Here is a 144,179-nt window from a genome sequence, read left to right as displayed (position 1 = left end):
ATGTGGTTGTTAACGTGGATTTTACTGTTAAAAAATTACTCGCTTTAAGAATTTTTGTGTAAAGTTATACAGTTTCACAACTTTAAACTAGTTGTATGAACAGTGGAAAGTTAATGGCACCATTGATGCGCAGTTGGAGAGGGACATGATGCTGCGGTTTTTTTTTAAACAGGTGCTAAAGCGCATTGTGCAACCTAGCGTTCCGGGGACACAGAGACATTTTGGGACAGCCAAACAGTGGGAATTTCCTTGCCATTATTGAGCATTATTGACCTATGACCCTGTGCTGCAAGAGCAGATCAAACGGCCCAAGGGGTCAATTAAATACCTCAGTCCCTCTATCCAAAATAAGCTCATTTATATTTTGTGGGACTATGTCCCACCCGCTGGTCCTCTAGATATGAATCCATTGTTGCTATTCAGTACAGATATGTGGATGTAATGAAAGCACTGACAAAAATATATCTGACAAGTGACAAGAAGCATGAGCGGGTGAAGCAGCAGGAATAAAGACAAAAAATAAGAAATTCCCTTTCATTTTTAAAGTGATTCTGCAGACTAAAATTTTGGAGAGTGTGAATGCTGTATCTACAATGCTTCAAGCTACAAACGCTGACATGCAGAAGGCATTGACATTGCTGGACAACACCATTCAGAGCTTGTCTGAGTATCGTGGCGCTCTTGACCAGGCAAAGGTTAAGGCACAGACGCTCGCAGAAAAATGGGGATCTCAGACAACTTTCGAAAATGTGAGAGTCCGAAGAATTAAATGTCATTATGACTACTTGTGTGAAGAAGAGCGCCTGTCCAACACAGAACGTTATTTCAGAGTCAACATTTTTAACGCTAATCTAGACACAATAATCAACCAGCTCTCTCAAAGATTCAACAGTATGTGAGCAACCTCTCACATGTTGAGGCCCTACACCCCATGACTCTTCAGCTCGCAAGTGATGATGAGCTGTATGTCAAGGCAAAACATCTGTCTGACCACTACAACAGGGACATAGGATTTACATTTCCTGCACAACTACTGTCATTCAGGGCCTGTTTTAGAGCAAAAATTGCTCAGCAGTCCTCAATCTATCAACTTGCCAAGATGTTGATTGTGGACTCCATAACATTTACCTATGGTGAGGTGTGCACTGCTCTGCTGTTATTTTGGACATTACTAAATAACTAAAACCTTTCATTCAAGTTAAATGAACACCATTGGTAGCTAGTTGGTTTTACATGGTTGATTTTATTGCGTTTTATTTGTTCCTGTTTTGTTAAGATTACTAATCACGTGGAACCACTGTCCATGAATGAATGAGTGTGACAGTGCATACTGTGAACCCTGTTGGCTATTTGGAGACCGCAGTTCACCCCACTACAATAATGCATGGGTGAAGGGAGTCAGAGATTGGGGCCATTTGTCTGAAAACATTTTTTTTTAAATACACGAGTCCTCTCAGTTTCATGATCAAGCCTGCATGAAAACACTTGGTGCTTCCTGTTTGTCTTTCAGCTGCAGTCTGGGACGTGTATGAATGCGGGCCAAGCTCCAGTGTCCCTTCTTTAAATAGCTCTTTATTGGCTGAGACTTTAGCTTACGGCCATACCACCCTGAACACGCCCGATCTCGTCCGATCTCGGAAGCTAAGCAGGGTCGGGCCTGGTTAGTACTTGGATGGGAGACCGCCTGGGAATACCAGGTGCTGTAAGCTTTTGCTTTATCTTCACTATTACACTTCATGGCTCGGCTCCCACGGTTGGTCCTTTATCCTTTTAAATTCAATTGCTTCATTTATTTGTCTTTTATTTTGCTTTCTCTCTGGCTTCTGTCTGTTTTCGGTGTGCAAAGGACAGCTCAGCCTCGTCATTATTTCTTCCTCCTCCAGGGGGCGATCGACAGGCTTTTTTCTCTCTGTCTACAAGCAACACAGAACTCTGAGCGCTTGTTCTTTTGTAACCAGCTCATTTCCTCAGCTTCAATTAGACCAGATGTTCCCAAACTTTTTTTGTCAGCCGAACGCTCAGATTTGAACTTAATATTTCAATAATTCCACACACATTCGCATGTTCATGGTTTTCTGACGTTGGGAACGGTCAGAAGAGACATGCAAGTAAACAGATGAAATGTTGAATCTTTTCTTTATTTTGGGTTTACTTGTTTAATTTAATTTGGTTTTATTTTAGTATAGGGCTGCGAGTATAGGGCCTGATATTATTATTATAAAATAATTTTAACTCTAATTATAAAAATGAAAATATAAATTTGTTGTATATTAGGTACAACTGTCCTGTGAAATACAGGATATGCAGAAGGCATTGACATTGCTGGACAACACCATTCAGAGCTTGTCTGGGTATCGTGGCGCTTTTGACCAGACAAAGGTTAAGGCACAGACGCTCGCAGAAAAATGGGGATCTCAGACAACTTTCGAAAATGTGAGAGTCAGAAGAATGAAATGTCATTATGACTAGTTGTGTGAAGAAGAGCACCTGTCCAACACAGAACGTTATTTCAGAGTCAACATCTTTAATGCTAATCTAGACACAATAATCAACCAGCTCTCTCAAAGATTCAACAGTATGCGAGCAACCTCTGACATGTTGAGGCCCTACACCCCATGACTCTTCAGCTCGCAAGTGATGATGAGCTGTATGTCAAGGCAAAACATCTGTCTGACCACTACAACAGGGACATAGGATTTACATTTCCTGCACAACTTCTGTCATTCAGGGCCTGTTTTAGAGCAAAAATTGCTCAGCAGTCCTCAATCTATCAACTTGCCAAGATGTTGATTGTGGACTCCATTCAAGTTAAATGAACACCATTGGTTCTAGTTGGTTTTACATGGTTGATTTTATTGCGTTTTATTTGTTCCTGTTTTGTTAAGATTACTTATTTTAATCACGTGGAACCACTGTCCATGAATGAATGAGTGTGACAGTGCATACTGTGAACCCTGTTGGCTATTTGGAGACCGCAGGTCAAACCACTACAATAATGCGTGGGTGAAGGGAGTCAGAGATTGGGGCCATTTGTCTGATTTTTTTTTTTTAAATACACAAGTCCTCTCAGTTTCATGATCAAGCCTGCATGAAAACACTATGTGCTTCCTGTTTGTCTTTCAGCTGCAGTCTGGGACGTGTGTGAATGCTGGCCGACCTCCGGTGTCCCTTCTTTAAATAGCTCTTTATTGGCTGAGACTCTCGCTTACGGCCATACCACCCTGAACACGCCCGATCTCGTCCGATCTCGGAAGCTAAGCAGGGTCGGGCCTGGTTAGTACTTGGATTGGAGACCGCCTGGGAATACCAGGTGCTGTAAGCTTTTGCTTTATCTTCACTATTACACTTCATGGCTCGGCTTCCACGGGTTGTTCCTTTATCCTTTTAAATTCAATTGCTACATTTATTTGTCTTTTATTTTGCTTTCTCTCTGGCTTGTCTATTTTCGGTGTGTAAAGGTCAGCTCAGCCTCGTCATTATTTCTTCCTCCTCCAGAGGGCGATCGAGAGGCTTTTTTTCTCTCTCAGTTCTTTTGTAACCAGCTCCTTTCCTCAGCTTTAATTAGACCAGATGTTCCCAAACCTTTTTTTTTGTCAGCCGAACGCTCAGATTTAAATTTAATATTTCAATAATTCCACACACATTCGCATGTTCATGGTTTTCTGACGTTGGGAACAGTCAGAAGAGACATGCAAGTAAACAGATGAAATATTGAATCTTTTCTTTATTTTGGGTTTACTTGTTTAATTTGATTTGGTTTTATTTTAGTATAGGGCTGCGAGTATAGGGCCTATTGATATTATTATTATAAAATAGTTGTAACTCTAATTATAAAAATGAAAATATAAATATGTTGGATATTAGGTACAACTGTCCTGCAAAATACTTAAAAAAGGAGTATTTGATACGCCTAATTAATGGCAAAATAATTATTTGATTTTACAAGTTATTGTTTACAAGTTATATACAGTGGGGAGAACAAGTATTTGATACACTGCCGATTTTGCAGGTTTTCCCACTTACAAAGCATGTAGAAGTCTGTAATTTTTATCATAGGTACTCTTCAACTGTGAGTGACGGAATCTAAAACAAAAATCCAGAAAATCACATTGTATGATTTTTAAGTAATTAATTTGCATTTTATTGCATGACATAAGTATTTGATACATCAGAAAAGCAGAACTTAATATTTGGTACAGAAACCTTTGTTTGCAATTACAGAGATCATACGTTTTCTGTAGTTCTTGACCAGGTTTGCACACACTGCAGCAGGGATTTTGGCCCACTCCTCCATACAGACCTTCTCCAGATCCTTCAGGTTTCGGGGCTGTCACTGGGCAATGTGGACTTTCAGCTCCCTCCAAAGATTTTCTATTGGGTTCAGGTCTGGAGACTGGCTAGGCCACTCTAGGACCTTGAGATGCTTCTTACGGAGCCACTCCTTAGTTGCCCTGGCTGTGTGTTTCGGGTCGTTGTCATGCTGGAAGACCCAGCCACGACCCATCTTCAGTGCTCTTACTGAGGGAAGGAGGTTGTTGGCCAAGATCTCGCGATACATGGCCCCATCCATCCTCCCCTCAATACGGTGCAGTCGTCCTGTCCCCTTTGCAGAAAAACATCCCCAAAGAATGATGTTTCCACCTCCATGCTTCACGGTTGGGATGGTGTTCTTGGGGTTGTACTCATCCTTCTTCTTCCCCCAAACACGGCGAGTGGAGTTTAGACCAAAAAGCTCTATTTTTGTCTCATCAGACCACATGACCTCCTCCCATTCCTCCTCTGGATCATCCAGATGGTCATTGGCAAACTTTAGACGGGCCTGGACACGCGCTGGCTTGAGCAGGGGGACCTTGCATGCGCTGCAGGATTTTAATCCATGACGGCGTAGTGTGTTACTAATGGTTTTCTTTGAGACAGTGGTCCCAGCTCTCTTCAGGTCATTGACCAGGTCCTGTCGTGTAGTTCTGGGCTGATCCCTCACCTTCCTCATGATCATTGATGCCCCACGAGGTGAGATATTGCATGGTGCCCCAGACCGAGGGAGATTGACCGTCATCTTGAACTTCTTCCATTTTCTAATAATTGCGCCAACAGTTGTTGCCTTCTCACCAAGCTGCTTGCCTATTGTCCTGTAGCCCATCCCAGCCTTGTGCAGGTCTACAATTTTATCCCTGATATCCTTACACAGCTCTCTGGTCTTGGCCATTGTGGAGAGGTTGAAGTCTGTTTGATTGAGTGTGTGGACAGGTGTCTTTTATACAGGTAACGAGTTCAAACAGGTGCAGTTAATACAGGTAATGAGTGGAGAACAGGAGGGCTTCTTAAAGAAAAACTAACAGGTCTGTGAGAGCCGGAATTCTTACTGGTTGGTAGGTGATCAAATATTTATGTCATGCAATAAAATGCAAATTCATTATTTAAAAATCATACAATGTGATTTTCTGGATTTTTGTGTTAGATTCCGTCTCTCACAGTTGAAGTGTACCTATGATAAAAATTACAGACCTCTACATGCTTTGTAAGTAGGAAAACCTGCCAAATCGGCAGTGTATCAAATACTTGTTCTCCCCACTGTATTTACAAGTTAAAAGCACCATAACTCCATATTTGTCATGAGTTTGTTGTCTACTTTATGAATGAAATGGTGATGTATGAGTTCCTGAGCGCACAACTGGATGATTCTGGACAAACTTTAGTTTACGGGCATTTGCGTGACAGTGAGAAAATGGAAGTATCCTAAATGGGGCCAAACCTTATAATCTCAGTTTCAAAGATAAAGCCACAGACATAAGTAATGTGGTTGTTAACGTGGATTTTAGTGTTAAAAAATGACTCGCTAAACATTTTTGTGTAAAGTTATACAGTTTCACAACTTTTACTAGTTGTATGAACAGTGGAAACTTAATGGCACCATTGATGCGCAGTTGGAGAGGGACATGATGCTGCGCTTTTTTTTAAACAGGTGCTAAAGCGCATTGTGCAACCTAGCGTTCCGGGGACACTGAGACATTTTGGGACAGCCAAACAGTGGGAATTTCCTTGCCATTATTGAGCATTATTGACCTATGACCATGTGCTGCAAGAGCAGATCAAACGGCCCAAGGGTTCAAATAAATACCTTAGTCCCTCTATCCAAAATAAGCTCATTTATATTTTGTCACAGCGTGTTCAGCAGGAGATTACGACTGAAATCAAACAAAGCACCATTTTTTTCAATTATACCACACAAGCCCTGTCCAAGCGACACCAACTAAGTTTACAGATAAGTCACCACCATAGTGAGGAACACATTGGACATAGCTATCGATATAGCTGAAGCTTTTCTCGGATTTCAGAAAACATCTCGCACATCTGCAAGTGAACTGGAAAACAAAATCCTCGACAGCATTGCGAAAAATGGCCTTGATATTTCTAAATGTCGTGGGCCGGGATACAACGGAGTGGCCAATATGAGTGGCGTCTATGCGGGAGGGCAGGCCAGGATCAGGGAAAAAGAGACACTTGCAACGTATGTACACTGTGCACCACATAACCTGAACCTAGTGCTGAATGATGCAGTAAAAAACATTCCAGAAGCATCACAGTTCTGTGACAACATCGAACATTTGTATGTGTTTTTTGGCCACAGTATTAAAAGGTGGGCCATGCTCACTGGCATGGACTCCATAGAGCCCTCACTCGGGTGTAACACTGAAGCGACTATGTCCCACCCGCTGGTCCTCTAGAAATGAATCCATTGTTGCTATTCGGTACTGATATGCGGATGTAATGAAAGCACTGTGCTTGTCACTTGTCAGATATATTTTTGTCAGTGCTTTCATTACATCCACATACATCTATTACATCCTCATCCTTTTTCATTTCAAGGACGAGTGTGGTGAAGCAGCAGGGAAAAAAAAGAAATTCCCTTTAATTTTTCAAGTGATTCTGCAGACTAAAATTTTGGAGCGTGCGAATGCTGTATCTACAATGCTTCAAGCTACAAACACTGACATGCAGAAGGCATTGACATTGCTGGACAACACCATTAAGAGCTTGTCTACTAAATAACTAAAACCTTTCATTCTAGTTAAATGAACACCATTGGTTCAAGTTGGTTTTACATGGTTGATTTTATTGCGTTTTATTTGTTCCTGTTTTGTTAAGATTACTTGTTTTAATCACGTGGAACCACTGTCCATGAATGAATGAGTGTGACAGTGCATACTGTGAACCCTGTCAGCTATTTGGAGACCGCAGTTCACCCCACTACAATAATGCATGGGTGAAGGGAGTCAGAGATTGGGGCCATTTGTCTGAAAAAATGTTTTTAAATACACGAGTCCTCTCAGTTTCATGATCAAGCCTGCATGAAAACACTTGGTGCTTTCTGTTTGTCTTTCAGCTGCAGTCTGGGACGTGTGTGAATGTGGGCTGAGCCCCGGTGTCCCTTCTTTAAATAGCTCTTTATTGGCTGAGACTCTCGCTTACGGCCATACCACCCTGAACACGCCCGATCTCGTCCGATCTCGGAAGCTAAGCAGGGTCGGGCCTGGTTAGTACTTGGATGGGAGACCGCCTGGGAATACCAGGTGCTGTAAGCTTTTGCTTTATCTTCACTAATACACTTCATGGCTCGGCTCCCACGGTTGTTCCTTTATCCTTTTAAATTCAATTGCTTCATTTATTTGTCTTTAATTTTGCTTTCTCTCTGGCTTCTGTCTGTTTTCGGTGTGCAAAGGACAGCTCAGCCTCGTCATTATTTCTTCCTCCTCCAGGGGGCGATCGACAGGCTTTTTTCTCTCTGTCTACAAGCAACACAGAACTCTGAGCGCTTGTTCTTTTGTAACCAGCTCATTTCCTCAGCTTCAATTAGACCAGATGTTCCCAAACCTTTTTTGTCAGCCGAACGCTCAGATTTGAACTTAATATTTCAATAATTCCACACACATTCGCATGTTCATGGTTTTCTGAAGTTGGGAATGGTCAGAAGTGACATGCAAGTAAACAGATGAAATATTGAATCTTTTCTTTATTTTGGGTTTACTTGTTTAATTTTATTTGGTTTTATTTTAATATAGGGCTGCGAGTATAGGGCCTATTGATATTATTATTATAAAATAATTTTAACTCTAATTATAAAAATGAAAATATAAATTTGTTGTATATTTGGTACAGCTGTCCTGTGAAATACAGGACATGCAGAAGGCATTGACATTGCTGGACAACACCGTTCAGAGCTTGTCTGAGTATCGTGGCGCTTTTGACCAGGCAAAGGTTAAGGCACAGACGCTCGCAGAAAAATGGGGATCTCAGACAACTTTCGAAAATGTGAGTCAGAAGAATGAAATGTCATTATGACTAGTTGTGTGAAGAAGAGCACCTGTCCAACACAGAACGTTATTACAGAGTCAACATTTTTAACGCTAATCTAGACACAATAATCAACCAGCTCTCTCAAAGATTCAACAGTATGTGAGCAACCTCTGACATGTTGCGACCCTACACCCCATGACTCTTCAGCTCGCAAGTGATGATGAGCTGTATGTCAAGGCAAAACATCTGTCTGACCACTACAACAGGGACATAGGATTTACATTTCCTGCACAACTACTGTCATTCAGGGCCTGTTTTAGAGCAAAAATTTCTCAGCAGTCCTCAATCTATCAACTTGCCAAGATGTTGATTGTGGACTCCATAACATCCACCTATGGTGAGGTGTGCACTGCTCTGCTGTTATTTTGGACATTACTAAATAACTAAAACCTTTCATTCAAGTTAAATGAACACCATTAGCCGCGTTTCCACTGTCGGGCCAGTGCGAGCCAGGGCTTTAAACGGGCCGTGCCGGGCTAATAGCCTCGGGCTAATAGCACCGGGCCTGCGTTTCCACTGTCAGGCCAGAAGCTCCACAGCGCTTCACTAAAACACGCCCGTAACACGCCTCTGTGGAACAACGTCACACTAACCCATCATTTCACCAACAAATAGAAGTTTTATCAGAAAACTAATCAGAAATCACTGGAAACAGCGTTGAAAACAAACATGATAAAAGCGGCCGTTTGCTGGCATTTGTGTTGTTTACTTGAATATTTAAAACCCAAGCATCGATGTTTTTACCACAGGTTTACAATAAAAAGTGATACACTGATCATAATGAATTAATTTATGTCAAAATTGCACATTAGTCACTCAGAAATAAATTACCGTTAGGTCTATTTCACAAAAGAAAGAGGAGGTAGAGGACAGACTTACTTCTTCAGTCGCGTCTGTTTCTGTTTATCTGGTAGTTACAGGACATATTTACATCACATTTAGAAAGAATGATAATTTCTACAAATAGGCTATATGCCACCAAAAATACGACCTGAGGAGCTTTAGCACTCTCTCGACTTCCATATAGATATTTTCAGTCAGAGAATCAGAGGAAGCTCCCGAAAAAAAAGTTGCTTTATTTTATGATAGTCCGGTATAAAGAGACGAGACGTAGGCTACTGACAGATAAAATAAAAACATGACTGTGATAGCCTTTATGATTGGTCTGATTTCTTCAGGCGTTCACTATGTTTTTTTACTATGCTTATCTTCAAGCGTTTACTATGGTAATGGTTAGCGCGCATATCTTTTGCATCACAAACAGAAGGCATTCAAACATGAACGCGAGTTAAATTATTTTAAAAGTCTTTAATGCTGACAGAATCATCCGGCGCTGCCGTCTCCCGACTCAGGTGAACTCCGCCTCTGTTCGTAACCACTCCTCTAGCCCGAACTGGCCCGCTTTGGCCCAAGGTATTCGACGGGCCAGAAATCCTGACCGTTGGCCCCGAGTAAGCCCCGATCAAGCCCCGGAAGTGACAGTGGAAACGCGACTGGCCCTGGCACGCACTAGCACGGCCCGGCCCGGCCCTGGCCCGACAGTTGAAACGCGGCTATTGGTAGCTAGTTGGTTTTACATGGTTGATTTTATTGCGTTTTATTTGTTCCTGTTTTGTTAAGATTACTAATCACGTGGAACCACTGTCCATGAATGAATGAGTGTGACAGTGCATATACTGTGAACCCTGCTGGCTATTTGGAGACCGCAGTTCACCCCACTACAATAATGCATGGGTGAAGGGAGTCAGAGATTGGGGCCATTTGTCTGAAAACATTTTTTTTAAATACACGAGTCCTCTCAGTTTCATGATCAAGCCTGCATGAAAACACTTGGTGCTTCCTGTTTGTCTTTCAGCTGCAGTCTGGGACGTGTGTGAATGCGGGCCGAGCCCCGGTGTCCCTTCTTTAAATAGCTCTTTATTGGCTGAGATTCTCGCTTACGGCCATACCACCCTGAACACGCCCGATCTCGTCCGATCTCGGAAGCTAAGCAGGGTCGGGCCTGGTTAGTACTTGGATGGGAGACCGCCTGGGAATACCAGGTGCTGTAAGCTTTTGCTTTATCTTCACTATTACACTTCATGGCTCTGCTCCCACGGTTGTTCCTTTATCCTTTTAAATTCAATTGCTTCATTTATTTGTCTTTTATTTTGCTTTCTCTCTGGCTTCTGTCTGTTTTCGGTGTGCAAAGGACAGCTCAGCCTCGTCATTATTTCTTCCTCCTCCAGGGGGCGATCGACAGGCTTTTTTCTCTCTGTCTACAAGCAACACAGAACTCTGAGCGCTTGTTCTTTTGTAATCAGCTCCTTTCCTCAGCTTCAATTAGACCAGATGTTCCCAAACTTTTTTGTCAGCCGAACGCTCAGATTTTAACTTAATATTTCAATAATTCCACACACATTCGCATGTTCATGGTTTTCTGACGTTGGGAACAGTCAGAAGAGACATGCAAGTAAACAGATGAAATGTTGAATCTTTTCTTTATTTTGGGTTTACTTGTTTAATTTTATTTGGTTTTATTTTAATATAGGGCTGTGAGTATAGGGCCTGATATTATTATTATAAAATAGTTTTAACTCTAATTATAAAAATGAAAATATAAATATGTTGGATATTAGGTACAGCTGTCCTGTGAAATACTTAAAAAATGAGTATTTGATACGCCTAATTAATGACAAAATAATTATTTGATTACAAGTTATTTTTTACAAGTTATATATTTACAAGTTACAAGCACTATAACTCCATATTTGTGGATGATTCCGGACAAACTTTAGTTTACGGGCATTTGAGAACAGTGAGAAAATGGAAGTATCCTAAATGGGGCCAAACCTTATACTAGTAATCTCAGTTTCAAAGTTAAAACCACAGACATTAAATAATGTGGTTGTTAACGTGGATTTTACTGTTAAAAAATTACTCGCTTTAAGAATTTTTGTGTAAAGTTATACAGTTTCACAACTTTAAACTAGTTGTATGAACAGTGGAAAGTTAATGGCACCATTGATGCGCAGTTGGAGAGGGACATGATGCTGCGGTTTTTTTTTAAACAGGTGCTAAAGCGCATTGTGCAACCTAGCGTTCCGGGGACACAGAGACATTTTGGGACAGCCAAACAGTGGGAATTTCCTTGCCATTATTGAGCATTATTGACCTATGACCCTGTGCTGCAAGAGCAGATCAAACGGCCCAAGGGGTCAATTAAATACCTCAGTCCCTCTATCCAAAATAAGCTCATTTATATTTTGTGGGACTATGTCCCACCCGCTGGTCCTCTAGATATGAATCCATTGTTGCTATTCAGTACAGATATGTGGATGTAATGAAAGCACTGACAAAAATATATCTGACAAGTGACAAGAAGCATGAGCGGGTGAAGCAGCAGGAATAAAGACAAAAAATAAGAAATTCCCTTTCATTTTTAAAGTGATTCTGCAGACTAAAATTTTGGAGAGTGTGAATGCTGTATCTACAATGCTTCAAGCTACAAACGCTGACATGCAGAAGGCATTGACATTGCTGGACAACACCATTCAGAGCTTGTCTGAGTATCGTGGCGCTCTTGACCAGGCAAAGGTTAAGGCACAGACGCTCGCAGAAAAATGGGGATCTCAGACAACTTTCGAAAATGTGAGAGTCCGAAGAATTAAATGTCATTATGACTACTTGTGTGAAGAAGAGCGCCTGTCCAACACAGAACGTTATTTCAGAGTCAACATTTTTAACGCTAATCTAGACACAATAATCAACCAGCTCTCTCAAAGATTCAACAGTATGTGAGCAACCTCTCACATGTTGAGGCCCTACACCCCATGACTCTTCAGCTCGCAAGTGATGATGAGCTGTATGTCAAGGCAAAACATCTGTCTGACCACTACAACAGGGACATAGGATTTACATTTCCTGCACAACTACTGTCATTCAGGGCCTGTTTTAGAGCAAAAATTGCTCAGCAGTCCTCAATCTATCAACTTGCCAAGATGTTGATTGTGGACTCCATAACATTTACCTATGGTGAGGTGTGCACTGCTCTGCTGTTATTTTGGACATTACTAAATAACTAAAACCTTTCATTCAAGTTAAATGAACACCATTGGTAGCTAGTTGGTTTTACATGGTTGATTTTATTGCGTTTTATTTGTTCCTGTTTTGTTAAGATTACTAATCACGTGGAACCACTGTCCATGAATGAATGAGTGTGACAGTGCATACTGTGAACCCTGTTGGCTATTTGGAGACCGCAGTTCACCCCACTACAATAATGCATGGGTGAAGGGAGTCAGAGATTGGGGCCATTTGTCTGAAAACATTTTTTTTTAAATACACGAGTCCTCTCAGTTTCATGATCAAGCCTGCATGAAAACACTTGGTGCTTCCTGTTTGTCTTTCAGCTGCAGTCTGGGACGTGTATGAATGCGGGCCAAGCTCCAGTGTCCCTTCTTTAAATAGCTCTTTATTGGCTGAGACTTTAGCTTACGGCCATACCACCCTGAACACGCCCGATCTCGTCCGATCTCGGAAGCTAAGCAGGGTCGGGCCTGGTTAGTACTTGGATGGGAGACCGCCTGGGAATACCAGGTGCTGTAAGCTTTTGCTTTATCTTCACTATTACACTTCATGGCTCGGCTCCCACGGTTGGTCCTTTATCCTTTTAAATTCAATTGCTTCATTTATTTGTCTTTTATTTTGCTTTCTCTCTGGCTTCTGTCTGTTTTCGGTGTGCAAAGGACAGCTCAGCCTCGTCATTATTTCTTCCTCCTCCAGGGGGCGATCGACAGGCTTTTTTCTCTCTGTCTACAAGCAACACAGAACTCTGAGCGCTTGTTCTTTTGTAACCAGCTCATTTCCTCAGCTTCAATTAGACCAGATGTTCCCAAACTTTTTTTGTCAGCCGAACGCTCAGATTTGAACTTAATATTTCAATAATTCCACACACATTCGCATGTTCATGGTTTTCTGACGTTGGGAACGGTCAGAAGAGACATGCAAGTAAACAGATGAAATGTTGAATCTTTTCTTTATTTTGGGTTTACTTGTTTAATTTAATTTGGTTTTATTTTAGTATAGGGCTGCGAGTATAGGGCCTGATATTATTATTATAAAATAATTTTAACTCTAATTATAAAAATGAAAATATAAATTTGTTGTATATTAGGTACAACTGTCCTGTGAAATACAGGATATGCAGAAGGCATTGACATTGCTGGACAACACCATTCAGAGCTTGTCTGGGTATCGTGGCGCTTTTGACCAGACAAAGGTTAAGGCACAGACGCTCGCAGAAAAATGGGGATCTCAGACAACTTTCGAAAATGTGAGAGTCAGAAGAATGAAATGTCATTATGACTAGTTGTGTGAAGAAGAGCACCTGTCCAACACAGAACGTTATTTCAGAGTCAACATCTTTAATGCTAATCTAGACACAATAATCAACCAGCTCTCTCAAAGATTCAACAGTATGCGAGCAACCTCTGACATGTTGAGGCCCTACACCCCATGACTCTTCAGCTCGCAAGTGATGATGAGCTGTATGTCAAGGCAAAACATCTGTCTGACCACTACAACAGGGACATAGGATTTACATTTCCTGCACAACTTCTGTCATTCAGGGCCTGTTTTAGAGCAAAAATTGCTCAGCAGTCCTCAATCTATCAACTTGCCAAGATGTTGATTGTGGACTCCATTCAAGTTAAATGAACACCATTGGTTCTAGTTGGTTTTACATGGTTGATTTTATTGCGTTTTATTTGTTCCTGTTTTGTTAAGATTACTTATTTTAATCACGTGGAACCACTGTCCATGAATGAATGAGTGTGACAGTGCATACTGTGAACCCTGTTGGCTATTTGGAGACCGCAGGTCAAACCACTACAATAATGCGTGGGTGAAGGGAGTCAGAGATTGGGGCCATTTGTCTGATTTTTTTTTTTTAAATACACAAGTCCTCTCAGTTTCATGATCAAGCCTGCATGAAAACACTATGTGCTTCCTGTTTGTCTTTCAGCTGCAGTCTGGGACGTGTGTGAATGCTGGCCGACCTCCGGTGTCCCTTCTTTAAATAGCTCTTTATTGGCTGAGACTCTCGCTTACGGCCATACCACCCTGAACACGCCCGATCTCGTCCGATCTCGGAAGCTAAGCAGGGTCGGGCCTGGTTAGTACTTGGATGGGAGACCGCCTGGGAATACCAGGTGCTGTAAGCTTTTGCTTTATCTTCACTATTACACTTCATGGCTCGGCTTCCACGGGTTGTTCCTTTATCCTTTTAAATTCAATTGCTACATTTATTTGTCTTTTATTTTGCTTTCTCTCTGGCTTGTCTATTTTCGGTGTGTAAAGGTCAGCTCAGCCTCGTCATTATTTCTTCCTCCTCCAGAGGGCGATCGAGAGGCTTTTTTTCTCTCTCAGTTCTTTTGTAACCAGCTCCTTTCCTCAGCTTTAATTAGACCAGATGTTCCCAAACCTTTTTTTTTGTCAGCCGAACGCTCAGATTTAAATTTAATATTTCAATAATTCCACACACATTCGCATGTTCATGGTTTTCTGACGTTGGGAACAGTCAGAAGAGACATGCAAGTAAACAGATGAAATATTGAATCTTTTCTTTATTTTGGGTTTACTTGTTTAATTTGATTTGGTTTTATTTTAGTATAGGGCTGCGAGTATAGGGCCTATTGATATTATTATTATAAAATAGTTGTAACTCTAATTATAAAAATGAAAATATAAATATGTTGGATATTAGGTACAACTGTCCTGCAAAATACTTAAAAAAGGAGTATTTGATACGCCTAATTAATGGCAAAATAATTATTTGATTTTACAAGTTATTGTTTACAAGTTATATACAGTGGGGAGAACAAGTATTTGATACACTGCCGATTTTGCAGGTTTTCCCACTTACAAAGCATGTAGAAGTCTGTAATTTTTATCATAGGTACTCTTCAACTGTGAGTGACGGAATCTAAAACAAAAATCCAGAAAATCACATTGTATGATTTTTAAGTAATTAATTTGCATTTTATTGCATGACATAAGTATTTGATACATCAGAAAAGCAGAACTTAATATTTGGTACAGAAACCTTTGTTTGCAATTACAGAGATCATACGTTTTCTGTAGTTCTTGACCAGGTTTGCACACACTGCAGCAGGGATTTTGGCCCACTCCTCCATACAGACCTTCTCCAGATCCTTCAGGTTTCGGGGCTGTCACTGGGCAATGTGGACTTTCAGCTCCCTCCAAAGATTTTCTATTGGGTTCAGGTCTGGAGACTGGCTAGGCCACTCTAGGACCTTGAGATGCTTCTTACGGAGCCACTCCTTAGTTGCCCTGGCTGTGTGTTTCGGGTCGTTGTCATGCTGGAAGACCCAGCCACGACCCATCTTCAGTGCTCTTACTGAGGGAAGGAGGTTGTTGGCCAAGATCTCGCGATACATGGCCCCATCCATCCTCCCCTCAATACGGTGCAGTCGTCCTGTCCCCTTTGCAGAAAAACATCCCCAAAGAATGATGTTTCCACCTCCATGCTTCACGGTTGGGATGGTGTTCTTGGGGTTGTACTCATCCTTCTTCTTCCCCCAAACACGGCGAGTGGAGTTTAGACCAAAAAGCTCTATTTTTGTCTCATCAGACCACATGACCTCCTCCCATTCCTCCTCTGGATCATCCAGATGGTCATTGGCAAACTTTAGACGGGCCTGGACACGCGCTGGCTTGAGCAGGGGGACCTTGCATGCGCTGCAGGATTTTAATCCATGACGGCGTAGTGTGTTACTAATGGTTTTCTTTGAGACAGTGGTCCCAGCTCTCTTCAGGTCATTGACCAGGTCCTGTCGTGTAGTTCTGGGCTGATCCCTCACCTTCCTCATGATCATTGATGCCCCACGAGGTGAGATATTGCATGGTGCCCCAGACCGAGGGAGATTGACCGTCATCTTGAACTTCTTCCATTTTCTAATAATTGCGCCAACAGTTGTTGCCTTCTCACCAAGCTGCTTGCCTATTGTCCTGTAGCCCATCCCAGCCTTGTGCAGGTCTACAATTTTATCCCTGATATCCTTACACAGCTCTCTGGTCTTGGCCATTGTGGAGAGGTTGAAGTCTGTTTGATTGAGTGTGTGGACAGGTGTCTTTTATACAGGTAACGAGTTCAAACAGGTGCAGTTAATACAGGTAATGAGTGGAGAACAGGAGGGCTTCTTAAAGAAAAACTAACAGGTCTGTGAGAGCCGGAATTCTTACTGGTTGGTAGGTGATCAAATATTTATGTCATGCAATAAAATGCAAATTCATTATTTAAAAATCATACAATGTGATTTTCTGGATTTTTGTGTTAGATTCCGTCTCTCACAGTTGAAGTGTACCTATGATAAAAATTACAGACCTCTACATGCTTTGTAAGTAGGAAAACCTGCCAAATCGGCAGTGTATCAAATACTTGTTCTCCCCACTGTATTTACAAGTTAAAAGCACCATAACTCCATATTTGTCATGAGTTTGTTGTCTACTTTATGAATGAAATGGTGATGTATGAGTTCCTGAGCGCACAACTGGATGATTCTGGACAAACTTTAGTTTACGGGCATTTGCGTGACAGTGAGAAAATGGAAGTATCCTAAATGGGGCCAAACCTTATAATCTCAGTTTCAAAGATAAAGCCACAGACATAAGTAATGTGGTTGTTAACGTGGATTTTAGTGTTAAAAAATGACTCGCTAAACATTTTTGTGTAAAGTTATACAGTTTCACAACTTTTACTAGTTGTATGAACAGTGGAAACTTAATGGCACCATTGATGCGCAGTTGGAGAGGGACATGATGCTGCGCTTTTTTTTAAACAGGTGCTAAAGCGCATTGTGCAACCTAGCGTTCCGGGGACACTGAGACATTTTGGGACAGCCAAACAGTGGGAATTTCCTTGCCATTATTGAGCATTATTGACCTATGACCATGTGCTGCAAGAGCAGATCAAACGGCCCAAGGGTTCAAATAAATACCTTAGTCCCTCTATCCAAAATAAGCTCATTTATATTTTGTCACAGCGTGTTCAGCAGGAGATTACGACTGAAATCAAACAAAGCACCATTTTTTTCAATTATACCACACAAGCCCTGTCCAAGCGACACCAACTAAGTTTACAGATAAGTCACCACCATAGTGAGGAACACATTGGACATAGCTATCGATATAGCTGAAGCTTTTCTCGGATTTCAGAAAACATCTCGCACATCTGCAAGTGAACTGGAAAACAAAATCCTCGACAGCATTGCGAAAAATGGCCTTGATATTTCTAAATGTCGTGGGCCGGGATACAACGGAGTGGCCAATATGAGTGGCGTCTATGCGGGAGGGCAGGCCAGGATCAGGGAAAAAGAGACACTTGCAACGTATGTACACTGTGCACCACATAACCTGAACCTAGTGCTGAATGATGCAGTAAAAAACATTCCAGAAGCATCACAGTTCTGTGACAACATCGAACATTTGTATGTGTTTTTTGGCCACAGTATTAAAAGGTGGGCCATGCTCACTGGCATGGACTCCATAGAGCCCTCACTCGGGTGTAACACTGAAGCGACTATGTCCCACCCGCTGGTCCTCTAGAAATGAATCCATTGTTGCTATTCGGTACTGATATGCGGATGTAATGAAAGCACTGTGCTTGTCACTTGTCAGATATATTTTTGTCAGTGCTTTCATTACATCCACATACATCTATTACATCCTCATCCTTTTTCATTTCAAGGACGAGTGTGGTGAAGCAGCAGGGAAAAAAAAGAAATTCCCTTTAATTTTTCAAGTGATTCTGCAGACTAAAATTTTGGAGCGTGCGAATGCTGTATCTACAATGCTTCAAGCTACAAACACTGACATGCAGAAGGCATTGACATTGCTGGACAACACCATTAAGAGCTTGTCTACTAAATAACTAAAACCTTTCATTCTAGTTAAATGAACACCATTGGTTCAAGTTGGTTTTACATGGTTGATTTTATTGCGTTTTATTTGTTCCTGTTTTGTTAAGATTACTTGTTTTAATCACGTGGAACCACTGTCCATGAATGAATGAGTGTGACAGTGCATACTGTGAACCCTGTCAGCTATTTGGAGACCGCAGTTCACCCCACTACAATAATGCATGGGTGAAGGGAGTCAGAGATTGGGGCCATTTGTCTGAAAAAATGTTTTTAAATACACGAGTCCTCTCAGTTTCATGATCAAGCCTGCATGAAAACACTTGGTGCTTTCTGTTTGTCTTTCAGCTGCAGTCTGGGACGTGTGTGAATGTGGGCTGAGCCCCGGTGTCCCTTCTTTAAATAGCTCTTTATTGGCTGAGACTCTCGCTTACGGCCATACCACCCTGAACACGCCCGATCTCGTCCGATCTCGGAAGCTAAGCAGGGTCGGGCCTGGTTAGTACTTGGATGGGAGACCGCCTGGGAATACCAGGTGCTGTAAGCTTTTGCTTTATCTTCACTAATACACTTCATGGCTCGGCTCCCACGGTTGTTCCTTTATCCTTTTAAATTCAATTGCTTCATTTATTTGTCTTTAATTTTGCTTTCTCTCTGGCTTCTGTCTGTTTTCGGTGTGCAAAGGACAGCTCAGCCTCGTCATTATTTCTTCCTCCTCCAGGGGGCGATCGACAGGCTTTTTTCTCTCTGTCTACAAGCAACACAGAACTCTGAGCGCTTGTTCTTTTGTAACCAGCTCATTTCCTCAGCTTCAATTAGACCAGATGTTCCCAAACCTTTTTTGTCAGCCGAACGCTCAGATTTGAACTTAATATTTCAATAATTCCACACACATTCGCATGTTCATGGTTTTCTGAAGTTGGGAATGGTCAGAAGTGACATGCAAGTAAACAGATGAAATATTGAATCTTTTCTTTATTTTGGGTTTACTTGTTTAATTTTATTTGGTTTTATTTTAATATAGGGCTGCGAGTATAGGGCCTATTGATATTATTATTATAAAATAATTTTAACTCTAATTATAAAAATGAAAATATAAATTTGTTGTATATTTGGTACAGCTGTCCTGTGAAATACAGGACATGCAGAAGGCATTGACATTGCTGGACAACACCGTTCAGAGCTTGTCTGAGTATCGTGGCGCTTTTGACCAGGCAAAGGTTAAGGCACAGACGCTCGCAGAAAAATGGGGATCTCAGACAACTTTCGAAAATGTGAGTCAGAAGAATGAAATGTCATTATGACTAGTTGTGTGAAGAAGAGCACCTGTCCAACACAGAACGTTATTACAGAGTCAACATTTTTAACGCTAATCTAGACACAATAATCAACCAGCTCTCTCAAAGATTCAACAGTATGTGAGCAACCTCTGACATGTTGCGACCCTACACCCCATGACTCTTCAGCTCGCAAGTGATGATGAGCTGTATGTCAAGGCAAAACATCTGTCTGACCACTACAACAGGGACATAGGATTTACATTTCCTGCACAACTACTGTCATTCAGGGCCTGTTTTAGAGCAAAAATTTCTCAGCAGTCCTCAATCTATCAACTTGCCAAGATGTTGATTGTGGACTCCATAACATCCACCTATGGTGAGGTGTGCACTGCTCTGCTGTTATTTTGGACATTACTAAATAACTAAAACCTTTCATTCAAGTTAAATGAACACCATTAGCCGCGTTTCCACTGTCGGGCCAGTGCGAGCCAGGGCTTTAAACGGGCCGTGCCGGGCTAATAGCCTCGGGCTAATAGCACCGGGCCTGCGTTTCCACTGTCAGGCCAGAAGCTCCACAGCGCTTCACTAAAACACGCCCGTAACACGCCTCTGTGGAACAACGTCACACTAACCCATCATTTCACCAACAAATAGAAGTTTTATCAGAAAACTAATCAGAAATCACTGGAAACAGCGTTGAAAACAAACATGATAAAAGCGGCCGTTTGCTGGCATTTGTGTTGTTTACTTGAATATTTAAAACCCAAGCATCGATGTTTTTACCACAGGTTTACAATAAAAAGTGATACACTGATCATAATGAATTAATTTATGTCAAAATTGCACATTAGTCACTCAGAAATAAATTACCGTTAGGTCTATTTCACAAAAGAAAGAGGAGGTAGAGGACAGACTTACTTCTTCAGTCGCGTCTGTTTCTGTTTATCTGGTAGTTACAGGACATATTTACATCACATTTAGAAAGAATGATAATTTCTACAAATAGGCTATATGCCACCAAAAATACGACCTGAGGAGCTTTAGCACTCTCTCGACTTCCATATAGATATTTTCAGTCAGAGAATCAGAGGAAGCTCCCGAAAAAAAAGTTGCTTTATTTTATGATAGTCCGGTATAAAGAGACGAGACGTAGGCTACTGACAGATAAAATAAAAACATGACTGTGATAGCCTTTATGATTGGTCTGATTTCTTCAGGCGTTCACTATGTTTTTTTACTATGCTTATCTTCAAGCGTTTACTATGGTAATGGTTAGCGCGCATATCTTTTGCATCACAAACAGAAGGCATTCAAACATGAACGCGAGTTAAATTATTTTAAAAGTCTTTAATGCTGACAGAATCATCCGGCGCTGCCGTCTCCCGACTCAGGTGAACTCCGCCTCTGTTCGTAACCACTCCTCTAGCCCGAACTGGCCCGCTTTGGCCCAAGGTATTCGACGGGCCAGAAATCCTGACCGTTGGCCCCGAGTAAGCCCCGATCAAGCCCCGGAAGTGACAGTGGAAACGCGACTGGCCCTGGCACGCACTAGCACGGCCCGGCCCGGCCCTGGCCCGACAGTTGAAACGCGGCTATTGGTAGCTAGTTGGTTTTACATGGTTGATTTTATTGCGTTTTATTTGTTCCTGTTTTGTTAAGATTACTAATCACGTGGAACCACTGTCCATGAATGAATGAGTGTGACAGTGCATATACTGTGAACCCTGCTGGCTATTTGGAGACCGCAGTTCACCCCACTACAATAATGCATGGGTGAAGGGAGTCAGAGATTGGGGCCATTTGTCTGAAAACATTTTTTTTAAATACACGAGTCCTCTCAGTTTCATGATCAAGCCTGCATGAAAACACTTGGTGCTTCCTGTTTGTCTTTCAGCTGCAGTCTGGGACGTGTGTGAATGCGGGCCGAGCCCCGGTGTCCCTTCTTTAAATAGCTCTTTATTGGCTGAGATTCTCGCTTACGGCCATACCACCCTGAACACGCCCGATCTCGTCCGATCTCGGAAGCTAAGCAGGGTCGGGCCTGGTTAGTACTTGGATGGGAGACCGCCTGGGAATACCAGGTGCTGTAAGCTTTTGCTTTATCTTCACTATTACACTTCATGGCTCTGCTCCCACGGTTGTTCCTTTATCCTTTTAAATTCAATTGCTTCATTTATTTGTCTTTTATTTTGCTTTCTCTCTGGCTTCTGTCTGTTTTCGGTGTGCAAAGGACAGCTCAGCCTCGTCATTATTTCTTCCTCCTCCAGGGGGCGATCGACAGGCTTTTTTCTCTCTGTCTACAAGCAACACAGAACTCTGAGCGCTTGTTCTTTTGTAATCAGCTCCTTTCCTCAGCTTCAATTAGACCAGATGTTCCCAAACTTTTTTGTCAGCCGAACGCTCAGATTTTAACTTAATATTTCAATAATTCCACACACATTCGCATGTTCATGGTTTTCTGACGTTGGGAACAGTCAGAAGAGACATGCAAGTAAACAGATGAAATGTTGAATCTTTTCTTTATTTTGGGTTTACTTGTTTAATTTTATTTGGTTTTATTTTAATATAGGGCTGTGAGTATAGGGCCTGATATTATTATTATAAAATAGTTTTAACTCTAATTATAAAAATGAAAATATAAATATGTTGGATATTAGGTACAGCTGTCCTGTGAAATACTTAAAAAATGAGTATTTGATACGCCTAATTAATGACAAAATAATTATTTGATTACAAGTTATTTTTTACAAGTTATATATTTACAAGTTACAAGCACTATAACTCCATATTTGTGGATGATTCCGGACAAACTTTAGTTTACGGGCATTTGAGAACAGTGAGAAAATGGAAGTATCCTAAATGGGGCCAAACCTTATACTAGTAATCTCAGTTTCAAAGTTAAAACCACAGACATTAAATAATGTGGTTGTTAACGTGGATTTTACTGTTAAAAAATTACTCGCTTTAAGAATTTTTGTGTAAAGTTATACAGTTTCACAACTTTAAACTAGTTGTATGAACAGTGGAAAGTTAATGGCACCATTGATGCGCAGTTGGAGAGGGACATGATGCTGCGTTTTTTTTTTAAACAGGTGCTAAAGCGCATTGTGCAACCTAGCGTTCCGGGGACACAGAGACATTTTGGGACAGCCAAACAGTGGGAATTTCCTTGCCATTATTGAGCATTATTGACCTATGACCCTGTGCTGCAAGAGCAGATCAAACGGCCCAAGGGGTCAATTAAATACCTCAGTCCCTCTATCCAAAATAAGCTCATTTATATTTTGTGGGACTATGTCCCACCCGCTGGTCCTCTAGATATGAATCCATTGTTGCTATTCAGTACAGATATGTGGATGTAATGAAAGCACTGACAAAAATATATCTGACAAGTGACAAGAAGCATGAGCGGGTGAAGCAGCAGGAATAAAGACAAAAAATAAGAAATTCCCTTTCATTTTTAAAGTGATTCTGCAGACTAAAATTTTGGAGAGTGTGAATGCTGTATCTACAATGCTTCAAGCTACAAACGCTGACATGCAGAAGGCATTGACATTGCTGGACAACACCATTCAGAGCTTGTCTGAGTATCGTGGCGCTCTTGACCAGGCAAAGGTTAAGGCACAGACGCTCGCAGAAAAATGGGGATCTCAGACAACTTTCGAAAATGTGAGAGTCCGAAGAATTAAATGTCATTATGACTACTTGTGTGAAGAAGAGCGCCTGTCCAACACAGAACGTTATTTCAGAGTCAACATTTTTAACGCTAATCTAGACACAATAATCAACCAGCTCTCTCAAAGATTCAACAGTATGTGAGCAACCTCTCACATGTTGAGGCCCTACACCCCATGACTCTTCAGCTCGCAAGTGATGATGAGCTGTATGTCAAGGCAAAACATCTGTCTGACCACTACAACAGGGACATAGGATTTACATTTCCTGCACAACTACTGTCATTCAGGGCCTGTTTTAGAGCAAAAATTGCTCAGCAGTCCTCAATCTATCAACTTGCCAAGATGTTGATTGTGGACTCCATAACATTTACCTATGGTGAGGTGTGCACTGCTCTGCTGTTATTTTGGACATTACTAAATAACTAAAACCTTTCATTCAAGTTAAATGAACACCATTGGTAGCTAGTTGGTTTTACATGGTTGATTTTATTGCGTTTTATTTGTTCCTGTTTTGTTAAGATTACTAATCACGTGGAACCACTGTCCATGAATGAATGAGTGTGACAGTGCATACTGTGAACCCTGTTGGCTATTTGGAGACCGCAGTTCACCCCACTACAATAATGCATGGGTGAAGGGAGTCAGAGATTGGGGCCATTTGTCTGAAAACATTTTTTTTTAAATACACGAGTCCTCTCAGTTTCATGATCAAGCCTGCATGAAAACACTTGGTGCTTCCTGTTTGTCTTTCAGCTGCAGTCTGGGACGTGTATGAATGCGGGCCAAGCTCCAGTGTCCCTTCTTTAAATAGCTCTTTATTGGCTGAGACTTTAGCTTACGGCCATACCACCCTGAACACGCCCGATCTCGTCCGATCTCGGAAGCTAAGCAGGGTCGGGCCTGGTTAGTACTTGGATGGGAGACCGCCTGGGAATACCAGGTGCTGTAAGCTTTTGCTTTATCTTCACTATTACACTTCATGGCTCGGCTCCCACGGTTGGTCCTTTATCCTTTTAAATTCAATTGCTTCATTTATTTGTCTTTTATTTTGCTTTCTCTCTGGCTTCTGTCTGTTTTCGGTGTGCAAAGGACAGCTCAGCCTCGTCATTATTTCTTCCTCCTCCAGGGGGCGATCGACAGGCTTTTTTCTCTCTGTCTACAAGCAACACAGAACTCTGAGCGCTTGTTCTTTTGTAACCAGCTCATTTCCTCAGCTTCAATTAGACCAGATGTTCCCAAACTTTTTTTGTCAGCCGAACGCTCAGATTTGAACTTAATATTTCAATAATTCCACACACATTCGCATGTTCATGGTTTTCTGACGTTGGGAACGGTCAGAAGAGACATGCAAGTAAACAGATGAAATGTTGAATCTTTTCTTTATTTTGGGTTTACTTGTTTAATTTAATTTGGTTTTATTTTAGTATAGGGCTGCGAGTATAGGGCCTGATATTATTATTATAAAATAATTTTAACTCTAATTATAAAAATGAAAATATAAATTTGTTGTATATTAGGTACAACTGTCCTGTGAAATACAGGATATGCAGAAGGCATTGACATTGCTGGACAACACCATTCAGAGCTTGTCTGGGTATCGTGGCGCTTTTGACCAGACAAAGGTTAAGGCACAGACGCTCGCAGAAAAATGGGGATCTCAGACAACTTTCGAAAATGTGAGAGTCAGAAGAATGAAATGTCATTATGACTAGTTGTGTGAAGAAGAGCACCTGTCCAACACAGAACGTTATTTCAGAGTCAACATCTTTAATGCTAATCTAGACACAATAATCAACCAGCTCTCTCAAAGATTCAACAGTATGCGAGCAACCTCTGACATGTTGAGGCCCTACACCCCATGACTCTTCAGCTCGCAAGTGATGATGAGCTGTATGTCAAGGCAAAACATCTGTCTGACCACTACAACAGGGACATAGGATTTACATTTCCTGCACAACTTCTGTCATTCAGGGCCTGTTTTAGAGCAAAAATTGCTCAGCAGTCCTCAATCTATCAACTTGCCAAGATGTTGATTGTGGACTCCATTCAAGTTAAATGAACACCATTGGTTCTAGTTGGTTTTACATGGTTGATTTTATTGCGTTTTATTTGTTCCTGTTTTGTTAAGATTACTTATTTTAATCACGTGGAACCACTGTCCATGAATGAATGAGTGTGACAGTGCATACTGTGAACCCTGTTGGCTATTTGGAGACCGCAGGTCAAACCACTACAATAATGCGTGGGTGAAGGGAGTCAGAGATTGGGGCCATTTGTCTGATTTTTTTTTTTTAAATACACAAGTCCTCTCAGTTTCATGATCAAGCCTGCATGAAAACACTATGTGCTTCCTGTTTGTCTTTCAGCTGCAGTCTGGGACGTGTGTGAATGCTGGCCGACCTCCGGTGTCCCTTCTTTAAATAGCTCTTTATTGGCTGAGACTCTCGCTTACGGCCATACCACCCTGAACACGCCCGATCTCGTCCGATCTCGGAAGCTAAGCAGGGTCGGGCCTGGTTAGTACTTGGATGGGAGACCGCCTGGGAATACCAGGTGCTGTAAGCTTTTGCTTTATCTTCACTATTACACTTCATGGCTCGGCTTCCACGGGTTGTTCCTTTATCCTTTTAAATTCAATTGCTACATTTATTTGTCTTTTATTTTGCTTTCTCTCTGGCTTGTCTATTTTCGGTGTGTAAAGGTCAGCTCAGCCTCGTCATTATTTCTTCCTCCTCCAGAGGGCGATCGAGAGGCTTTTTTTCTCTCTCAGTTCTTTTGTAACCAGCTCCTTTCCTCAGCTTTAATTAGACCAGATGTTCCCAAACCTTTTTTTTTGTCAGCCGAACGCTCAGATTTAAATTTAATATTTCAATAATTCCACACACATTCGCATGTTCATGGTTTTCTGACGTTGGGAACAGTCAGAAGAGACATGCAAGTAAACAGATGAAATATTGAATCTTTTCTTTATTTTGGGTTTACTTGTTTAATTTGATTTGGTTTTATTTTAGTATAGGGCTGCGAGTATAGGGCCTATTGATATTATTATTATAAAATAGTTGTAACTCTAATTATAAAAATGAAAATATAAATATGTTGGATATTAGGTACAACTGTCCTGCAAAATACTTAAAAAAGGAGTATTTGATACGCCTAATTAATGGCAAAATAATTATTTGATTTTACAAGTTATTGTTTACAAGTTATATACAGTGGGGAGAACAAGTATTTGATACACTGCCGATTTTGCAGGTTTTCCCACTTACAAAGCATGTAGAAGTCTGTAATTTTTATCATAGGTACTCTTCAACTGTGAGTGACGGAATCTAAAACAAAAATCCAGAAAATCACATTGTATGATTTTTAAGTAATTAATTTGCATTTTATTGCATGACATAAGTATTTGATACATCAGAAAAGCAGAACTTAATATTTGGTACAGAAACCTTTGTTTGCAATTACAGAGATCATACGTTTTCTGTAGTTCTTGACCAGGTTTGCACACACTGCAGCAGGGATTTTGGCCCACTCCTCCATACAGACCTTCTCCAGATCCTTCAGGTTTCGGGGCTGTCACTGGGCAATGTGGACTTTCAGCTCCCTCCAAAGATTTTCTATTGGGTTCAGGTCTGGAGACTGGCTAGGCCACTCTAGGACCTTGAGATGCTTCTTACGGAGCCACTCCTTAGTTGCCCTGGCTGTGTGTTTCGGGTCGTTGTCATGCTGGAAGACCCAGCCACGACCCATCTTCAGTGCTCTTACTGAGGGAAGGAGGTTGTTGGCCAAGATCTCGCGATACATGGCCCCATCCATCCTCCCCTCAATACGGTGCAGTCGTCCTGTCCCCTTTGCAGAAAAACATCCCCAAAGAATGATGTTTCCACCTCCATGCTTCACGGTTGGGATGGTGTTCTTGGGGTTGTACTCATCCTTCTTCTTCCCCCAAACACGGCGAGTGGAGTTTAGACCAAAAAGCTCTATTTTTGTCTCATCAGACCACATGACCTCCTCCCATTCCTCCTCTGGATCATCCAGATGGTCATTGGCAAACTTTAGACGGGCCTGGACACGCGCTGGCTTGAGCAGGGGGACCTTGCATGCGCTGCAGGATTTTAATCCATGACGGCGTAGTGTGTTACTAATGGTTTTCTTTGAGACAGTGGTCCCAGCTCTCTTCAGGTCATTGACCAGGTCCTGTCGTGTAGTTCTGGGCTGATCCCTCACCTTCCTCATGATCATTGATGCCCCACGAGGTGAGATATTGCATGGTGCCCCAGACCGAGGGAGATTGACCGTCATCTTGAACTTCTTCCATTTTCTAATAATTGCGCCAACAGTTGTTGCCTTCTCACCAAGCTGCTTGCCTATTGTCCTGTAGCCCATCCCAGCCTTGTGCAGGTCTACAATTTTATCCCTGATATCCTTACACAGCTCTCTGGTCTTGGCCATTGTGGAGAGGTTGAAGTCTGTTTGATTGAGTGTGTGGACAGGTGTCTTTTATACAGGTAACGAGTTCAAACAGGTGCAGTTAATACAGGTAATGAGTGGAGAACAGGAGGGCTTCTTAAAGAAAAACTAACAGGTCTGTGAGAGCCGGAATTCTTACTGGTTGGTAGGTGATCAAATATTTATGTCATGCAATAAAATGCAAATTCATTATTTAAAAATCATACAATGTGATTTTCTGGATTTTTGTGTTAGATTCCGTCTCTCACAGTTGAAGTGTACCTATGATAAAAATTACAGACCTCTACATGCTTTGTAAGTAGGAAAACCTGCAAAATCGGCAGTGTATCAAATACTTGTTCTCCCCACTGTATTTACAAGTTAAAAGCACCATAACTCCATATTTGTCATGAGTTTGTTGTCTACTTTATGAATGAAATGGTGATGTATGAGTTCCTGAGCGCACAACTGGATGATTCTGGACAAACTTTAGTTTACGGGCATTTGCGTGACAGTGAGAAAATGGAAGTATCCTAAATGGGGCCAAACCTTATAATCTCAGTTTCAAAGATAAAGCCACAGACATAAGTAATGTGGTTGTTAACGTGGATTTTAGTGTTAAAAAATGACTCGCTAAACATTTTTGTGTAAAGTTATACAGTTTCACAACTTTTACTAGTTGTATGAACAGTGGAAACTTAATGGCACCATTGATGCGCAGTTGGAGAGGGACATGATGCTGCGCTTTTTTTTAAACAGGTGCTAAAGCGCATTGTGCAACCTAGCGTTCCGGGGACACTGAGACATTTTGGGACAGCCAAACAGTGGGAATTTCCTTGCCATTATTGAGCATTATTGACCTATGACCATGTGCTGCAAGAGCAGATCAAACGGCCCAAGGGTTCAAATAAATACCTTAGTCCCTCTATCCAAAATAAGCTCATTTATATTTTGTCACAGCGTGTTCAGCAGGAGATTACGACTGAAATCAAACAAAGCACCATTTTTTTCAATTATACCACACAAGCCCTGTCCAAGCGACACCAACTAAGTTTACAGATAAGTCACCACCATAGTGAGGAACACATTGGACATAGCTATCGATATAGCTGAAGCTTTTCTCGGATTTCAGAAAACATCTCGCACATCTGCAAGTGAACTGGAAAACAAAATCCTCGACAGCATTGCGAAAAATGGCCTTGATATTTCTAAATGTCGTGGGCCGGGATACAACGGAGTGGCCAATATGAGTGGCGTCTATGCGGGAGGGCAGGCCAGGATCAGGGAAAAAGAGACACTTGCAACGTATGTACACTGTGCACCACATAACCTGAACCTAGTGCTGAATGATGCAGTAAAAAACATTCCAGAAGCATCACAGTTCTGTGACAACATCGAACATTTGTATGTGTTTTTTGGCCACAGTATTAAAAGGTGGGCCATGCTCACTGGCATGGACTCCATAGAGCCCTCACTCGGGTGTAACACTGAAGCGACTATGTCCCACCCGCTGGTCCTCTAGAAATGAATCCATTGTTGCTATTCGGTACTGATATGCGGATGTAATGAAAGCACTGTGCTTGTCACTTGTCAGATATATTTTTGTCAGTGCTTTCATTACATCCACATACATCTATTACATCCTCATCCTTTTTCATTTCAAGGACGAGTGTGGTGAAGCAGCAGGGAAAAAAAAGAAATTCCCTTTAATTTTTCAAGTGATTCTGCAGACTAAAATTTTGGAGCGTGCGAATGCTGTATCTACAATGCTTCAAGCTACAAACACTGACATGCAGAAGGCATTGACATTGCTGGACAACACCATTAAGAGCTTGTCTACTAAATAACTAAAACCTTTCATTCTAGTTAAATGAACACCATTGGTTCAAGTTGGTTTTACATGGTTGATTTTATTGCGTTTTATTTGTTCCTGTTTTGTTAAGATTACTTGTTTTAATCACGTGGAACCACTGTCCATGAATGAATGAGTGTGACAGTGCATACTGTGAACCCTGTCAGCTATTTGGAGACCGCAGTTCACCCCACTACAATAATGCATGGGTGAAGGGAGTCAGAGATTGGGGCCATTTGTCTGAAAAAATGTTTTTAAATACACGAGTCCTCTCAGTTTCATGATCAAGCCTGCATGAAAACACTTGGTGCTTTCTGTTTGTCTTTCAGCTGCAGTCTGGGACGTGTGTGAATGTGGGCTGAGCCCCGGTGTCCCTTCTTTAAATAGCTCTTTATTGGCTGAGACTCTCGCTTACGGCCATACCACCCTGAACACGCCCGATCTCGTCCGATCTCGGAAGCTAAGCAGGGTCGGGCCTGGTTAGTACTTGGATGGGAGACCGCCTGGGAATACCAGGTGCTGTAAGCTTTTGCTTTATCTTCACTAATACACTTCATGGCTCGGCTCCCACGGTTGTTCCTTTATCCTTTTAAATTCAATTGCTTCATTTATTTGTCTTTAATTTTGCTTTCTCTCTGGCTTCTGTCTGTTTTCGGTGTGCAAAGGACAGCTCAGCCTCGTCATTATTTCTTCCTCCTCCAGGGGGCGATCGACAGGCTTTTTTCTCTCTGTCTACAAGCAACACAGAACTCTGAGCGCTTGTTCTTTTGTAACCAGCTCATTTCCTCAGCTTCAATTAGACCAGATGTTCCCAAACCTTTTTTGTCAGCCGAACGCTCAGATTTGAACTTAATATTTCAATAATTCCACACACATTCGCATGTTCATGGTTTTCTGAAGTTGGGAATGGTCAGAAGTGACATGCAAGTAAACAGATGAAATATTGAATCTTTTCTTTATTTTGGGTTTACTTGTTTAATTTTATTTGGTTTTATTTTAATATAGGGCTGCGAGTATAGGGCCTATTGATATTATTATTATAAAATAATTTTAACTCTAATTATAAAAATGAAAATATAAATTTGTTGTATATTTGGTACAGCTGTCCTGTGAAATACAGGACATGCAGAAGGCATTGACATTGCTGGACAACACCGTTCAGAGCTTGTCTGAGTATCGTGGCGCTTTTGACCAGGCAAAGGTTAAGGCACAGACGCTCGCAGAAAAATGGGGATCTCAGACAACTTTCGAAAATGTGAGTCAGAAGAATGAAATGTCATTATGACTAGTTGTGTGAAGAAGAGCACCTGTCCAACACAGAACGTTATTACAGAGTCAACATTTTTAACGCTAATCTAGACACAATAATCAACCAGCTCTCTCAAAGATTCAACAGTATGTGAGCAACCTCTGACATGTTGCGACCCTACACCCCATGACTCTTCAGCTCGCAAGTGATGATGAGCTGTATGTCAAGGCAAAACATCTGTCTGACCACTACAACAGGGACATAGGATTTACATTTCCTGCACAACTACTGTCATTCAGGGCCTGTTTTAGAGCAAAAATTTCTCAGCAGTCCTCAATCTATCAACTTGCCAAGATGTTGATTGTGGACTCCATAACATCCACCTATGGTGAGGTGTGCACTGCTCTGCTGTTATTTTGGACATTACTAAATAACTAAAACCTTTCATTCAAGTTAAATGAACACCATTAGCCGCGTTTCCACTGTCGGGCCAGTGCGAGCCAGGGCTTTAAACGGGCCGTGCCGGGCTAATAGCCTCGGGCTAATAGCACCGGGCCTGCGTTTCCACTGTCAGGCCAGAAGCTCCACAGCGCTTCACTAAAACACGCCCGTAACACGCCTCTGTGGAACAACGTCACACTAACCCATCATTTCACCAACAAATAGAAGTTTTATCAGAAAACTAATCAGAAATCACTGGAAACAGCGTTGAAAACAAACATGATAAAAGCGGCCGTTTGCTGGCATTTGTGTTGTTTACTTGAATATTTAAAACCCAAGCATCGATGTTTTTACCACAGGTTTACAATAAAAAGTGATACACTGATCATAATGAATTAATTTATGTCAAAATTGCACATTAGTCACTCAGAAATAAATTACCGTTAGGTCTATTTCACAAAAGAAAGAGGAGGTAGAGGACAGACTTACTTCTTCAGTCGCGTCTGTTTCTGTTTATCTGGTAGTTACAGGACATATTTACATCACATTTAGAAAGAATGATAATTTCTACAAATAGGCTATATGCCACCAAAAATACGACCTGAGGAGCTTTAGCACTCTCTCGACTTCCATATAGATATTTTCAGTCAGAGAATCAGAGGAAGCTCCCGAAAAAAAAGTTGCTTTATTTTATGATAGTCCGGTATAAAGAGACGAGACGTAGGCTACTGACAGATAAAATAAAAACATGACTGTGATAGCCTTTATGATTGGTCTGATTTCTTCAGGCGTTCACTATGTTTTTTTACTATGCTTATCTTCAAGCGTTTACTATGGTAATGGTTAGCGCGCATATCTTTTGCATCACAAACAGAAGGCATTCAAACATGAACGCGAGTTAAATTATTTTAAAAGTCTTTAATGCTGACAGAATCATCCGGCGCTGCCGTCTCCCGACTCAGGTGAACTCCGCCTCTGTTCGTAACCACTCCTCTAGCCCGAACTGGCCCGCTTTGGCCCAAGGTATTCGACGGGCCAGAAATCCTGACCGTTGGCCCCGAGTAAGCCCCGATCAAGCCCCGGAAGTGACAGTGGAAACGCGACTGGCCCTGGCACGCACTAGCACGGCCCGGCCCGGCCCTGGCCCGACAGTTGAAACGCGGCTATTGGTAGCTAGTTGGTTTTACATGGTTGATTTTATTGCGTTTTATTTGTTCCTGTTTTGTTAAGATTACTAATCACGTGGAACCACTGTCCATGAATGAATGAGTGTGACAGTGCATATACTGTGAACCCTGCTGGCTATTTGGAGACCGCAGTTCACCCCACTACAATAATGCATGGGTGAAGGGAGTCAGAGATTGGGGCCATTTGTCTGAAAACATTTTTTTTAAATACACGAGTCCTCTCAGTTTCATGATCAAGCCTGCATGAAAACACTTGGTGCTTCCTGTTTGTCTTTCAGCTGCAGTCTGGGACGTGTGTGAATGCGGGCCGAGCCCCGGTGTCCCTTCTTTAAATAGCTCTTTATTGGCTGAGATTCTCGCTTACGGCCATACCACCCTGAACACGCCCGATCTCGTCCGATCTCGGAAGCTAAGCAGGGTCGGGCCTGGTTAGTACTTGGATGGGAGACCGCCTGGGAATACCAGGTGCTGTAAGCTTTTGCTTTATCTTCACTATTACACTTCATGGCTCTGCTCCCACGGTTGTTCCTTTATCCTTTTAAATTCAATTGCTTCATTTATTTGTCTTTTATTTTGCTTTCTCTCTGGCTTCTGTCTGTTTTCGGTGTGCAAAGGACAGCTCAGCCTCGTCATTATTTCTTCCTCCTCCAGGGGGCGATCGACAGGCTTTTTTCTCTCTGTCTACAAGCAACACAGAACTCTGAGCGCTTGTTCTTTTGTAATCAGCTCCTTTCCTCAGCTTCAATTAGACCAGATGTTCCCAAACTTTTTTGTCAGCCGAACGCTCAGATTTTAACTTAATATTTCAATAATTCCACACACATTCGCATGTTCATGGTTTTCTGACGTTGGGAACAGTCAGAAGAGACATGCAAGTAAACAGATGAAATGTTGAATCTTTTCTTTATTTTGGGTTTACTTGTTTAATTTTATTTGGTTTTATTTTAATATAGGGCTGTGAGTATAGGGCCTGATATTATTATTATAAAATAGTTTTAACTCTAATTATAAAAATGAAAATATAAATATGTTGGATATTAGGTACAGCTGTCCTGTGAAATACTTAAAAAATGAGTATTTGATACGCCTAATTAATGACAAAATAATTATTTGATTACAAGTTATTTTTTACAAGTTATATATTTACAAGTTACAAGCACTATAACTCCATATTTGTGGATGATTCCGGACAAACTTTAGTTTACGGGCATTTGAGAACAGTGAGAAAATGGAAGTATCCTAAATGGGGCCAAACCTTATACTAGTAATCTCAGTTTCAAAGTTAAAACCACAGACATTAAATAATGTGGTTGTTAACGTGGATTTTACTGTTAAAAAATTACTCGCTTTAAGAATTTTTGTGTAAAGTTATACAGTTTCACAACTTTAAACTAGTTGTATGAACAGTGGAAAGTTAATGGCACCATTGATGCGCAGTTGGAGAGGGACATGATGCTGCGGTTTTTTTTTAAACAGGTGCTAAAGCGCATTGTGCAACCTAGCGTTCCGGGGACACAGAGACATTTTGGGACAGCCAAACAGTGGGAATTTCCTTGCCATTATTGAGCATTATTGACCTATGACCCTGTGCTGCAAGAGCAGATCAAACGGCCCAAGGGGTCAATTAAATACCTCAGTCCCTCTATCCAAAATAAGCTCATTTATATTTTGTGGGACTATGTCCCACCCGCTGGTCCTCTAGATATGAATCCATTGTTGCTATTCAGTACAGATATGTGGATGTAATGAAAGCACTGACAAAAATATATCTGACAAGTGACAAGAAGCATGAGCGGGTGAAGCAGCAGGAATAAAGACAAAAAATAAGAAATTCCCTTTCATTTTTAAAGTGATTCTGCAGACTAAAATTTTGGAGAGTGTGAATGCTGTATCTACAATGCTTCAAGCTACAAACGCTGACATGCAGAAGGCATTGACATTGCTGGACAACACCATTCAGAGCTTGTCTGAGTATCGTGGCGCTCTTGACCAGGCAAAGGTTAAGGCACAGACGCTCGCAGAAAAATGGGGATCTCAGACAACTTTCGAAAATGTGAGAGTCCGAAGAATTAAATGTCATTATGACTACTTGTGTGAAGAAGAGCGCCTGTCCAACACAGAACGTTATTTCAGAGTCAACATTTTTAACGCTAATCTAGACACAATAATCAACCAGCTCTCTCAAAGATTCAACAGTATGTGAGCAACCTCTCACATGTTGAGGCCCTACACCCCATGACTCTTCAGCTCGCAAGTGATGATGAGCTGTATGTCAAGGCAAAACATCTGTCTGACCACTACAACAGGGACATAGGATTTACATTTCCTGCACAACTACTGTCATTCAGGGCCTGTTTTAGAGCAAAAATTGCTCAGCAGTCCTCAATCTATCAACTTGCCAAGATGTTGATTGTGGACTCCATAACATTTACCTATGGTGAGGTGTGCACTGCTCTGCTGTTATTTTGGACATTACTAAATAACTAAAACCTTTCATTCAAGTTAAATGAACACCATTGGTAGCTAGTTGGTTTTACATGGTTGATTTTATTGCGTTTTATTTGTTCCTGTTTTGTTAAGATTACTAATCACGTGGAACCACTGTCCATGAATGAATGAGTGTGACAGTGCATACTGTGAACCCTGTTGGCTATTTGGAGACCGCAGTTCACCCCACTACAATAATGCATGGGTGAAGGGAGTCAGAGATTGGGGCCATTTGTCTGAAAACATTTTTTTTTAAATACACGAGTCCTCTCAGTTTCATGATCAAGCCTGCATGAAAACACTTGGTGCTTCCTGTTTGTCTTTCAGCTGCAGTCTGGGACGTGTATGAATGCGGGCCAAGCTCCAGTGTCCCTTCTTTAAATAGCTCTTTATTGGCTGAGACTTTAGCTTACGGCCATACCACCCTGAACACGCCCGATCTCGTCCGATCTCGGAAGCTAAGCAGGGTCGGGCCTGGTTAGTACTTGGATGGGAGACCGCCTGGGAATACCAGGTGCTGTAAGCTTTTGCTTTATCTTCACTATTACACTTCATGGCTCGGCTCCCACGGTTGGTCCTTTATCCTTTTAAATTCAATTGCTTCATTTATTTGTCTTTTATTTTGCTTTCTCTCTGGCTTCTGTCTGTTTTCGGTGTGCAAAGGACAGCTCAGCCTCGTCATTATTTCTTCCTCCTCCAGGGGGCGATCGACAGGCTTTTTTCTCTCTGTCTACAAGCAACACAGAACTCTGAGCGCTTGTTCTTTTGTAACCAGCTCATTTCCTCAGCTTCAATTAGACCAGATGTTCCCAAACTTTTTTTGTCAGCCGAACGCTCAGATTTGAACTTAATATTTCAATAATTCCACACACATTCGCATGTTCATGGTTTTCTGACGTTGGGAACGGTCAGAAGAGACATGCAAGTAAACAGATGAAATGTTGAATCTTTTCTTTATTTTGGGTTTACTTGTTTAATTTAATTTGGTTTTATTTTAGTATAGGGCTGCGAGTATAGGGCCTGATATTATTATTATAAAATAATTTTAACTCTAATTATAAAAATGAAAATATAAATTTGTTGTATATTAGGTACAACTGTCCTGTGAAATACAGGATATGCAGAAGGCATTGACATTGCTGGACAACACCATTCAGAGCTTGTCTGGGTATCGTGGCGCTTTTGACCAGACAAAGGTTAAGGCACAGACGCTCGCAGAAAAATGGGGATCTCAGACAACTTTCGAAAATGTGAGAGTCAGAAGAATGAAATGTCATTATGACTAGTTGTGTGAAGAAGAGCACCTGTCCAACACAGAACGTTATTTCAGAGTCAACATCTTTAATGCTAATCTAGACACAATAATCAACCAGCTCTCTCAAAGATTCAACAGTATGCGAGCAACCTCTGACATGTTGAGGCCCTACACCCCATGACTCTTCAGCTCGCAAGTGATGATGAGCTGTATGTCAAGGCAAAACATCTGTCTGACCACTACAACAGGGACATAGGATTTACATTTCCTGCACAACTTCTGTCATTCAGGGCCTGTTTTAGAGCAAAAATTGCTCAGCAGTCCTCAATCTATCAACTTGCCAAGATGTTGATTGTGGACTCCATTCAAGTTAAATGAACACCATTGGTTCTAGTTGGTTTTACATGGTTGATTTTATTGCGTTTTATTTGTTCCTGTTTTGTTAAGATTACTTATTTTAATCACGTGGAACCACTGTCCATGAATGAATGAGTGTGACAGTGCATACTGTGAACCCTGTTGGCTATTTGGAGACCGCAGGTCAAACCACTACAATAATGCGTGGGTGAAGGGAGTCAGAGATTGGGGCCATTTGTCTGATTTTTTTTTTTTAAATACACAAGTCCTCTCAGTTTCATGATCAAGCCTGCATGAAAACACTATGTGCTTCCTGTTTGTCTTTCAGCTGCAGTCTGGGACGTGTGTGAATGCTGGCCGAGCTCCGGTGTCCCTTCTTTAAATAGCTCTTTATTGGCTGAGACTCTCGCTTACGGCCATACCACCCTGAACACGCCCGATCTCGTCCGATCTCGGAAGCTAAGCAGGGTCGGGCCTGGTTAGTACTTGGATGGGAGACCGCCTGGGAATACCAGGTGCTGTAAGCTTTTGCTTTATCTTCACTATTACACTTCACGGCTCGGCTTCCACGGGTTGTTCCTTTATCCTTTTAAATTCAATTGCTACATTTATTTGTCTTTTATTTTGCTTTCTCTCTGGCTTGTCTATTTTCGGTGTGTAAAGGTCAGCTCAGCCTCGTCATTATTTCTTCCTCCTCCAGAGGGCGATCGAGAGGCTTTTTTTCTCTCTCAGTTCTTTTGTAACCAGCTCCTTTCCTCAGCTTTAATTAGACCAGATGTTCCCAAACCTTTTTTTTTGTCAGCCGAACGCTCAGATTTAAATTTAATATTTCAATAATTCCACACACATTCGCATGTTCATGGTTTTCTGACGTTGGGAACAGTCAGAAGAGACATGCAAGTAAACAGATGAAATATTGAATCTTTTCTTTATTTTGGGTTTACTTGTTTAATTTGATTTGGTTTTATTTTAGTATAGGGCTGCGAGTATAGGGCCTATTGATATTATTATTATAAAATAGTTGTAACTCTAATTATAAAAATGAAAATATAAATATGTTGGATATTAGGTACAACTGTCCTGCAAAATACTTAAAAAAGGAGTATTTGATACGCCTAATTAATGGCAAAATAATTATTTGATTTTACAAGTTATTGTTTACAAGTTATATACAGTGGGGAGAACAAGTATTTGATACACTGCCGATTTTGCAGGTTTTCCCACTTACAAAGCATGTAGAAGTCTGTAATTTTTATCATAGGTACTCTTCAACTGTGAGTGACGGAATCTAAAACAAAAATCCAGAAAATCACATTGTATGATTTTTAAGTAATTAATTTGCATTTTATTGCATGACATAAGTATTTGATACATCAGAAAAGCAGAACTTAATATTTGGTACAGAAACCTTTGTTTGCAATTACAGAGATCATACGTTTTCTGTAGTTCTTGACCAGGTTTGCACACACTGCAGCAGGGATTTTGGCCCACTCCTCCATACAGACCTTCTCCAGATCCTTCAGGTTTCGGGGCTGTCACTGGGCAATGTGGACTTTCAGCTCCCTCCAAAGATTTTCTATTGGGTTCAGGTCTGGAGACTGGCTAGGCCACTCTAGGACCTTGAGATGCTTCTTACGGAGCCACTCCTTAGTTGCCCTGGCTGTGTGTTTCGGGTCGTTGTCATGCTGGAAGACCCAGCCACGACCCATCTTCAGTGCTCTTACTGAGGGAAGGAGGTTGTTGGCCAAGATCTCGCGATACATGGCCCCATCCATCCTCCCCTCAATACGGTGCAGTCGTCCTGTCCCCTTTGCAGAAAAACATCCCCAAAGAATGATGTTTCCACCTCCATGCTTCACGGTTGGGATGGTGTTCTTGGGGTTGTACTCATCCTTCTTCTTCCCCCAAACACGGCGAGTGGAGTTTAGACCAAAAAGCTCTATTTTTGTCTCATCAGACCACATGACCTTCTCCCATTCCTCCTCTGGATCATCCAGATGGTCATTGGCAAACTTTAGACGGGCCTGGACACGCGCTGGCTTGAGCAGGGGGACCTTGCATGCGCTGCAGGATTTTAATCCATGACGGCGTAGTGTGTTACTAATGGTTTTCTTTGAGACAGTGGTCCCAGCTCTCTTCAGGTCATTGACCAGGTCCTGTCGTGTAGTTCTGGGCTGATCCCTCACCTTCCTCATGATCATTGATGCCCCACGAGGTGAGATATTGCATGGTGCCCCAGACCGAGGGAGATTGACCGTCATCTTGAACTTCTTCCATTTTCTAATAATTGCGCCAACAGTTGTTGCCTTCTCACCAAGCTGCTTGCCTATTGTCCTGTAGCCCATCCCAGCCTTGTGCAGGTCTACAATTTTATCCCTGATATCCTTACACAGCTCTCTGGTCTTGGCCATTGTGGAGAGGTTGAAGTCTGTTTGATTGAGTGTGTGGACAGGTGTCTTTTATACAGGTAACGAGTTCAAACAGGTGCAGTTAATACAGGTAATGAGTGGAGAACAGGAGGGCTTCTTAAAGAAAAACGAACAGGTCTGTGAGAGCCGGAATTCTTACTGGTTGGTAGGTGATCAAATATTTATGTCATGCAATAAAATGCAAATTCATTATTTAAAAATCATACAATGTGATTTTCTGGATTTTTGTTTTAGATTCCGTCTCTCACAGTTGAAGTGTACCTATGATAAAAATTACAGACCTCTACATGCTTTGTAAGTAGGAAAACCTGCAAAATCGGCAGTGTATCAAATACTTGTTCTCCCCACTGTATTTACAAGTTAAAAGCACCATAACTCCATATTTGTCATGAGTTTGTTGTCTACTTTATGAATGAAATGGTGATGTATGAGTTCCTGAGCGCACAACTGGATGATTCTGGACAAACTTTAGTTTACGGGCATTTGCGTGACAGTGAGAAAATGGAAGTATCCTAAATGGGGCCAAACCTTATAATCTCAGTTTCAAAGATAAAGCCACAGACATAAGTAATGTGGTTGTTAACGTGGATTTTAGTGTTAAAAAATGACTCGCTAAACATTTTTGTGTAAAGTTATACAGTTTCACAACTTTTACTAGTTGTATGAACAGTGGAAACTTAATGGCACCATTGATGCGCAGTTGGAGAAGGACATGATGCTGCGCTTTTTTTTAAACAGGTGCTAAAGCGCATTGTGCAACCTAGCGTTCCGGGGACACGGAGACATTTTGGGACAGCCAAACAGTGGGAATTTCCTTGCCATTATTGAGCATTATTGACCTATGACCATGTGCTGCAAGAGCAGATCAAACGGCCCAAGGGTTCAAATAAATACCTTAGTCCCTCTATCCAAAATAAGCTCCTTTATATTTTTTTCACAGCGTGTTCAGCAGGAGATTACGACTGAAATCAAACAAAGCACCATTTTTTTCAATTATACCACACAAGCCCTGTCCAAGCGACACCAACTAAGTTTACAGATAAGTCACCACCATAGTGAGGAACACATTGGACATAGCTATCGATATAGCTGAAGCTTTTCTCGGATTTCAGAAAACATCTCGCACATCTGCAAGTGAACTGGAAAACAAAATCCTCGACAGCATTGCGAAAAATGGCCTTGATATTTCTAAATGTCGTGGGCCGGGATACAACGGAGTGGCCAATATGAGTGGCGTCTATGCGGGAGGGCAGGCCAGGATCAGGGAAAAAGAGACACTTGCAACGTATGTACACTGTGCGCCACATAACCTGAACCAAGTGCTGAATGATGCAGTAAAAAACATTCCAGAAGCATCACAGTTCTGTGACAACATCGAACATTTGTATGTGTTTTTTGGCCACAGTATTAAAAGGTGGGCCATGCTCACTGGCATGGACTCCATAGAGCCCTCACTCGGGTGTAACACTGAAGCGACTATGTCCCACCCGCTGGTCCTCTAGAAATGAATCCATTGTTGCTATTCAGTACAGATATGTGGATGTAATGAAAGCACTGTGCTTGTCACTTGTCAGATATATTTTTGTCAGTGCTATCATTACATCCACATACATCCATTACATCCTCGTCCTTTTTCATTTCAAGGACGAGTGTGGTGAAGCAGCAGGGGAAAAAAAGAAATTCCCTTTCATTTTTCAAGTGATTCTGCAGACTAACATTTTGGAGAGTGTGAATGCTGTATCTACAATGCTTCAAGCTACAAACACTGACATGCAGAAGGCATTGACATTGCTGGACAACACCATTCAGAGCTTGTCTGAGTATCGTGGCGCTTTTGACCAGGCAAAGGTTAAGGCACAGACGCTCGCAGAAAAATGGGGATCTCACACAACTTTCGAAAATGTGAGAGTCCGAAGAATTAAATGTCATTATGACTAGTTGGGACTAGTCTGGGACGTGTGTGAATGCGGGCCGAGCCCCGGTGTCCCTTCTTTAAATAGCTCTTTATTGGCTGAGACTCTCGCTTACGGCCATACCACCCTGAACACGCCCGATCTCGTCCGATCTCGGAAGCTAAGCAGGGTCGGGCCTGGTTAGTACTTGGATGGGAGACCGCCTGGGAATACCAGGTGCTGTAAGCTTTTGCTTTATCTTCACTATTACACTTCATGGCTCGGCTCCCACGGTTGGTCCTTTATCCTTTTAAATTCAATTGCTTCATTTATTTGCCTTTTATTTTGCTTTCTCTCTGGCTTCTGTCTGTTTTCGGTGTGCAAAGGACAGCTCAGCCTCGTCATTATTTCTTCCTCCTCCAGGGGGCGATCGACAGGCTTTTTTCTCTCTGTCTACAAGCAACACAGAACTCTGAGCGCTTGTTCTTTTGTAACCAGCTCATTTCCTCAGCTTCAATTAGACCAGATGTTCCCAAACTTTTTTTGTCAGCCGAACGCTCAGATTTGAACTTAATATTTCAATAATTCCACACACATTCGCATGTTCATGGTTTTCTGACGTTGGGAATGGTCAGAAGTGACATGCAAGTAAACAGATGAAATATTGAATCTTTTCTTTATTTTGGGTTTACTTGTTTAATTTAATTTGGTTTTATTTTAATATAGGGCTGTGAGTATAGGGCCTGATATTATTATTATAGAATAGTTTTAACTAATTATAAAAATGAAAATATAAATATGTTGGATATTAGGTACAACTGTCCTGTAAAATACAGGACATGCAGAAGACATTGACATTGCTGGACAACACCATTCAGAGCTTGTCTGAGTATCGTGGCGCTCTTGACCAGACAAAGGTTAAGGCACAGACGCTCGCAGAAAAATGGGGATCTCAGACAACTTTCGAAAATGTGAGTCATAAGAATGAAATGTCATTATGACTACTTGTGTGAAGAAGAGCGCCTGTCCAACACAGAACGTTATTTCAGAGTCAACATTTTTAACGCTAATCTAGACACAATAATCAACCAGCTCTCTCAAAGATTCAACAGTATGCGAGCAACCTCTGACATGTTGAGGCCCTACACCCCATGACTCTTCAGCTCGCAAGTGATGATGAGCTGTATGTCAAGGCAAAACATCTGTCTGACCACTACAACAGGGACATAGGATTTACATTTCCTGCACAACTACTGTCATTCAGGGCCTGTTTTAGAGCAAAAATTGCTCAGCAGTCCTCAATCTATCAACTTGCCAAGATGTTGATTGTGGACTCCATAACATCCACCTATGGTGAGGTGTGCACTGCTCTGCTGTTATTTTGGACATTACTAAATAACTAAAACCTTTCATTCAAGTTAAATGAACACCATTGGTAGCTAGTTGGTTTTACATGGTTGATTTTATTGCGTTTTATTTGTTCCTGTTTTGTTAAGATTACTTGTTTTAATCATGTGGAACCACTGTCCATGAATGAATGAGTGTGACAGTGCATACTGTGAACCCTGTTGGCTATTTGGAGACCGCAGTTCACCCCACTACAATAATGCATGGGTGAAGGGAGTCAGAGATTGGGGCCATTTGTCTGATTTTTTTTTTAAAAATACACGAGTCCTCTCAGTTTCATGATCAAGCCTGCATGAAAACACTTGGTGCTTCCTGTTTGTCTTTCAGCTGCAGTCTGGGACGTGTGTGAATGCTGGCCGAGCTCCGGTCTCCCTTCTTTAAATAGCTCTTTATTGGCTGAGACTCTCGCTTACGGCCATACCACCCTGAACACGCCCGATCTCGTCCGATCTCGGAAGCTAAGCAGGGTCGGGCCTGGTTAGTACTTGGATGGGAGACCGCCTGGGAATACCAGGTGCTGTAAGCTTTTGCTTTATCTTCACTAATACACTTCATGGCTCTGCTCCCACGGTTGGTCCTTTATCCTTTTAAATTCAATTGCTTCATTTATTTGTCTTTTATTTTGCTTTCTCTCTGGCTTCTGTCTGTTTTCGGTGTGCAAAGGTCAGCTCAGCCTCGTCATTATTTCTTCCTCCTCCAGGGGGCGATCGACAGGCTTTTTTCTCTCTGTCTACAAGCAGCACAGAACTCTGAACGCTTGTTCTTTTGTAACCAGCTCATTTCCTCAGCTTCAATTAGACCAGATGTTCCCAAACTTTTTTTGACAGCCAAACGCTCAGATTTGAACTTAATATTTCAATAATTCCACACACATTCGCATGTTTATGGTTTTCTGACATTGGGAACGGTCAGAAGAGACATGCAAGTAAACCGATGAAATATTGAATCTTTTCTTTATTTTGGGTTTACTTGTTTAATTTTATTTGGTTTTATTTTAATATAGGGCTGCGAGTATAGGGCCTATTGATATTATTATTATAAAATAGTTTTAACTCTAATTATAAAAATGAAAATATAAATATGTTGGATATTAGGTACAACTGTCCTGTGAAATACTTAAAAAAGGAGTATTTGATACGCCTAATTAATGACTAAATAATTATTTGATTTTACAAGTTATTGTTTACAAGTTATATATTTACAAGTTACAAGCACTATAACTCCATAACTCCACTCCGTCTATGCGGGAGGGCAGGCCAGGATCAGGGAAAAAGAGACACTTGCAACGTATGTACACTGTGCGCCACATAACCTGAACCTAGTGCTGAATGATGCAGTAAAAAACATTCCAGAAGCATCACAGTTCTGTGACAACATCGAACATTTGTATGTGTTTTTTGGCCACAGTATTAAAAGGTGGGCCATGCTCACTGGCATCGACTCCATAGAGCCCTCACTCGGGTGTAACACTGAAGCGACTATGTCCCACCCGCTGGTCCTCTAGAAATGAATCCATTGTTGCTATTCAGTACTGATATGTGGATGTAATGAAAGCACTGTGCTTGTCACTTGTCAGATATATTTTTGTCAGTGCTATCATTACATCCACATACATCCATTACATCCTCGTCCTTTTTCATTTCAAGGACGAGTGTGGTGAAGGAGCAGGGAAAAAAAAGAAATTCCCTTTCATTTTTCAAGTGATTCTGCAGACTAAAATTTTGGATTTTGGACACAGGATTAACATTTCCTGCACAAAAATTTGTTTTTTGAGCAAAAATTAGAGCAAAAATTGCCTGTTTTAGAGCAAAAATTGCTCAGCAGTCCTCAATCTATCAACTTGCCAAGATGTTGATTGTGGACTCCATAACATCCACCTATGGTGAGGTGTGCACTGCTCTGCTGTTATTTTGGACATTACCTGTGACAGTGGCAGCAGTACAAAGTTATGCCACTGATTACAACATAAACGTTGTTTATGTGGACATTTCCTGAGGGATTAAAATGGCGTGATTAAAATGGCATGAAAAACATGCTAAACAATGTTTTATTAAAAATTTAAAAATGCAGAAAGTTTTCTGTGCTGGTTAGGTTTAGTCTTGGGGAATAGAATATATAGTTTGTCCAGTATAAAAACCATTATGATAATGAGTAGACCAACGTGAGTGTCTGTCTGTCTGTCTGTGTGTGCGTGTGTGTGTGTGTGTGTGCTCAGTATGTTTAGAAATACAGCTTCATCTACTCACTATTAAAAAAGAGCCTTGTCTTTCCGTCCATCATGTTATTCTTCTTCGCGCTTTATTTTGTACAGTATAGGGAGAATGGGTTCACTTTTACTTATCACTCTCTATAATATACCATTTTTATTTTCAAATTCGAAAAATTTCAAATTTTATTTCACTTCACTATTAATGGTTAAAACGTGTTCATGTGTGTAAGATACAGAAATAAACTATTAAAATTAATTCCAAAGTGGTGTTTTTGGATCCCCCTAGCGTCTGGTGGGCGCATGCCTTGCATGTGTGTGCACAAAACGGCGCTTTTTAAATGAAATAATGAGGAATGTGTAAATTAATTATGCAAAGCTGAACACATTAATCTAAAAACGTAAATACAAAAATTAAAATATTAATAATGATGAAAAAAATAAGTAGCCTATTTCACTTTATCCTTTAGTCGTGGATTGTGGGCGTCATTATTAAATCGAAAGTGTCGCGAAGTGAAAGTGAATTGCGCGAGCCACCTGAACGTCTGCTGCTAAGTGTACCGTGATCTTTTCCTCTGAAAATAACGCAGAATTGCTTACATTATGTCCAGAGCTAAAGTACTGAAGATAAACTCCGATAATGCAGTGAGGGTAAGTTCATCTCTATAGATTTTATAGTATCTCCACTGTCAACAGAGTCGAACAAATAGAAAAAGTAAACGCGTTTGCGTCTGTTTGAGCTGTGACGGTATGGCTCCTAAGAAGATTTAAAGGGCTCTTTATAGATTGTTTAATGATTGTTGAAAATAAAACACTACTGGAAATCGGTGTTTATATGTAAAAACAAAGAAAAAAGAAAAAACCCTGAGTCACACTTCCTCATCCACGAATGTTGAAAGTGAAAGTAAACATGGCCATTACCTGAAGGCGCGATCATTTTCATGGACAAAGACAACCTAAATATTTCATTTAAATATATTAAACAAAATAATAATTGTTCATCTGTGTTACCTTCATCCAGATAGAAAACTACCGCCAGTCACTGTATAAGCAGGTATGAATTCACTTGAAATAATACACACATAGGCTATTTGAGATCGTGCACTGTGGCTGTTTGTGCTTACAATATTCATTGTATTGGTAGGCAGAAGAGCTGTTCTCCAATCACATACCTTTGAAGATCTCACAGCTTGACAACCTGCTGAAGGTACTTTTTTTTCTTCTTTTTTTCATTTGGTAGATTTTTATCCAAAGTGACCTGTACCTTTAGGTATTCATGTCAGTCTGTATGTGTGTCCTTGGGAAATTAACTCATGACCTTAGTTTTGCTGCCCATGGTTAGGCTACCAGTTGAGAAATTTTACTCCAGCATCAAGTGAAATGAAAAATGCTTCTCTTTTATGGTTTTAGGGGGATGAATTCAGTATCACTGACCTTTCGTCTCTCCACGCACCCCTGGACATTCCCATTCCTGACCCACCTGCTGCAGAGGAGGAGGTTGGCATCCGGATCAGGATTCATAATAATTCTAGAAATAGATGTCCCTTACCCTAACATTTATTAAAATATTTTAATAGGAGATGGAGACAGATAAAAATGAAGATGATGAGAAAAAGAAGAAAGGTAATTTTGCACACACACGTAAATGAGATTTAACTGGTTAATCATGTGATCTCGATGATGATGAGGGTGGAGAAGAAAGGCTTTGTCTTGACCAGGAGTGCCAATCCTGTTCCTGCATATCCTCCTTCCTGCCAGAGTTCAGTTCTAACCCTGCTTCAACACACATGTCTGTAAATATCAAATGTTCTTTAAGATCTTAATTAGCTAGTTTATGTGTGTTTAATAAGGATTGCTGAACTTTACAGAAAGGCATGTGCCCTTCAAGTAGAGGCAATAGTGCAATTATTAGTTCCGAGCAAATGATTGACTAAGCAAAGTCGTAATTACAAGTGGGAAACGTTCATTCTTAAATATTAATTCTATCAATTATAGAATTCATAATGGACAAATCACAGATTTAGAATTTTAGTAAATTTAACAAAATGTCCCAACTTCTCTGGGAATTGGGTTGTACTTTTTTCTCTTCTTCATTTGTACACCATCTAAATTTTGTCCTTTACTTCAACTGACCAGCACAAATCAAACAAGTGTTACTATATCAAACCAAAAGCAATGGAAAATTACTGCTTCACAACATCGTCCTGTGACGTTAAAAACCTTGAATCAATTTTAATCAATTTGTTTATTATGATCCTGGTATTCTTTCTTTTTGTTTCCATCGATGCATTTTAGTCTAGGTGGAATACCTTTTTAAAATGTATTTTTTTTGCATGGGACAGGAAGGGGTGGGGGCGGGGGTTTCCGCACCACATGTCGGAGTGCTGCTGTACGCTGACGTAGGTGGGGTTTTACCATAGTAAAGTTACTTTGTGCACCTTTATCCTTGTGAATCGTGACAGAAAATAAGTGAAAAGAGAAAATGAAAAGCATATATATTCATGATGGTGGATTATTGAAGCAGTCCGACAGGTGTGATACCATCGAATGCTGGTTTAGAAAGAAAACACACTGGTGAAGTTAACAGCACCAAAAATACCTGGTAATCAACAAAAGAGTATGACTGGAGAATCTGCTAAAAAAGTGGGTAAAAGGGTTATGCACTGATTAGATGAAAATGTATGTTTACCAGAGTGATGGTAATGTAAGAACCAAACCTTAACTGTAAATATGGAATTTTGTTGTAACGTTACATTTTCTTGTGTCAGCTCCCAAGTGTGGCTTCATCAAAGGAAATGAGCGGATTGTGAAGTTGCTGGATATTGTAAAACCGGAGATAATGGCTCTGAAGGAGACCTGCATCACTGTAAGTGGGCAAAATTGACTCGTAGAAACGTTTTCAGCATTTTCCAAGACCGTAGTTTGGCAGCTTTTTTCTTTACTTTTCTTCAGGTCTCTTGCTGGATTGCTCATCTGATTCCAAAAATTGAAGATGGAAATGATTTTGGAGTTGCAATTCAGGTTATTAACCCTTAATTCTTCTTTGAAGATGGCTGGTTTATAGAAGGTGTTATAGACTGTGATCGACTATGGCACATAATGTTTTTTTGTTTCTGAATGGTTAACATGACTGGTTGAAATTTTAGGAAAAAATCCTTGAGAGGATTACTGCTGTGAAGACCAAGGTGGAGGGCTTTCAGACCAACATTAACAAGTATGCGCAATTCCTAACTATTTCAGTTCATTGATTATGCACACTATGGAAGCTTGTTTCAGGCACGTAATAAAAAAAGGAAAAAAGTAATTGCAACTTTAATCTTGCAATTGCGAGAAAGAAAATCACAATATTGAGATATAAACAATTGTGAGAACAAAGTCCACTATTAGCTTTTTAATTTTTTTTTATTCTGTGGCGGAAACAAGCTCTCATTGTTTACATGTTTTACACTGCCCTAATTTATTCATGTTGTCATGTTGGTAATCAAAGTGTGTTTATCTGCAGGTACTTCTCAGAGAGAGGTGATGCAGTGGCCAAAGCTTCCAAAGACACACATGTGGTGAGTTACCTATCCAATCCACTTATTAGAGTAAACTTTTTTGTATAACTACAGTTATTAAATAGGGCTTTCAATATCATATTATCATGGTTTTTTAGTATTTTTAGTATTTTCACACACATTAAACATCACCCTCCCCCACCTTTTAATAATATGAAAAGGTGTGTACACAGCAATGAAATCCTTTTTAATTATTAAAATTATTTATTTCATTGAATAAATAAGTTTTATCTGAAGTTTGCTTTAAAATAATACATGATTATTACATGATTTGCATATTAACTGTTTAGGGGTAAATCACCAGTGGCCTGTTGCATGAAGCTAGCTGAACAAACTCAGTTTCAGAATAGGTTTAGAGTTGACAAAACCATGCCAATCTAACCTGAGCAACGAAATCACCCCCTATACCCTCATTTACATCAATCCCTACATTAATCCATTAATATACGCTCTTGAAGGAGTGATTGAAAACGAGTGAGCGAATTTGGACACTGACTGTGCTGAAAGGGCTGCTGCTCTTTCATAGTTTGTGCTTGCTGTTTAATAATCATTTAATAAAGTGCATTATGGGTATTCTCTAGCTGTTGAGTGTTCATCCGTTGTACGCTCATTATTGTGGTGCATTATGGGATTGAATGAGTATACTCGATAGTGCACTTGTAGTGGGTTTGCACCTACAAATGGCTGTCCCCTCAGATAGTGCGATATGTGCGAAATATGGGGGCGATTTCGGACACACCCTGGTTTACATCAGGTTCAGGTTACAGGTTTTGTGTAATAATAAAGGGCATGTTCTTTTGATAGATGGATTATCGCTCTCTGGTGCACGAGAAGGATGAAGCAGCATATTCTGAGATCAGAGTGATTGTGCTTGATATACGCGGATTCTACGTGAGTAGTTTACATTTATTTATTTAGCAAACAGCTTCTAAATGAGAAACGCTACAACACAAGTGAAAGATATGGCCTTTATGAATGTGGAATCATCTGTACGGCTGTATATTCAGATTTCTGTTGTTTGTACTCAGGCTGAACTATATGACGTCATCAGCAAGAACCTGGAGAAAGTGACAAACCCCAAAGGAGAAGAGAAGCCATCCATGTACTGAGACAGATACTTACTGGGATCTTAATATACATACAGTTGTACAACTAGACCAGTTTTAAGAATTTCTCATTTCTTTTCATTTTTGACATTCTAGATACAGTAGTTGCATGACACTTTGACAGTACATTCATCTTTTAAATGGGTTTGTTACTAAACTTGTTAAAGTAATCACAGTGGTAGTTGAATTCAAAGCTACATGTACATCTGTTTCAGCATATACAAAATTAAATAAGGAAAACCTAATAGCAAATACACTCGTAGGTCATGTTCTTAAAGCAAAAAAAACAACAAAAAAACATTAAAACCAACAATGATTTCACAAAAGATCTTCAGTTTCTTCATCTACAGATTCCACTTCAGGAATATAACACAAAATGCTGTTATACAATGAATTCCAACACAGTCCAGTTAATTTTATTTGTTTTATTGTAACAAGCAACAAATGTTTACAAAACCATTTTGGATCACTTAAAGAATAAAATAACTATTGTGGAAAAACTCCTCTCATGAAATGAAAATGCCTCTTTAAAAAAAAAGAAGTGATCAATTCTTCCATGAAACAGGAACATAATTTGTACATTTATTTTCTGTCATGTGCTACACGTTTCTCAAACTTCTGGTCCTTCTCCTCCTGGAATCAACTGGAAAACAGCAGAAACACATGGTTTCGTTATATATGACAAAGTGACCTGCCATGTTGATTAGCGTTCATCCATTAATGCAATTTTTAATTGTGTTGAGTCTTGGTAATGTTATTAAATGGAATATATGGTCCAAATAATTAAAACCGCATTTCGACAGATGTAACAAATCTGAAATCTGAACAACATGAAATCTGAAATGGGTTAATAACTAGTCTTTCTATAGCCTTTATAGATCTAGGCAAGTATTTCTGTTAATTATTATGTTTTGTTTTACAGGTCCATATAAAAAAAAAAAATGACTTTGTATCATTAGCTATGTTTGCAAGTTGCAAATTTAACTTGATCGCAAAATAGGAATATAACATAAAACATTTGTGAATAAAGCACCATTTTCATCCCATGTGTTCAAGAGAACAAAATCGTCTTCCTAGGACACTGGTGCAAAAATATCTGCAATAAGAATGGAAATTGCTGCAATCGGAGAAGAAACTGTGGCTGACAAAATGACTTGTGCCTCATAACACGCAGACGAAACGCTCTTGCGTTCGGATGCTGGTGTTTGGGAACACAATTGTGTGAGACGCTTCGATTGGTCTGTTGGTTAGGCCAGTTATCCAATCACATCCTGAGAGGTTTTTGTTGTGCAGTGCATTGAGGGATTTATTCAGTAAATGTGAATCCATCATAGTTTATGTGCATGTCTTCACATATAAATAGATAAAAAGATTAAAAAAAATGATCCACCTCAATTGACCTTTGGTTACTGTTGCTATGTCTGACAAGCAATGGTGTTCTCATGCCACACATCATGTTCTCACGCAGTTTAAAATACATCGTGCAACAGAGGACACTGACAACACGGCGACAGACAACACAGAGCACGTTACTTTTGGTATGAAAGTTTCAGCTTTCAAATTGTGACATTTTTTAAGAAATTCAAACAATAAATATGGTTTTGTGGCTCATTAATGTGTCGTGACAGATCGCTGTGGCGCCTTAGTTCAAGCGGCACGTGAACCGATCGCCTCTTCCTACTAGTTATAGCACAAAATAAACATGAATGAACATCAGAAGGTATGTTGTTTCAACCACAGAAAGACATCAGTATACACCATTTTTCAAGTTGGTTAATCAACTATCTGGTTTGTTTGTCAGACAAAATGGCAGATTCAGCATTATGATTGGTCAGATGGCCTGTCAATCAAACTCCCAACAAAGGGTGAATTGAGTGCATACGTTTTTTAATGCGCATCTTGGCATTTCCATCCAGCGTTTTTTCCAGCGTGAATAAAAATAGGTGGGTGGAAACATATTTTTCCTTGTTTTCATTTAGTGAAAACTGATAAACTGAAACAAAACTGTCAAAAGACTCAAATGACCAAGCTCAACTGAATCCTAACAGTTGGATGTCAGTGTAAATTTGGTGCATTGCGACTATCTTTAATTTGCATGCTGATGGTATTATTATCAAGTGACTAAAAGATTAAATTGGAATTACTGAATTACAAATCGGTAAAATTAAAGAGACAGCGTTCTTTAGGGCTTAAATGTTTGATAAATTCAGGTTACACATAAATTTAAGCAAAATACCATAACTAAACAAAAAATAAACTTGCATAAGAGCTTCACTCATATCACCCGAATGCATATTCATACACTAAACTCAAAAGATCATACCATTGTGATGTTATTGCCATTGAGCAGAATCTGATCCAGTTTTGTGATTCTTCTTCCCTCTGGAGTGATTTCACTGTGACACAACAGCAACTTTAGTTATGGCTCAATAATAAATAATGTTTAAGATGAAAAATAAAGTAAGTTTTCACAAATGTAAATTTCATAATTTTTTGCAAAATGATTATCGAATTACATACTTGATTTCATCATTCTAAAAAATGTGGGACCACACAAAAAGAGGCATATTTTCCTTACACCTTGAAAACAATGTACACTTCATTTTCGAAAATGTATTCCAAGTGAGTTTCTGAATCATAAATATATTATCATATAACTTTCTGAATCATAAATATATGAACATGTTCATTACATTGTTCAGGTTATAAGGTTCCCATGGGGTTACTTAATATAACCTGAACAATGTAATGAACATGTTTACATTGAATGGAAAGGCTTCTTCATCACAAACGTTTTTTGCAATACTAAGATGTTTTTCAGAAATTTCAACTATGCTTTTGAAACGTACACTGATAATGTTGGAGACAAGACAGGTGGATGCCATTTTTAGTGGAAACAAAGCAAAGACACTCACGAGACACAAGGGAACCTCAAGTGAAGACATCATTTCTTAAATTTCAAATGTTTAATTTATTTAACGCTGGATGTTTTAAGGAGATTAAAAATATTTGCCATTTTCCAAACTCTGTTTGAACCCTGTTAATAAGAACGCCATGGTGTCTGGCCCCCAAATATCCCAGAGAAACATCTAGCCTACATTAGAATATGTTTTATATCATGTATATTTACTTGTATGTTTGTGAAGTTTAAGTCAAAGAAGTTGGATGCATAAATAAAGAAAAGTTATTTGGCATAAATTATTAGGCATATATTTGAAATGTTGTGGGTAGGAACATCTACTTACAACTCTGTCACATCCTCAAGGACCATGTCTGATCAAAAGAATCAAGAAAACATCACAAAGAATGCATTACATTATGAAATGAGAATCTTTAGTACATTCCTGCCACACTCTTTGAATTCAATGCACCTTCTCTTTCTTTACATCATGTCAGCAGAATTGCTGCAGAGGTAATTTGCTTTTTATTTCACTTAATTAAAACAGTAACAAAAATGGCATTGTAAAAAATGTAAGAGTCTCTTACATTTACAGAACAAATAAGTGAATGTGTACCTGTATTACTGGCTACTTGTATTTTGCTCAATTAAGTTAAATCTAATCCTAAAATATTAGCCATCACAAATAGGTGTCAGCGTTTTTCCCAGCTGTTAAAGGATACTGACAAAGTCGTCGAACCCGAGCAGAGTTCCCACAATCTCTTTATCGTTCTTCATGACGATGTGAATCCGAGAGCCAATGCATTTATCCACCAGCTCTGAAAGACATCATACAAGTCATGACAAACACAATCAAAGACAACAGAAGCAGTGTGAGACTGAGGCTGTGTGATGTTTGCAGTGTGCATACTGTTAAGAATGTGTAAAAGCTACCAGATGCAAAGACACACATCATCTCACAACACACCGAAACGGTGAATAATAAAGCAGTTATATTAGCTGTCACAGTCACGCCTATAGTTCGAAGGGTTTATGAACAGCAAATATATAATTTAATCTTCAACAAGTTTGACATTAATACTAATTTTAGAGTTAATTATATTTGGAGTTTGCGATTGTTAGAGAAGTCACAGACAATTTTGTAACAAGAAGGTGTGTGTGATATGACAATATTGTGAACATTAAAATGTCTCTTTACAGAGAGATCAAGTATTGTGCTACAGTGCACATTCTATCAGTAGCAGTTTTAAGGCTTTCGCCGACGGTCCAACCTGTATGTGTGCGAGTATGTGACAAATTCAAATCTCCTATTTAGCAACATGAATGAAGACATGGAGTTGGTCCCTAACAATCGGTATTATCAAGTTTAATCCTTGTAATGAAGATATTCATGTCACACGCACTGAACACAGTGTAGTGTGTCAGTAGGAAATATCAGTTTAGGCTACATTTCCAAACTTATTTTTTTTTCAACATTTTCTTTTTGCCATTAATTATAATAATCCAGTGAGATGAACATGCCTAAGACTTTTGCACAGTACTGTATACATATATATATATATAAACATACAAACATAAGTAAATGAATCAATCTAACAGTACAGTACTTCTGAGAAAAAAATATATTTGTAATGTACATGTAACTATAAAATAATATTTTGAAATTATTAATATGATTTTTTACAGTACAAATTGGTTATTTTTTTTATACAAGAAACTATAAAGATTTTTTTTATTTATTATTATTTTAGGATAGGGGTCCCTCGCATGAAGACGATCATATTTGCATATCAAGCCTTAATCATGTCATGCTGAATAAAATAGGCTAGATAGCCCAAATAAAACAAATTAATTATATTACGAACAATAAACCAAAATAAGTACATCTGAATTCAAAAACTGAATATTATAAATATATCACTTATTTATACATGGTATCAAAACTAAGTATTTTTGTTAAATAATGAAACATCTCTAAAAATGACTGCAATTTACTAAATCATTCATACAGAATTGCATTTAACAATGTTTTAAATCAACACGCCCCTTTCAACTTCAAAACTCAGCAACTGGTCGTCTATCATCTAGAATTCCGAGATTAAGTTACCCACTTGTAAAACGACTTTAGTCATGATGACGCTTGGTCATACATGTGCTTGTAACTCGTAATTAATATACTTGAAAGGCACATGAATGAATGAAATAGCCTAATTGTGAATGAGGCTATGGGTGCGAATTCGGTCACAGACACGGTGATGCAGGCACTTTAACAGAATTCACCCATACTGACTGTGGGGTCTGATTTCAGTTTATATCCTACGATTCATTTGAATTAAATAAAATGTTTCAACGATTATACCTATAAACCGTTTGTGTACACGTGTGTCCAATAAAATATAATAAAAAGTACTGAGGTTTGAATGCGACTTAAGGGAACTCTATGCTCCCTACTACAACAACTACAAACTTAATCCAATAAAGCAAACAATCAATTAAAATGAAAGTCGCACATACCGAGAGGTAAAAGCTGCGAAGGGTTTGTAGCTGCTACTGCCGCCATTTTGATATTAGACCTGAATAATCGGTCACCGGAAACGAATGACAGACACGAGAAATCGATGTCAGATAGTTTGAAACGCGCTTGGCTGGCACTCACCAGCAGGAGGTGCTGCGGCTCTTCCGAAGTTTGAGTTCGTCGTTCAAGACAGAAGATAGTAGACAGTCAGTAGCAAACATTCTCCAATAACAGGTTCCTTTTTCTTTTTTGGGGGTACCATTTTTCTGTGTGCATTTGTCTCCATAGTTCGTTGTTTTGTGTTTTCACCTGTACAAGATGACACTGCTCAGTTGTAGTACATTTTTTCCTTTACAATTCATCACTTTAGTTTGCACTACTTACAAATTCATTGTGGACAAAAGCATCTGTAAATGAATAGGCCTACATGCTAATGTAATGTAATCTTTAATTTATTAATTAACTGTAATGTGCATGGTACCTATAATTTTTGACTTCTTCAATGAAATGTAAAGTCCTTTGGCCTTCCATCAAGAGCAGGCTGGATGTCTTGTCTCTTGACCTTTGAGAGCTACAATGTTATTTATTGTAATACAGAAATGCTGATGCCATCTACTGTTTTACTCAGCATGAACTTTTCAATGAAACTAAAACAAATATATTGTACTGATGAGTTGGGAAAATTATTTATTTTTTCATTTAAACCTGGAAAGTATTAGGATTTTGAAACTTTTAAAATGAAGATAAGACAAGAAATGTCCCAGCTAACAGGGAATGTTTTCAGAACTTTGGGTAATATTCTGGCAATGTTCTCTTAAAGTTTTCTTCCAGTAACATTAATTGAATGTGCATTTAAAGTTTAATAATGTTCTCCAAATGTTAGCACAAAAACATTATAGTACATCGTTCATGGAACTTTTTTTCCTGAAATGTTTTAGTCGGATGTTCAAAGAACTTTAAAAAGAAATTAAAAATGTTACTACTCGTTTCTGAATGTTGAGAACATTCAAAAGTATCATTCTCATAATTTTTGCAACATGATAAAATTGAATGTTTCCTTAACTTTTGCATAACCAAGCAAAAGTTTTTATTTTATTTTATTATTGACTTTTTGAATGTTCTGAGAACATCCAGAAACAATGGTATCATGACTTGATGAGAACGTTAATTTTTCAATTGAGTTTATCACTCAGATTGAAATGCTGATAAAATTCTACACATATGATCTGATGCTTTTGAAACCATACAATCAATACAAACTTGCAATATAAAATCCAATTATGAATTGTTTACCCTTGTGTTTGCTCAAGCATCCAAACACCCATCATGGCTGGACTGCTGAGAAATCTGATAAGAGACTGATCTTCTGAAACTCTTATGATTGGATTATCACTATGCAGAGGACACAACTGTAGAAGAGAGAGAGCAGACTATTACATACATTGAGATAAAGATTCAGATAGAAATACATCAGGTTTATGATTATGAATAGCAAAGACACAAGTGATGTGTTTTGTAGAAAGAGAAAAAATACTTACTTAAAATATATGTGTGTGCATGATAATGAACATACTGATGTGGTGTAATTTGTGGGAGTATGGGTGAACGAACTGTCCTTCGATGTACAAATAGGAAAATTGATGTCAAAGCGAAAATTTACTCGAATTAAGAATACAATACGCATTTGTTTTCTTCCCCCTTGTATGAGATGTCTTTCTGCATCGACTCTTCACACTCCGGTTCAGTTGGTGGCAGTGATGCACCAAAAGAACAAGAAGAAGACTATTTTAGCGAGGGATAATTTCTCGCGTTCTCATTGGTCACTTGTCACACAGCCTAAATCTGATTGGCAGCAGCACACACCGCGTTGCCAGCGTCATAAACTGAGCATTATTTTCCCCTGTAAACATAAAACATTATAAACAGCATCACTGATTTATTTCCCAAGCTGTAGCAAAGACTTCTAAAGGTAAGGTTTATTCTTCAGGAAGTTTTTCGTCATCATTATTAAAGTGCTGTTCTGTCATTGAATCATAGGAGATGCTGAATTGATGTAGCTTAGATATATTTCAGATCGCGTTTTCAGTGTGTTAAAACACTAGGTGAAAATTCATTAGAAAATACGCATTTGAGAGGGATAATAAATTGTTTCAAGACGCCTACAAGACGTGACTCGGCCAAAACCCTGTGCTTACAGGGCCAGTGTTTCAATTTTTCACTTGCCATGTCAAAATTGTCACTGTCTCAACCACAAAAGCGAACAAAAAACCTGGGCCCATGTAAATCGCTGCATCCACGATGCTAGAAACGTCGTTTTCTTTTGGCCTCATAATTAGAAAATGCCTTTATGTCGAAAGAAATGTCTTTCGCTAATCGGTACGAGGGTATTTTATTTAAAGGGACAGTTCACATAAAACATTTAATTCTGTTATTTACTCTTATGGCGTCTACCCTTATGTCGTTTCTTACCTAAATATGCTATTCTTCTATTTTGAAGAATGTTGGTAATCAAACCCTGTTGGACTGTTGCTACCATTGACTTCCGCTTTATGGACATTATTTTATGTGCCACAAAATATAAAAAATCATCAAGGTTTGGAAAGACATGAGACAAGAATTTTCTTTTTTTTTGATGAACTATCCCTTTAAATCAATGGTGTTCACAACATTCATTAAAGTAGTAGAAAACTACTTTTAATCTACTTTTAAGATTACTAAAATATCACGCTATAGGTCTAAGTAATTTTATCTCACGATAAGGCTGTATCACAGTAGTTATTTTTGCTGCAAATTGTTACATTATCAAAATTTTAGATACTCATGAAACTTCACAATTCTTGGTACCAACTTTGATAACACCACACAGCGAATTATAGGCTAACTAATGTGATAAACTATACTATACTAAAAAAATGGAAACCAAAAAAACCAAGGATTTATTGAAGACAAGTAAACAGTCAATAACAAATAACAAAATTCAGATGTGGTTTTCTCCAGTTCGGACTGATTAGTTCAAGTGCATACTTGGGTAACATTTTTGTTTTTTGATGGTCCACTTAAACATTCGACTAACTAAGTAACTTTGCTAATCTAACCCTCATTAGAGTATTAGTAGGCTGTCTGTCTGCTTAATATCTGCTAAAACTTTATTTTCATGGTGCCCCGCCAGACATTCTACTACTGACTAAGTAACAATGCAACTACCGGTACATGCCAACTTATTCCACAACCAGGCCTAACATCTAACCCTAACCTAATAGTATTCTAAAGTCTACTAATAACTTAAGTCTACTCTAATGACATGTAGTTGTAAAGTTACTTATAGTAGTAGAATGTCTAAAGTGGACCATTGAAATAGTGTAACCCATCTTTGTATGAAAATCTTCTATATCCATATCTTTCTTACGTCCATGTCTTCTTTACAGATGTCTTTTCACGCTGGCCGCGGATGCCCATGGGGAAGACCACCCGCTCCAGGCCAAATGTACCGGCCCCCTCCACCACGCTATCACTACGACCCTCCAGCTGCTCCCGGTCCTGTCTATAACCCTCAGGGAGGCAGTGGCTACATGCCACCTCATCCTGATTTCATGCCTTTCCACTTCCCTCCACCATCACAGGGTTCTAACGTTCTGCCCCAATGTCCCTTACGCCCACCAGGCTTCCCAGATCCGCCCCCTTTTCCTCCACCTGCTCCTCGCAGCTCAGACGGCTCGGCTCCCGTCCCGGTTCAGAGCTCTTACCCCTACATGATGCCCACCGTCCCCCCTCCACCGTTGCCCCCTCAGCCCCCATCAGTGCCACCTTCCATGCCCTACTCGCCATCATATCCCATGAGCTACCCTCCACAGCCACAGATTCCCCCTCCACCCAGTTTCAACCCAGCTTACGTGCAGCCCGGAGGTTCCTTCAAATCTGAACGCTCCCGCCCAAACACTCAATACAAGACGGACACATCCTCCCGCTCGCCCGAGAGACTCCGTCACCATGACGATCACCGGCACAGAGGCCACAGCTACGGAGGATATGGAAGTCGACATAACCGTGAGTTTGGAGGAGAGAAGCGGGACCGGGACAGAGGGTGCAGTTCAGAGCGCAGGCGGTCAGACAGCCCACGGTGTAAAGCGGACTACGATAGAGGGCGCGTGCCATCAAGACACCGCAGCAGGTAATACGCTTCACTGCTCTCTATTCATATTTTTTCTTGTGCCTTTCATTTTGCAAGTTGCTCCCAACAGTAAGTGGTGACACGACATTTGGGACCCACAGTTTTTATGTTTAAACACCAGTTGTGAGTCATTAGTAAACTACCGGTACTGCATGAATTTTTAATTTATGCAAAGAAAAGAAGTATTGCTTATCATCTCTGGGTCCTTTTGACACTATTACAGGTGACCAAGTAATGACATCTTACTGCATTTTTGTGTGATTTCAGTTGTTTAAACCCCTTCAAACACACACATACACACTTTTATAGACTTAGTTTAATAAGTACTTTCGCTGGGTTGTCTGTTCCGTTATTTTTTACCACAGTAATATTGCCTTCATCCACCAGAGAACGATATCGGCATAGAGACGAGCCAGGTTCGCCCCCCTCAGACAGACACAGGAAACACATTCACAGTCGCTCAGGCAGTCGAGAGAGAAAGCGCCGGCGTGTGGAGGAGGAGAAAGAGAGGAGAACAGATGGAGCCTCCAGCAGTCGAGAGAGATCTGTGAACTCTAGCAGGAGTAGAGAGGCAGAGGAGACGTCCACTGACCGCCACGAGGAGGAGAAAGGAGAGGAAGAGTTACTCAAACCTGCCTGGATCCGCTGCACACATGCTGAGAACTACTACTCCAATGACCCAATGGACCAAGTGGTAATCACAGGAGTGAACTATCAAAATATCAATGATTTACTTATAGAGACTCATTAAAGGAGTAGTTCACTTCAGAATTAAAATTTCCTGATAATTTACTCACCCCAATGCCATCCAAGATGTTCATGTCTGTCTTTGGGATTGTGTAGAGCCCTGAAGCTGTACTGAAACTGTAATTTGGTCCTGCTCCACTATATGGAGAAAAATCCTGGAATGTTTTCCTCAAAAATATTAATTGCTTTTCGACTTAAGAAAGAAAGACATGAATATGTTGGATGACTTGGATGTAAATTATCAGGAAATTTTTATTCTGAAGTGAACTAATCCATTAAACAAAATTACACACTACACCTTTAAAATGTGCACTATAGATGATCCAGAAGAGTTTTGTACCAAATATTGTGATGGTGTTTTTTACTTATCTGATGGTGATGGAGCTCTTACTTATCTTTCACGTGTTATTATTCATTCGTAGGGTGACTCTACGGTCGTGGGAACCAGTAAGTTGAGAGATCTGTACGAGCGTTTTGAGGAAGAGCTTGGCCGAAGGCAGGAGCGGGCCAAATCCACCAGGCCTAAATGGGATCCACCCAAGACCAAACTGGACCAGGATCAGGGTATCGTGTCCCAAGATTTTACTATTTCAAATATGCACAGTTTACTCTAGAATATTTACCAACATAATATGGCTCAAATACATTTCTAAACAACTCGGTTCCATATATAGTTTCCATACGAAATATTTATTTTATAATTCATAATATTGTTTATTCCATTTTTTATTTCAATCTGTATGTAAAATAAAGCACAAAAAAGTAACAAAAAAGGTTTTGCTTGAATTGGAAATGTAAAAAGAGTCATTTGAAAGCCACAAGCATAGTCGAGAGGAGTAAAACTTCCCAGTGCTGTTATACTAAGGGTGTTGAGGTGAAAGGTGAAGACATGACTAAGTGGTTCAAATGGACTTCAAAACCGAATGAGGGTTTCATCCTGTCTGTTAAAGGGTCATGAGACCCCTTGTTTCAGCACCAGTTGCTACAAAAAGTGCTACAATCCACAAAAAGGCTTCTAATTCAAACAGTTTTATTTAACTCAAATTAAGTTAAAGCATCAAAGCTTCCCACACACTGCAATTTACCATTACACGCAATAAATTTGAACGTTTATTTTACATGGTTTTGTAAGCTCACCGTAAATTAAACATACTTTACTTATGCTGTGACAACTACAATTTAATGCAAAAATAAATGCACATCCGCTCACATTTGTACTCTTCATTGAAAATAAATGAATTCACTGTTGCATCTTTAATAACTTTTGAGGCCTATTTTGCGCCGTTTGATTGGATATATCATGGAGCCATAAAGACCGATTGCAGCCACAATGTGGATGAATTGCATTTATCGAGGACTCGGGGTCTATGGAAGAGAACTTATTACTCTTACAGAGCAAAAAACAAACACTCATTTTGATCCGTTAATGCATCTCTTACAGACACCAATGAGTCATCGATGTAATATAGGTGTAAGAAAATATCAAATCCTGTGGCGCTAACACAAAGATTTTAAACCTGGAAAATGAAAATAACACTATACTTGTTGAACGTCTCTTCACGTCCTGATAGCAATCAATAATTAAAGTTGTCTGAATATTTAAACAAATATGTATGTATGTATGTATGTATATCTTCTTTGGAAGTCTCAGGACCAAAAAAGGTTTGTCCAATCATTGCGAAACTGCACAGCCTAGCTTTAAAATTAAACAATTAAAACTAATGGATGGTTGTTACATGGTCTTGTATGATGTGCAACACACATATCCTTATTAAAATCTCAGAAAATGTAGTTTAGTGTTTCATGACCTCTTAAGACCTTAAAGAATATTATCAACGTTTAAGCAGATGTTTAAGATGAGATTTTATACAATCAAAAATGGCATGCTGTAGAAGATGATTGTCGGTTTGTTTTAAAAGAAGAGAGCTCCAGCGAATCAGAGTGTGAGTCTGATGGAGGTGGTAGCAGCTGCTCCAGTAGCTCTGACTCTGATGTGTTTGATGTCATCGCTGAGATCAAGAGGAAGAAAGCGCACCCTGACCGCCTCCATGAAGAGCTGTGGTATAATGACCCCGGACAGGTATGCACTGTAGACTCTTTGCTGATAAATTTTAGTTTTATGGTATGTTTTGCTCAAATCCATTTTATAGGGGTCATGAATTGAGAAATCAAAATTTCCTTGGATCTTTTTGACATGTAAGAGGTCATTGTACTATAAACATATCCTGCAAGTTTCAGAACTCAAAACTTCCTCGTAAGTAAAAAAACAGCTTTTATTGAAACCAAGCTCCTAGAAGTAGACGTTACAAGACGTTTTGCCAGGTTGTGGAAAAACATAGTCTTTGCATTGCCCTTTTTGTGATTCTAACATTAAGAAAATGTTTCAACTATGTAACAAGATAAACACCTTTCTATATTGTCTTTGTTTAAACACTAATATAATAACTACCTTACAAATACTTAATTATAAATAAAGATGATTAATTACCAAGCTGTTGCAGACTGGAGTACCCTTAGAATTTGATCTGTAGGTTGATTAGTTGGCTTCCAATTCAGGATCAGACTCTGGTGGTTGCCGGTTTCAAAACAATTCCACGTGTAATGGTGGGAATGTTGAAAATAATTTTAATATGCAAAAATGATTGTTACCCAGTCATAGCAGTGGGCGTTTACTTTCAAAACTTGTCAAATGCGGCATCAAAACGGAGTGTCAAAAATGAGACAGAAAATAGCATATTTCTTCTAAATTAGGATATTTAAAAAAATCTTGCTAACATTATAGGAGGACCTCCAAGAACATTATAAGATTTAGAAAAGATTTGCTGTTCATGACCCCTTTAATCTAGTGATGCATCAAAATTAAAATAATTAAAACCAGACCATTCTGGACACTATAGGCCAGAAAATGAATCCAGAAATACTAATTTAAATTTTGGAATACCTAAACAAATTCTATTAATATTCTATTTTTTATCAATAAACACTTTTAACTGACTTGCTCTGCAAGGTTCTCTTTAAGCAATAGTAAACATCTATGCCACAGCCAGTGATGTTCACTCAGAACTGATTTCAAATCTGGAGAGGAAAAGTAATCTAAAGAGTTCCTGAATTAACCACTAATTCTAAATTGTTTAATGTAAGTGTATTTCTATGGTTTAAAATGAAGTTACATGTATTCTTATTTTCTTGATCATATGCTTAAATCTCAGATGAATGATGGACCATTATGCAAGTGCAGTGCCAAAGCCAGACGAACTGGAATTCGACACAGTATTTACCCTGGTGAACAGGTATACATGCCTTTATTGAGTCACCTCATCTGTTTTAAAAACCTAGTTTAGAATTCGGTTAGACGCTGTCATATGCATTGAATGTTTCTGAAGTTTAGAATTAATAAGACAACTGGAGAGGAAAAAAAACTTCTGTAGAATATGAAAAGCGCAAACAATATGGGTACAGGAGAGAGAAGCTTTAGAAGCTTGTGCTGAGGCGTTAGAAAAATATGTAATATTCTGAAATGATACAGTTGTGAACCCTTAACAATGATCTCGATTTTTACATGAATGGGCTAAATGATTGCGGGACCATGATGTACCTAGGATTGCAAGCACTTGGTAGTAAATATTCTCAGATGTAGTACTTTGGTTGAATTCTGCATTGCCTATCAGCATAGGCTTGCTGCTGTAGTCGGTGTTACCGGCCGTACAGCGATTACATTACCTGGGCACTGCCCCCACTGCCGTTTTTCTTTTTTATAGAAGTAAAAACCGTTTAGTTCAGTTAGATAATCGGATGCTACGCTTATAAACTTAGCTGCAGAGTTGCAGCACAGTGCAGCAAGAGTCGGATTTCACTTATGTTGTGTCAGTTTATTTGTAGGATACTTCACAGAATTTTAGCTCTTTTTTTGTCTGATGTTAGACATTGTTGCCTTTGTTAATTTTCACTGGTGTATAAAACAAATACAATCATTTAGGAATTTTAGATGTGTAGCTATATGAAGAATTTGACATGCAGTTGTAAAAAATAACTTTTAATGTAAATTCTAGACATAATGGTGATTACAGTGTTATCATAATTGTGCTGTTCTTGGTATTCAGGTTTTTTCTGAGAATAAAATGTTGTGTTTAACCCCAGCATTTTGAAATGTCAATCATCTGTCTCGGATATCAAGCTGATTGGATTGGTGATTTTCTCTCTCTCTTACAGCTGGTGAAACAGTGTCGTCCGATGAATAACAATGCCGGCAAGCTGTTCCACTACAGAATAACTGTGTCCCCTCCTACCAACTTCCTGGTAGGTTTCTGTGCTGTCTTAAAGGGTTAGTTCACCCAAAAATGAAAATTCTGTCATTAATTACTTACCCTCATGTTGTTCCAAACCTGTGAGACCTTCGTTCATTTTCGGAACACGAGTTAAGATATTTTTGATGAAATCCGAGAGCTTTCTGACCCCCCCCATAGACTGCAACTTTATCACCACTTTCAAGGCCCAGAAAGGTAGTAAAGATATTGTTAAAATAGTCCATGTGACTTTGTGTTTGTTTTTTTGGGCATAAAAATAGTTTTCTTGTCACTTCATAAAATTAAGGTTGAACCACATGGACTATTTTAACGATGTCTTTACTACCTTTCTGGGCCTTGAAAGTGGTGATAACGTTTCAGTGTATGTGGGGTAAGAACAATGGTGTGCACAGACCTGGGGGAAATCGTGCGATAGGCACTTTTGCTTTCACGATTAAAGGGGCAGGGGCTCAAGCGCCCCCTGTGCACACCACTGGGTCAGAAAGCTCTCTGATTTCATAAAAAAAAAATCTTAATTTGTGTTCCGAAGATGAACGAAGGTCTTGCGGGTTTAGAACGACATGAGGGTGAGCAATTAATGACAGAATTTTCACTTTTGGGGGAACTGTCCCTTTAAACTAACAAATTCAATCAAATCATTTTTTTATGTTTTCATATTGTTTCTACCATTCAGTGTAACCGTTGCTCTCTCTTTCAGACAGATAGACCCACGGTTATTGAGTATGATGATCACGAGTACCTGTTTGAGGGCTTTTCCTGCTTTTCTCACACACCACTTAATAATGTAAGCATACAACTGCTGCATGGTTGCGTTCAAACTAGATAACCACATGATCTACTTGTGGTTTGTGTAATAGTTTTAAAAAAAAATCTAACCTTGTCATGATATACACAAGGACAGCAGATGAGCCATGCTGTGACTGTCAGAAAAGCAAACTCCACTAATAGATATTACATCAGCAACACATAAGAAGTTGTTCTGCTTATAACTAGTCCAACAGCTAAAATAACTCTTGATGTTCTAGTTCATCATTCACTCATTTATATGATATTTCAAACTCGAATGACTTATTTTCTTCTGTGGAGCACAAAAGAAAATGTTTAGTAGAATGTTTGCAGGGCTTTTTGGTTCTTGCATACCTTGAAAAATTCTTCTGTGCTGTAGATCTCTGATTTTAAACTTTTGTGAATGTCTCGCCTAACTGACTTGCGAGTACATTATTGTGGATTTTTTGTTGAGGGAAGTGTGAAAAGGAGGTTCAGTGGCAATTGACAACATTCCACAGATACTGTTATATATTATCAGTTGTATTTAAGTTCATAAACTCAAAAGTGCTTATGGAGTAAAATGAGTATCGATGGGGGTGAGTGTTGATGAGATTTAACATGCCGACACGTGTTTTCCTCCCCGTTTTAGATCCCTTTGTGTCGGGTTATTCGCTTCAACATTGATTACACCATCCACTTTATAGAAGAGATGTCACCTGAGGTCTGTTATCAAATTTGACACTGTCCACATCTTCTCCAGTTCAAATGGTTATAATCTGTTATAATTTTCACTTTATATATACAATTAACATTCTCATAATGAGACAAACATATCTTGACACTTTTAACTGTTAACAATTAATTTTATGGCAATTTCATTTTCTTGCTGTCCTTACCAATCACTTTGTAATTTGAGTGCTACTTTAGACATCTTGGTTGTTTCTAGCACATGTGAAGTGACCCAAATGCTCTGCTATTGTAATGTTGTGTTTGACCAGAACTACTGCGTTAAAGGCCTGGAGCTGTTTTCCTCATACCTCTTTAAAGACATCTTAGAGTTGTACGATTGGAACCTCACAGGTAACAAGCACATGCACACACAGCTATACATAAACACATTATTCGCCAGGGGTGCAAACTCCTGCCATATAGCCATGGTAATATAGTTTTGCTGTCATACAGGTCCTGAAGAAAACGGCCCCTCAGGTTGTCAGAAGTTTCATTTCATGCCACGGTTTGTTCGGTTCCTCCCGGGTGAGTTTTAAATGCCCCTCTCTCCATTTGATTGATGTTGCTTTGTGATTGTGTCAGTCAAACAGCTTGTTAAAGTGGGCAAATACACTACAGCTGAAAGTGAGCATTTCCTCATATGCAGATGCCAAATAATTGGTAGATGGCTGATTTAAAAGTCTTAAAAAACTAAATGTAATTTTGCTAACCATTTAAAAGACATTTACTTGATTGATTTTTATTTATTATTACTGGCATTCTTTAAAAAAATATTTTTAACAGTTTCTTTGTGTGAACTTATGACTTAAATGGAATGACTAATGACAGAAGCAATGTAAAGCTGCTATCCACTTTGTAAATTAAATGCTTCTTTTTATATCAGATACAATTTTACTAAAGTTTTTGTGTAAAAATGTTATTAATTTTATGATAACCCTACAAAGCAGACTGTATCATATTTGATACACAAATTTCTAAGGCCTCTAAATTCTCAACATGTTCTACTACTGTTGTCTGACTGATAGCAAAAAAGCCTTTAGTATAATTATAAAAATGTCCTCAGTCAGGTTGTGGTACACATGTCTTTTTGCTGTGAAATCTTTACTGATATTTATAAAGTAATCAAGAATATATTTGATAATTTTAGTATTATTTCAATAGGAACACTTACTAAACTGAATTAGCTTGGATTTACTTGATTATCCATACATCGGTTTTAGAAAAATCATTTTAAATTGTAAGTGTCAAATAAAACACAGGCATTTGAGGAATGTTCATTATATAAAAAAAAATGGGGCTAGTCCTTTGATATGCCCCATCTGACTGTTTTAATAGGTAATGTCAACACAATAAGGAAAACACTTTATTGTTAAAAAAAATGGAAGCCACTTCAAGAGCGTCACAACTGTCATTTGGGAAAAGTTGGATGTAATATAAACTAATAAATACAAGAAGTTTTAGCAAGATCTGGCAACACAAATGAGTCGAGGCTCGTACCTCTTTCTCTGTAATTTTCTTGCACCACACATACAGAAGAGAGACACATCTCTGATGTGCTTTTAAATACGTCATTAACAACTAGTTGTTCAGTCCGGTTCTGTACACACTGCATCGAAATTTTGTTGTGGATGTTACAACATTACTTCTTTTTTTTTTGGGGAGTTAATTCGGTTGTAGAAGATTAACCTTTCAGGGTGGTTTGAAACTGCCATTGAGCACCAGAAGAAGAATATGATTGAAAATGAATGTGGTGATTTATTAGCGAGCTGCATGTAGTTTTTTTGTTGGCACTCTCAGTGCTTTATAAAGCGTTACAGTGAATCATGATGTGTTGTCCTGAATTAACCCATCAGCATATTCATTGTATTATCTCCTTCTGAGTGCTGCTGGGGAAAGTAAATAAAAATCATAAATGACGGAATACATTTTTTTTTTTTTTTTTGACATGGTTGTGTAAACACCGATGAGCTTTTATACAAATGAAAACTGTTTTATTCAAACTCGCATGAAGAAATTTTTTGCCAATTCAGCTTAATAATGTGCATGTCCACACAAGGTGTTTTAAAATATTTTTTAGGGCCTGAGCACCAATGGTGTGAGGGAGCAAATTGCTCTGTTTATTATAAAATTATAATCCATTTTACAGTGGTTTCCCTGTCTGCTCATGTGTGTCAGATGGAGGAAAGGAGGTGCTGTCAATGCACCAGGTGCTGCTGTATTTGCTGCGCAGCAGCACGCCTCTTGTTCCCGAAGAGGAGATCGCAAATATGCTACAGTGGGAGGAGCTGGAGTGGCAGAAATATGCTGAGGAGTGCAAGGGCATGATTGTCACCAACCCTGGCATGGTAAAACACATTTACACAAACGTGGCATGATGTCAAGTCAGGAGCAGACTGAATATTTAAATGCATCTGTGAGATAATGGCACAGAGGAAGTCAATTAACCTTTTTTCAATGTGATGAAACATTGTGGAATAAAATAAGAAATGGGTGAGATGTGTCTGTGAATAGAGTCTTTCTACACTGACATCAGTAGCTAAAAACTTTCTGCTTAAAAGATTCTGCGTGTCAAAAGTGTGCATTAATGCACATCCACTTTTTCAGTTTAGTTGGTCTGAGAAATAATTTTTTCATAGTGATCTTTTGGTGCGTCTCAATCAGCTCCCTAGTTCAGTAGTCAGGGCACTGATTATAGTGTCGGCCATTTTAAGGGCTGTCTCAATTGCAAAATCCTACCAGTGCACTGAAACCTTTGTTCCCTAAAAAGTCCCACAATGCACCCTGAAAACCATGGGGCATCTATGCTGCTCACTATGTTCTCCCTTAACAGACGTTGCACACATAATGACACGTGAAAGGTTTTTTTTTTTTAAATACAAACCATTATTTAATTATATTTCAGCATAAACATACATCGCTAGACAGGTCTAGCTAACACATAGCAAAGTATTTATCATAATGTACTTTAAATAGCATTAAAAAATAATGTCAGAAAGATCTCAGTTCTGCCATTGTTTATAAATACCAGTAGTGATGTTGTACAATGAGGACATTGTCATGTCGCGGGAAATAGTCACTGAGGTCCCAATGTGTAGTGAGTGAGCCAGCATCTTATTGTCCTTAACAGTGCCTGAATTTGTGAACACGGTATACTGATTCACGACCTAGGAAGCTAGGGAGCTGATTGAATTGCACCCTTTGTTAAAGCGTTATGAGCTATGAACCAGGCCAATCAGCAATGAGATGAAAAAAGTAATACAGAAATAACTACTTCAGTGAAGGAATTAACTACAACCCCACGCATTGCGAATGGTAATCGAATGAAAACTGATGGTGAGATTTTCATGGGAGAAGCTGTTTACCGCAAGGCTCTTTTGGTGCAATTTGCAACCTGACTCTTGCAGTCTATAAGTTCAATACCGCTGTCATGTCTTTTAATGTGTTTTTATGTGTGTGCTTATACTCACACAGAAACCCAGCTCCGTGAGGATTGACCAGTTAGACCGCGAGCAGTTCAACTCCAGTGTCATCACTTTCCCCATCATTGTGCACTTTGGTATCCGACCCGCTCAGCTTAGCTATGCCGGAGACCCACAGTAAGTGTGACGAGCTCTCGCCACTTCTCTTCTTGCATGTTAGGTTAACTTCTGATGGTAAGGGTTTTCTGAAGTGTTTCTTATAATTAGGGATGTGCGCCACAACTAATTTCATTAAAGTTTAAACAGAAATTTTGCAGCTGATTAGTCTAACAAACCCCTAGAAGAAATGGGTATTGCATGTTGCACTCCCAAATGCATGTTATAAGCGACCCAAACTCAGTGAATCTGCTCTGTGAACAGACATCCTGACACTGGATCATGAGCTGCTTGTGTTTAAATGTACACAGAGCTGCACTTCACTCTGAAACACTTTTATTTATTTTATAAAAGAGCAGCCTAGAAGTATAATTTGATCATTTCACTAAGCCGTATCACCATTTCCTTTTTATTTTGATTAATTGTTTATCCTTAATCCAACAGTTAGTTAGTATTAGTTTGAATTCTATATATGGGCTTGGCTCTTTTTTGCCCAGGAGTGTCATGAATAATGATTTTTATTATAATATAATGATGAAATAGATTAAATACTGCAGATTACTGCTTTCATTGCAGGTATCAAAAGTTGTGGAAGAGTTATGTGAAATTGCGGCACCTGCTGGCCAACAGCCCGAAGGTTAAACAAATTGACAAACAGAAGTTAACGCAAAGGGAGGTAAGTGTCTGCATGTGTTGTTTATGTATTTAGAAATGGCTAATGTGACAGATGCATTAAAATAATAAATATGGCCACGATGGAAGGGTAGCATGATTTATTTATTTTTTATAGAAATTCTTTAAAAAAACACATCAAGGCTGTGCATTAAGTGTAAGTACATTGTCTTAATGGTGTGAATACTGTGTCCAAAAACTGTGATTTACAGGAAGCTCTGCAGAAGATCAGGCAGAAGAATACAATGAGAAGGGAGGTCACAGTGGAGCTCAGCAGTCAGAGTTTCTGGAAGACTGGTATTCGCTCTGATGTCTGCCAGGTATACACACACACTCCCACACAGTGTGTGAGCTAGGGATGTCAAAATCAAACTTAGAATTTTTATCCAGATAAACTTGCACATTTGAATTTTAATAAAAACAGTGAATTTATAAATTACTTTATTTTTTATTTTTTATATTGAATAATAAAAAAAACAAAAACATTTTGTTCACATTTTCGGCAAAATAGAAAAAGTGGTGGTTCCTGAATAAGTTCACTAAGTCACTTTACTCATTATTGTGTTTGTCTCAAAATTAAAACCTGTTTTAGAAAACTCACTTGAGAAGTCAATAAAATTTAAAGGACAACTACTTGATTGGCATTTCATTGCAATTGCTGACCGTATTATAAATATGCATGAAAAAAGACAACTGATTCATCATTCAAATCTTGGTAATTGAGTTATCTGTGAATTGAGCAATATTTAAATTAGTGCACTAAATTAGGGCTGGTCCGAATACCATTTTTTGAGCTTCGAAGCTTCGGTAGTAATGAACATCGAATATTCGAAGCTTCGGAGAGAGGGTGCTGAACATATTCTTCTCTCTAATAAAGGCAGGAATCTCTATGTGTATGTATGTCCGTTTGCATTTTGATTATTTCGAGAACCGTTCATCCAATCGACTTCACAAGGGAGTGCAGTGTCGCATTTGGTGCAATATAGATGGACACGCGAGACGTGACAAGTTCAGAATTAATAAACTTTTAGTAAACTACAGAACAGCGCGAGCGGGAAGCAGCGCACCTCACGCGGGCAGGGCTTATAATGCTCCGAGAACGGACTAGTGATATAAAACGCAAAACGCACACACACAGGTCTGTTAACTTAAGCAATACTTTTAAGGTAGTCTAATATTTTTCTGACTAACAAATTACTGACACAGTAAAGGGTAGATTTAAATAAAGAAAAACGAAATTTAAATAAAGAAAAACGAAATATAAATAAAGAAAAAATAAAATTTAAATAAAGAAAAACGAAATTTAAATAAAGAAAATCGAAATATAAATAAAGAAAAAACGAAATTTAAATAAAGAAAAACGAAATTTAAATAAAGAAAAAGCGAAATTTAAATAAAGAAAAACGAAATTAAGTTAAATTAAAAACGAGATTAATTTAGATTGATAATAACGGGTAAAAAGGCTAATACATTTTGTTTCTATTATTCTATTTTCCACAATGTCAAAGCAACGCAGCTTAACCCAAAACACAAGCTCAGGCATGCACTTTGGTCCATACAAACTCCGCTGTTCTGCGCTCTAGCCAGAGAACACTTCAGTTGCTGGAACACTTATTAGGCGTCGGTTCTATTTCTAGCATGCACGCGTTTTCCCCGTGGCTCTCGAGCATGTGTCTCACGCAGGCAGTGTGCAAACTCCAACCTGTTAACATGGGAGCCGAAATAAAAACGGACACGCCACTCAGCTCAGGCCACTCATGCCACGCAGCCAGTGTGTCGCAGGCCTTATTCAAGCGCGAATGAGAACCGTTTCGTGGGGGATCCCAGGTGTGCAAAAAAAAAAAAACGAATATTCGAATGTCAAATTTTCAAATCGAATACCAACCCACCGAATGAATATTCGAATATTCGGGTCCAGCCCTACACTAAATATTTAAATCGAAGCACATAAATAATGATCTGGACAAAATATTTGTGTCCATATTAGAATATTTATAATATTTGTCTGTTTTATTGTAGATATTTAATGTGTTGTGCAAAACACTTTTTCTCGCACATGCTGTTGTCTTAAGAGTGTTCAGAGGACTTAGGTTTTGCTTTTTTTGCAGCACGCCATGATGCTTCCAGTTCTCACCCACCACATCCGCTACCACCAGTGCCTGATGCATTTGGACAAGCTGATCGGTTACAAGTTCAAGGAACGATGCTTGCTGCAGGTGAGAGAAAGTGTAAAGACTTTTATAGGGTTGTTTTTCTTCCTGTAATATTGTGTGTTTTTAGTATGTCCAGGAAAATGTCATAGTTCTTGGGCATTATATCCTTCTTATGGTACGTTTACATGACAACGATGTACTAATAGTGGAAAAGTTTTTCCTTTTGTGTTTTTCGCATACAGACAACAACGTTGTCAAAATGATAAAAACCGTGTATTATGCATGCCAGGCCAGTAGCTGGTATTCAGTAGTTGGTCACTCTGTGAAGAAGCTACGCACCTATAGACTATACACGAAATACTTTTCTTAAATTCACAATTTTGTAGTTTACAATAATGGTGTTGTTTTTAAAAACTTGCACTTTGAACCCCGTTTTCAAAAGTTAGCATTTTCAGGCCCTCAAAACACTGTTGTTGTGTATATGAATGGCCTAAACACATTAAAATTTCTGTTTTTATTTGAAAACGGGGGTTTTGTAAATGGCCCCTTAAGCCCCTTCACACAGAGATTCCAGAAAATACATGGATAATGTGTCCCGGGATTTCACTGCCAGTGATTTTCCGGAATCTGTGAGTGCGTTCACACACATCCCGTACAGATCCCGTAAAGACACGTGACGTCAGGATGTGATAACTCCTGTCAGATGTCAGTTCTGCTGATAACTCCTCTTCGTCATTTCTACACGAAGACGAGTCCATACTCCCTAGTAGCGCCACTGGGTTTGCCGAGTGGCTCGTTCCCCATATGCTGTAGCATAGGTTGTAGAAAGGCCCGTGTGATGGCACGTGCGTCATCACTACGACACAACTCTTACGGCATTGGTCCTGGCTTTTGTTCACATTTTACTAGGTCCCCATCCCAGCATCGATCCTGGCATCAATCCCGGGACGTGTTTGCGTTCACACAGAAGGCACTCTAGCAATTTTACGCCAATTTCCAGGGATCAACGCACTGTGTGAATGGGGCTTTAGATATCAAACCTGAAATTACTTGAAAACAATTGAGAAATCAGCTTGGTGGAATTAAGGCTACGTCTACATTAATCCGGATACATTTGAAAAATGCATTTACGTTTAAAAACGTTCTCGATCCATAGTAGTGTTTTCAGGCGTTTTCCAAAAGAGGATCCAAAAACAAGTTGACTGTTAAAAAGACCATCAGTTAACAAATAAATATTCATAAAATATTACATTTGTTACTGCATTCTTATAGTAATTTTGGAATAAATGTAAAAAATGCTAAGAAAGTACTAACTTGATGAGAAATAAACTTTAATAAGTATAACATTACATTAGCAATGTTAAAATACAAAATAGTACTATATTTGCTGTTTTCTTGATAGTGTAAGTCTTTGATAGACTATAAAAAGACTCTAACCCCTGGACTAAAATGCTTGTTTGAGTTGTTTTACCTGAAAGAAACTTAAAATATGTCGGTGTCATTGTTTTGTCTCAAGATTATGTGCATGATTTGCATTTTTTCTAAGGCTAATTGAATAACTGAATAACTGAAGGCCTAATACTGGCTTAACCTAAGCCTCTGTCTGGCCTAAGTCTTTGAACTAAACACCCATCAACGTGTTAAGAACTGAAAACTGTTCTGCAGGATCAATGTGATTACAACTATGTGTTAGCATGTAGCCTTGCTTTAAAGTGTTTAATGGCCATAAAAGTTCATTATAGCACACTGTGTTCAACAGCCAGTGCTGTGATTCACATCATGTATTATAATTCTCACTTTATTTCTCTTTTGCTTTTCTTTCTTGCTAAGTTGGCAATGACTCACCCCAGTCATCATCTTAATTTTGGGATGAATCCTGACCATGCTCGCAACTCTCTGTCCAACTGTGGCATACGCCAGCCCAAATATGGAGACCGGAAAGTGCATCATATGTACATGAGGAAAAAAGGTTTGCAAATCTCTCTGTTCATGTATGTGAGAGCATTTTTTTGAAGAAGTCCCACTCTGCTGACGGTTCTGTCCCTTTTCCATTAGGAATCAACACCTTAATCAATATTATGTCACGGTTGGGCCAGGATGACCCATCACCCTCCAGGTTTGTGGTTTTTATTTTATTTTATTTTGTTATTATTATTATTATTTATTTTTTTTGTGAAAGAAATGTATTTGTTGTAACTCTGTCCATTTAGTGTTAATCAAATGTATATGTTTTGTCCATGAAAAGGCATTATAACCATTATAACAACTCAAACAAGCAAATAGGTGGATTTTGTAAATGTGTTATCCCGGTCTTTAACAGAATCAATCATAATGAGCGGTTAGAGTTTCTTGGTGATGCAGTTGTTGAGTTCCTGACCAGGTGAGATCTCTGACCTTTCACCATTGCTATAAATCTGTGGCTATATAGAGCATGTCTCACTGAGTTTAGCTTTTGAAGTGATTTTGAAGTTTTTGAAGTCTTTATGATTTTAGAGCTGTTGCACAGATTGCAATCAGTCTGTTGTTCTCTCAAGCTTTCGTTTGTCTGCCTGTTGTAAGTCTTATTTGTCGTACTTTCTTTTCCAGTGTGCATCTCTACTACCTGTTCCCAAGTCTGGAGGAGGGAGGACTCGCCACATATCGCACAGCAATCGTTCAGAATCAGCATCTTGCTATGCTTGCTAAGGTGACTGTTTACTAGATGTTCAAAGCTGTGCTTTTGGAAAGAAAGTGTAACAAGTATGTTCGTTAAGCCTCTCTCAGAAAACACACACTGTAAGGCCTGGTTTCACAGACAGGGTTTAGATTAAGCCAGGATTTGACCTTGCTTGCTTCAATAAGCTGTTATTAACGTGCCTTAAAAAACATTACTGAGGTGCATCTTGAGACAACAATGGCACTGACATATTTTAAGATATCTCAGTTAGGGATTCACCCAAATGAAAATTCTGGGCAGAAACTGCAAAATCTGGATGTTCTTGGCCGAGAACCGAAATCAAAACCGAAAATGCTTTTTAAAAATTATATATTGCTTATTTAAAATTAGCAGATTTTTGTATAATTGTATTAATGTTAGACTTTTTAATGAAATTCAATCATTGGTGAGTGCATTTAGCACATAATTTCATATTTGTGTTAATTTAATCTTTATCATTGTTTTGGATCCCCAGAAATTGGAGTTGGATCGGTTCATGTTATATGCTCACGGCCCTGACCTTTGCCGAGAGTCAGACCTCCGACATGCTATGGCAAACTGTTTTGAAGCCCTGATAGGTAAGTGCTTTCTCATGCATGTCTGTCTTTATTTCATACTGTATTTCAACACACTGAGGTCAAAATGTTGCTTTTGATATGAAGTCACTGAAAGTACTTGATGTGCTTGTTAAACAAAACAAAATAGGTTACATAAGAATACATGTATCTGTGGTTCTGTGAACTCTGGATCACCGCCAGAGGCAGTGCAAATCACTAGTGTAGTGGTTTTTAATCCTGGACCTGGCGACCCATCATTCTGCACATTTTGTTTGTCTCTCTTATCTGACATGATCTGATTTATTAATTCATTTTTTGGCTGGTCATGTTATTTTTTTAAATGTTGCCAGTATCCGGTTCGAGTCTGAACAGGTCACGATCCTGAACTGACCCTCACACGCAAAAGAACAATAACAAAGACGGCACGCAGGATGGAATTAACAGAGGTTACTGAATTCAACATTTACGTGTTCATATATAAGGTGATGTGCCGCGGATGTGCGCCGGCTATAAGGAGGAAGCAGACGAGGATGAGAAGTTTTTCTCGTACAGTTTTTCCTTACATTTGGTAACACTTTATTTTACAGTGTCCTTGTTACATATGCTACATGTACTTACCGTAGTAATAACAGTAAATTATGCATAATTACATGCAACTAACCCTCAACCAAATCCTAATCCTACCCTAACCCTAGAGTGAGTACATGTAGTTGCTTAATATCACTCAGTACTTAAATATATAATTACACTGTAACAATGACACCTTAAAATAAAGTGTAACCTTTAATTTTTGTTTGTTTAGAGTTGTCTCTGTAATATTTATTAATATTACAGCTCACCATCTCTCCACTGACTAACTTGGCTCCCGTCTTCCGTATTCACAGAGTTGACCAAAGGACTACCAGTATGTAAAATGTGTGCAGAATTGTGACGAATTTTGATCTAGAGTCGCATGAATTCCGGTATGACTGTTCAGACTGAGGTCGCATTGCAAAACATCATACCTGTATCCGATTTAGGACCACACATAGAAGTGACCCAAATCAGAATTGAAAAGATCAGATTCATGTGGTTTGTGCTGTTATGGAAAAAAAACAAATAACGTATCTGAGTCTATATGAGCAAAAAAATCTGACTTGGGACACCTTTGCCTGCAGTCTGAACGTAGCCTAAGTTCAGATCATGGAGCGGTTACCTAATACCTAGATAATTTGAATCAGGTGTGTTAAATAAGAGACATACAAAATGTGCAGAGCTGTTGGTCCCCAGAACTGAAACTTCACTGGTGGATGATTGAAGTGCCAGCTAGATAGTCGAGAATATGTAACAACAAAGTCACGACTGATTATAGTGCAGCCTACATATTTAATACCTGATGGGAACTTCTAATATAATGTTGTCCTATTAGTAGTAGCAGACTTTTCTTCTATAAATTATTAATTATTCATTACAGCAAATATGGTATTTCATTTAAGCCTAAAAGTTGTAGTAACCCTTTACAGTAAGGTTGTATTTGTTAACATTTGTTTATGCATAGACTAATTTCTTAACATTACTAGATGTATATGTTAGTTAGGTTAACATTAGGTTAACAACACTTCTTGGTTTAATTTGTATTCTACACATATATACACAGAACTCCTGTGTAAGTTTGGATGAGTGAGAGACAGTCTTTATTGAATTCATCTGTTTGAATTTTAAATGTTTTTAAAAGAAAACATTCTTTTGTGTTCACCAAGACTGTATTTATTTCGTCAGAAATAGTCAAAACAGTATTTTTGTAAACAGTAAAATATTATTTCAATACGAAGCTACTCCAGTTTTCAGTCACATGATCCTTCAGAAAACATTCTAATACCAGATCTAATACATTCTAAAACTGTATAAAATCAAATCTGATTTGCTACTCATAATTGTATTATTTTCACAGTTAAAATAAATGGTTGTTCTGCTTAATGAAGGGTGTTTGTAATTAATTTTGAATAATTTATTTGAAATAGAATTATTAACATCATAAGTGTCTCTATGGTCACTTTGATCAATTTCATGTGTCCTTGCTGAATAAATGTATCATTTCTTTAAAAAAATTTTTTATAGAGATCCCAAACTTTTGAACGGTAGTGTATTTGTTTAATTTTTGTTTGAGTAAGCTTGAACTCTCTTTGATTTAAAATTTGATTTGCTTTAGCACAAAATGAGACTTTTTTTATTTTTTTTATATAATTCAGTATTTCTTCTGTGGTATTTTTTATTAAATTTTTTAGGGGCCGTTTACCTAGAAGGTGGTTTAAAGGAAGCCAAACTACTCTTTGGGAGACTGCTGTTCAACAGTGAGGTGAGGTTTTTTTGTGTATGTGTTTGTAGGGCTAAACATGGTTTGCATTAAAAACAAACATTTGTAAACTTGGATTTACGTAGTTTTGGTTTGAACACTGGGGGGTTGAAGTGTGAACCGTTTAACAGGGTCCCAGGGCATGCTCCCTTGTGAGGTTTATTTGTTTTTGCAAAATGTTCTTTTGCAAAATGGTCCACACATTGGAAGTTGGTTGATAACATAACTGCAATAAAGTAATAGCCTATAGTTAACAATCACTTGTTTAAAAAGTGCCATGGGAAGTCAAACTATCTTTACTTAAAATGTTCTTATAGTGAACATGTTAATTTCCTGTCATCCCTTGGGATATCTGAAAGCAGGTTTTTCCTAATATCTTTCATTATTAGCAGGACACATACAGTATTGTACATATGGAGAATAATTCAAGAAGGCCCATACTTTAAAGCTCTTGAGTCTTGATTCTAAATCTAACTTGTACTTGGCCTTATGAAAAGTAACCGTTCTTGTAATTGTTTATCCATAGCATTTTTTACAATAAGGATACAATTAGTCTACAGGCAAGACCACTGATGGCTCCTTATTACCATGCTTAGGCCAATGTTAACTTTTTTTTCTTTCTTTTTTTTTATCTATAGCATTTGTTATGAAAAACAGCAACCTACGCGTTTAGAAACTATAGCTAACAACATGCCACAGTTTTAATATAAATCTTTTGTGAAAAATCTATTCCCTTAACAGATTCTTTGGTTTGACTTTATTTTGATGGTCCCTTCATTCTGTTGACTATAAGTCACGTTGCAACTACATGTCTACTTGCTTTCATTAGAGTAGTAGTATAGTATTAGTAGACTGGTAGGGTTAGGGATAGAATGAGTTGATATGTAGTTGCAAAGTTACTTAAAGGCAGTAGAATGTCTGTTGGAGGAGCATCACAATAAAAATTTAGCAGATATTATGCAGACAGTCTATTAATACTCTAATCATGGGATTTAGTTGACATGTAGTTGCAAAGTTACTTATAGTCAACAGAATGTTCAAAAGGGACCATCAAAATAAAGTGTTACCGATTCTTTTATAAATTCTACAACAAGTTAGTCAAAATTTACCACAATAAATACAATAGAACATGATAAATTCTAGTCATGGTGGTCATGAGTTTTATGTCATGCAAATTTAAACAATTGGGCTTCAGTCATATTGCGCATAATTGATTCGTTCAGCTCGTATAGCTTATAAAAGCTCCAAACATGTAATGTGTACAATTAATTAATAGTCCAATTCTGTTTCGTGTGGGTTGTCAGAGTACCGGCAACATGTGAGAAGTGCCGCTACACAAGAAAAAGTGATGGTACACTACAGATTAAAATATAGAAGTGCGTACCGGCCCAATTTCAGCACTGTTTAAAACTGATTCAGTTTTGGGGGGGGGAAATGAGAGCTTTAAAAAAAATCCAAGTTTGAAGGATAGTTTATAATAGTTTTATAACTTTTTGTCTCTCTAAAATATTTTTTCCCTACTTCCCCAGTATAATTTGTAGTGTTAAAATACTTTTTATAAGATGTAAAAAGAAAACAGATCATGTCCGTTTGGTATTTGCAGACCCCCTGTGGTGGAAATCAAGTTTTAAATGTTGTTTATATGTCTATGTGGAGTCTCAAAAACATGGTTTGAAATCATTGGTGTTTCTTATGTCACAAACTACCTTGTAACCAATCACGTCAACGTGCCGGCGGGCTCTAGCATATTATTAATGAAAAATCAGGTACATTTAGCAATATAGCGGGTGAAATATATATATGATGTATATCACGATGTTATGATGAACTATATGCCTTTCTCTACTGACGTTCTGAGTTTCTAAGGATACTGACTGTTAGAAGGCAGCTGTCTGAGTCTGAGATGGCGAACGGGAACATGGTTCGTGTAACATTAGCAGCAAATTATTAGCTGTTTGATAACGTAGTCAAGCCAAAGGCTAATCATATTAATTACCGCTATGTGTCCGACGTTGTAAAGAGCGATACAATTGTGCAGTGTTTACTACAGTAACTTGAGTAACCGAGTGGGTCTCTGAGCCGGTGTGAGTGGGTGGAGGCGGGTTAATATGCATATATTTATGGTTCCGCATATACTAAATGAAGCAAGGGTATAGAGTTAAATTTAAGCTATTTTAAGGCATTAAGAATTTTTTTTTTTCGCAGGAAAAAAACATTTAAATATGTAATTTTGGTGATCAAAGATTAATTTTAAGGGATAAAATTATTGACTACATGGGGACTTTAAAGCAATTATTTTGTACTCGTACTGCTGTCATTAAAATGTTAATATGTTATGGTAGAGAACAGTTAAGTTTTTTCAGCATAGTTACTGTTTTGTTATGATGAAAATGAGAAGCACAGCAGAGTGATAGCTCGAAGAGCACAAATGTAATTTAATATGATCTGTGAGTAACTTTATTGGTGTCATCAAATCAGTTAATTGACTGTTGCCTAAAACTGAAAAAAAAGAAAAAAACTAATCACACACAATACCACAGGGGAAAAAAATTTGTCCATGACTCAATCTTTATTCCAGCATGTGATAAATGTTTTGTCATAGAAGTCTGAATTGTCCCTCATATACTCAGATTCTTCTCAAGTGGACTGTCATCTTTTATTCAGTTAATTTCCTCTCTCTTTGTCTTTCAGGACCTGAGGGATGTTTGGCTCAACTATCCACCTCATCCTTTACAGGTGTGAGCAGACTTGATTTTTAATGTTCGTCATGCACCAGTGTAAAAACACATACATACACATTCATCAGACACTTGGGTAAATATCTAGAAAAATAACAAAGTGCAGTAAATGGTAAAAATATGTGTGCTACAAACTAGTGTGTTTGTTTAAGATAAATAAATTAAACTAATAAATTTAACCATGATAACAAATAACACTTTGCAAAGTCAAGCAGCATAATGCATTCTTGTGTGTACAGATAAAATAACTGGAAGTGGCTGAGACCAGAAGCCTCACACATTCAAGTTCAAAATGGCTGTGCCTGCTCTTACATTAAAAATAATGTGTATATATATTGTTTCAATATTGGCTAATGTTCATTTGTGCAGGGCAATTTAAAGGCAGTTTACTCCAAAATTAATATTGTCATCATTTACTCACCCTCTTGTTGCTCTAAACTCATCTCTAAAAGTCTTTCATTTATCTTTAAAAAACAAGTGAAGATATTTTTAATATTCTGTAATCATGTTTGTCAATCCATTGAAAATCTATGCAAGCAAAATGTTCAAGCTTCAAAAAGTACATAAAAACATTGTACAAGGAGTCCATATGAATTGAGCGGTATAATCCAAACCTTGTGAGGAGACCCAAATGGAATCTCAAACATACATGCTTGATGCACAGGGAAATAACAGGGTGCTTGAAATAAAACTGCCTAATTCATATGGATTTTCTTTCTGAACTTTCTTAAAGCTTGAACATGTTGATTGCCTAGACTTTTAGTGGATGGACAAAAAATAAAAAAAATTAGATGAATGAGGTCTTATAGGTTTCAAACATGAATTAGGACAACATTTTGTACTGAAGAAATAGAACTGAAGTTTTATTATAAACTAATGACATTTCAGCTGTTTTTTTTTTTTTGTTTTTTTTGTTTTTTAAGAAAACTGGTAACGGTTTACAATAAGGTTCATTAGTTAACCTTAGTTAACATGAACTAAGAATGAACAATACTTCAGCATTTATTAATCTTAGTTAATATTAATCTCAACACTTACTAATGTTATTAAAATCAAAAGTTTTATTTGTTAACATTAGTTAATGCACTGTGAACTAACTTGAACAAAGATTAATAAATACTGTAACAAATGTATTGTTCATTGCTAGTTCATGTTAGTTAATACATTTAACTAGTGTTAACTAATGAACCTTATTATAAAGTGTTACCAGAAAACTGTAACATTTATTGTTTTAATAAAGTAGTTCAGTTTATTTAATGCATGAAAGCTCACACTTCATGTTCTGTTGTATAGGTGCAGGAGACACTGACAGACAGGCAGTTGATCGAGTCGTCTCCAGTTCTGCAGAAACTCACTAGTTTTGAGGATGCCATTGGAGTGCTGTTCACTCATGTCCGTCTCCTCGCACGGGCCTTCACTCTGCGTACAGTGGGCTTCAACCACCTCACCCTGTGAGTGCTTCAGTGCGTCTGGGACTTTGTAATGATATAATGTATATAATGAACACTCACTTGGCCACTTTATTAGGGACACTTTACTAATACCGGGTTGGACCCTCTTTTGGCTTCAAACCGCTGGTTACGTATGTAAACGTGGTTCTGTGAATTCCGGATGACCCCCAGAGACGGTGTTATATGTTGGCACCGCAAGGGCATTGTTAGGCATGACGCAAAGCAAATAGCAACAGAAGTTACATTATTTTGCCATTAGATGGAGGCAAAGACTGTCTTTATGAGTAAGTGAGTCAGGACTGAAACTAACACGGAGAAGCGAGACGCAAGTGACAAATGACTAGCATGTCAGGGCACGGGAAACCCCTTGACTGTTAAAAGGACAAGATTTCGAAACGGACATTCAAAAGGATTTTTTATTACGAATATAGGACTGACCTGAAGGAAAATGCTATGTCTACTGTAAATGCAGGTACACTCACTTACTTGATCTCTCACAATACTCTACTCTATAAGCTTCAATGAACAATATCAATGAGAACGTTTACTTTGCTAAGAGTAGGGGTGTTGTGTAGTGATACATAGAACCGTTGGGTGAAGCGGTCATAGCCGTGTTTTATTGTGAATAAAACGCAGCCATTGACCAATCAGAATCAAGGACTGGAACTAACTGTTTTATTTTAGTGGATAATTGCAGCGCCAGCCAGATAGGTCGAAAAAATATTTACCGACAAAGTCACATAGTGACTTGAGCTGAAGGAATCTAAGCCACTGCAGCTCAGCGCCCCACCTCGAAGCACCTCTCGCAGTGATAGGGAACTCTGGGGGTCATCCGGGATTCACACAACCACAGTTACAAATGTAACCACCATTCTGTTTCATTCCCCCTGACCGCCAGAGACGGTCATATATTAGTGGATGACCCATACCAACAAAGTCACGAGGAAAGTAACTTACATCCTGAGAAGAAGCAACAATGACGCTGTAGAACCTCGCAAATGTACAAGGAGAGGACCATGTCGCTGCTGCACAAATGTCTTTAAGTGAAACACACCGTTATAAAACACACCTGAATGGCCGTGCGCATTTTACTTTCGCTTTCAAATTCAGCCAAGAGTGAGGCGAAGTGAGGTGAAATCTGACGACTGCTGCTGATCTGTGCTGCAACTCTCGTTAGGAAAAGTCTAAATTGAGCAAACGCCTTCATTTTTTTTTTTTTATTATTGTAGTGTCTGTTCTCTAACTGAACTAAATGATTTTTTATTACTATGAAAAATCAAATAAGCAACCGTCGCTTAAAAAACAACCCCCAAACAAGCCCATTATTGTTATTCCGTCAAGAGCAATAAGTGATTTTCTCAATGTTAATCAAACAACAATTGACAATAAACACAGGTGATCGGAGGATAGTGCATGCCCTCCTGCTTTTTGCAATTTGATGACTTTTGTAAAATAACTTCTGTTTTTGCTTTTCAAACTCTGAGTGGTTTCAGTTTCATTTATTGATAATAAATAATTGATAAATAATACTTTTGTAGCTTTAACAAGAATGCCCAGTGAATAGATAGCCTTAATTCATTCAGTGAAGTCTAAACAGTGTTTTATTTTTACATTTGATTATTAAATTTCTGTTGCTAAATAACCCTAATGTTGGCCTACCTGAAACCCTAAACTCTCTGGTTTACACTGACGTAAAAATGACGCTTATTTTTTATGTAGCTAATGCTACAGTAAAACACTCCTGTACACTTTCAGAAGTTGAAGGGATGCTTTCTTCTCACATAAAGAATGTGAAAAAATGTATGTTGGTTATATCAATTTTAGTTTTTAAATACCGGTATATTTAAATATAAATGTAATTTATTTTACTTGCATAAAGCATTATCGTATTGCAAATCAAATATCGCATTATTTAACGTGTTAACCCATATTGCATTTTTCTTCAATATCATGTAGCCCTATTTAGTTAACTATCAACTAGAGCTTCATGAAGCCAATTTATGTGTCTGCAGAGGCCACAACCAGAGGATGGAGTTCCTAGGAGATTCTATCATGCAGTTGGTGGCAACTGAATATCTGTTCATCCACTTCCCAGACCATCATGAAGGACATTTGACAGTGAGTATATCCATCATCTTGTGCTCATTTTATGGCCAAATCACAGCCGTGCTGATATTAGAGCCCTTTAAAAAAAATATTCTGGGGCCATGAAGATTTTGTGAAGATGATCTAAAACCCTGGTGGTGACTGACAACGTTTTAAAAAATTATTTGAACTTTGCACACCACCTTACGAGGCTCAACATCATAAGTGATGTTAGAGGATCTACATCTATCTACCATAGTTTGTAAATATTGTAAATATTGTAGAGATGCACCGATTACAATTTTCTGGGCCGATTCCGATTTCCGATTTTTCATTAAGTTTGACCTGCCGAAACCGATTTTAGCCGATTCCGATTTCATTTTTTCTAACCACTTTACAGCACACACAAATATTTATTTTATATCTTTTCTGTAATAGAACATTTTACAATTTGCATATACATATTGTTTTGAACAGATAAACGCTATAGAACAGAACTATATAAATTACTCCAGGTGTGGGTAATTCACACACATCTAAAGTGCAGTGTTATGGAAGAACCATTTCCTTTTCACATTCAATATCCAATAATTTTTTTATATATGTATTTAGCAAACTAAACGTCTGTATGAAAACAGGGAATGGCAATAAAATAATATATAAATAAAAAATAAAAATAAATATAGCCTTGCAGTATAAAGATATTTCTCAAAGCACACACACACACAGGCCTATTGCAATCACTTGTACAAACTGAATAATAAAAAGTTTAAATGGGTACATTTTCTATAAATATTAGTCTTCGTTTTCTTTTCTGACATAGCCTACTCCAGTTCTTGTTAAAACAGCAAATTCTGTGCATTTTGGGCACTTTTTTTGTGAAACCCTATTTAGGCTATTTTGTCCATCGAAAGTGTGCTTTCCCTTTAATTGAGCGTGAGCAGTGCAGCAAATAGACTCGGCGCCGAAACACGCGCTTCACTGCTCGTGACGCTCCTGCTTGACGCTCACGCGCTGCTCCTGCTCCCGTTGTGAATGCACTCATTGATTAACATGCACGCCGAAAAAAAATACGCGCTTGCGGTCTGAACGGACGTAATTCACGAGGTTTTTACATGTGTGTTCCGTGTGCACGTGTGATGGTGATGATGCGCGATGTTAATCATGCGGCGCCCGAGTGCATTTGACCGGCATAAAAATCGGCATTTGTCAGACTGACTGGCCGGTCGCCGGTCACGGCCGATCACGTGAAAATCGGCCAATTCCGGTCACCAGCCGATCAATCGGTGCATCTCTAAAATATTGTAAATTGTAAATATGTGAATCCTGTGCCAACAAACTCCCTGGTCTCCCCTACTATATAGTACAAAAAAAATCCAGCCACTTCAGTCACTGGTTGGCCCGTCCCACTGTTAGGGAATGATATAATCAAGATGATGAGATCTGTTTAGTCAGTTAAAGTATAAAGTGTGTTGATTTGTGTGATTTTAGCTCCTGCGCAGCTCTTTGGTGAATAACCGGACTCAGGCAAAGGTTGCAGAGGAATTGGGCATGCAGGAATATGCCATCACCAACGACAAGACCAAACGGCCTGTTGCCCTGCGGACCAAGACTTTAGCCGATCTACTGGAGTGTAAGTATGACATGACACTAAAATCAAAGCTCCCTTGCAATTATCTGCATTCAACATTAACAAAAATTGTGAATATATATATTATTTACTATAAATAATATAATAATTATCAGAGGAACGAAAAGTAAAATTAAAAATACAAGAAGTAAAATCCTTACAAATCCCAGCGGTCCTACAGAATGTTTCGTTATTTATTATATAAATGATTTTGTGCAAGCAGTGTTATTTTTGTTATTTATTCACTGTACTTTTTTTTTCTTTTTTTTTTCTCAGCATTCATTGCAGCTCTTTACATCGATAAAGACCTGGAGTTTGTGCACACATTTATGAATGTTTGCTTCTTCCCACGACTCAAGGTATGGCAAACTTATTTGGAGATTACCAAAGAATCAGGTTACTTGATATTTTTTACCCATATTCACATGTCTGTACTTATCTGGAGCACAACCTTATGATTTGAAATGTTTTGTTTCAGTCTTGGAAAAATGTGGATAGCAACAGTAGACACCTGCCACATTTTATTTCAGAATCATCATCACAGAAAGGAAAAGTAAAAAAGTAGTATTTTTTTTAAAATAAGATAAAGAACCTCATGTCATGCAGAGGCATCTTTACAAATGCTTTAATTTACACTATTCATGAGTAATTTACAACTGCTTTGAATGTGGCTCAACCAATCATAATCAATGACCGGAACCAGAGCCATAGAGAGAAAGAGTTGCGACACTCATTGATGTCGCCGCTATGGCTGTCACGTGGTTCATGTAAGCCGCAATAGTTCCAAAACACACGCTGGCTGTCATGTTCTTCTATGGGACAGACAGCAGCGATTGCATTATTGAACGGTAAATATAAAATAAAACACACACCCAAGTACTTTTTCAGCTGTTATTGCATTATTGCATTTTGTTAATGTCAGTTTTGCATTTGGAGATAAGTTTTAGGCTATATTTTTGGAGGGAAAAGCATAGTGTTCATGTTCGCATGGGTAGTAGCACTGGCTTTAGCGGCTCTAACTTAACTTTTCCATATCATTCATCTGATGATGGACGTCTCATGATATTTATTTTAGCACAACTGGGCTGTATTAGGCTATTGATTCCCGTGATTTTGCTTATAAATTTTGATTCAGCCATTAGCTGCTACACCTTCGTGATCACGCAAAGAGGTGTGCCGTGGCCGTCCGTTCAGAGTTCGCTTAAATATTTTTTATTAAACAATGACAGACAACAAAAATGTGTGCTTGTGTGTGAACAAGAAAAACAAAAACCAGGGGCAGGTGATCCATGAAACAGACAGGACTGGTGATCCCATAACAATCCTAGAGGTCCAGCATTGTTCTCACAAGCCGCTTCACTCAAGACAATAAAACATAATGAAAAGTTAGTATATCCCAAAAAATTAAATTAAATAAAAGTTGCTATAAAGGTGGTAGCGATTCATTACCGAACTCTTACTGTCACAGTGACAGCTGACGAAGTTAACTAGCTATCGCAGTGCTTGAAAATTGGTTGAAACATCCAACATAAAATATAAATAATTACGCTGTGCATGTACAAATGAAGACCAGTATAAGCATCGCAAAGGGCCTCTGATACAATATAGACAGTTGACAATTCAAAAGAGGTCGATATCTCAACAACTTAACTCTGGAACAACTCAACGCGCTGCAATGTAAGTGAATGGTGTCCAACGCCAAAATGACAGTGTTTGGAACTATTCCGATCTTCTAATCCCGGAAGTAGGCGGTTAAAAGCGCCGCCATTGTTTACAACGGAGGTCTATGGGAGTGTCGCAACTCTTTCTCTCTATGGCTCTGACCGGAACTATCCATTTTATGAATACTTTAAGAATAATGCACTAAGCTTTCAATTACAAATGAAGACATGAGAAAGAGAACAAAGAGGGCTTCTTTACTATTCAGTGAATAAAAGATAGTTTAGGAATAGTTGGGAAAGTGCATGATATACTAGGGTAGTCTATTTATGTAAGCATTAATGCATCTGGAACACTGTAATAAGGCCATGTGGACTATAGGTCTTATGCGCCAGAGAAACAAGCATGCAGCTGTCTTTAGAATTTTGTGTTTGAAGCTGAACTTCTGTTTTTGTGGTAGCTTTGTATATTTCTATGGCGTTGCTGTCGAAGAGTAATTAGCTAGTGAAGTGGATTTACGTATTGTAGAGTTAACTGAAGTTATCATGAGCATTGTAATGTTTGAAGCGGATGTCAACAAATTTCAGTAGACCGGGAAGATTTTAAAATGAGTGGCTCATTCATTAATCCGTAAGATCTTACCTTCATGCTGTGTAAATACAAACCGGAAGACAACACAACAAGTGCAGCGTTGAAAAGGGGCGGGGCTACAAAATCTTGAACTTGGTTTATGTACATTTCTACATAGACCTATTTTTCATAGGCTATCAAAGTGATGTAGCATCATTAAGAACTAACATGAACTAACATTTAACAGTGGACTTAAGGATTTTTTTAGCCCTCACTCTCTGACCCCATGAAGTTCGCTGTGTAATTCGCACCCTGACCAAGATGCATTAGGGGAAGCATTAAATAATCTTATGAATGCACTTAAAAAATGTAGAATCAAATTGTTAATCGAATTGCATTGAATCTCGCTGAGAATCGTCTCGAATCTAATCGTTCTGAATTTGCAAATATCGTTCTTGAATCAAATCAAAAACCTATGAATCGCAAATTGAATCAATTTACTGTTTACCCAAAGATTCACAGCTCCACTCATGTGTTTTCTATCTGAAAAAAAAAAAAAAACCTTCACTGAAATAAGGTGCCATTTACAAAGGACATGGTCTTGTATTCTAACCTGGCTGTTTTTAATTGTCAAAGTCTTATGCTTTTAAGACACTGTGTCAAGTTAAAAGTAATAAATCACCCCTGATACAGCACTTGTGGTTGGGAAAAAGAAGAGAACAGGGTACCCTGTAAAGATGAACTGTGATTAAAACTAAAAAGTGAACATTCAAATCTTTCTTTAAAGATCACTTAATCATATTATGATTTTTTTTTATTGAAGTTTAGATCACACAACCACTGACAATTCTTCAGGATTCATTGAATTTCTTGGGTCAGCTTGCTACTTGCTTGCATAGACACACAGCAACACTAAACCGGCTTGCTGTCTTCACTTACTACGCATACACTGCAAAGTTTATAGACACTGAGATTGATCGATAGGAATTCATCATGAGACGTTTCTGGTCTTAGCCTACACATCCAAATCCGCCTTCAGCTCTGTGCCAGTGCTCTGTGCAGTCTGTCTGCTTTTGTCCTAAAATAACTGCTGTATCTTTTGATTGTTTTGTATTTGCATATAAAAAAAAAATTTTTTTTAATGTACTGCTGTTTGATCAGTTTAATTATTGTTTCAGGAGTTTATCTTGAACCAGGACTGGAATGACCCAAAATCGCAGCTACAGCAGTGCTGTTTAACCTTGCGGACAGAGGGCAAAGAGCCAGACATTCCTCTATACAAGTAAGAAGCTTCTGTCCATAAACATCCTTTGATTCACCTCTTCATCTCTTTCCACCTTTGATTATCTGTTTTAAGAGATTTACAGTGAGCCCAAACAGTATCTGGACACAAAAGAATACACATGTGGCCTTAGAGAATGCAAATCACAGGAAAACAGGTCCTGCATTTTCACACGGCATGCTGCTGCACTGGAAAGACATGATCTGTATAGTAGCATGCGAAGCCATGCGAAATTATTCAAACCCCTTTATTTTTTACGCATTTTTTGTTGCAGCCTTATGCTATTTTTTCCACATCAATTTACACTCTATACCCCAAAATGACAGCAAAAAACAGATTTGTGATAACTTTGCAAATTTATTAGAAAGAAGAATACTGAATCCGTACTCGAGCCCTTTGCTACACTTGTAATAAAATCCCATTTCTCCGGATTATCTTTGAGATGTTTCTACACTTTGAAAAGGTGTACACCTGTCTATATAAGGTCTAACAGCTGAAAATACATATCAGAACAAAAACCAAGCCACAAGGACAAAGGAACTGACTGCAAAGCTCAGAGACAGCATTGTGTAGAGGCACAGATCTGAGGAAGGCTACAAAAATGTTCTGCTGCATGAAGTTTCCCAAGAACACAGTAGCCTCTATCATTCTTAAATAGAAGAAGTTTGGATGGACCAGGACTCTTGCTAGGGCTAGTCGTCCAGCCAATCTGAGCAATCTTAAGAAAAGGGCCTTGGTAAGAGGTGACCAATAATCTGATGGTCAGTCTGGTTGAGCTCCAGAGTTCATGCGTGGAGATGGGAGAACCTTGCAGAAGGACAACCATCTCTGCAACGATCCAGCAATCCAGGCTTTAAGGCAGAGTGGCCAGATGGAAGCCTCTACTCCGTAATAAAAATTAAATCCCACTTTGACTCTGAGAATAAGATTCTTGGAATTGAGGCCTTGATTCAAATTGTCATATCTGATGGAAACCATTCTGTGGGTGTTTTTCAGTGGCAGGAACTAGTTGACAGAAAATGCTGCTGAATACAGCAAAATACAGAGATATTAATGAAAACCTAGTCCAGAGTGCTAGAAACTGGGCCAGAAATTCACCTTCCGACAGGATAATGACCGTAAAACTGCAAACTCTATGAAAGTGGCCCAGACTTGAACTTAATCAAACATCTCTGGAGAGTTGAGACTTGCTATATAGTATATCGCTATGTGACTATACTGAAAGGGTTCTCAACTCTGGCCCTCGAGGTCTACTTTCCTGTAGAGTTTTGCTCCAACCTTGATCAAACTCACCTCCCTGTAACTTTCCAGTAAACCTGAAGACCTTGATTAGCTTGTTCAGGTGTGTTTGATTAGGGTTGGAGGTAACCTCCATAGTGGACCTTGAGAACTCTTGCTATACTGTATGTATGTGGGATAAAGTTATACACTTGCGGGAGTGTATAACTTTACTGCAAGAGTGGTTGCTAGGGGTGTTGTGTAGTGATACATAGAACCGTTGGGTCAAGTGGTCATAGCCGTGTTTTATCGTGAATAAAACACAGCTATTGACCAATCAGAATCAAGGATTGGAACTAACCGTTTTTTATAAACATTGGATATTCAGTGGTTGAGTTGTGAAACTTTTTCTGTAGCTTTAAGGCATGTTGTTATACGTTTACTTACATTTACTGCTGTAAGGCCACTGGACTGTTTAAAGTCCTATCCTCTCTTTTTTTATTCTGATATAATAATAGTATAATGTGACCACAAATCCACTTAATTGTTCCGGTTAAGTGGTTTGGCTCATCTCCAGTGTGATGCTCCTCATCTTGTTTTACAGAACACTTCAGACAGTTGGACCCTCTCATGCCAGGACCTACACAGTGGCAGTGTATTTCAAAGGTGAACGTATTGGCTGTGGAAAAGGACCAAGGTACTAATAATACACTCATATATTTGCCCTCATTGCTACATTGCTGGGTATCTCCTCTTATAAATGTTGGCAGTCAAAATTAAAACTGTTGACCGATAGATTTTCTTCATTCTTTCTGACAAACAACAAAAGATAATATGAAATACAGTATGTGCAGTTTCTACATTTTTAAATTGCAGTGTACAGTGTTTATTATTGGTACAGTGTTTATAGACGCTTTGGATAAAAGCGTCTGCTAAATGACTAAATCTTAAATCTAAATTATAAGGGGGTATAATACGCAGCTCAGTACTCACTACTCAAGCACTTTTAAATAAGCTACTCTTTTACTCTGACTCGAGATGGTTGTTGGGTTTTTGGAAAAGTAAGTTTACTCTACTCATACTACATTTTTTGTAAAGTAATTGTACTTTTACTTGAGTATATTTTTTCAGTACTCTTTCTACCTCTGCCACAATGCCGTTTATCGACATGGATCTGCATGATCGTATCAAAGGAAACTTTTATGAGTTTTATGTAAATTACACTGATACTGGTGCATTTTAATAGTGGTCTAAACTATTAATTCCCTTATTTGTCCTACAAAAAAGAAGCAACTTTTTCTTTGTCATCTAATCTTTCCACACCATACCAATGTTTATACTAATTTTGTGTCTTTGTCTTCTGGCTTCAGCCCTTTTCTGCTTCTTTGACTACAGATACTGAGTTTATAACTCTCATTATTTCCATCCTTTCTTCTTTCAGAAGATCTGAAAACCTTCACTATCACCTTCAATTCCCTCACACAAACCACTGATGAATACATTTTCCCATCTACCTCATTTATTCCAAGATATTATATGGTTTTCAGTTTTTTTTTGTGTTGACACAATCAGACTTCAGTTTTCAATATCCTTAGGAGGTCATACAATCTTGATTCTATACTTTATTCTAACTCTCTACTTCGGAGTCTCGTCAGCTTCAACGAAACTTTTTTCTGTTTCTATTTAAGTCAGAATTTGAAGCAGAACTGCAAATACTGTGCAAATATCCCCAGACTATCAAACTACCATTTTGTGTGACTGAGGTGGTTCTTTTGAAGTGCAGTGTTTGGTTTTTGGCTTTCACACCTGAAGATGGCATAATTGAAACCCTAACTTCAACACACACAAAAAAAAAAAAAACTCTCATCACACACATACTATGGACAATCCATTAACTCACAGATTAGATTTTCACACTGGACACCTAAACAGAGCATATTTTCACTACGCATATTAACATATTAGAGCATTCACACTGACGCCGAGGTGAAACAGCAGTGCATAGCAGAGCAGAAGCAGCTGTGCCACGATCGTTTCGGGGGAGAGTATATTTTTGCTGCACCGATCAATCTGAATTAAAGCCAGAGTGCTTAGAGAGTTAACATGACAAATAACAAATTTCACCATGAAATCATATCATATATACATACAGCTCTGTGAAAGAAGAAAAGAAAAAAACTAGAAAACATCATTGCCAGGAGTTTTTGCCCATACTTCAAAAGTCTGTTTAAATGAATAAAACTAGAGGTATATCTTAACTTGAAGATTACTTTTATCATGATAAAAAAATATATATATATATATTCGTCGTCATAGAACACCTGAAAAATGTGACAGAACGGACAATACTCATCTGTATTTGTGACCATGGACCACAAAACCAGTCACATGGGTACATTTTTTTAAAATTGAGATGTATGCATCATCTGAAAGCTGAATAAACAAGCTTTCCATTGATGTATGGTTTGTTAGGATATAATATTTGGCCGAGATACAACTATTGGAAAATCTGGAATCTGAGGGTGCAAAAAAATCGAAACATTGAGAAAATCGCCTTTAAAGTTGTCCATTTATGTTTACGATTGTGCTGCATTCACTCACACAAATAAATGTTTTATATATTTACGGTAGGAAATTTACTAAATGTCTTCATGGAACATGATCTTTACTTAATATCCTTATGATTTTTGGCATAAAAGAAAAATCGATAATTTTGACCCATACAATGTATTGTTGGCTATTGCCACAAATATACCCGTGCGACTTGTGACTGGTTTTGTGATCCAGGGTCACATTTGCAAGTACAAAAGCCATAGTCCTGTGTGTGACAAACACTGCCCGTGTGAAAGCACAATGTGTGTATGCTGCTCCCGCTCTGCATACACACAGCTTCTGCGACAGGCGTTACCTGTATCTTGTGAGCTCATTGGCAAATGCCCAAAACTTTAAACTTTACAAAACATTCTAATTGCAAACCATGTCATCTGTTTGCCATGTTTGAAGGCTCTATAACCAAGAATTCGGTGCTTAGATGCATTAAAATGTTTGGCCTCCCTTGAATTTTAATTTATAATATCTGGCTGTCAAGAAAAAGTGGATAAAGATCCCTACCGTAGATTCTTTGGGTCATTAAATCCATGCTGGATGTAATCCTTTCAGTAGAATGATAATGATCCATTGTTTGAGCTACTAAACATTTATAACTTTCCATTTTATCCCAACAGTATTCAACAAGCCGAGATGGGTGCAGCCATGGATGCCCTGGAGAAATGTGGGTGATTTTGTGAAAAGCTTCTTAACATTGTCATTCTCTATCAATAATCAGCTATTAATCATTCCCACATAAGAATGTTTCTTTTAAAACCATTTACAGTTTTGTGAAAAATACCAGTGTCTTGTGCCAAATGACACCTGTTTGATGGGACGGGAGCAATGGACGTTACTTTTGCAATTTAACTTGGTGCTGCTAGTGGTGCAGAAATGACACTTTAGGTTTAAGTGCACTGTAGCAAACATGTAATGGAAATAATGTTACAGTGCAGATTTTCTAATTTACATATTCTATTCTTGTCTTCTGCAGATAACTTTCCTCAGATGGCTCATCAGAAGCGCTTCATCGAAAGGAAGTACCGGCAAGAACTGAAGGAGATGAGACGAGAGCGAGAGCGTCAGGAGAGAGATAGTGATGAAGGGTAGGGCAGCAGAAAGTGAAAGAAAAAAGTAGGATCTTATAGGAAGGGAGTTGCATCCCTTAATGAAGGCTTAATTATCTTTCTTGGTTGTTGTTTTGTGTATAAATCTGATTTGTTTGTTAATCTAATTCACACTGTTGATATTTTTTAAAAAGAGAAAAAAATTGTCAAATAAACCAAACCATTAATATGTTTGATTGTGTGCATACTGAAGCCTAGAATTGTTATTCTTGCCAGGTCAAACCTCATCCTCTCCTTGGGTCATTTTGACCCGAAATTCATTTCCTTTCAGTTTTAAACATTGAGTGTTCATCGGAGTGGTCCAACACCTTGGGAGAATTGTTGCACTTGAGCTTGGAATACACAATTTTAGATACACTATATTAAAATACTTTTAAAGGTTCCCTATTATGCAAAATTCACTTTTGCATGCTGTTTGGACATAAATGTGTGTTGGCAGTGTGTGTACACAACCAGCCAATAGTGATAAAAATCCACTCCTTTTTTATTAATCCCCATAAATCATCAGCAGTGTCTCCCAACGACCTGTTTTCAGAATGCTGTTTTAGTGACGTCACTAAGCACAGGCCCCTCCCACGAGTGTTGACAGACACTGCCGTTTCAACATAGACCCGCCCTGATCGAGTTCACAGCCATAGATGAGAATGTCTCCCAAGCGTTGTAGGTGTTGTGTGGCTGGATGTATTAATCCACATAGCTCTCTCTATTTACTCCCGAAATCTGAGGCAGCCACTGAACACGAGGTGGAATTATTTTGTTTTTAAAGAAAATGCTCCCTCAACTCTACCGAAATTCGTTTATGTAACGTTACTTGCGCACTTCTTATAACTTACTGTGTTTACTCAGCTCTTACGGTGATTTTCTGAAGTAAAACTGACGCTTCATCTTTTGTGTGATGTACAATAAACTTTATTAAACTCATCAGTATATGTTTGATCATCATTCGGACCTGATCCGAAACAGCAGAAGTTGTAGGCTATTAATAATGGATACATACAAGCAGATGACAAATACGTTATAACCGTAATTAAACTACTAAACTATACCTGTTCCATCTCTATACAGCATTATTGTCCGACTCGAAATGAACACCGTTACTGAGAGTTTCTGATATTATCATCATTCCTGAGATGAAATTGTCCTGAGAGACTGAGCGCGAGCTCATGAAGCTCCGCCCCCTGGGCCGTGCAGCAGCAGCTTATTTGCATTTAAAGGGCACACACTAAAACAGCGCGTTTTTCTGAGCCCCAAAAAATGACTATTTAAACATGTTGTAAAAAATGATCTGTTGGGTATTTTGAGCTAAAACTTCTACACACTCTGGGGACATCAGAGACTTATTTTACATCTTGTGAAAAGGGGCATAATATGGGACCTTTAATTTTTTTTACTGGTTTAAAGGAGTTTGTGATTGTAATAAAAATAGTAACAAATCCTTCCCTTGCAGGTCAATTTGACCCCCATAGGAATTGGGGGGAACATTTTTATTTTATTTTTTTTTTTTGTCAAAAAAAAAAAAAAAAAATCTGGCTCAATCCAGGACAAACAAACACACACACATACAAATGAGGCCATGAGACTATGGAACATCCCCGATGCAGAACACACTCGCATGCATACACACACCAAGGAATTCCTATTTAAACTCAGTCACAATGCAGACTGCACACATTATGAAGTGGTTAGATTTGAACACAGTGCACAACTTTTATTTTTTCTGCTGCCCACCTTACTAGCTTCAATTATTACAAATTCCGACACTTCAGTATAAATACAAACCTAAAACTAAAAATGCTAAAACTTTACCAAAAAATTATTTTATAATGTTTAAATGGATGCATATTGAAGGGAGAGAGAAACAACTGAAAAACTGACTTTAGGACCCAGGGGAACAGTTCATTTGCTCCATATAGAGCTATAAGGCCATCTAAAGACAAGAGCCATGAAATGTGTTATATATATTTTTTTTTATATACAAGAGGTTGGCAGAGACACCTAGAGCTGTTATTTTGTGTTTAAGTGAAATAATATGAAGTATTCTGAATTATTGATAAAATCTAGCAATTTAGAGGTAAATAAAACCTCGCCAAAAAAAGTCTGTATTTGTATTATTTGTGATTGTTTTATTTCAAAAATGTTAAAATAAATTATACAAATTATATAAGCTTTATGAAAAAAAAAAAAAAAGTAGTATAATTTTATGGCTTTGGGGTCATTCTGCGAGGGAAGGATTTGTTTCAGGTACAGGAGGAGAGGATAAGGGTTAATCATGAATCAAAGGTGAAGATTGACTGGACTACCAGAGTGCATCATTTGGTCAAACAATCTTTTGTGGATCAACATGAAACGGTGATCATAATATAGAACAGAATTTGTTTTGATTGTGAAAAGTGGCTGTTACATGCCAACATGGAGACCGGTGAATAAAGGGGAGGAAAACCATTCCAGATTTTCTCTTTGTTCATTTTGCTAGAATCCTGTTGAATTTTTTTCTTCTGGTATTTACTTTTGGTCACTTCATGTCCATTTTTATGGACCAAAAAGATGTCTGATTGTCTATGTACATTCAAATTACACTTGACCACATAAATGTGCCTTCACTGCCTTGACAAAATGGACATAAATCGAATATACTGTTCCTACACTGTATGCAGAAATTTGACCATGACTCATGGAAACAAAATTCATGTTGGTCTAATGTTGGCAATGCTCGTGCTTCCAATCCCTGTCTGATACCCCATAGTTTAACACGTTGGAAAAATGCAAGTTCAACCATATTGGAAACATGTTGGATTAATTGACTTTTGTTCTTTTATTTTGTTTTATATCTGAAGAATGAAGTGTTGTAACAACAGTGATGATAGAACAGTGATAAATTCTCATTAAAAACAAACAAATAAATATTCTTTTTTTCTCTCTCTCCAATGTCTCAACACTTTATGGAGTACTAATTCATATTATATTAAAGTGATGTATAGCATCATTAAGAAATAACATAATTTAACAATGAACAAATTGTATTTTATTAAAATAACATTAACCAAGATGAACGAATATATAAAAACAGATATTCATTAAATGCATAGTCTAGAATGTAGGAAAATACATGTTGTATGTAAATGGTAATGTAGTATATAATATTGTTGTAAAGCGTTACCAGTCACAAAATCATAATCCCCATCATAAACCATAATTCTCTTTTTTCATCTTTGGAAGGTGCGAGTTTTGACGTCATTAATGACATTTGCTCTAATAAAAAAAAAAAAATCTATAGCCATGGGTACATGGTACTGCATACCTTCATATTTATCCACACTGAAAAGCTGAGCCAAAGCCCAAACTCACGTTATTATTAAAATATATCTTATCTGCAAGTAACCTGCAGTTACCATAGTGCAGAGGTCTTCAATCCTGCTCCTGGAGGGCCACTGTCCTGCAGAGTTTAGTTCCAACCTGCTTCAGCACACCTGCCTTTGAATATTCAAGCGATTCTGAAGAGCTTGATGAGCTGATTCAGGTGTGTTTGATTAGGGTTGGAACTAAACTTTGCAGGACAGTGGCCCTCCAGGATAGTGTATACCTTTGAATTTCACAGAGCACTTTTTTTTCTCTAGTTTCTTGAAAATCTGTACTGGTGGTGTGAAAAGCACTATTAGACACAAAGAGGCTTGTGCTGCACAGACCCCTTGAGGAGTGTGCTGTAGGTTTATGCCCTTGTTCTTCTGCTGGCTGAGGTCCTCTGTTCTTCACTGTATGTAGGTTAATATTTTTAGCAGTGCCCTATTTCTGATGGTTGCTTTATTCTAGTGGTTTTCTGTGATTAGACGAAACCCTGATAAAAAATGACCCTGGCTAAAATTACCACCACAAGAAACAGCGAGAACTTCTCTTTTACCAGTGGATGGAGTACTGTATATTAGAATCTTGACATTGGGTTGCAGACTGAAATGTCTGAAATGATCTTAAATGTTTTATTTTTCAGTTTGACAGCGATAGCATGTTATAATCATTTTCACATATTTGCACTATTTCTGATTATTATGTTAAATTATATAATAAAGATTTATAATAAATCTTTCTAGTTGATTCTGAATGCCTTTCAGCTGTTTGGGCCTTGGTATTATAGGTGCTGCTACCTATTGTGTTTAGGTTTGTTTCATTCGATTGTAAGTGCCCTGTGAAGTGGACTTCACATTGTATTCCAACATTAATATGAAATTCCAATCCGAATGAAGTGTACATGTTTAGTTTGAAGGGGAATTTACACACCAGTTATTGTGCATCACACCAGTACTGCAAGAAGTTTCGCTACATGAAAGACAATGAGAATGAGTTAAGACTCCAGCATTTTCATTGAGTTTTATTAGTCCCATGTGTGGTTTGTATGCAGTTGTTTGCGGATATAAAGTGTGTGAAATGTGACAGTTACAATGCTATCATGATTATGGTTAAATAACAAACCATGCATCTAATAGAACCAAATTATGTGCAATTAACATTGAAACAGATATTCATCAGTCAGTTTAGCACTTACAAATAGGACAATTTTTATTAATTAAATAACGCCAAATGTTTCCTTTGAATCCTTCATTCAAGCCCTACAAAGCATAGATCTCATCATTTTAATTCGTCAATAAAACTTTTTGTCCATTTACTGAAAAATATACTTTTTTAAACTCCTCTTAGGCCATTGATCTGATTTGCAATTTGACTCACATCGTCTTGAGACCGTCATGACAAAAAGTTATCAACATATTTTAGATGCATCTAAGCATTGCAAAGAGCCAGTGAATAATTGGGGTGTTGCCTAATTTTGACTAATAGTCTTATTTGCCGAATGCAAAAATGTTAGCATGGCTGCCAGAGGCCAATCACTGTTAATTGCATCAATTTTAAATGGCTTACCATTACAAAAATTGAAAAGTTCCTACATAATATAAAAACATGGCTATGTACCAAATTTGGTGAGAATCGACCACAAGTTTGAGAGACAAGCTTGCGATGAACGGTTTGCGGATGGGGCCAAAGGGACCTCCGATCGACCCATGTTTCGGGGTTCTTGGCTGCAGCGTTTGTGAGATATAAGCAGAAAATCCTTCAAGTAGCAGGAGCACAGTGCTGGGAGTGGGAACTTTTATTTGTATTGCTTATATCTAATCCAAGCAGGTGTCTTAGGGCTCTAGACATCGGATGATGCCGTGGTGCAATGTACAACTAAAAATGTTTGATTGTGAAGATTATAATGTGAACAAAATGTGAAACAATCAAACACTTTTGTTAGTCACAGAGCTTATTTTCTGTAATTATCCAAAAGTCAATGGAAAAATCCGGAAAATTATTTTTGCAGAGTGAAACTCAGGGTTGGCCTACAAAAATATTTCATTATTCATCACTTGTTTCTAGTTGAGCTCACTGTATAAATATAAAATATAAATATAAATCCCTTTGTTTCCTCAATTTAGTGTCTAATCTTGCCTTAACATGCTTTTGTTAAGATGGTATGTTTGCACATACTAGGATTATCCTCTTGTGACTATAACTGATTAGACAGACAAATGTATCAAGTGGTTGTCCAGCTTATCCTTCTAATTTGATTTAAAGGTTTAAAGCACCCTCTGATGTAATAAGTACATGCAGATGGTTTTTGCCAATGGTGTTTTGTACATTTTTTTTATTTTTTTGTCAATTGGCTCTTCAAATGATGGGATGGTGGAGGATGACCTCCAATTCACTGCTCCCCAGAGCTCATCCCTGAGCCACTCCTGCCCTGGAGCTTTCAATCTTCTTCACTACAGACCTCGAGCCAGCACACACAGTTATGGGCCTCGAGCTACAGTAGCACACATGCCTACCATGAACCCTAAGCCTGTGCAAATGTCTACAACAGACCCTGAGCCTGCCATAGACCCTTACATACAACAATTTTATGATTAATATCATGCCTCCCCCCTCCAGTGCTACCAAACCAGGTGTTGTAGGCATCATCTTTAAAACTTGGTGACACCAATGACACTGCTCTCAAATGTTAGTCTGGAGCCCTGTTATGCCCACCCCTATAATCCTGCTTGAGGTAGATACAATTCTCATTATCCCGGCCATAAAAGCAGTTTTTCCTCATTGTCTGATGGTTCAGTCTGGCTTAATTAACTCTTACCCTTCCTCCTCCACTGGTTCTGTCCAGCATGATATACTCCCTAGTCCTGCCAAGACCCAGCCCCTCCTCCTTCTCTGGTGCCATCCAATTATGGGCTCCATCCCTCCAGGGGTGATGAACACTCAGGGGACCAAGGACTTCCAGCTTCACCCACTCTATCATGGTTTCCTGCCCCGCCAAAACTTCTGTGATCTCAGATATCTTGTCTCCACATTGGCCCTTTAATCCTTCAGCTCCACCTTGGCTCTTCAGTCCCTCAGCTTCACTGTGGTCCTCCATCCTGGTGTCTCTACTGGGGTCCCTCATTCCCCATCCTCCACTTTGGCCTGTGATCCCCTGGCTCCACCTCGGACCTCCATTCTTCTGGCTTCGCCTTGGGTCTCCAGTCCTCGAGCCATCCCTCTGGCTCTGCATTGGTCCTCAATCCCTCTGGCTCAGTCTCAGTTTCCTAATTGGCCAGCTTCACCTTTGTCCAAAGATCTCACTAATTATTATTTTAAGGCTCTTGATTTATTGTTGTAAAGTGCATTGACTCAAGTAAACTCATGCTGTTTTTAATAGTGTTATATTAATAAATTTGACATCGACATTGGACCTACCATTAACTAAGTGCTTTTATTCATAATGAAATTTCTCATTCTGCATAAGATCAATTTGCTGTATAAATGAGGCAGGGTTGAATGTCCTGAGCACATAGTGTGGGTATCCTTTGGTGACCCAGAGAGGATTTACAAGCGTGCATCTGTCAATGGATACTGTGCAAAGTCATTCCAGGGATTTCCAAGAAATTAAAATCTTTGGTTCATATGAACAGATGGAAGTTTTGTTTTGGCAACATTTTCTATGAAGACCATGCTTATAATGAATTATAGCCCCATTTATACTTATTTATAAGGAAGTATTACTATTCTATAAATATATTGATAAAGACTCATTATAAGAACAGTTAAAGTTACATTTATATTATGTTTATAATTACTTGTCATGCATTTGCTTTTTCAATGTGCATAGTCATAATCCATTATACACTGATTTATAAATTATCAAATATAAAATAGATCCAGAGACACTTGTTTGATGTATACCAATTAGTTATCAATTATGTATTTAATGGCTAATGTTTGCATTAGAGGTCATGAATGGTCATTTTGATTTGTTAAAAAATCAGTATCTCCTCAGCCATATGCATAGTATTGCTTATAGCAGTTTGGAATTTTTACTTTTTTCATCTGTTTGTATTAATAATTAATGATTCATATTAATATTTTTCCCCCCATTATTTTATTAAAGGAATTATTGTTCATTAGTTACATTTACAAGTAAACAACTTAAAATGTATAATGAGCAAATCTTCATGATTTCTTAACATTTGCTTTATGAAAATTGCATCTTATGTTTTCACTTTACTTAAAGCCATCAGTGATGAATTTATAGAGGTTAGTAACTGTATTATCACTCACAATATGTATTTACAAGAACACAACACGGATATTAATAACAATGTTTTCACTTATTTGACAAAAATAAATCTGAATTACTAAAAAGTCATTGTAACTATAATAACATTTTAGCAATGCTGGCTGCATCTTTATAAATACATTAATGGAATCATATAGACACTGGACTCCATATAGACATTATTCCTCATTTAGAACCTTTTTGGCATAAAGTGTTCTTTAAAATTGAGTTGAGAAACCTAAGGTTCTACTGAACTCAACTGAACCTTTTTTTTTCTTTGACTGTAGCTATCCAGGAAAAGCATTGGCATTAAAGAATAAGCAAACAATAACAATATTCCTATGAAAGTTATTTCTCTCATTATTACATGAATGTTTTTGTAATATAATTTGAAAAGGCAGAGGACATAAAAAATACCTATTATTACCATTATTAAGACTTTTATTATGACTGTACAGGAATGATATGTAAAGATGAGTATGTGGGATAGATTTCTTTCAAGAATGTGTGTGTGTGCTCTCAGTGGCTGAAGAGAACTGGAGGAAATGAATAGTGGGTGTGGATAAAGAGAGAAAGAGCCAGAGAAGGAGGGGTGAAGACAAATGTAACTGTCTCTGTAGCTCTGCCACAGTGTATTACAGAACAAAAACAAGCCCAGACCGTTTTAGAGATGCACAGCTTGTGAATTCTCCTGTCATGCAGGTGTACACAGCTGAGAGAGACTCACCAGGGAAGACAGAGGATAAGGAACTAAGTGGAAGTGTTCATCACGGTATGCATTAATAAGGAAAGGGATTTGTTTGTTTCTTGATCATTCATTCACTGGACTGAGGAAGTACACAGTGAGGAGTCATCATTTGGGGGGACGTTCGCTCTTTTAGGATGCGCTCTCTCTGCTGTACCTCACATCTGCCCTGGCCACCCTTTCTTTGGGATGTAGAGAAGATTGATGCTTCATACAGGCTTTTCCCCTAAACATCTGCTGACTCTGGAAACCTGGCATCATGCCAGTGATGAAGGGGCTGCTGGCACCCCAGAACACCTTCTTGGATACCATTGCAACTCGTTTCGATGGCACTCGTAAGTACTGGCACAAATGCACATACACCAAACCCATATGCATGGAGAGAGAACACTCAAGCTGAGAAAAAATAGGTGAAGGTTTTTCATTTCTGTAGGGTCATCAAATGGATGTGCAAAAATAATGGCTTTTTTCAAACATGTGTCTTGAACAAACTTATACTGTCATAGAGTCTTGCAATTTACTATTGACATGTTTATAACTGCTACCAGAATTATAACACGTCTGGTTTAATGACCCCCTTGAGCACTGAGCTGTGATACTGCCATAGTAGCGCAAGAGCACACATTAATTATGTACAGTGAGGCTGCACTTTTGAAGTGTTTCTGGCCTGAAAATAAAGTGACTTAACTGATCTGACCCTTAAAAATAATGTTGTGTGGTTGATTCAGTCATAAATAATTTACCATTTTAAATAATTCTCTGCAATCGCATAGCTCATGGTGATAGCAACGCCAAGGTCATGGGTTCGTTCCTAAGAGATTGCATGATCGGCTAAAATTGTATGTATTTTTTTTACCATATACAGTAAAATAAAGTTAACCAAAAATATTTTTTTACTGTAGCATTTTCTGTTCAAATGACTTATCAATTTGGTAGCACTTCCTTTTACAGTCCAGTTTTCCATGCACATACAATTAACTTATTACAGTAATTACAATAACTGGGTAATAACTTGGTACTAACTCCGAACCTATACTCTTAAACCTAACTTTAACCCCTGTAGGTACCTTATATTACCCAGTATTTTCTTAGGTAAGTACACCTGCGTAAGTACGCGTAGTGTAAAATAAAGTGCCATCAACATTTTTATAGATTTTATAGATGGCTGGATCAATCTTGGATATCAATCCTTAGAAGTGTTTTTTATTTGTTTTTTTATTGTTATTTTACTGTTAATTTAACAGCAAAATGAAGGCATATCATAAGCTTTAAAGTGAAAATAACTGTGTAAGCAGTTAATACTGTATACACAGGTACCATACTCTTGTGTGTTTGTTCTTGTTTTATCATGGGAGATAAATCTCGTGTTTTGCAGTAGCTGGAGTTCTCTCATGGCATTTGTCTTTGAGATACATGTGTGCCATGGGAAAAGTGGATGTCAAGGGACATAGCTGTTTGTGTAATCCTTTTATCCTGAACCTTCTTAGCCACTAGTTAAAAGACTGATTACAGGTTAAGGTTCTCATTCATAATAATAAAACCAGGATGTGAATTTTACCCTATTGCATCAAAATATCTATCAAATGACTACGATTTTTAGCATTACAACACAAAATACTAAAATATAATCATAAAGCAAAAAAAAAAACAAAAAAAAATCACAATTCAACAAAGTTTTCAAATCTGAAGAAATTTGATAATATTCTTCCATAACAGTATTTGTACCAAGATTATGGGCAGCCATACCACACAAATCTGATGACATAAAAGTAGCATACAATCCTCCCATCTGTGCTTTCTTACCATAGTAATGAAGAAAACCCTTCACACAGCTTACATGCAAACTTAATCTCTTCTGTTAGATAACACCTCTCTCACACAAACCCACAACTGCATGTTCATGCATATTCACAGCTTCTTATTCTAATAATATGCTATGTTGCAAGATATAATTGTACTCTGCATGAGTGTTTGATCAACTGAATCTGACAACACTTACACTTGTTATTTTCCTGATTATTAATATGAAGCTGCTTAGCAACAATCAGTTTTGTATAAAGCACTATATAAATAAATGTGACTTGACCTAAGGACATAATTATAAAATATATTTTTTAGCACTAAATGCTCACACAACCTCACCACAAGCATAATCACCACAACATTTTTTAAGGTTACCAAGTGCTGGTTAAAAATGCAATTTTGACTTGTTGGTGATGCTTAAGTGTTTGAGATTTAAGATAGTGTTTGAGAAGGGGCCATCAGGAATGGTCAGAATCTCCTCTTTCAATGTGCCAAATTTCACTTTTCAACTTTTTACCACATGGTTCTGTGGGCTGCCATTGACTCAGCATGAAGAAGAAGGCATTTTATGTGCTTGTGGATTCATTTCCTTTTTCTTCACTTTACTTATGTCATGTTCTTCACATGAGGATTCATCTGACATTATAAGGATGTTTTCTCACATGGGTCTTTATTTCTAACAACAGTTTGAGATGAAGAATATAGAGGAGATGTGTCGTTAATGTTAACTTCTCCTCTTGAGATACATTTCTTTTGCTCTTTCTTCACAATGCTGGATGTTTCTGGGTAACAGAGCACCAGTTTACTTACGGCCCAAAATAGCTGCCCTCTTGTTGCCGTAGAGACCAGCTTTCCTGTGCAGTAGACGCAGTGAAGCTGAGCTTGTGGTACTAACCAATGACTTACTGAAGACGCTTCTACAAACAACAAATGTTGATCATTTCACTTTCATTGTTTATATAACCTTTAATTTCATAAAAATATATCACGTAGATCAGGGCTAGCTGTCACACAATTTACTTCAGTGAATATTTCTCAGGGTAGTTCATATTTGAATGTCCATTTCTGAATAGGCATATACCGTGCTAGTAGCTACAGAAAACACTATTGAACATTTCCACCGTTAATGACCTGGAAGAAACATGCAGTCCATTTAACACGTATTGACCCTGCTATTGGGGCATGTTGTCACACTATATTGGGTAATTTATCACAATAGAAAAGTTACAGTAAACAGCCTTACAGCAAAATTGTAGATTATTATCAAGCAAACAAACAAATAAAATCTATTTATGAAAGAGCAAAAATGTTAAAGATATACAACCTATCAAACTGTTTGGGCAACAAATAGTGTTTGTCCCCATCTGTATTTGTGAGTTTGTGCTCATTTTTTAATATTGTATGAGTTGAGATTTTATTATAGATTGTGGTAGTATATAAATAGAGTCAGGTGGTTTCAAAAGTCTTCCGCCAGTTCACGAGTTCACACTTTACAACCCAGAGTACTTTCCCCTGGCTGGGATAAGAACAGATAAGAGTGAGGAGTGAGTTGGGGTGGAGGAGGGATGCTCGAAAGCTGTCATGACACAGAGGTGAGTCTGCTATTTATATATAGGCCTCCTTGTGCTGATTGGGTAGATTATCTGAATGTGCTCTTTCTGAATTTTGTTAATAAAACATCACAAAGAGCTAATTGTGGTGGGTTGTTTTTGATTGTTTTGGTTAATGAACAGCTTTTATTTGTCTGGCCCTGCCCAATATAAACCAGACTATTGCCTGAATTAGATTGAATTTACATTTACATATTTAGCCGATGCATTTATCCAAGGTGATTTACCTTGCATTCAGGGTATACATTTGGTATACATGACATTGGCGTTGATAGTGCCATGCCATGCCCTACTGTTTGAGCTACAGGAATGCCTTAAAAAAGGCATTCTCTGCTTGCTTTTTATGTCCAGGTGGATTTTTAAATGAGTTAAAATAGTTCACAAATAAATAATTATGGAAGTAAATGACTTAATATACAGCAAACATCAATTTGAGCAGTACTACATTTTTGATAGATTAAATAGATTTATTGACTGTATAGCCAGTGTAGATGTAGTAAGTTATGATTTTATATTCTTGTATGTGTTACACTGCATTTCTGCCTGGTTTCATGTGTCTTGGTTTTTAATTCTCTGGTTTTTAATAATTTTGCCTGTGTTTTCTGCCCTGTTGCTTGTCTGGATTGTTTGCCCATGTGTTTGACATTTTGCCTGTTTTATGGATTACGATTCTGGATTGTCACAATAAAGCAGCATTTTGATCTTCAACCCAAAACTCTGAGCAGTTACATAACAATTCCTTCTTGTTTGTTTGAATAAAAGGTCTCAATGCATCTCCGCTAGTTTTAGTGTGGAAAACAAATGTTGACCTTCGTATTTGTACAGATTTTAGATGGCTGAATGTGAAGACAGTGAAGGAAACCCACCCACTCCCACACCAAGCGGATGCACTCGCAGCCCTGGGAGGCAAGGTTTTATATGGACTTGACTTCTGGGTTTTATAATGTTCCCTTGTTTGAAGAGCATAAGAAGTACACCACTTTTTTCTCTTCTTTCGGTCTCCATGAGTACAATTGGCTACCTCAGGGACTGACCAACAGTCCAGCAACCTTTATGAGGATAAGGATGTCCATTTTTGATACGGATGGTATAACCCCTTCTCAAAAGAAGATCAGATCTTTCCTAGATATGATTTTATATTATCAGCATTTCATTAAGGACTGTGCTGCTAAGGCAAAACCAGTTTTCAGTCTCCTATCAGATCGGTAACAGAACATAGCTCAAAGGAAGTGTGGTCGAATGAGGAGGCCACTCAGTGTCATGAAGCTTTCACCAGAGAATTGGACTAGTGAGTGTCGAATGGCTTTTGAAACTCTAAATTCTTGAACACCCAGATTTCAGTCATCCCTTTATTCTCTCTGTTGATGCTACATTGAATGCCCATTTGCTTTTGCAAGCAAAACACTCTCCAAGTCCCAGATGAACTACTCAGCACATAGATTGAATTTCTTGCATTTAAAGCCTTTAGCCATTGGCTAAAAGGGAGACATTTCACTGCATGGTCTGATAATAATCCCTTGTCCATATTCTAACCAAACCCAGATTGGATGCGACTGAACAGCGATGGGTAGCGAAGCTCGCTGCATACGACTTTGATCTGAAGTATGTGCCAGGCACGAAAAAAACACTGTTGCAGATACCTAGAGCAGAGAGCCATTTGTTAAGTCTTGTGTCAGCCATCGTCTGTTGAAAGAACCATATGTTTCTCTCTTGGATGAGGTCAATGGTTTTGTTACTGGAACTGTGCATGATGCCTTTCGTGTCACTAAAAACTGTCAGAAAACTGTCAACGAAGCTGAGAACGAGCTGCAGGATGACGTGAATGGCTCATGTCCTGGATCCTTCGATGCTGCTGAAGTTTCTCCTGTTTTGGGTGCTCACTGCGATGGTGGAGTTAGTCCGTTGACCGTGGCCAGTCCAACGACACTTCAGCTCCCTGCTGAAGATCTATCTGTTGCGATCCCATTTTCCAGACTTGTCCATCTCCAAGAGCAGGACAACATAGTTGGTAGAGTCATCAACAATGTTCTGAGACATACATACGACATATGGACAAAACATCAGAGTGAGAGAGCAAAGGAACCCAGCTCTGTGACAAACCTTTTGAAGCACTGGAAAAAGCTAAAGATTCGTAATCGTGTGCTGTACAGAGTAAAGAAGGATCGTCTGATGAATGAGATACTCTTTCAATATGTTTTTCCTGATTCCCTGAAGCATGACATTCTCTGTGGTGTTCATGACACAGCTGGACATCAGAGTAGTGTAAGAACTCACTCCCTCTCAGCTGAAAGATTCTTTTGGCCAGGGATGAGTAAGGACATCAAGCTTTATGTGAAGAACTGCCAGAGGTGTTGTCGGGAAAACTCCAGAAACAGATGCTTGTGCGCCCCTTGAACATATTCGCACCTCTGAACCTATGGAACTAATATGCATAGACTTTTGGAGTGCTGAATAGACTTCAGGGAAGGTGGTTGATGTCCTAGTAGTGACAGATTTTCTAAGATGGCACATGACTTCCCCTCGCACATCACAACCAGTCTGCTAAGCAAGTTGCCCATCGCCTTTGGAATGGAATGACCTCTTCTGCATTTATGCTGCTGATTGACATGTTTCAGCATGTCCTTCTTGATGATAAGATGATCAGCCAGCTTGAGTTTGTTACTGCACTGAGAAGAGACCTGAGCACAGCTGCAGAAATTGCCCAGAAACAGTCTCAAAGAGCAGAACCGTCATGCCATTCTTTACAATTGGAAGGTCAGAGGCTCACCCTTTAGCAGTGGGAGATAGAGCTTTGCTGGCTAACTGTGGAGAGAAAGGCATGAGGAAAGTTGCAGAAAGTGGGACTCTGTTCTGTATGAGGTACAGTCAGTGAGACCAGAGATTAATGTGTACAGGATTAAGGATGTTCAGACTGGCTAAGAAAAAGTGATGCACATGTAACCTTTGGCTAAAAGTACTTAAGAAACCTGACTACGCCACCTAGGCTATTTCTCCACCGAGGAAAATAAAATAAAAATCCCCCAAAAATAATTAAACCAAAAGGAGTTACAATAATATGAAGGACCCTGCTGGTTTGGATTGGATTAAAGACAGATACGTGACTTTCCAAAATGATTAAAAAAATTATTTTTAAAAAATTCCTTCTAAAGCACTCAACATAGATCTCTTGCCCAGTTTACCAATTAAATAGGCTACCCACAGTTAATAAGAGACCATAATCAACCCAACTTTAACAAGAAGGGACAAACCACACAGCAAATCCGTGAATAAAGCTTCTTAAAGAAAGTGATAAACAAAAATACCAAAATAAAAAAAAAAAAAAATACACTCTCCCCTTGTTAAGCTTCAGTATCACAGTCATCAAGCATTCACATGTAGATATACACTGGCAAAGAAACCTGTCAGACCAACAAAAGATACCAAAAAAAAAAAAAAAAGGGTAAAGAATACATAAGCAATCCAAACAACACAATATTTAAATCAAAATTTATATTTAAAATCGTTCAAGCTGTTTTAAGGAACCAGACAACAGGCATTTTAGTTTAATTGAATAGCCCAAAAGACAAAAATGTCCAATACTTCATCACATATCATACAGAGCGATAGGGCAGAATCGTCTTTAAACACTCGGTCGTTCAGCGGTTCAAAACAGCAGTGTCAGTCAGCCTTACGAACAGGACGGTGAAACAGCAATACAAACAGGTAGGCCTATATAAAACAGCAGCACAAAACAGGTATACGAAACAGCAGCACAAAACAGGTATACGAAACAGCAGCTAGCGCTCTTGGGCCGCACCTGGAATAAAAGTAGCCTACAATAGAAGCACGAATAGTGCATCAATTTCAAATGATTTCACCCCTCCCAAAATAAGAGAAAACCCACAATAAAGTTTATTACCTCGTAGGTGAAATTTAGACTACTGTGAGCTTTATGCTACCTACGCTCGCCACTTCACGCACACAACATCCCTAATGACAAACATTTAGACCGTTATCTGCGACTGTGAGAAAAAGCAATAAATCTAGCAATTCACCAGGTAAAAGCAACAGGAAATCTAAACCCCGTTAGCCCTTTATGGCCCCCATAACATGAGCACACATAGAGGGAGAATGACACAACCACACTTAAACATGCTTTTTATAAAGCCTCTAAAACCTAACTCGCCTCAGTAATTGTGCCGCACAGGTGTGCTCAATGTCAAGACGAGGCTTAACGACAGTCTTCCAATTTGAGATCTAATGAGTCAAAACAAATATTAGAGACACTCAACCTGTCACACACAGAAATCTGTTGCTTCCAGCGAATTTCTTATCCTGGGATGATGGAGAGGAGTCAGTTCGATCAGATTCCACATATTCTTGGGACTTTGTCATAGATCTATTTCCAGGCAGCAAAATGGACACATTTTCAATTGTTAATAAAGATGAATTAATTTGTTTAACTGTTCAATGTAATACATATATAGACATCAAGTTGAGGTTGGGTTCTCCTACTCTTTTAATAAAATACTGTAAAGTGATAAATGTGTGCGCCATCCAAAATTCTAAATGCCTCTTTACATAATTAATCTGGGCAATATATTAGCTAAGGTTCTGCATTTTTCACCACTGTTGTATTGTAGTGACAGTAATGACAGTTCATTAACTGTTTATTAAACAGTAAGGTAGGCCAGCTGGTATGTCACTCCCATGGTCTCAAGAGTAACACATTTAAAAATTAAAGCTGTAGAGTTATGAGATAAATATCATGCTATTTTGAGAATAAAGTCATATCAATATGAGAGTAATGAAGAACAGTCTCCTACCAAGTCTCACTGAAACACCCATCGGAGTAAGTGAGAGGTTGATGACCCTCCGTATCCCCCTAGCAAAAGCACGCTATGCTACTCTAAGTGCATACGTGCCCTCATTACCATCAGACGACAGTGTGAAGGATAGATTCTATCAGCTACTAGATGACACCCTTCAGCATATCTCTAGGAATGATAAGATATTCCTTCTGGGTGATTCGAATCTTGGGGATCACATGGTATGACCATGTACCACATTCTGAAGTGCTTCAAGAGTATGGAGGCAACAGTCACTGAACACCAACTACGCTGGCTTGGGCATGTTATTAGGATGCCTCAAGATCGTCAGCTGCATCAGGGCCGCCATTCTGCAGGGGGTCAGAAAAAGTGTGTGTCTGTCTGTCTGTATGTCTGTTATTCGCATATCTCTTGAACCGTTAGTCCGATGGATTTCAAACTTGACAAGTGTCTTGCTACGGGCACAAGTCAGTGTTTGACGTTGTTTGGATTAGAAATGCAAAACATATCGGTAAATATATCGGTAAAAGAAGCACTTAGAAAGATGTGGTTTAAAAATAAACATTCTGACATTAGAGGGTTGTAGCTTACTTAATGTTTAGCTGACAGAGTGTTTAAAAATAAACATTCTCACATAAAACCTTTGTCAGTTAAAGGTAGAGTATGGGATTTGCAAAACGGCCGGCAGATTTTGAAAATACACAACTCAAATGGTCCTACCTTCTTTCCCCCAACGCTGGCCCTGACTCCACCCATTCGAAGAACATGTACGCGCAATGGATGGGAGGGGGATGGGGGGAGGGGGTACGACCGTTTGATTGGCGAACTTACTGTCCAATGATTCTAGGTGGTCTTGGAAATGATTGGCTGGAGTTTTTCGAGTCCTGCCCGTTCCACAGATGATTAAATTGCTTAATTTTCATTTCAGTGCTTCTAACTCAGTGGCTGTAAGTGGATTAGGAATAGGATTTCAAGTGATTTTGAAAAAACGGACAAAAAAGAGAATCACATACCCCACCTTTAAACATTAAGTCAGCTACACTGTTTACTTATGAATATTATATTTAATTCACGGCCATCATTTGTAGTAGCCTATTCACAAACATTTGCTCAAGCGTAGCGTTTTTTCGAAGTTCACTGTGTAGCTTGCTCCATGAATCGTCACGCTTATTCATTTGTGGATGTTAACTGAATCTGTAAGTCAGCTACACTGTTTATTTCTGAATATTATATTTTATTCTGGTGCGCTTAACATTATCGCTACTGTGTAATAGTGATCAATATGCTATTCACCAACTAAACATATCCTATTCAATGCATTCACAGTCTCTTTCACTGCCATCATTTGTAGTAGCCTATTCACAAACTGTTTGCTCAAGTTCACTGTGTAGCCTCCTCCCTCAATCATGTAGTTCAATTTTATATATTTATTGTATGTCATTATGTCAGTATCAGTATTTGCTTTCTACCATGAAACACATGAAACACACCGAACCAACAATTACTAAAAACACACAAAAACTGATTTTGCACGGGCACTTTGCACTAGTTATCATTTAAAGAGACATGCACCGAACAGAGCTGTTTTTGAGGAGGTAAAAAGGGTGTTTTATACAACCATTGAGGAATATTAACCAAAGTATGATACAAACCTTACATGAAGACCCTAAAGAATCATACCAACTTGTGGAAAATGGGCATCCAATGACCCCTTTAATATTGTGTTGGAACCTCCTTCTTCATCTTCGTCTGTTTACCTGCAACCACACATGACAGATGACCAGGCTAAAAATGGATTACGCAGCGCGATTTGCTGTTGCGGCTCAGGAGAGCCACGATTTGTTTAGTTTTACCAAACGTTTTTGTCGTCTTGCCATTACCAGCCCTTATTCTCATTACATGAGAACTGAACTGAGCTGGACGATGACAGCAATTCTTTCTCCAGAGTGGCTATATATATAAATGAACTAAATTAATATTTTTTTTATAACAAAAATGAACCATCACTGAACTTAAAGCTACACTGTGTGATATTTTCCCCCATCTAGCGATGAAATTGTATATGACTACCCAGTGAATATTAGTTTCTGTTCCTTTCAATTCCGAGGGTGTTTTAACTCCTACGGTGGCCGTATTATTCCAAGATTAACATGGCTTCCAGTTTGACTTCAAATCATCTGAATTCATCTATTCATCTATTCGACTATTCAACACCTGTGATCCGTCGCAGCACAGATTTATGTTAGGTAAACAATACTTTTTCCACCATTGACACCATTGATCTCATGTACAGCCGAAACAAACTTTGTTGCATTATTTTCCTGTTATCTCTGTGAAGCTGCTTTGAAACGATAAGTATTGTAAAAAGTGCTATATAAATAAAGGTGACTTGACTTGACTATGACAACGAGACCCTGAAGTCTCTGTTCTGGATTGGGGCAAATTACCATCATCCCATTGACTTCCCAGACAACACCGGACTGACCTGGAAAGAAGCCATTATCCGGTGTATGGAGAGTGTCCTTCCCCCGATCCAGGACACAGCCAGACCCAGAGCCCGAAACACTACCATTGAACGCAGAGAATTTGTGTGAGCCCCCTGCAGACGAAGAGCTACAACCTGCCACAACACGTCAGCCAGAGCCAGATGAGAAGAGGACAGAGCTGACCCTCGCCCCAGAAGTGAAGCTCCATCGTGAGTCTGACCAGGGGTGTGAGCCCACAACATCAGCAGATGAGGGAGTAGTGAGTGCGGAAAATGAGAACTGGCTAATTTACTTCAACACGGAGGTATTGACTCCTACCCTATCCCACCCGATACCTTCATCATCGCAGTTTCTGTCACAGATTCCACCAACACGCCTTTAGCACCAGGTCCTTCAGCTCCACCCATCCGTTCACAATCGTATTCTAACCAGTCACATCTCTCACCACTTGATTACCTCCCTGACATATACTCACCATCCACACTCACCTGTTTTCCAGTCTCGTCAATCTCTACATGAGAGCGCTCTTGACTGACTCCTACTTACCTGTATGCTCACCTTCTACTCACTACACGCATCCTTGGACCTATGTTCCACATCTCATCCGTATACTGCTTTATCACCTGCAAAAAAAAAAGAAAGATCAATGAGCTAAGTGTGACTGTCTGCAACCTATCTGCAAATTACTCATTACCTGTTCAATAAAGTACCTGTTCAACGATACCTGTGCTCCTTCTCCTGTTTATCTGTGACACCTACCCATAACCATTTCTTAAAACTTTGTACAGTTATAAAGAAAAACATAACAGACAGACAAGTGCAATCACAATTTATTTTTTGCAAAAAATGTCAAAAGCAATACCAAAAGGGGTTCAAATGACAATGTGTTGCAGTCGCAGTCCTCTCTGGCGGTATGTAATAGTTTTGTATGAGGTACAGAGCATAATTTAAATTATTAATCCATGAAAATATTAATCCGACTTCACTCTGTGAAGGTGCGCATTTACCAATTTCAAATGTATATTTTATTATTTGAATTCATCATAACGAGAGCAGGATTTCCCTGCTGAGAATGGAGATGAATATCGCTGGATAAAGGGCTGACTTGGATCTGTTCCTTGCAAACGTATGGCTTCTAAAGATTTGGATTACAGCAAACAAATAAAATTGTTGTCTTTTGTGAATTTATGCTGTGGGTCAAAACATTAATGCCACAATTTTAATATTACTAATTTGTACATCTGTAAAGTTGTACATAAGTAAATAATTTACATTTTAGTGCTGTCAATATGTAGGCTAAATATTTTATGTTTTAGTGCTGTCAATATGTCTTATTCTACATTTCAGTGTGTATGAAAACGTAAGTAAATGTACGTGTGGTAGGCTACACTTTACGTAAAAATACACACATATTCTCATGTCACGTTATTCTGTCGGTGTAAGTCAGTATAAGTGCAATTTTAAGTAGCCTACATAAAGTATATTTCTGAGAACATACAAAGTAGACTGATTTTTAGTTTAAAAGTGTTCTTATTTTAGTTTAAAAGTATAGCCTACTAATAAACTTCACTTGAATAAACTTATTTTTCATAAAGGGTATTCACATCCACTTGAACAAAATAACACATAGACTTATACCAGAAATACGTCATGTAAGTAGAAATGCAAAGATCCCACATGGGGATATTGATTTGGAAATGATAAAACGGTATAGCAACAGTACTGCACAAAACACAATACTCAAAACTAACTTTACAATGTCTTTCAAAACATTATTATTCATGATCACGTTTTTGTTCCTCAGACAGCAACTTCCTCCTTGGGAATGCTCAGGGTCACCGGGGCTATCCCATTGTATACTGTTCCGATGGATTCTGTGAGTTGACGGGGTTCGGGCGAACAGAGGTGATGCAGAAGAACTGCAGCTGTCATTTCCTATATGGCTTGGGCACTAGTGAGCAGGTTACTCAGAGTGTGGAGAAAGCTCTGGAGGGCAAGGAGGAGTACCAGGCTGAGGTGCAGTTCTACAAGAAGAATGGTAATAATACTGTAGAAATAATACTGTACTAACTTCAATTGACAACTAATATGTTGGATAATCACTGCCATGATAAAAAAAAAAAAACAATGCATATAAATTTAGGCATATCACCCAACCCTTAGCCGTTTCATAAAGAAGTTAAGTTGCCCTGCCCATTGTGCAAGCCAAATGCAACTGTGGCAAGGAACGTAAAACTTTTGTTGTTGGAAAATGGAGAGAAAACCTTTAGCGAAAACAGGCAACACCAAGATGTCAGTTCTCCTCTGGCTATACAGTTAAAAGTCAAAAATAGATATCTCTAGTCTGTTACTATAGTTATTGAACTGTTAGATTAAAGAGTATACGTTACTTTGAGTTCAAGGTAGGAATGAATGAGAATATGCATCCTGAAGCATCCAAATTAAAACCCACCTGAACAAGCTAATCAAGGTTTTCAAAAGTACTTAAAAATTGCAGGTAACATAGATTTGTAATTTTAACTGATACTGATTCCTCACTGAAGACCATTGTGAAATTGATGGTGTTCCCCTGTTGTAAAGTTACAACTGTTACAATTGTTGTTAAAATTGTAAAGCTGACTTGAAGCAATTTGTATTGTATAAAGTGATATATACAGTAAAAAAACCGGACTTAACTTGATTTTTACATTTTCTGAATGAAATGTGAGTAGTGTTCGCAGATCTTGTCACTACAATGGGGTTTCTGGGTATTTGCTTGGGCATTGCTTTAGGCCTTGTCCAATATCAAGTAAAGTCAGGTTTATTTATAAACTGTAGCACAGGGGTTTTCAAAGTCAAAGACAGTGGGTCTCATTTTTTGACACAACGTACACAATGGCGCCTCCCCGTCCCCCAATTTTTACACATTTTCAACAACGATCAGTGCGCAGAGTGCTGCAAACACACGGTTTGTTTGCACATCAATAACGGACTCATGTGCCTCATGTTCGACTCTGTATGTCACTGTAATCTTCTTTATCTTGATTACAATTGTCAACCATTAAAACTTTACTAGCGTGACACTAGTTTGCTGTATCCACCCTAGAAATTTAGTTTGCATATCATATGCTCATGCAGTGGTTAGGTGTTTTGAGCCGCCGTTCAGTCTATATTTCACAGCAGGATGAGAAAACAGCAGGATGAGGCTCCATGAAGCCTGCAACGTGATACTTAATGCCTTTGCAATGCTAAGCATCCAACTCGTTGGGGAGCTGCCTTCAAGGAGGCCTGTTAAGGCCTAACTACTTGATAGCGAGGATGTTTAACAGAGCTAGCCTTCAGAAGCCTAGGTGCTCTCACAGACATTTCTGTGGGGCTGGTTATACTTATTTAACATTGCCAACAGGCAGTGTACTCAGCAGAAGTGCTATCAACCCTTTAAAGCAAGGAGAGTACAATCTTACGCTACCGGAGTATCGAGGAGGCCTACTGTAAGGCCTACAGCTCTGAATATCACAGGCGTCAGCCCGGGCAGTGCTTTGGCTCTAAGGGAGCATACTCAACCATTCCAAATGGGAGGCAGTAACTAATCTGTCTCTACCTGAGCCTGGGTGGTGAAGGGTGATAACATTCAAGCTATGGGTAGCAAAGTACTCCAATGAATGACCCTAACAAGGGGAGCACTATCAGCATGACCCTGAGGAATGTATCAGGGTCGAGGCCTATTATCTTGTATTTTTACAAGACAGATTATATTCTCTACTAAACCCAAGGGAATGGAGGCCTCATTAAGTGGCCAACAGCATTCAACCTTATGACTTGAATTATTTTATTCAAGGGGCTCAGGAGAAAATCCTTTTTTAACTTAAGGCCTTGCTGCCAGCTACTATACTCAATTCTGTAAAGGGCGGAGGCCGGAGCACACTGCTTCTTACTCTCTAGAGAGAAAGACCTGACAACGGCCATAGATATCTGCATGGGAGGCTTTTTGAAGGTAGCCTGCTACCTATGCTGCTATCTACCCTATTACACCACTAGCATTTACACCTAATGCAAAAGGCGGGCCTTGGCCAGACGACTCTTGTAGTAAGAGGAGGCCAGTACTAGGAAAAACTAGATTTACAGGAATAAAATCTCCTGATGGTCTAAGGAACCTACACTCAGATACTGAGAGGCACACGAATAGTATGTGTCTGAAGTTCAGAACTATAATCTCAAAACGACTCTCTAAAGTGAGAGGATGTACTACTGCTCTAGTATAAGGTGGCTATCAAGGTGGCCCGACGAAGGCCAATGCTTGATTTTGTAGTTCTATCTGGAGCTTGACAGAGCGGTGGCCTCAGTAGAAAAACTCCCAATAGGGAGGAAGCCATCTCACACAGAATGTCTGTTTGATGCTCAGATGAACGGTGGTCTGACCAAAAATCTTCTGTTTAATAAGGCCAACCTGTTCACTACCACAGATTGGCTCAGTATCTAAATCAGAGGAGGCCTATGGGAAGGGTTTGCATAGCCTACCAATATATGGGAACTTCAGGGCCCTATTTTTACTCCTATAAAAACCCTACCTAACACACCCCTTAATACTTTCTAACAGGGAACCGAGGTCTACTGTTCAACCTTACTAAAAAACTCTCGTAAAGGGAGGAGACCTACAGAGCTCAACCTGCTGCCCGTAGAGCGATGGCCTAAACGACATACACAAAATGGAGGCCTATCACCATAAAGAGCTCGAAAGAGCGCACTTACTACCAAGCCTGACGCCAGACCTACAGAAAGGTTCCAAAGTGAAGGAATCACTCATCACAGGTCCAGCCTCAGGGATGCAAGAAATGTCTGGGGTGAGGAAGTGTGCAGATTCGGACCGCAGTGTTATGCAAGATTTATTGTAGCCGAGCACGCCTTCGCCTCTCTGAACTTTCCCATCACCGTCTTGACGGAGGTGCCGAAAAATTCAGAAGGTGACACTGGTGCATCGAGAAGAAAAGCCTTCTTTCTCCCCAATGTCCTCCAAGTTCAACCATAGAAGCCTCTCCCTTGCCACCATCGCCGCCATCGAGTTCATCCGGCTGTTTGTTTGGTGGCCCGGAGAGCTAATCTGTAGTGCGGCGCAGCTCGTTTTCACTGCGTCAGGAGAAAGACCCCAACCTTGGCGGTTTAAAGGAGCTTTACAGAATGAATTGTTATATTACCATTACTATGATAGAAAATGACCCGTCATTTGGTAGCCAACAAGATTTGTTATATCATCCACCTCTAGGTATATTCTTATCAGGGAGCTGCTTGAAAGTAATTCCATAATTCTTTAGTCCCCCAATGAGCACTATTGTGAAAAACTACATTTTGGTGTTATATACACGAAAATATTGCTATATTGGGGGGCCAGTTCTCTTCTGGCTATAGAATTTAAACACAATGTCAACATTAGCTCGCTATGTTGCTATATTGTTTGGACTGTAAGAGTTAAGTGTCTTTGAGGTTTGTCCAAGATTTAGAGGTAGCCATATATCTCTGTGTAACTCTTCTTTTTGGTGTGTTATCACAGGAAGTTCGTTCTGGTGTCTGTTGGACATCGTGCCCATAAAGAATGAGAAGGGGGAGATGGTGCTTTTTCTCTTTTCATTCAAGGATATCACAGAAACATATGGCAAGAGCCATCACAGCAGCAGAACTGATGGTACTGTCTTCACTAAAAAACATTATTCTCACCAGTCTTTTAAATGTTGATAAAATAAATAGCCTTGAAAACACTTATTTCGATGTCAACACTTATCATTGTTTTCGACATTTGATAAGAAATAGCAAGTTTAGAAGCTAGAGGGCACATGTACTGTATAATGAAAATACTATAAGATCAGATTAAAAATTATATGTGGGAAAAAAAAACATTTTAGATACTATATAATCTAATAAAATCAATGTTTTATATTGTCTTCACAAACTGGTGGTTACATCTACAAAAAACACAGAACTGCTAAAACACATGGAACATCACTCATGGACACACTGGCACAATCTTATTTTATAATTTATAAACTGTCAAGGCTATTAAGGCTATTTTAATTTTGTGCAGATAATAAGCCATTCAGCAGGACCACTGGAAACTCTCATATCAGTAAAGCCAGAAGGAGGGGTCGCACCATGATTTACCAGCTAACCAGCCAGTTTACCCGTGACAGCAAAAATGACGTCAGCCTAAGTCGGGTGAGTACATGTATGAACTACTTTTTTTATTTATTTGTAATACCTAGAAAGAGGACATACTTAGTCAGCACTTAACAAATTCAAGTTTCCTGTTTGTAGCATTTTGCAGTGTTACAATGTCTCATTGCACTATAGAATGTGCATGATACCAGAGAATGTCTAATAGGAAGAGAATTGGCACTCTCTGCTTACTTCCGGTTTCTGGACTGGCTGCAGTAACACATCTCTGTCCATGCGGGGGCGCTCGCAGGCGAGTGCAGAATGAATGGAGGTCTATGGCGAAAAACCCTCAAAATCCACTTTTCTCAGGATATAATTTTTTGTCTAGTAATTTGAATGTTGTATTCGAAAGGAGATGCAAAGAAATTACACATTGCTGGGTGTTAGATTTTTTAGAGTCACTTATTTGGTTTAAAAAGTATTTTAAAATGTCAATGACGTCAGAATGCTGACGTCATTAGCAGAATGCTAGCGTGTTATGGGCAACAACAACTCAACCTGTAAGAAATCGAAAAGAAATAAGTACTCGTTCATTCAACTTTCGACCTATAACCCATGTTGAACTTGCAAAACCTACAATAAAATCTGAGATTTCTCAACGGCAATCGGGTGAAAGAGACACATTTAGCCGTCTAGCCCCATAGACTCCCATTCAGTCTGCACTCGCCCGCGATCACCTCCAGTGGAATTCTAATGGAACTGCAACCAAGATCGATACAATGGGGCTAATAGGAAGTGCCAAGGCTCTCCGTAGACGGGCTCTGATGATACTGATCTGTTAAGATTTTAAAATCATTCTTAAAGGTGCAGTAAGTGATTTCTGAGAAACACTGTTTAGAGTAGTTCAGGATTGACGTCACTTTGTAGGCCAACCGACAGTTAGCATCACGCTGGTTCCCTCGACAAAAAACAAATAGGATTTTCCCTTAGGCTTTTAGATTATCACTAAAAACAAGCTCTGTGATCAACAAAAGTTTATGATACTTGCACGTTTTGTCCATCAAGATAATTATCACAGATGAACACAATTTTTATGAATTTTGAAGCCTGAATGCAGTCGCCAGAAGTAAAAAGCTAAAGGTAGGTTATAAACGAACTACACCACGGTCCCACAAATTTAATGTCACCATCACTAAGCTTCCACCATCTCTTTTAATCTTTATCTAAAAAAAAAAATTTAATAGTTTGTAAGATCACAATTATAAGCATAACAAGGCTGTAAAAGCAGACAGAGTTTACCTCTTCGGCGTGATGGCGTTTAATCTCCTTGACAGCCTCTGTAGTCCCATTTAGCCACTTGTCAGCAATCGCCTTTTTCAAGATGCATTACAGCTTGAAAAAAATCACAAGTGGGGTAATACTGAATAATACTGATTATTCTATGTCGTAGAATAAAACGTCAAAGTGTCTTGAGCTTGTGTTCACCACAGACCTTATTTCATTTAACCAAAACCCCATTCAAAAAACCCATTGACTTCGGGACTGTGGAACCGGACGTGCTAAAACGCACTTCCGCGTTTTGGCCTACAAAGTGATGTCATATATACTATACTCTATTTGACATCAACCCAGACAAACACACCCCTCCCTTCATTGCTCCGCCCCCAAATTGTCCTGTTACTATAGCTAACATTACAACAACAGCATATCTCAGTTCTGTGAAACATAGTAAAACCGATGTTACTCACTTATGGAGCAGAAACAGTGCAACCCCAGTGTCTGTTTTCAGACTTAGGTCTTGTCAGTGCTGGAAAGCTTTTCTAATATTAACGCGGGTCTAAACTAAAGCTCTTGCCTGATCTTCCCTTCTTTTCCCGGTGATATTCCTCTGACCTTTTCTCTTTTGTAATGTCTCTCAGCCATCTCTGTTTCTACAGTCTTTTCTTTCAATTTCCTTCTTGCTCACTCTCTCTCCTCCCCCATTATGAGTGTATAGGCCCCTTACTGCTGATTGGCTACAAGTGTGTTGTGGTGCTCAGTCCAGCTAAGGATCTGTGTACAGGATCCTATTTTCCAGTGACAATTTGACTTGTTGTTCAAACAGTGTGAAAAGTGCAGGCCGAGAAGTTTTTAGGATGTCTAATCCTCCATGTCACATGTCACATGGCAATGGCGGAACAGGAGGGCATACTGGCAGGTCACACTTCCGATCACTCCTGGTAACAGATGGCCATGTTTTCAGCTCGACTTTGCTCTCAGCAGAGCCACCTGGCTTCGTTCTATCACACTCCAACTGACTGAGAGAAAAATAGGCAAACAAAAGCATCATGAGCAGTGCTCAACAAGAAGGATTTTTGGCCCAGTAGTTCATGAATGTGCCTGCCAATATTTTCACTGGCCCCATAAGTAATAACAAAAAAAAATTCTCTTAGCAACATGCCAGTGTCAGAAATTTGTATGTGGTTTTAAATAAATTATAATGACCAAATAAAGCTGTAAATTCCATAAGAGATGTTGTGCTCATAGGGGATCCAGTTTCCATGTTACATATATTTCCCCTCTCCCTCCCCTGCCTTCCAGTAAAATAAAATAAAATATATTCAGCCTGCATTACTGATGTGATCAAAACCTCATACATCAGCCAGCTAGATGTTCAATATAAACAGAACAAACAAATGTTTATGATTTTGAGTGTTTTTGATTACTTTAGCCAGATTAAGTGAAAACGCAACAACTGAGATCATTGATTTAGCATTATGACCATCAGACCAGGGAACTCTGTTCAAATCAGTTTTATTTGTACAGTGCTTTGCAAAATACACATTGCTTCAAAGCAGTTATAACATTAATGTGTATAATACAGTAATGCCTTATTGGCCATAACAATCTAGAGCTGGGAAATGAGAATGATCATTCATTTGAGATTTGCTATAATTTATGTACATTTATATTAAAGCCAGTAATTCTGTAAATGCATGTCTATATATTAAGAATGTTGTTATATAACTACTCAATATAGGAAACAATGTTTTCCAAACCTGTCTGGAAATTCATTACTAGTATACTAGTAAACTTCTTTTCATCCCAGAACTCAGCAAATTCTCAGCAAACACCTTAAGTGTAATGACGGTTGCTTGCAAGGAGGTGCAGCTTTGATTTAAATAAGATTAAAGGTTGCCTAACACATCTTTCAACCCCTTGACAAATTTTAACTTGACAAACTGAACATTAATTACTGAGAAAAGATTTGATGGGTTTAGGGTCCTAGACTATATTTCACTATATTAAAGGAATAATGTCAGAATCCCAGTGTACAGTATCTTCAGAGAGAGTAATAAAGGCATGATGTACTGACGTGTGTTCAGCTGCATCATGGGTCTGTTCTTAAATCTTAATGAAGAGTGCGGCAGATGAGAGCACGCTGGATTAGAAACTACTTGATTTGCTGCCTCAAACTAATCCTGACCAAAGACCATTAGTTTGACCCTTCCCCTGACCCCTGATGTGATGTAAAAGTTAAATTAAAGAAACACCAAGATTTGTCATCTGTCATGTGCTGTCTTTGCAAATAAAGATTAAATGTAGTGGTAACACTTTCTATAAAGCCCGTATTTATATTGCATTATAAGTTATTCTCAATGTCTCAAAAATTATAATACATGGCCTTATAAACAACCTTATAATATGTTGTATCATCTGATAAATAATCTTAACAACAGTTACAATATATTATTACCTGTTTGTGTTATGTCTTTCAAGAGTATAATGCATTATAACACCAGATGAAGCGTGCATTTATAATGCATCATAAGGATATTCATAATGCATTATAATGCACGCATAATGCCAAATAAACAACCTTATAATGTGTTATATCATCGCATGAATAATCGTATCAACAGTAGGCCTAAAGATACCTACCTAATAATTAGATTTGCTAAAGCCTTGTAATTTTATTACTAATTTTGTGAAAATAGGATTTGCATTGTGGATGTATTGTTCTTTTGTACTTTTCCACACAACTTTGATTTTACCTTTAGGGAAATCAAAACCACTTCATGATATCTTATGGCTGTTTACTTAACTATTGTCACTTTACTTAAAACTGCAGTCCGTAGTTTTTCCTCTTTGTCGCCATCTCTGTTCGAAATCTGCAATTGTAGTTATTCGCGGAATTATCAACTTTACGTGGGTTGTGCCTCGGCACGGCACAGCGCGGGTGAATCCAATGTTTTGAGGAGAATGTGCGGCTGTCAGTCGCCGTGCCGGTGTGGATACTGTCATTCGAAATCACAGATTCTACTTTTTGGAAGTATGACCAACATAAGAATTTTCACTGGAAAATGTCATCTGAAAAAGTAAGTAACATCCACTTTTGTTCTGACCAACTAAGGGAAAAAAAAACATTGCAGTAAATCGCGCTGATTAAATCTAACGATCGCTTATCTTATCATCACGTCAAACCGTGCAAATTATACTTTGTTCTCAAATTGTTAATGTTAACAACATCAGCATTGTGTGACTATGTAATGCCCTTCCGATATTATTCTTGTTTTCGCATGGGCCCGATTGCAGTCTCTTTTTTTCTGTAGCCACCGCAAAGTCCGAAGTCTTTTGCATTTTACAACGGGTGAATCTCCAGTTGTCACTGGTGATTATCGTTTGAACCTTTCTGGATCCGCCATCAAATTGATAAGTTTAATTATATAAAGTGCTGTGAGAAAAGTCTATAAATCTCCACCTCCTCCAACATCCTCACACGCAATATAGCCTACTAGCCGAGACACCTTCTTTATGTGTACAGATGTGACGTAATGACACAAAGACATGCTCGAATTTCCCGCGGAAATCCACCAGTACCACTGGAATTAAAAACATTATTACAAACTTACCGTTTTGAATCGAGCTAAGGCAAGCAGATTTTTGAACACTGGCTGGTTATGTACTTGCTCAAAACTGTATTTTGGATCATTTTTAACCCATAAAAGTTACGGACTGCAGACAAGCAGACAAAAGACCACTTATAAATATTATGACCACATTATAAAGCTTTTTAGATGTTTAAAAGAAGACTGTTTTTTGTCACTTTAAGCATCTGATGTTACCATTGTTGTTTTAAAAGTAATAACCACAAATAAGTATTATAATAATGTATTGTAAGTTGTTATGATTATTTATCAGATGGTACATATAGATGTTATAAGGTTATTTGTAAGGCATTATGCATGTATTATAATGCATTAAGAATTCCCTTAATAATGCGTTATAAATACAGGCTTCATAGAAAGTGTTACCAATGTGGTATCTTGTTCTTTAATGAATAAGATTATTCTGTCAGTTCTGCTTCTCTATTTCTCCAAAGGTCAAAGTTACTTACTGTAGAGAATTTTCTAAGGCAGTATGGCAGTACGCAATTTTTGTGACATTTGAACAGGATATTTAGAGATTAATTACTGAATAATAATCAACTGACATCATAAGAAGTCTATATACGTTAAAATATTTGATAATTCTTTCATATTTTCAAGTATATACTGCATATATGCAGTGTAAAAGTACTTTTGTTAATGTGATATCAACAAACTTTCACAGGAGAAACACATGAGAAGCAAGAGACTTCAGAAAAACTCCTTATTTGCTCATTTAATCTCACAGCTTGAAGACCTTGAAGACGTTGAGATATGAGCTCAGCTGTGGTTCTTTCCCTCCTCAGGATATATTTGAAAAAACGTCCCTGCCTGAGTACAAAGTGGCAGCAGTCCAGAAGTCTCGATTCATCCTGCTGCATTACAGTGTGTCCAAGGCATTGTGGGATTGGATGATTCTGCTGGCTACATTCTATGTTGCTGTGACCGTGCCGTACAATGTGTGTTTCACTCCGTACAGCGATCTGGAGACTGCAGGCAGGAGCACCATAGTTAGCGACATCGCAGTGGAAATGCTTTTTATTCTGGGTGAGTTTACTAAGAAAGCAAGAATCTGAACTATAGAACATTTGAGTGACCTTGTAGCATCAGATGGTGTACCATCAGCACATCAAACTGCAGTCATCACTAGTAATATATTAAGTTATATATGAGTTTGTCTTGCAGTTGTGTTGGGCTATATTTTATATTTATCATACTAAGAATATGATGCAAAAACTATCTATCTATCTATCTATCTATCTATCTATCTATCTATCTATCTATCTATCTATCTATCTATCTATCTATCTATCTATCTATCTATCTATATCAGGGATAGATTGTCAAAAAAATGCCTCGAAAGAGAATTTTTTTTTATAAAATGTGACTTCCAAAATGAGACTTCCAAGCAAAAGTCATTAACCTGCCTTCTCTTTCAGACATCATTATTAACTTTCGCACCACGTACGTGAGTCAATCAGGGCAGGTGGTGTACGAGCCTCGCTCCATCTGTCTACATTATGCTACCACGTGGTTCTTTGTGGATCTGGTGGCCGCACTGCCCTTTGACCTGCTCTATGCATTTAACGTTACTGTTGTAAGTTCCAATGTGTGATTGTAGAAACTAATTTGTATTAACTATTTTGTTCACATGTGTGATTGTAGAAACTATTGTAGAATCATATGGATTATTTAAAATAGTAGAAAGGATAAGGTATGATGATTCAAATGAAATCTCCAGAGGTCCTTTACAAAAATGTGTGGTGGTACCATGATCTACTTATACATGCCATGGTACAGAATGATTGCCATGTTCAATTATCATGACATTCCATTTTTTAGAATAACAGCAATATATGTGATTATAAGTTATCAATATTTATATAGGCTACTGACACACCACACATGTTTGTGCTTGTTCAAGACATCTCTAGTGCACCTGCTGAAAACTGTGCGATTGTTGCGTCTGTTAAGACTGCTGCAGAAGTTGGACAGGTATTCGCAGTACAGCGCCATGGTGCTAACACTGCTCATGTCGATGTTCGCTCTGCTGGCTCACTGGATGGCCTGCATCTGGTATATCATCGGGCGCAAAGAGATGGAGATCAATTCCAATGGAGTCTGGGACATTGGTGAGATATTCACGCACTCTGATCACTATATGGGATGTTTGAATAGAAAAAACACTCAATCAGAGCAAGTCTAATAAAGCCATCTAAACATGACAGATTTCAGGCATTTCTGTGCCCCTGATCCCCAGAATTTGCATATAATGCCACCCAATCAGATTGGCACTGGCTATTGCAAACAGTGTGGAGGGAGGAGGTTTTACAGCTGTTGATAGACATTGCTCTTACAGGCCCAAAATTTACAGTATAAGGTGTTAAATAGTATCATTTTTGCCTGACAAAGAAAGTCAGAGAAGTCAGCCGCAGTTTCATTACTTTTATTGTTGTACAGTATATACAGTATATAAAACAGGCAGAGACACGGCTTAACCTTGACTTAACTATTATATGAATTGTCACCTCTCTCTTTCCTATTTTTCCAGTGTATTTTGGACTAAAGCAGAACATATGCTCTGTGACCAACAAAAGTCTATAATTCTTACCAGGGATGCACTGATACCACTTTTTCTGGCCTGGTTGGGTCAGTGGTTAAAATTTTTAGATACCAGTGAAATATCACAGTTCTACAACTCTACAAAATTACAATTTTGACACTACAGCAAACAGTCAGTAATAAAATAAAAACAAATAATCCATTAACAAATAGCACAAATAAATACAATAGAACAAAGAAACAAAGTGCTTTTCAGGTTTGCAGGTAGTTCTAACAGTAGTTTTCAGGTACAGAATTTAAATAAAGAAGTCAAATGTAAAATAACATTGCATAGTTTTCACTGTTTTAATTAAATATAGATTAATCTAAATTAAAGTTACAAAAGTCATTCAGTCAAGAGCAGTGAGTGATTTTTTTTTTTCTTTTTTTTTTTCTTTGTTGTTTGATTAACATTAAAAGAACTGCAGCAGATTTATTACGTTTTTTTATCTCAACTGCATTCAATTAAGACATAACCAACTATGTTTACTAGTATACTCTCCCAGATGGGCTTTTTTACATAATTGTGTCATGTGTGAATTCGTCAGTTTGAGCTCAAGAAGACATGAAAGAGAATTCAATGCAGTTTTCAAGTAGTGTGGGCACACACTTCGGTTGTTTGCGCACAGTAAACTCTATGTCCTGTAAACGTTATGTAATAATGTATTGGACCACTAGTTATACAAAAATCACTGTACCTGTTCAAGTTTTTACTTAAAAAACATTTCCCTGAAATATTTGAATTAAAATAGTTTTGCAAGAGCGTGATTAAAAACACAATGAGGCTGCAAAAGCTGTGAGTGTAGGCTACCTGTCATTTAATGTCCCTACAACCTCTGTAGTACCATTTAGCCACTTGTTCAACTGCCTTCTTCAAGACAAGTAAAAGTTTTAAAAAAACACGAGTTGGGTATTACGAATGTATTTTATGTTGTACAATAAAATGTGTGATATCTGTAATGTGTGTCAACCACAGACTTTATTTCATGCAGTTAACTAAAAACCCATTCAAAAACTCATTGAATACAAGATGATGCAACCAGAAGTGCTAAAATGCTAATTCAGTCAAAGTGCACATTGAGAAGTGTTCATGTTCTGAACTTCCTTGACCATTGGTTGAAAATGCCACAGTTAGAGGCTCTGTTATGTAAACAGTCTCTTTTTACAGATTTTTACCATTTCGAGGACATATTTTTCGATACTTAGGTCACTTTTTCAAAACTCCTCACACAGTTCTCCTTACCAACTTTCAGCTTGGTACAGCACTAAATTTCACATCCAAAATGCACTAAAATGTTGTCTTATTTAGATTTGTATTATGCTTACCAGTTTTGAAATGAGTATGTAAATGTGCAAATTGGTCTGTAGGTACATAGAGGTTTGGTGGTGGTTGTGTCTGAGAGAGAAAATAATTCACATAATTTGAAAAATTTAATTATTGAATGCAATTTGTGCCAAACCAATGGAAATCTTTCCACAGTTTAGGTCTTAAAGATTGTAAATACAACTGTAAGATGCCCAACTCTACTCAGTGACTATATATGCGCATTTCACAGTCGAGCACATGCAAGCTATTCATCAGTTTGTGGCATGTATGAAGCGAGGGAAGAGTGCCTTAGAGCTGTGTCTGCCCTCACGCCATTGGGGACTTTATGCACATGAGATGTCTTCTGGCTGAAACACTGTGTCCCACAACAAGTAGTTCAGTTCACAGTACATTCTGCCCCACACAAGCCCCATCTCTGCACTTATAACATGCATTTGGGTACGCAACATGCCAGGTTAATTTTTACCATTTATATCGTTCCAACAATTTTGTGAATAGAGCATTTTTAGCACGTTTGTAATGAGAAGCATGTACATGTACCTTTTGTCAAATTAACACTTACATTTAAATAAAAGTGTATATTTAAAGTCTCCATGCAGTTTTCCACCAAAATAAAAGCTTGACGGTTTAATGTTGAAATAAATATTATTTAAAAAATAAATAAATATTAGTATTGCAATTTTACTAAAAATGTACTGTACAATAAATTATAATACATATTCTATTTTATCATCATAATCACCATTATAATGTGAATGCATAGAGCATTTTTTAACTCTGACTTTGTGGTCACTGAAAATTGTCATCCTTGATTCTTGTAAATAGTTTACTCTTACTTTACTTTTGTGAGGATTGAACACCCTTAAAAAGCAACTATTTTTACTGGCAGGGCAGAGTGTGTTCTCTTTGTTCCACATTCTGGAGATCACAATATTATGTTTAACAAAATAATTGCCATATGAGTTTTTGGCCAAATTGTGCAGCGCTGACATGCAGTTTAACATTTGTTTCTTTCTTTACATCAGGTTGGCTGCATGAGTTGGGCAGACGTTTAGACAAGCCCTATCTGAACAGTACAGTTGGTGGTCCTTCAGTTCGCAGTGCCTACATCGCCTCTTTGTATTTCACCTTGAGCAGTCTGACCAGTGTGGGCTTTGGCAATGTGTGTGCCAACACTGATGCTGAAAAGATCTTTTCTGTTTGTACTATGCTCATTGGAGGTAAGCAGTAACAGAATTCCTCCTCAGAATTCTATACAATTTCATTTGTGGAAGTAGCTCTTTGGAATACCTCATTCTGTTCCATCAATTGTTAATATTGTTTCCATATTACAGACCGTTATCCTAAAGTGTAACAGAAAACACTTAATTTAACACTATTTTACAGTTTTTCACAAAACACTAAATTGAATATCCAAACATAGGTTTATGCCGTTTGCAGTGTCAGTGCAATGTTATTCTCAAGGAGTTTTAAAGACACTTATGGATGAATTGCTTTCATGTCAGAGACTCAGCGTCTATGGACAATAATTTATGACACACTGAAATGTAATCAGTTACATGGGAACAATGACTGCGGGGAAAGCCATGCATGCAATCATCTTGAAGTCTTAGACTGCGGAAACAAATACTATTTACTTGAAACCCATGAATGCATCTCTCAACTGCTGTACATGATCTAAAGTGCCAGTCATAGGAAAGCGCCACAGGCTATCATGTATAACTGCGAAAATGTCTTCTCAGGATAAGGACATTCAGTCTCACGATTAGTTATAAGACACAGACGTATCATTGAAGTATACAGTGCTTCAAAACGTCACATCCTGTGACATTGACGTGTTTGCTGTGTCTCATTATCATACAGAGGTAGAATTTGTAGCCGCATAGATTATTGAGGATGTCTCATTGAAGAAGAGCATGCAGTCTTCAAAATGAGACGCATCTTATGTAGATTTTAAACTCAGAAGATGAAAATAAAAAAATCCCACAATTAACCACTTTAATCGAGATTTAGGATTTTATATCTATTTAAAAAATGAACAGATCCTAACATTGTCTTCTATGATGTAACACAAACATCTTTGTTAACATCTCTGAAAATGTAATTGAGTGTTTCATGACCCTTGATCCGCACAAACTGAACACAATTAACACAATAATTTTCACCATGTGAACATAAAATAATCCGCAGCCAGAACCTCCTAATAACAGCCAAAAACAGGATCACTGACTTTTTTCATAGTATTGTACACGTTTGCATGTTTAACATTACATTTTTTACATTAGCCTGTTTAATGACCTTGTCGCTAATTTGCTAGATCATGAATCATATTGGTTCTTTCTCTAACACAGCTCTCATGCACGCTGTGGTGTTTGGGAATGTGACAGCCATCATCCAGCGCATGTACTCACGTCGCTCACAATATCACACGCGCATGAAAGATCTGAAGGACTTTATTCGTGTTCACCGGCTGCCACGGCAGCTGAAACAACGCATGCTGGAATATTTCCAGACCACCTGGTCTGTGAATAATGGCATTGATGTCAATGAGGTGAGATTGTCCTTGGTTTTATCAATGCAGGGATATCATTTTTCCTTTCTTTTTTCTTTTTTTTACATTTTGAACACATTTTTTCTTATAAACAGCTAAATATACTTATTTAAAATCTACATATTTCTCTTACACTGAAAAAAAATATTCATTATTTTTTTATGGTAAGTGGTTGCACACAATTGATTTTAGCTACATTTAAACAAATGCATTAAGTTGAACTTAATCAATTTTAGTTCAACTTACAGTAAGCCCTATTCGCACAGGATTAGTATTACCTAGGGACCTCCGGTAATTTGTAATAATCGCAGAGGTCGTCTGTGATTTTTATCCCGTGCGAATCTGCCATGTCTGTAAAAATGTCTGTAAAAATTCCCCCGAAAATTACCTACCGTATTTCGGCCAACACAGGGGTCCTCTGATAATACCAGTCCCGTGCGAATCCCCATGTCTGTGCTTTGGGCTGTTTTTCTGTGAGCCTATCGTTTCCTAAAGAACGTAATAACCATTATGGGCCGTTTAACAGTCCATTTTACGTCTGTATTAAAACTATATTAACAATAAAATCTCTCGATATGCTCTACTCCAATCCGATTATAGTTTTTCTCCAATAAAAACTATGAAGTGCTGCAAAAGAGAAAACAAACTACAGTAAAGACGTGATCCGGAAGCTCAACTCGGACCGTTGTCATGGAAACGTCAAATTAAGTATTTTGGCGCAACATGGAAGCTCTTTTGGAAAGTTTGGACGCTTTTTGTGGTAGTGTAATTTAGTAGTCTGTATCGTGGAGCATTTCTTTGTCTCACACGGCCTCTAAAGACGTCCATCCTGTAAGTATCTCAAGAAATCAAAGTGTGAAAGAGTAAAAATGATATAAAATGAAATAAACCAAATAAAATGAATAGAAAAACAAGCCTATCGCGACGTTTCGGTATTTATAATACCTTCTTCAGGCAGGCTTGTTGTAAATATGGACAAAGAATAAAAGAAAAAGAAGATATATTATATATTTATACAATAATATGATATTCTATAATATATATAATATATTTCTCTAATAAACTGGTTTTAAATAAGTTCTTTTTTTGAATTGCAATACTGCAGCGCGATCTTCGTTTCGGCACGTTCAGCTAGTGAAGTGTGAATGGGTGGGCGCACGCTGTAAAGTCCGTAAACTCGAGGGAATTACGAACATTTATTTGCCCGTGTGAATGAGCCACCAAAAACACAGACGTCAGGGGGTAATTTCTTAATTACAGAGGTCCAGGGGTAATACTAATCCCGTGCGAATAGGGCTTTAAATGTAGCTAAAATCAATTGTGTGCAACCACTTACCATAAATTTTTTTATTAAATTCAACGAATTATTTTTTTCAGTGTAAATTTCCTAATAATAAATTTGTGTTAGGTAACTATGGTTCCTAGCATTTGATGTCAGTCATAGTAATCCACGGCCATGCAGCATATGATGAAGTGCTCATTTTGTGTTCATGAACTCTTTAGAAATTCAGATCAAGACATTGCATCAGTAGCTGTGATCTATAGAAAGTGGTGGGGAACAGGTACTTTCGACTGAAGGACAGAGAGTGATATGCTCGATACAAACATTCAAGCACTGTAATGTGGCCAGCTTAGGCAAAGCTTCGTTCCCTTGTAACTGAATTTAATAGTACCTGGAGGCATGTTTGGTGAAGCTCAGCCCGCTATCAGGCAGATGTTGCCCATATCCTTTGAATGAGCTCTCACTCGAATGGGGCATTGCAAGCCTTACAAGCTTTCCTGTATTTTTGGGGGGGAGGGGGAGAGGGGGTTTAGTAGGCGCTCTGAGATGGGTTTGTGACAGGCATATTTTAATGCATTCTCCAGCCAGAGGAACTCTGAACCAACATAAAAAAACAACATCAAAGTTTTGTTTTATATAATTCTTTTCAAACAATGTTAAAGGAGGTTTTCTGTCTTTTCTGCAGCTCTTGCGTGACTTTCCTGATGAGTTACGTGCTGACATAGCCATGCACTTAAACAAAGACATCCTGCAACTGCCTGTGTTTGAGGGTGCTAGTAGGGGTTGCCTGCGCTCTCTCTCCCTTCACATCAAAACCTCTTTCTGTACGCCGGGAGAATATCTCATCAGACAGGGGGACGCATTGCAGGCCAACTACTTTGTCTGTTCTGGGTCACTGGAGGTTCTAAAGGACAACATGGTCTTGGCTATTCTGGGTTTGTAACACACTTTGGGTTTGTAACATTTCTTTGATGCTTTGTTACCTTTTTACTTGTTTTTTCTACATTCTATATTGACTTTCCTTCTGAACACTACACCTGATTTACTAATGCAACTGGCACAGTGTAATAGTACTAATAAACAGTATGTTGAAGGAATGTTTCAGGATCAATGTACAGCATGTGTGACATGCTGTCAATTACCACAACACCACTTTCAACTGTTCTCCAGTTTGTGAAAACAAATTCAAATCAAGCTTACCTACATTAGAAGTCTTAGGGCGCTTTCACACTAGCACTTTTGGTGCGCACCCGGGTTCGAATGACGTCAGAGTTCGGTTCGTTTGGATGATGTGAACGCTGTCTTCCGAACTCGGGTGCGCACCCGCGAACCGTACTCAAGTCCGATTAAAAAGGTGGTCTGGGGTACGGTTCAAGTGAACTCGGGTACGGTTCAAGTAAACTCGGGTACGGTTCGCTGCTGATATGAACGCAATCGAACCAAACCGCGGAAGTGAACCGCTATTGATGACGTATAATGTATCTTCGGTGGACAGCCCGCTGTCTTTGAAACGTTTTCAGAATTTTTGCGGCAGACAGACGCAAGTGTGTTTCTGTATGTCTATGTTGAAAACAAAACCAAAGGTTAAAAAAACAAGAACAAATGTCAACCGAGCAAGTCTATCCATTTGGGCGCCTTTTCATTCGCGGTTACCAAGCAACACCATTACGCCAGCTGCAGCCTGATGACGCAAGCGTACCGCGGTTCGGATAGAAATAATATAATGTGAACACAGTCCATCGGGGGCAGGGGGCAGGGGGCAGGGGGCAGGGGGAGCAATCGAACTCTGGTTCGGAACAGGCAATCGAACCAAGTATGAAAGCACCCTTAGTGTAACGGAGGCCAGCTAGTAAAAAGCTGTGCAAGTAAACCTCACTCCCCTAGTCTCAAGAGGTGCACTAGCAAGTCGTGACTGAAGTTATGTCCAGTACACATTGTACGATTTTAATCAGTCCCAGATGAAAGATGACCAATCTGTGGTGATTTCTGTGGTCGTGGGTCCTAGACGGTTGTCCTACGTCGTACATTGAGAGAGGTTCAAAGATGGCCGTTGTCACGGTCTTGCGACCAATAGCCTGCAATAATTTTCTGACAGTGTCATAAATTTAGCATGATCATCTCCCAGTGTGTTTGCTGCTATGACCTACATCTACTGACTACCCAATAAAAATGCAACATGAAATTCTGTTGATAAAGCGACAAAACTATAACCTCAAGCTCCATGTTGGCCTCTTTTCCCTAGCCATGACTGCGTCCATATTCTCCTTTTCACTTACTTTTCTTTCAGCGCACATAAAAACCACAATTGCCAAAGTACGATTCATCTTGCTCTATTTGTTTACCACTAGTGCATGCTGATGACGTTTTATTCTTCTATACTAACTCATAGCCTACGATTGAATAGGTGTCATCACCGTACAGTCTACATACATGCATGTCGTACCCAACTTTATTAGATGCATGTTGTACAGTGTGATGTAATGATCTTATAGGATTGCCGAAATTGTAGCAGGGATTAGATCCTGTGGCCTTTAGCATCCTTGTTAGTGCACCCACCTCCCATGGTGGTGACGCTGCTTGAATCCCACTCGGAGCGGTGCAAGTTGGACCAGTTAAATTGGTGCTGTGACTTGGATGGAAGTAAGGTTTAGAGGGTTGAGTGTAACGGAGTCAAGCTAGTAATAATAATTTGTTACATTTATATAACGCTTTTCTTGGCACTCAAAGGGCGTTACATGGAATGGGGAATCTCCTCAACCACCACCAATGTGCAGCATCCACCTAGATGATGTGACAGCAGCCATAATTACACCAGAACGCCCACTACACACCAGAGGAGACAGAGTGATAAAGTCAATCATTTATCTCATATGGGGATGATTACGAGGCCAATGGGCAAATTTAGCGTCTTTGTTAGCATGCCAACCTCCCATGCCTGTGACACTGTTTCGAATCCTGTTGGTAGTGGTGGGAGTAGGACCTGTTACATTAGGAGTAATTATTTTGTATAAAAATGTGTGTTGTTTAAGCTGTACAGTTGTTAGAAATATACTTCTAGTAGTGGGATTAATGGTCTATATAGTTTAGTGTAATTTAGTGTTTAGTGTACAGAAGTGGTTTTATGTTAAATGTAAGTCTATGTCTTGTTATACTTTTAAAACAATGTGTAGTGTATTCTAGTGCAATACCTTGCCCTTTAGAGTTCCTTTGTAAGTGCATTACTGTAAAAAGTATATTGAACCCAAAACATCCATAGATAAAAAAAACATTAAACATTAGATTGATATGGAATCGATGTCATTGATGTTGTTGATGTCATTACAGGAAAAGGAGATCTGATTGGCTCAGACCTGCCAAGTCAGAATCATGTGATCAAGACAAATGCAGATGTGAAGGCACTGACATATTGTGACCTGCAGTACATCAGTGTGAAAGGTTTAAGTGATGTTCTTGAACTATATCCTGAGTATGCCAGCATCTTTACTACCGACATCCACTGTAACCTCACATATAATCTGAGAGAGGGCAGTGAGACTGAGGTATGGCTACGATCTCTAACACACATACTTACATACATGGTACACTTAAACAAGACATTATAATAATCAAATCTGTCATATATATAAAAAAAAAATCATTTACTTGTATATTTACTGTCATTGTCACAAAATAGTCTGTTTATTAGTGCCCAGTCTTTATGTAACAGGCTCTATGACTATTGTTTAGGAAGTTTTTTTTTTTTCTTAGTGGAATGGAAAAGAGATTAGAACACCTCTCCATACAATTGTGCATTGGTGTAAACACGCCTTTAAGCATCCTACTGAAAATGCTAATTCAGATCAGTACAGTAAAGGGTGAAACACCAATGGACTTTATTCAATTTTATCATAATTTTAGACACATTTTTAAAGTAGTCAATGTATTTGAAGTGTAATGGTATTAAAAAATTATTTTTTAGGAGACCATGAATAAAAAGCAAAATCTCATATGAGTGTTAAGTATTACTGTAGTAACATGTAAGTCTAATGTAACATGTGTTTTTATTCCGCTAATCAAAAACGTCCATTAATTGGAACTGATGGATATTTCAAAGTGCTTTCCCTCATTTTAACAGATAAATGCTTTTGCCACAGATTCTGGTCATAGTCATACCAATGTCACATTAAAATACTAAGCGTTATTTTATTTTACTGACAGATAAAAATAGGGCATGAAAAATTTTAAACTTGTAACCACTGTTGTCATTTCTTTGTCTTCTCCCTGCCGCAGAACTACCCAGATTCCTGTGCATCAACTGAGAATAAGCGTCCATCCATTGTAGAAAAGGCTGATGATGCAAACAAGTACTTCCACATCCCACCTTCTTCCAATACATGCCGGAATCTTCTTCTGCCAAATCTGGGCAGCCCAGTGCGACGTACATCCTTGAGTAACCTTTTAGGGGAGGAGTTACTGCAATTCAATGCCCTAAGACATTGCCGTTCACCTGTCAGGGGTTGGAGTCCAAACCCCTCCCCTAAACCACAGACCAAAGAACAGAAACAAACCCATCCTCCCTCGTCTACACCTAAATCCAGCCATAGGACACAGACAGATTCTGAAGGTACAGGACGCAAACCTGCCAAACTGCTCATCCCCACTTTCAACTGCTTTGGACCACCAGATCTTAGTCCAAGGTAACAGACAGTCTTAAGATTTACAGATTTTTACAATCACTAGGACACATTTCTCAATGCTTAGATCACTTTTTCAAAACTCTTCGCACAGTTTTCAGTTTGGCACAGCAGTAAATTTCACATCCAAAATGCACTAAAACCACCAAAACACTTCATTCATGTCTCAAATTTAGTAATTCTTCCATAACCCTAGCAAAGGTTGTCAACCAACAAACATACTTTGTTATTCATAAAATAACGCCCTAAACACGAACAGGTACATTAAGATGTAGTTATTAAATGTATTTTGGGTCAAAGCAATGGAAAATTGTCCACAGTTTAGCCCACATAGACTGATTGGCTTGTTTAGTTTGGGACATTTAATTTTAACATTTAATTTAATATTCAACAATAATATTGATCTGCCTGCATTGACACTATTATACAAGAACTGAACTGAGCTGGACGATGACATCACGGTTTACTCCAGAGCGGCTATATATATATAAAATGAACTAAATTAATAACTTTTTTTTTTAAAAACAAAAATGAAACATCACTGAACTTACTTAAGCTGGACTGTGATGCTATTTTCTTTTGGAAACAAACTTTTTTGCATTTTTTAAAGCTGCTTTGAAACAATCTGTATTGTAAAAAGCGCTATATAAATAAATGTGACTTGACTTGTCTTGACTGATGTTGTGCTGTGTGAAGAGTGACTTAAGTATTGAGAAATGGGTCCAACTGTAAAAACTGCATTACATCATCTTAAAGACCCCATTAAATGGTTTGATGAATGCATTTCTCTTTCCTGTGTTGAAGTATTTCCTATAAAAAAAAAAAAGAAGTAACATTTTTGGCATTCATGCCATAGCTCTGAAGCTCAAAAACTGAAGTGAAGAGAAAGTGATAGACTGTACATTTTAAATATGCATATCTGCTACAAGTTGGTCAACATCCGCATAAAGGGCCCTATTTTAACGATCTGAAACGCAAGTGTCAAGCGCAAAGCGCAAGTAAGTTTGTGGGCGGGTCTTGGGTGCTGTTGCTATTTTCCCAGCGGGATAAATGACTCTTGCGCCAGGCGCAAATCTAAAATGGGTTGGTCTGAAGTAGCTTCATTATTCATAGGTGTGGTTTGGGCGTAACGTGAAATAAACCAATCAGAGCGTCATCTCACATTCCCTTTAAGAGCAGGCGCGCTTGTTCTATAGCGGATTCCTATTATAACGGCGGATTTGCCAGGCGCGCGCCAGGAGCGGTTCACAGCCAAGGAGAGCAACGCTCTCGTCACGGCCGTAAAAGAGAGAAGTTACATTGAAATGGAGAAACCCACCCAAATTAACTTCAGTTAAACAGGCGTATGATAATTTGGGTAAATGTGTAAGCTAGATGTATGCTTTTATAATAAATTGTCTATCTATCTATCTATCTATCTATCTATCTATCTATCGTAATAATGTATGATTTGCAAAAATGAAAACTGCTGCTTCTGTGTAGATGAGAGAATCAAAGTGTATGCGCGTTGTGCACACGCTACATTGATTATGGCCAAGCATGCGCCCTTAAAATAGCACATGAATAACATGCGCAACGCGCCACTGACTTTAAACTAGATTTTCCTGGTTAGTGGCGCAATTTTTTCTAAACCTGCAAAATAGCATGAAGGAACGTTTGCGCCGGAACACGCCTCCTTTTTTGCGCTGAACTGCCCAGGGAGCGCAAGTTCATTCCCTAGTTTAGCGACGTGCTTCTGTGAAGGGAAAAGCGCACTTTGCGCGGGTGCAAAATAGGAATGATACATGGTGTCAATTGCGCTGGGTACAAGATAGGGCCCAAAGACATAAAACTCTAACTCTGATTTAATGGGGAATTTAATGGTATTAGATCAGGGCTGGGGAACTCTGGCCCTTAAGGTACTTAAGGTTGATAATTAAAGGCATGTATGAGTCAGTTTTAATCAATAATTGCATTTTATTGAGTCATTTTAAAGAAATGTAGAGTTTTTGAACAATTTATATTTGTACATAAAAGACTCTGTATGGCTTTTTATAGAGTTGTAGATGGTATAGAGGACAACGGACATGCATTTCATTTCAATGTGGAGGACAAAACTACCAAAACATCATTGGGTAGTAAGACACTGGACGGTAAGGATATTTTAATCTTAGTATCTAAGTAACATAGATCATTTGGGTCATTGCTTCTTTGTTTTATTTCAGGGTCTGGTCAGGTGAATGCTTCACTGCTTCAGGAGACAAAAGAAGTGAGAGAGACCATTACCCAACTCAACAAGAAGGTACAGTGACATTCTATCATTCATAAACTCAGATATTAAATCCTTCTAAAACGTTTATAAGCTCAGTAATCGGAATTGGCATGAGGTGCATTCAAATGAAAATGAAGTACACACATTAGGTTACAAACATTATTACAGTATATTAACAATTGAAGTTAAAGGGATAGTTCACCCAAATATTTTCTGCCATCCTTTACTCACTCTCAAGTTGTTCCAAACCTGTATGAATTTCTTCTGCTGAGAGGATATTTTAAAGAATGTTGGTAACCAAACAGTTGATTAGCTACATTGACTTCCATAGTATTTTTTCCCCTATGGAAGTCAATGGGGCCCATCAACTGTTTGGTCATATTTTTCAAAATATCTTCTTTTGTGTTCAGCAGTAAAAAATAATTTCATACAGGTTTGGGAAAAACTTGAGTGTAAATGATGACCCAACAGATGATCATCCAACAGATGCCAGATCAATCCAACAGTTCATGAAAATATTACACGACACCCTCAAATACCATGTCAATGTACTACTTTTTAATATATTTTAATACAATTACTCTATAACTCTCTCCAGATGGGCAATCTGAAAGAGGAAGTGTCAATTCTAACAAAGGATCTGCATCACATAATGCACCTGCTGCAAGCACAGATGGCCGTTCGTCATTACGCAGCTCCTATGTCTTCCTATCCCTATGGAGTCCACATGATGTCCAATTCTTCTGTCAGTTTGTCTCCGGCCTACATCTTGGGTTCCAGCATCCACATGCAGCACAAAGACCATGTTGTCCCTGAGAGTCACCTGGGGTCCACATCATGGAGTCATAGCAGAGCTGGTGGTATGACCAAAAACTCTGTATAGTTTTAGTTTTTTCATTGAATAAACCATTTGCATTTCTCTACACAAGTTTACTTTGTAAAGAGACTTTACACAATCTTTGGCATCATTTTATTAAAAAGTTTCTCTGGTATGTGCAGGTGGATCTGGTTTTGCTCAGCACACTGAGAAACAGGGACACTTTCACCAGCATGAGTCTAATCAACACTGTCCGGTCACAGCAAATGACCCCTGTTCCCATGACTGGAGCTCCATCCACTCCTCAACCAGCCACCATCACTTCTCCACTGGCTCCACTCTCCTTAGCATCAGCCCAGGAACCCATGGGCCAAAACCTGGAGAAGGCCCCCGAGCAGAGGGCTTATCACTGGGCGTTTGTGCTGGAGCTCATGCCAATATCAGCCAATCGCAGCCTGTTTTGCATCCATTTCTTTCACAAAACTTGGACGGTTCCTCTTTGTCCTGCAAGGTCACACCTAGCTCATATTCACACCTACACCTTTCCACAGAACCAGCGTTTTCCTACTCCACTCCAACCCTGGGTGAGGTGAACAGGACTCCAGAAGTGGCCCTCAATCAAAACCAAAATGTGGTTCCTTCCACTTTCCTACCAGAGAATTCTCCGCCTTCTCCAAAGGAATCGGGTGTTCACTGTTCTCTTGGGGAGTCATCTGAGATAGAGCACACCAGTGAGGAGTGCCTACTGGGTAATCAAAGGCTGGGCGAAGACGGTGAGATATCAGAGAGCAGGTCTAGTGGATCCAGTGCAGGACTTCAAAGCCAATCGGAGAGCTCAGAGACCACATGGTGCTTGGATCTGATAGAATGATATAGGAAAGACTAAAATCAAGACAACTCAAACAGATTCTGCAGCCAAAATTTCAGTTTGAATTTCGATTGACACAACAGTCCTTTCATTGTGAATTTCATAACTTCATGAGTATGATTAATGGGAACTAGCAGCACAGCAATTAACCTTTTCCTGTTGTACTGCAGAAAAGGGCAGTTCTGGTGTTGAAAATTTGGCTCCACACTAGCCTCTAAAACCACAAAATATCAGAATCTGGGGGCCGGATGTTCTTTCCAAGTAAGTTTACAAAACTACAACAACTCATACAAATGACAATCACGCAGACACAATAAATTAAGCTATTATCATTGTTAATAGTATGCCTATTCAGTTGATGTACATCACACATAATTCTGTGGATCACATTGTATGAAAAATTCTGTCATCATTTAATGACCCACGTCATTTTAAATCCACAAGACTTTTATTCATGTTTGAAACACAAACAAAGATATTTGTAATATTCTGGCATCATTTTTCATTTGTCACTGTCATCGTCCAAAGCCAAAAATTTCAGGCTTCAAAAAGTTCATGAAGACGCAGTAAAAGTAATCCATATGAATGGAGTAATCCAAGTCTTCCGAAGAGACACAATGAAAAGATTTACTTTTGAAGACCTAAGGTTGAATGCCTACGCTGTAAACAGTGTAGAAATAGCTAGAACTGATTTACCAGTATTCTCAAAAGGTTCTGTTAACACATGATCTCTAAACAGTAATCAGTAATTTTGCAGGAAAGAATGTGCGTGTGAACGCTTCAATTGCAGACATAATTCTGCTCAGTTCTCGATGCAGGACACACACAAAAAAAAAATTCTTTAAAGAGATGATTCTTTGAAAATTGTCTGCTTGAAGTTGTTTCTATTAAATCTTTTTCAATAAGTTTTACAAACTTACAGACTGTACATAAATATGAGCTCATTTTCCATTATCTGAGCACACTCAGCACATTGGATTTAAATGCAAACTAATCTGAAAACTGCTTTTTTCTTTTCAGAAACTTGGTTCCCGGTATTCCATCGCTTTCTCAAAAACTGTAAAACTATGCAATGTCATTAAATGGAGAGCAACTCTACTAAAAATGACTGTTTTGTCTAGGTGTTCATGAGTACAGTAAACTAAACTTGTTAGTTTGTTACTGTGGACACCTGCTGTAATTTACATAATTTTAAAGACATTTCAAGAATCACTTTTATTAAACTATGATTTAGATGGTAGTTTTTTTTTCTCCTGACTTGTATAGTTGTTAATTATTTTTCCTAAAGAAAATGTATTCTGAAATGTTGAATGAATATTCTAAATGTTTGCATACATCTAAGAACATTTACATACTTTATCATTTGCCTGTAGATCTTGACTGTTCATACAGATGGGACATGTAAAAAATTATTATTATTTTTTTTTTAAAAACAGTCAAGTGCACTTAAGGAATAAAACAGTTTTGGCAGCAGACTGTTCTGACAAACTACTATAATCTATGCCCGTGATGGACCAGCTTCATTTTAATATTTCAATCAGATGACCTCATGTAGCCATTATACAGATATAAAGAAAGCCACTTTAAAATCTATATGCACAATTGGCAACAAAATTACTAAATACTGCATGACAAATTAGTAAAGCTTATTAAAAATGTATGCATTTTAAAATATGCTGAGTAATGCTGTCATTGCTAAATCTGTGAATGTTGCATGTTGTTGGAATTCCATTAAAACATGTGATGCTTTAAAAATCTGCTGCCAGAATTCCAGTAGTACTCTATTGCACTAAATAACTGAATTTAATACTTGGATTAATGAGACTCAGGGTTGATTTTTTTTTATTTGCACAATATGTGACCACTGCAATGATTAGGAGCTATTACAATTGACTATGTATTGACTAATACTATGACTTAAGCATGTAATTACAGTTTATGTGGTAACACTTTACAATAAGGTTTAATTTGTTAACATTAGTTAACTACATTATTTAACATGGAATTAAGAATAACCAATACTTCCACAGCATTTCAACATTTACTTTTAAATTTTTTTTAATCAAAAGTTGTATTTGTTTACATTATTTGTTAAGATTAATAAATGTAATCAAATATATTGGTCACTGGCAATGTTTTATTTAATGCATTAAGTAAGGAAAAATTTAGTACAGATCATTGAATAAATTTTTTTTTTTTTTTTTTTTTTTTTTTTTTTACAATTGTTAGGACACATTTTTTAATAGGTCACCTTTTCAAAACTCTTCACACAGTTATCATTACCAACTTTCTGCTTGGCACAGCAGTTAATTTCACATTCAAAATGCACTAAAACCACCAAACCACCATACGTCACAAATCAAGTCATTCTTCCATAACACCAGCAAAGGTTTTCAACCAACAAACACACTTTGCCACTCATAAAACAATGACCTATAAACACTGAAAACAAAAGCATTACGCGTTTTCTTTTGTAAAATTTCTTTAAAAAAAAAACACTCACACTCATAACTGTTTGTAATTCACTAAGCATTATCCATTTTTACAGTACAAAATTATTCCTAAGTTTTCCCCTTTTGTTTAGATAGTAATAAAATTGTAAGACTAACAATTTCATTAGATGTGTGTTCATCTACATCTAATTGTTTTGATAGTATTTTATTTTTTAGATTCGTAATATAGTTATATAAAATAATTATATAGTTCGTAATATAATATATAGTATTACTGTAAAATTTAGCAAATTTCTGTTTTCTGTCTGTTAGGATTTGAACTTAAGTTTAACAGTTTTGAAAAGAGTATGTAAATGTTCAAATTGGCCTGTAGGTACAGTATAACTAATGTTAACAAATGACACCTTATAATAACGTTTTATTTGGTTGATCCTTTAATGTTTAAACATTTGAGTGGTCATAAAAGTAGCATTGCAGTGGCAGACTGGGGAAACCTGATTCAACTTCTGAGTGTATTTTTTTTACTCCAAAACTACGACACTGAAAACTAAATACAGATTTGTATCATTCTGTATAGAGGACTGTTAATGCTTTTATTGATTGACAGTTTTAGAAAACATCTCTTGATTGTTAAACTCTTTCATTGTTCTCATTTATATAACCTTGCATCTTTTATAAAATGGTAGTTTTTCTTATTTTACCATATTTTTTTTGCATGGTAACTTATTTCAATTGTAAATTTGCTTGGTTTTTGTGCATGCAATTATATTACATTATGAGGATTCCAATAAAACAGTTTTTCCTTAAGTGTGTTCTAAATATCGTTGTCTCAACTTCCATTTCCACAAGACAAATATGCTGGATTGGGGCACAGGAAGTAATCCTGACCTGTTTTGGGCAGGGTCAGAAATTAACTTTTGCATTAAGGGATAATATTTGCCCCCCTGAAAATGATTTCCATGGGGCATTGTTTTACCTTTATAAGGGCATTTTTATAATAACCTTATAAAATGTATTTGTGTTGTCAAATTTAATTAATGAATATAACAACTATGAATAATGAGATACTCCAGGGTCTGACATTGTTCATTAACATGTTTTTATGTTGCCCAAATGTAGCAAACATCTATACACAATAATTGCATAATGTTATGAAATTAATGTTATTTTAAATACATAAAGTATATAAATTATAAAAATATAAATCTATCATAACCAAAAGTTTCAGGTTGCTCTGATGCCTCTTTTCATTTACACAGAACTAAAACAATTGTCTTTTTGAAGTGGGTCAGAGCAGGCATATCAGATGTAATAAATATAATATGCTTGTATGTATACTAATTTTGGCAGGTTATGATTATATTCTATCACTTTGGATGTCATTGCTATTAGAGCCTTTAACATTAGCCAAAAAACAATGAGTATCACTTTGGTACACCAGTTTGCCAAAATTGCCCTCTTGCATCTTTATTGCGACACTGTTGGTAAACCCACTGCATTCAGTGAGAAACATTCAATAATATGCTGATGGAAAGGGCATGGAAATTGTATTATCATAAAATTATAGTGCTGCAGTATAATTTTGTCATCACGGCATGATACTTTGTGGTATAATTTTCATGATCAGATGCCTTAGGATTAAGAACAGGTTGTCTTTTTAAATGGATGTCATTGGAGGATAGGCTTCATACAGAGTTCAGTA

General features: G+C 38.4%; 4 protein-coding genes across 5 annotated transcripts; 3 read left to right on the top strand and 1 right to left on the bottom strand.

Moving 5' to 3' along the window:
- The first annotated feature begins 44,927 nt into the window (after positions 1 to 44,927).
- On the top strand, positions 44,928 to 49,600 carry psme2 (proteasome activator subunit 2). The gene is made up of 11 exons (XM_084135152.1): positions 44,928 to 45,088; positions 45,459 to 45,491; positions 45,582 to 45,644; positions 45,848 to 45,934; positions 46,015 to 46,060; positions 47,206 to 47,303; positions 47,390 to 47,458; positions 47,584 to 47,651; positions 47,940 to 47,994; positions 48,799 to 48,885; positions 49,023 to 49,600. The coding sequence occupies exons 1-11, from the start codon at positions 45,041 to 45,043 to the stop codon at positions 49,101 to 49,103; spliced, it is 735 nt and encodes a 244-aa protein (XP_083991278.1). The 5' UTR covers positions 44,928 to 45,040; the 3' UTR covers positions 49,104 to 49,600.
- On the bottom strand, positions 49,511 to 54,634 carry lsm5 (LSM5 homolog, U6 small nuclear RNA and mRNA degradation associated). Its single transcript, XM_084135153.1, has 5 exons — positions 54,514 to 54,634; positions 52,722 to 52,817; positions 52,346 to 52,373; positions 51,424 to 51,496; positions 49,511 to 49,743 (listed from the first exon to the last, which is right to left on the bottom strand). Exons 1-5 carry the CDS (start codon positions 54,557 to 54,559, stop codon positions 49,711 to 49,713), a joined length of 276 nt encoding a protein of 91 aa, XP_083991279.1. The 5' UTR covers positions 54,560 to 54,634; the 3' UTR covers positions 49,511 to 49,710.
- A 1,706-nt stretch (positions 54,635 to 56,340) lies between these two features.
- On the top strand, positions 56,341 to 94,481 carry drosha (drosha ribonuclease III). Of its 2 annotated transcripts, none has more exons than XM_084134315.1 (31): positions 56,341 to 56,483; positions 57,940 to 58,682; positions 59,070 to 59,376; positions 59,852 to 59,993; positions 61,352 to 61,509; positions 62,639 to 62,719; positions 63,639 to 63,725; positions 64,431 to 64,517; positions 65,151 to 65,222; positions 65,500 to 65,581; positions 65,684 to 65,755; positions 67,406 to 67,575; positions 68,702 to 68,826; positions 69,382 to 69,481; positions 69,690 to 69,797; positions 71,586 to 71,693; positions 73,461 to 73,599; positions 73,686 to 73,746; positions 73,951 to 74,010; positions 74,217 to 74,316; positions 74,801 to 74,903; positions 77,147 to 77,217; positions 79,906 to 79,950; positions 81,246 to 81,403; positions 83,416 to 83,521; positions 84,980 to 85,121; positions 85,395 to 85,477; positions 88,526 to 88,629; positions 90,452 to 90,544; positions 93,072 to 93,118; positions 93,428 to 94,481. In XM_084134315.1, exons 2-31 carry the CDS (start codon positions 57,940 to 57,942, stop codon positions 93,541 to 93,543), a joined length of 3,870 nt encoding a protein of 1,289 aa, XP_083990441.1. In that variant the 5' UTR covers positions 56,341 to 56,483; the 3' UTR covers positions 93,544 to 94,481. The 2 variants fall into 2 exon arrangements, with proteins under 2 accessions (XP_083990441.1, XP_083990440.1); XM_084134314.1 differs by having other exon boundaries at positions 61,349 to 61,509.
- A 7,314-nt stretch (positions 94,482 to 101,795) lies between these two features.
- kcnh4b (potassium voltage-gated channel, subfamily H (eag-related), member 4b) lies at positions 101,796 to 143,284 on the top strand. The gene is made up of 17 exons (XM_084135151.1): positions 101,796 to 102,252; positions 114,429 to 114,662; positions 118,149 to 118,280; positions 118,677 to 118,807; positions 124,461 to 124,701; positions 125,094 to 125,251; positions 125,579 to 125,786; positions 128,608 to 128,802; positions 129,934 to 130,133; positions 132,101 to 132,350; positions 134,740 to 134,954; positions 135,685 to 136,091; positions 138,126 to 138,220; positions 138,293 to 138,369; positions 138,938 to 139,199; positions 139,339 to 140,285; positions 141,045 to 143,284. Exons 1-16 carry the CDS (start codon positions 102,177 to 102,179, stop codon positions 140,025 to 140,027), a joined length of 3,570 nt encoding a protein of 1,189 aa, XP_083991277.1. The 5' UTR covers positions 101,796 to 102,176; the 3' UTR covers positions 140,028 to 140,285; positions 141,045 to 143,284.
- Positions 143,285 to 144,179: the final 895 nt, after the last annotated feature.

This window comes from Abramis brama, assembly GCF_963993115.1.
Source record: "Abramis brama genome assembly, chromosome: 14".
NCBI classification, from domain to species: domain Eukaryota; kingdom Metazoa; phylum Chordata; class Actinopteri; order Cypriniformes; family Leuciscidae; genus Abramis; species Abramis brama.
The sequence above is the reverse complement of the archived record's forward strand: the minus strand, read 5'-3'. Positions and strand labels throughout refer to the sequence as shown.

Coding starts and splice junctions, on each gene's coding strand:
- lsm5 (XM_084135153.1), bottom strand. CDS start 54,559: ATGGCGGCAGTAGCAGCTACAAACCCTTCGCAGCTTTTACCTCTCG. Junction 52,818..54,513: donor TTCGCAGCTTTTACCTCTCG/GTATGTGCGACT, acceptor GATGTCTTTCAG/AGCTGGTGGATAAATGCATT. Junction 49,744..51,423: donor ATGGCAATAACATCACAATG/GTATGATCTTTT, acceptor GCTGTTTTCCAG/TTGATTCCAGGAGGAGAAGG.
- kcnh4b (XM_084135151.1), top strand. CDS start 102,177: ATGCCAGTGATGAAGGGGCTGCTGGCACCCCAGAACACCTTCTTGGAT. Junction 114,663..118,148: donor GCAGTTCTACAAGAAGAATG/GTAATAATACTG, acceptor GTGTTATCACAG/GAAGTTCGTTCTGGTGTCTG. Junction 139,200..139,338: donor GAGTCATAGCAGAGCTGGTG/GTATGACCAAAA, acceptor TGGTATGTGCAG/GTGGATCTGGTTTTGCTCAG.
- drosha (XM_084134314.1), top strand. CDS start 57,940: ATGTCTTTTCACGCTGGCCGCGGATGCCCATGGGGAAGACCACCCGCT. Junction 74,904..77,146: donor CTGTTTTGAAGCCCTGATAG/GTAAGTGCTTTC, acceptor TAAATTTTTTAG/GGGCCGTTTACCTAGAAGGT. Junction 85,122..85,394: donor TTTAGCCGATCTACTGGAGT/GTAAGTATGACA, acceptor TTTTTTTCTCAG/CATTCATTGCAGCTCTTTAC.
- psme2 (XM_084135152.1), top strand. CDS start 45,041: ATGTCCAGAGCTAAAGTACTGAAGATAAACTCCGATAATGCAGTGAGG. Junction 45,089..45,458: donor ACTCCGATAATGCAGTGAGG/GTAAGTTCATCT, acceptor ACCTTCATCCAG/ATAGAAAACTACCGCCAGTC. Junction 47,459..47,583: donor ATTTTGGAGTTGCAATTCAG/GTTATTAACCCT, acceptor TTGAAATTTTAG/GAAAAAATCCTTGAGAGGAT.